At 38.9% G+C, this 139,760-nt stretch overlaps 17 protein-coding genes across 31 annotated transcripts in view; 8 read left to right on the forward strand and 9 right to left on the reverse strand.

Annotated features, from left to right (window-relative positions):
• Nucleotides 1-13,498: 13,498 nt before the first annotated feature.
• On the reverse strand, nt 13,499-14,503 carry LOC126795482 (uncharacterized). The gene has a single exon (XM_050522315.1). The coding sequence runs from the start codon at nt 14,501-14,503 to the stop codon at nt 13,499-13,501; it is 1,005 nt and encodes a 334-aa protein (XP_050378272.1).
• A 14,930-nt stretch (nt 14,504-29,433) lies between these two features.
• LOC126796249 (O-fucosyltransferase 29) lies at nt 29,434-34,138 on the forward strand. Its single transcript, XM_050523024.1, has 9 exons — nt 29,434-29,828; nt 29,938-30,028; nt 30,122-30,198; nt 30,304-30,392; nt 30,498-30,687; nt 30,791-30,972; nt 31,616-31,718; nt 31,902-32,230; nt 33,412-34,138. The coding sequence occupies exons 1-9, from the start codon at nt 29,553-29,555 to the stop codon at nt 33,650-33,652; spliced, it is 1,578 nt and encodes a 525-aa protein (XP_050378981.1). The 5' UTR covers nt 29,434-29,552; the 3' UTR covers nt 33,653-34,138.
• A 128-nt stretch (nt 34,139-34,266) lies between these two features.
• On the reverse strand, nt 34,267-45,364 carry LOC126796248 (uncharacterized). Of its 4 annotated transcripts, none has more exons than XM_050523023.1 (16): nt 45,228-45,364; nt 45,011-45,080; nt 41,684-44,094; nt 41,097-41,597; nt 40,279-40,637; nt 39,692-40,152; nt 39,491-39,543; nt 39,305-39,412; nt 37,481-39,114; nt 37,202-37,310; nt 36,816-36,993; nt 36,441-36,508; nt 36,174-36,286; nt 35,201-36,082; nt 34,786-34,882; nt 34,267-34,685 (listed from the first exon to the last, which is right to left on the reverse strand). In XM_050523023.1, exons 3-16 carry the CDS (start codon nt 44,082-44,084, stop codon nt 34,669-34,671), a joined length of 6,981 nt encoding a protein of 2,326 aa, XP_050378980.1. In that variant the 5' UTR covers nt 44,085-44,094; nt 45,011-45,080; nt 45,228-45,364; the 3' UTR covers nt 34,267-34,668. The 4 variants fall into 4 exon arrangements, with proteins under 4 accessions (XP_050378980.1, XP_050378977.1, XP_050378978.1 ...); XM_050523020.1 differs by having other exon boundaries at nt 37,481-39,129; XM_050523021.1 differs by having other exon boundaries at nt 37,481-39,129; nt 44,981-45,080.
• A 1,138-nt stretch (nt 45,365-46,502) lies between these two features.
• On the reverse strand, nt 46,503-52,558 carry LOC126794447 (uncharacterized). 3 transcript variants are annotated; one of them, XR_007672151.1, is made up of 13 exons: nt 52,427-52,558; nt 51,970-52,075; nt 51,121-51,193; nt 50,817-50,927; nt 50,484-50,600; nt 49,694-50,050; nt 49,082-49,404; nt 48,418-48,517; nt 48,272-48,331; nt 47,998-48,084; nt 47,663-47,803; nt 46,717-47,184; nt 46,574-46,614 (listed from the first exon to the last, which is right to left on the reverse strand). XR_007672151.1 is itself a non-coding variant. In XM_050521165.1 (12 exons), the coding sequence occupies exons 4-12, from the start codon at nt 50,850-50,852 to the stop codon at nt 46,858-46,860; spliced, it is 1,548 nt and encodes a 515-aa protein (XP_050377122.1). In that variant the 5' UTR covers nt 50,853-50,927; nt 51,121-51,193; nt 51,970-52,075; nt 52,427-52,558; the 3' UTR covers nt 46,503-46,857. The 3 variants fall into 3 exon arrangements, 2 of the variants coding, with proteins under 2 accessions (XP_050377122.1, XP_050377123.1); XM_050521165.1 differs by having other exon boundaries at nt 46,503-47,184; XM_050521166.1 differs by lacking the exons at nt 50,817-50,927; nt 51,121-51,193; nt 51,970-52,075; nt 52,427-52,558 and having other exon boundaries at nt 46,503-47,184; nt 49,694-50,013; nt 50,484-50,568.
• A 5,233-nt stretch (nt 52,559-57,791) lies between these two features.
• On the forward strand, nt 57,792-59,321 carry LOC126793555 (probable aquaporin TIP-type RB7-5A). Its single transcript, XM_050520108.1, has 3 exons — nt 57,792-57,994; nt 58,388-58,635; nt 58,749-59,321. Exons 1-3 carry the CDS (start codon nt 57,868-57,870, stop codon nt 59,121-59,123), a joined length of 750 nt encoding a protein of 249 aa, XP_050376065.1. The 5' UTR covers nt 57,792-57,867; the 3' UTR covers nt 59,124-59,321.
• A 3,941-nt stretch (nt 59,322-63,262) lies between these two features.
• Nucleotides 63,263-66,805, forward strand: LOC126793644 (VAN3-binding protein-like). Its single transcript, XM_050520234.1, has 7 exons — nt 63,263-63,712; nt 64,173-64,578; nt 64,947-65,328; nt 65,650-65,826; nt 66,022-66,071; nt 66,238-66,295; nt 66,397-66,805. The coding sequence occupies exons 2-7, from the start codon at nt 64,297-64,299 to the stop codon at nt 66,630-66,632; spliced, it is 1,185 nt and encodes a 394-aa protein (XP_050376191.1). The 5' UTR covers nt 63,263-63,712; nt 64,173-64,296; the 3' UTR covers nt 66,633-66,805.
• A 293-nt stretch (nt 66,806-67,098) lies between these two features.
• LOC126793672 (formyltetrahydrofolate deformylase 1, mitochondrial-like) lies at nt 67,099-69,807 on the reverse strand. 3 transcript variants are annotated; one of them, XR_007672084.1, is made up of 9 exons: nt 69,641-69,807; nt 69,436-69,548; nt 69,106-69,256; nt 68,905-68,978; nt 68,651-68,810; nt 68,338-68,436; nt 68,131-68,217; nt 67,884-67,980; nt 67,203-67,348 (listed from the first exon to the last, which is right to left on the reverse strand). XR_007672084.1 is itself a non-coding variant. In XM_050520267.1 (8 exons), the coding sequence occupies exons 1-8, from the start codon at nt 69,791-69,793 to the stop codon at nt 67,202-67,204; spliced, it is 984 nt and encodes a 327-aa protein (XP_050376224.1). In that variant the 5' UTR covers nt 69,794-69,807; the 3' UTR covers nt 67,099-67,201. The 3 variants fall into 3 exon arrangements, 2 of the variants coding, with proteins under 2 accessions (XP_050376224.1, XP_050376225.1); XM_050520267.1 differs by lacking the exon at nt 67,884-67,980 and having other exon boundaries at nt 67,099-67,348; XM_050520268.1 differs by lacking the exon at nt 67,203-67,348 and having other exon boundaries at nt 67,371-67,980.
• A 367-nt stretch (nt 69,808-70,174) lies between these two features.
• LOC126793693 (uncharacterized) lies at nt 70,175-70,957 on the forward strand. Of its 2 annotated transcripts, none has more exons than XM_050520291.1 (3): nt 70,175-70,331; nt 70,420-70,572; nt 70,702-70,957. In XM_050520291.1, exons 1-2 carry the CDS (start codon nt 70,326-70,328, stop codon nt 70,570-70,572), a joined length of 159 nt encoding a protein of 52 aa, XP_050376248.1. In that variant the 5' UTR covers nt 70,175-70,325; the 3' UTR covers nt 70,702-70,957. The 2 variants fall into 2 exon arrangements, with proteins under 2 accessions (XP_050376248.1, XP_050376247.1); XM_050520290.1 differs by having other exon boundaries at nt 70,420-70,568.
• Nucleotides 70,958-72,347: 1,390 nt separating this feature from the next.
• On the reverse strand, nt 72,348-77,417 carry LOC126795483 (phosphatidylserine decarboxylase proenzyme 1, mitochondrial). Its single transcript, XM_050522317.1, is given in 10 exon segments — nt 72,348-72,464; nt 72,707-72,733; nt 72,735-72,830; nt 74,336-74,428; nt 75,140-75,300; nt 76,057-76,140; nt 76,884-76,944; nt 77,083-77,148; nt 77,266-77,319; nt 77,394-77,417. Coding segments are annotated over 10 exon segments (783 nt in total).
• A 178-nt stretch (nt 77,418-77,595) lies between these two features.
• On the forward strand, nt 77,596-80,496 carry LOC126793665 (uncharacterized). Its single transcript, XM_050520261.1, has 7 exons — nt 77,596-77,769; nt 77,861-78,031; nt 78,639-78,803; nt 78,883-79,047; nt 79,507-79,641; nt 79,835-79,932; nt 80,058-80,496. The coding sequence occupies exons 1-7, from the start codon at nt 77,596-77,598 to the stop codon at nt 80,239-80,241; spliced, it is 1,092 nt and encodes a 363-aa protein (XP_050376218.1). The 3' UTR covers nt 80,242-80,496.
• Nucleotides 80,497-90,999: 10,503 nt separating this feature from the next.
• Nucleotides 91,000-92,546, reverse strand: LOC126793690 (60S ribosomal protein L15). Its single transcript, XM_050520287.1, has 4 exons — nt 92,481-92,546; nt 92,161-92,327; nt 91,506-91,703; nt 91,000-91,415 (listed from the first exon to the last, which is right to left on the reverse strand). The coding sequence occupies exons 1-4, from the start codon at nt 92,482-92,484 to the stop codon at nt 91,170-91,172; spliced, it is 615 nt and encodes a 204-aa protein (XP_050376244.1). The 5' UTR covers nt 92,485-92,546; the 3' UTR covers nt 91,000-91,169.
• Nucleotides 92,547-93,633: 1,087 nt separating this feature from the next.
• Nucleotides 93,634-94,605, forward strand: LOC126793682 (3-isopropylmalate dehydratase small subunit 1-like). The gene has a single exon (XM_050520279.1). The coding sequence runs from the start codon at nt 93,652-93,654 to the stop codon at nt 94,426-94,428; it is 777 nt and encodes a 258-aa protein (XP_050376236.1). The 5' UTR covers nt 93,634-93,651; the 3' UTR covers nt 94,429-94,605.
• Nucleotides 94,606-96,953: 2,348 nt separating this feature from the next.
• On the reverse strand, nt 96,954-103,598 carry LOC126793634 (E3 ubiquitin ligase PQT3-like). Of its 3 annotated transcripts, none has more exons than XM_050520213.1 (15): nt 102,654-103,598; nt 102,024-102,120; nt 101,706-101,781; nt 101,457-101,620; nt 101,289-101,365; nt 101,103-101,162; nt 100,855-101,011; nt 100,612-100,760; nt 100,280-100,444; nt 99,889-100,188; nt 99,679-99,720; nt 99,315-99,570; nt 98,855-98,992; nt 98,690-98,768; nt 96,954-97,908 (listed from the first exon to the last, which is right to left on the reverse strand). In XM_050520213.1, the coding sequence occupies exons 1-15, from the start codon at nt 102,817-102,819 to the stop codon at nt 97,162-97,164; spliced, it is 2,673 nt and encodes an 890-aa protein (XP_050376170.1). In that variant the 5' UTR covers nt 102,820-103,598; the 3' UTR covers nt 96,954-97,161. The 3 variants fall into 3 exon arrangements, with proteins under 3 accessions (XP_050376170.1, XP_050376168.1, XP_050376169.1); XM_050520211.1 differs by having other exon boundaries at nt 101,103-101,171; XM_050520212.1 differs by having other exon boundaries at nt 98,690-98,765; nt 101,103-101,171; nt 102,654-103,597.
• Nucleotides 103,599-114,563: 10,965 nt separating this feature from the next.
• On the reverse strand, nt 114,564-115,982 carry LOC126795484 (protein FAR-RED IMPAIRED RESPONSE 1-like). The gene has a single exon (XM_050522318.1). The coding sequence runs from the start codon at nt 115,980-115,982 to the stop codon at nt 114,564-114,566; it is 1,419 nt and encodes a 472-aa protein (XP_050378275.1).
• Nucleotides 115,983-123,998: 8,016 nt separating this feature from the next.
• Nucleotides 123,999-125,081, forward strand: LOC126795485 (cyclin-dependent kinase F-3-like). Its single transcript, XM_050522319.1, has one exon. It carries the CDS (start codon nt 123,999-124,001, stop codon nt 125,079-125,081), a length of 1,083 nt encoding a protein of 360 aa, XP_050378276.1.
• A 548-nt stretch (nt 125,082-125,629) lies between these two features.
• LOC126793679 (uncharacterized) lies at nt 125,630-130,793 on the reverse strand. Its single transcript, XM_050520275.1, has 10 exons — nt 130,537-130,793; nt 128,348-128,407; nt 128,193-128,232; nt 127,868-128,046; nt 127,721-127,759; nt 127,426-127,512; nt 127,214-127,274; nt 126,555-126,679; nt 126,112-126,203; nt 125,630-125,990 (listed from the first exon to the last, which is right to left on the reverse strand). Exons 1-10 carry the CDS (start codon nt 130,582-130,584, stop codon nt 125,876-125,878), a joined length of 846 nt encoding a protein of 281 aa, XP_050376232.1. The 5' UTR covers nt 130,585-130,793; the 3' UTR covers nt 125,630-125,875.
• Nucleotides 130,794-135,168: 4,375 nt separating this feature from the next.
• The window catches only part of LOC126793640 (probable glycosyltransferase At5g25310), a 4,963-nt gene continuing 371 nt past the window's right edge, over nt 135,169-139,760 (forward strand). Inside the window, exons 1-6 of one of the 5 annotated variants that reach the window (XM_050520223.1) lie at nt 135,169-135,294; nt 135,958-136,622; nt 136,705-136,835; nt 137,705-138,053; nt 138,345-139,297; nt 139,698-139,760. The exon at nt 139,698-139,760 is cut by the window's right edge and continues 371 nt beyond it. In XM_050520223.1, the coding sequence (XP_050376180.1) occupies nt 136,158-136,622; nt 136,705-136,835; nt 137,705-138,053; nt 138,345-139,031 (1,632 nt within the window). In that variant the 5' untranslated portion in view covers nt 135,169-135,294; nt 135,958-136,157 and the 3' untranslated portion in view covers nt 139,032-139,297; nt 139,698-139,760. Of the gene's footprint in view, nt 135,295-135,944; nt 136,623-136,704; nt 136,836-137,704; nt 138,054-138,344; nt 139,298-139,694 lie in introns of all 5 variants that reach the window. The other 4 variants (XM_050520224.1, XM_050520222.1, XM_050520227.1 and 1 more) reach the window with 4 other exon arrangements.

The raw sequence follows: 139,760 nt of genomic DNA on the forward strand, positions 1-139,760 counted from the left end.
CCACTTGCATTAAAAAAGCTAACAGACTAACATCAGATTCAATGATTTCAGAAGATGTGGTTGTAACTGTGCCGCGTAAGGCAATGTGAAGATTCACCCAATGAATGGAAGAATTTTCGTGAGGGTTGCGTATTAACATGAATTTTTGTCTGTTTGTAATTATTGGATATTCATCCATTGCAAACATCCTGAATCAGTTGCTTTCTTGCATAGTGCTTGCCCTATAAGTTTCCGCCTTGGCCTGATTTGTGTTTGTTATGCTGTTTCGAAAGATGCTATATATGACTGTTAATTATTTGCTTACAATTCCATTTGTTTAATTTAACTCGATCATGCATGTAGCTTGCGCGAGAATTGACACGGATGAACTATAAGCTTTGTATATTGATATCATTTGGGTTTCGAAGAAAGAATAAAATTTCATGAGTATGTACTTGAAATGTTTAAATTAGGAAGAACCGGACACCCGAGTCCAGGAACAATATTTCTTCGAATTTAGAAGGTGGTTTACGAAAGTTTAAGGGCCGGTGAATAACAAAAACATGCCCCCGATCATATATGAATTTGTAATATTAGCAACCGTTCCTTGCGATCGACAGCCGAATTTCAGAATAATGCTGAATTAGTTCCATCACTACCTCAACACATATAGCGAAATGAATAATTATGAATGCTTCAGACCAAACAAATAATAATTATTATTATGAATGCGTAAACAAGTTAATATTGGGATTTTTCTTAGATGTCTTACATCGCTGTTTAGGCAACTTGAGAAATGGCCACATCTTATTCATGACTATTTACTAAAAATATGGGCACACTCAACAATAGAGTTCGACGTCATTGACACATAATTAGTATAAAGATTGTTGATGTTGATCATCATCATCAACACCACTTGTTAAGTGAAAACATGAATGACAAAGACAATTGGGGAATGGGATGGAACAGATGCAAACAAGAACATCATCTTGCCTTTAGATAAAAAAAACTATCAAAGAACTGTGGCCACTAATCAACTGGAACAGATTCAGGTTTAAGCTGCGTTGTTTCAAGCTTTACTTAATTACCTTTTCACCTAACACAAACAATATCAATAGCTCAGCACGAGAAAATTATCTGTAGAACGGTAGTACTAGGTAAATTAAACAATCTCATTATAGACAAATTAGTTTTGGTACACACTGTTCATACCATATGTAGTTATAAATCTGATAATCATGTGTATGTATAGAGGTATAGAGCAAATTTGATGATAAAGGGTTAATGATCGTAATTGCATAATATGTCTGACTCACTCGATACTAGTTTCTAAAGCAAGCAGCCTAAGTGGAGAATTAATTAAAATATGATTCTACTATGTTGAAGTATGGGCCTGGTATATAAATTTGAAAACCTTTTTTTTTATCAAAATATAAATTTGAATACCTAAAGAGTAAAGACTAAACCAAATTTGTTGACTAATATGATACTTAAGACTTAAGAGGCCCATCATTATTAAGAGCCTAAAAGGCTAAAATAAGTTTAAAGTTGGACTTGTATCCATAACACACCATATGGTACCCCGCTAAACTGAGCGACTCACCATATGAAACCGTCTTCACTCTTCAATGAATTTTTCTTCCATCAAAAGCTCACTATATGAAAACACTTAATGGTAGAAAGTAGAAACCATGCTTTAATCAAGGCGTTTGTACAATGATGATAATTGAGGTAATGTGAATTAAAGATGAACTTTGTAAGTATAAAAGCCTTAAAGTAGGTTCCTAGTGAGAACAAGACATGACGGAGCTAATTGATTGGGATACCATGACTTGGGTTTTGGGTGGTGTCTCTACTCTTATTGCCCCGGATCTTTTGAGGCATATTTCTAAGAATCCACTTGGTAAGGGAAGTGGCAATGATCGTTTCTTATGGCCTTTAACTAAGAGTGGAGAGTACCCTGTCAGTAGTGCCTACCGCCTCATCCATCAAAGGTCTTCTATACCCTCTCAAGTGATTAGTAGCTCTCATATTGTCAGTAAGAAGTGCTGGAAGTTTAGTTTGGTCATTGCCTACACTGCCTAAGATCAAGCATTTTGTGTGGAAGGTAATCAATTCTGCTTACTCTACATTATCTACAATCTTTATAAGAGAAGATTATTAAAATCTCCTATGTACACTGTGTGGTGTGGAAACTGAAACATTGGAACATGTTATTTTACTTTGCTTATGGGTCGGGACGGTTTGGTTCGGATCTCCACTGGGTCTCAAGATCAACAAACAATCCATTACTTCCTTTGATCAATGGTTGATGAGGATTACTGAACAATACAAGAACAAAGGAGATAAAGAGTGGGTGCTAACCGTTATAAGCTTTTTCATCTGGGTAATTTGGAAAGCTCATTGTCATTTCTGTGTACTAGTCCTCCCCCATCCACCCTCCTCTGATTATTAGTTTGGGTTCCATTGTTGTGTCTGAGTTTCATGCTTTGAAGATAGCTCCTCCTACTCTGAAACAACCTCGGACTGGTTGTCAGTGCTACTTCCACATGTTGGCACTATGGTTGTGAATTCGGATACTTGCTGGATTGATTGCAATCGGGGAGGCGTCAGTGTCAGAAATCATGTAGGTGAGCTTGTAACATGATTCGATTAGTGTTGATTGGGCAGAGGCTCATGCTATCTTGGCTGGGGTCAATTTGGCGGTGGAAAAGAACCTAAAACATGTAGAATTTCGATCTGACTCTCTATCCATCGTGAAAGATCTACAACTTCCAATTGCATGCAAATACAAAAATTGGAGAACTTCCCTGGTGTTTGCTGAGATCAAATGGAGGAGCTCTTTTTTCTCAAATGTCAATTGGCATTTGTCTCCTAGAGAAGCTAATCACAGTGCTCATGTTGCTGCTCAATTGGAAGTAGGAAGGTGGGTCTCCACAGCTAGTGAGAGACTCCCCCACCTTCCCTTACCTTGGTTCTCCGAAATGATGGACTCCCTTGTTCGCATGTTGCTTCTGTGTAGGTTGAGTTGTTCTTCTAACTCCACTAAGCTTTTTGTGTGCATGCTATTCTTCTTCCTCTATATGTGACTGAGATTTGAGCAGCTACACTTTTTTTTTTGTATCTGTATGTATTTTAGCTCAGTATGGTATTTGGGCTTTCCTCCCTTTAATGAGGCATTATTATTAACCAACAAAAAAAAAAGAACAAGAGATGACTAGAGTACTTCTAGATAGACCATGCATATTTTTTTAAGGAAATTAGATAAGTAAATTTATCGACAAACTCTTATTTATTCACATTGTGCCCATTTCTTAAATGAATGACATGTATCTTTTTTTAACTAGGATCAAACTATGGTTATCTATATAATTTCTTCTAATTTCAATTTCAATTCATTTTAGATTTGACTTTAACTTCAACTCAAATTTATGTAAAAACATTTGTTATTCTTATATTTTTGTCCCAAGACCCACGCCAGGAGACAAAGCTTTATCCAAGACCTTCGTTAAGGTTGCTGAACATGTTCTCTCCTCTCTTTTTTTGTTTTTTTGTCTTGAATAGTGTATGGAAGGAATTTTATATATTAATTAAGAATATAACATCAAACTACAAATAATACATATAAGTAAGGATCTATACGAAAGTTAAATTTTTAGTAGAGGCTAAGGAATTACGTGACATTGAATGTATGTTGCATACATGAGCCTCAATTTTATTTATGATCATCGGAATAATTATATGGATGAAATTTATTTGATCGTTATCAACAAAACTTAACTGTGCGCTTTGGCACCTTGTAGCAAGACCACATCTAAGTTTTGAGGATGAAGTAATTTGTGACTTTCCTTCCAACAACAAATTGAAACGAGAACTAGAGCCAATGTGACATAGCAAGCACATACTTAAGTCACACTCCTCCCAACACAATTCCCAGCGGAAAACAACTGACTTAGAACACACACATCTGAAAAAAAAAATAGAACGTTGTTCTACGACATGGGTACCCAGTAAATATAGAAAAATATATGTGAGTGAAATTAAAATTACAAGAGAATATAATATAGTGTTATTGAAATTATATAGATGACCATGGTTTGATCTTAGTTAAAGAAAGACACATGTCATTAATTTAGGAGGTGGACAAATAAGAGATAGTTGACAAATTTGCTTCAAACTAGAGATGACTTGAGTAATTATTATATGTACACAGTCAATCATATTACTTTTGTGGTAAACATACACGCGGTGAAAAAAAAATATATATTTAAATATGAGTAACTAATCAAAAACAAATACAATAAAAATTAACTAATAACATTAAAAGAGTACGTCACATAGACTATATACCGGGTACATATAATAATTTTTCAACTAGTTAGATCATATATAAACTCCAAGGATACTTTTTGGAAACTTCATTGAGTACCAATTTGTTGGATAACTCCCGACATTTGTACAAATGATGATGGATTCACAATTAAGTTCAAAAGAAGAATGCAATAACAAAAGACATCTGAAATGCAACAACTTGGAAATGAAAAAGACGATAAAATTCAACTTAAAAAAAACAATAAAACTTGTATAAATATATACGATAAGTCAATGATGCAATTATTGATGCATTAGATATAACCCCTGGTATACAAGAAGTTACCGACTTATTGATTGTGTGATCAACAATAAGAGGAAAATCTACCAACAGTGTAACCGTGAATAAGTACCATCTGCCTAAACTTGCGCTGCCAAATTCTACGCATGTTATCATTTGTTTGAACTAGCTATGATCGTATAAATTTTCAATAGTGAAACGGTTAATATGGCCGACCAAACATATTTCAAGTAAAAAAAGAGACCAATAGGGAACAATCTTTTACTAATATAGCTGTCGACTCAGCTATTTTGCCAACTACTTTATATATTTCTCAGGAGCATAAACAAATTCTACAGCACGGATAGAGCATACATACATACATAGATCGTTACAATATTTGACTGTATTTTGCAGATCAATTTTGTTGCGTATTTTTCATTGTATTTTTCATTTTTCAGATGCAAAAAGAAAATAGTTGCTCCCTAGACGGAAGCATATTCGCAAAATGAGCAAACTGCCAGTCGATATTTATATATTTCTCAAAAAGTTACTAGAGACCTATGTAGCACGGACACAGACACGGACACGAGTGTCTGTATTAGACACAATATGATACGCGGACACGAGAAATTAATTAATTTTTGACACAGACACGTGGTGGATACGTCAATTAAATATTAATTTTAATATATAGAGTTTGAAAATATTTACATTCCTATATATATATATATTATATTAGAATATGCATTACTATTAATAAAAGTCATTATGCATGAGTGGTTAAGGAGTTACAAGGTAAATGAGACATCCATGGTTCGAATCTTATTGCTCACAATTTTAGATTTTCTCTATTAAATTGAGTATTTTTGTGTCCATTGCGTGTCTCATACAGGATACGCGTGTCCATGACGTGTCCACATCCGAGATACGCGTGTCAATTGCATGACCATATAAGATACGTGTGTCCGAGCTTATCCGTATCCATGTTCGTGTCGGACACGCGATACGGGGCTAAGTCACGTGTCTATGCAACCTAACTAGAGACAAATGCACGTGCATTTTGAAATAAGGTTCCTCCATGATGTATATGTCATATCTCCAAGTCCAATCATTTTATAGTCTATACTGTGTCTGGAATTCAGGACATCTTCTTTAAAATTTTGAGACCATAGTTATAGGCCTGCCTCTTCTTCAATCTCCACCCCCGTCTGCCACATTACCGGCAAACGTACGACCGGTCACTTCTGGCATGAACGCGCGGTTAGAAAACAAGAAGCAAAAAAAAAAAAATTTGTGTAACTGTAAGTTTGCTAGTTAGTACTCACGCAAGCCACAAGAAACAAACATAAATGAAAGAAGAGACTTGAGAGTTGAGACTAAGAATATGATATATAGGGGAGAAAAGCTACAAGCTTAATTTGCAGCGTTACTTATTCATGCAGAGCCCACCACGTGATGGCACGTGACAATGCAGCTTGAGTGAGACGTATTGATATGACCTAGTTGCGGAGAAGAATTGCATGCACGTCGCTATAGTGTCTACAGTACTGTAGATCGATTATTGGTGCAAATACTGAAATACGTACACATACACACACACGTCAAAATGTCAAGCCTGCAGCCTCTCTTCGATGAGTTCGATCTACTGTCCCAGCTGCTAGTTCTCCCAGACAAGGCCAGATGTCCTCAGTCCTCTCTTCTTCATCCACACTGTTTTAATGGCTTCTGCAAGCAACAGCATTTCAGAATAGCATTTACTCAGATCTGTATACGAAATAGCTAGCTATGGTTAACTATATTGAAGGTACACGCAATTGGCCTGCATGATGTTGATGAAGATTCAAAGTGTTCGAGTTGGGAAAAAGATTTTCTACAGAGAATAATCAACAAGTCACGATGTTGAACCCTAGACAGTTCCAACTTTCGTTCTCTGTTGTTGTTGGCGTGCCAGTACCTTTGAGTTAGGTACAACTCTTGCTTTGTTTGACAATGATCGCGCTCACAGACTGTCTTCTTCTCAAACGATTGCTCCGCAGTTGCTGATAAACCGCTGAAGTTCGAATGACCTATACACAACCGGAGTTGCTAGGTACCTTTCACTCCACCTCAAGTAGATGGCCGATCTTACTTTAGACTGCTTGGGGAAAAGCAGAGCTTATAATGTGTTGTTGATAGTGGGACTCTCTCGATGTAGGGATTTGCTGACTAGCGCAAACTTTTGTATTTGCTAGAAGCTAGGCTAGCGACTGATGGACTTGACTCTAGTTGCCGAGGTTAATCAGACTTGTTTGCTACATGCAGCACGAGGCGTACATCTGGGTAGCTCCGCTCCGATGGGAGACTTGGTTGCCGAATCGAATCGGACTTTTGCTCCGTGGGGAGACTTGACTATGCGGTTGCGCGATATTTTGTTTTGACGTTGTGTGTGTTATTCTGCACATTCGACCCCTTTATATAGAGAACACAAATTGTTCTTTCTTGCGGATCAAGTCTTGAGAATCTCCTAGTTGATTTAGATTCACATTCCTTAATCAACTCAGATTCTATACAGCGATAGTCCCCTAAATCTATTCCACTACGGCAGGTAATTTTGCTCTATAATAAATTTTCCCCAAATAACTGGTCCACAAGCCTAAATAGTCTAGATAATACCGGAGTATTATTTTAGGCCCAAACATTGCCCCACATGCCTTGAAATTGAAGACCCCGCGAAATTGAAAAGTGCTAGAAGAAAAACCCAAACGGTTATCTCTTTTTAAAAAAAAAATAATTCGAAACGCTTTACGTTCCCCCGTTGCCAACTGACGCGCGACCTCACCTCAAACCACTACAACCTTTCGAGCTGAAGTACGCGAGAAACACTTACTGTTTCAGAAACTCAAACCAGTTTCAATCGAGCAGACACGACTCTTCCCAAAACTCAATCGGTTTCGATTTCAGAAACCCCTTCAGTTCCTATATAAATTGCGATCCCGAACTCTACCAGTTCATCCAACCCGATTGCTCCATCATCAGAAAACCCAGAAAGCCCTCTTCTCGAAATTCTTAATCTCCAGCAACAATGGCACCGAGACCCAATCACAATGATGCCCAGGAAGGTGCAAGGCTTCTCCTTAGCTACCCAAACAACGAACCCACCAATTACACCACCATTGGAGTGATTAATGACAACATCGTATTCTTGGGCCCCTCTCTTAACGTAATCCCAAAACACATCAATGGCGACTATCACTACCGCTCGCGAATTCCTCTGCTTGCCTTTAGGAACACCCCGGCCACTTTCAATGGATGGTAATTGCAAAATCATCATGGGTCCCCCGTTGGAGCATGGCCAATTGTTTCCTCAGATATGCGAACATGGTATGAGGGTCGCCGCTTAATCGATCAATCCATCTGGGAAGCAACATGAATCTTGGAATGTATCGATCTCTCCTTCAAGCTTACTCAAGATGGAGGTAACATATGTGCCATCATGACCGCTGCTTGCTTCTGGAAGACCGCAAGTAATACCTTCGATTTTCAATTTGGTCAAATGTGTATATCTCTGCTAGATGTACATGTTATCTTAGGTTTACCAGTTGGTACCAAGCCTTATAGAGATCAAGATTATCTTGTTGTTGGATGCCCAGTCACAGCCACCCGTGCGGTTGGCATTTACCAATCGTATGGTTCTTGACTTTCCTATTTTAATCGCAACCATACCGCCAATGCTGGAATTACCTTCTTGGAATTTTGGCTATCAAAGTTTATGTTCTGCTCCAACTCCAAGAAGATGACTGGGTGCCACCTGCAACTCGCGATCCTCCTCTACAACGGCCACACTGTGGGCTTAGCACAAATAGTCCTGGTAGAACTCTACAGGATGATGCGTTCACTCACTATGGAACTTCTCGATTATCACAATCTCTCGGGGCCCATGTGGATTCTAGACCTCTGGATCCAGGTCTACTTTGTGCAATTGCGGAATGACAATGCAAGGGACTTTCGTCTGAATCAAGTATTGGGAGAGGCATTCGTTGGTTTGGAGCCCAAGTTTACTCTTCTCTATGTCGCATGCTTCGAGTACTTCTACACCCTGGATGCCTCTATTCTTGATTCAGCACGGCTGCTCCTAGACCGCACTCACCATGATGCCCTCCGTGGAAGTTTTCTAATCCTCAGAAGCTATGACGGGGAGAGCCGGCATATGTTTGAACATGCTGTTTCGATGGCGGACTTACCCCGACACCCCTGCAAGGGAGTGGAACTCTATTCCCCCCATCTCTTCGCAAGGAAACTAGGCATGGCTCAAATGGTTCCATTCCCTTCGATTGAGAGTCTGAAGTTGTTTTCATCATGGCGATGCCCCATGGTTCCTGCCACTGCTACCAATCCTGGGAACCAATCTCAGCTGCGACCTACACCATTCCCTGTGATAGCAAGTGGAAGTATCCTCCGCTGCTTCCGTGTCTACAACTCTTACCCTAATGGTGGAAAAAGATTAATTCTGACCAGTGGGAGCAACGATCGCGGGTCATTTTTTAATACATCTTCCAGGCTGGGCTTAGAAGATACTTGCAGGAAGATCTTGAGGTTCCCGGTGATGAGGATTTGCTGCGGACAATAATTCCAAATGCCGCAAGAATTGTCCCTTCAAGGGTAAAATCCTAACTCTCCTTAGAACTCCCACAGTTCTATTCCAACTTGATTAAAAACCGCTAACTGGTTCATGTTGCAGGTTTTTGAGAGCACAGCTGGTGCTTCCTCCTTCCAAGGCCGTAAACGAGGGATGATAATGGAATCTGACAACGACGAGGATGATCCTGACGCCATAGACTTCAATCCTGTAAGTTTTCATCCATATTTGATTAACAAACTTAAAGGCTGTTGCAACCTTCGCGCTGACCAACGTCTGTGACCATCAGCTGATTCAGAGGAGAAGAATAGCTGCCTCAAGCACCTCTGTCCCGCTCACGATCGAAGCAGTGCCGCGTGCATCAGCTGACCAGGTCAACCCTGAGCCAGTAACTGGGACCAGCAACCCAGAGACATCAATTGAGTTAAGAAGAGCACCCTATTTGTTTCAACTGGTTGTTCACTCATGAACCACTTTGACTGATTCTTATTTAATTTGTAGGTTCACGAGAACCCAACTTCACCACCTCTGTCTACCACTCAGGCTACCGCAACCGCGATGGAAGACATTCCTGTAAGTAGTTAAACATATTGTTGCCCCCCAAGCAACACTTTGTTGTTTTCTAAGGTGTAGTTCATTTACCTTTTATTGGTCGTCTGTGAATCAATCATGTACTACACAGGCTCATGCTGAAGCTCAGTCACCTACCATGGGAGTCGCGATTGCCATCCAACAGGCTGTGATCGCATATAGAGAACCAATTCAAGCTACTCCCCTCAACACGGTGGCGAGCACTCGGACCTTGGAGCCACAAACATCACTCAACCCAACAGCAGTACTCTCCCACTCCTCTTCAACCCAAAGTCTGGAGAATGAGGTAGGAGATGAAGAACGTGTAACCAGCGAAGGTGAAAATGTGGAGCCTTCCCTCGCGAATGCGGACTCAGCGAGCAATAATGCTGCACCAGAACCCCTTTCAGGAAACAACGTCCCCTCTTCCCAGTCTGATGGGGTAAAACCCTTAACCACCTCTTGGTTTATATGTTTCTATTCCCCTTCGTAAACACTTATTTGTCTTGCTAACTGTTCTTTACCCTCTGCAGGTTGTAGCAATCGCGACTACTTCCAGCCTGCCAATCATGCTAACTGTTGGAACCTCTGGATCGACACCAATTGTTGATCCATCAGAGCATCGTTCTAGTCTGTCCCTGGAAGACCTTCTAGATGATATGCTAGGTCCTGCCAGCCCCTTGACGCCCTTAGAGTCTCAAGAACTTGTCCAGGCCCGGGCACAACTTGCGGAGGTATCTGCTGAGGATTTAACTGATCCAGCGCGCCTGGCAATGGTCCAAGATGCCCTTCGTTTCCTCAAACTGCACTCACCTGATCCTAGCCTAGTAGCGAAGGCTGAACAGGAACTAAGCACCATTCTATACCTCATGGCAGAATGCCAAGCCTTGAGGAACCAATCTCAGAGTTTGTCGCAACGCAACGCTGATGCTAGAAACTTCATTGCGCAAAGCCCTGCCCAACTTAAGACCAAACTTTAGCATGCCAAGACCAGCAGTTCGCAACAAATTAGTGCATTGCGGCAACAAATAGCGGAGTTTGAAGCTGAGCAAGCTAGAGAACTTAAGGCTGTGGAGGAAGAAATAAGGAGTACTATACCCCAAGTACAGGAGCGCAAAAGCCAACTGGCAGCTTCTGAGGCTGAGGAAAGGAGGATCAACAACCTGATTTGCGATAAAGCTAGTGACACTGGAAAACGTCTCCTAGATATCCACCTTGTCGGACATAGAATGTAATTTGAACACCAAAGTATTTTAGTAGTAAGAATTACAGTTTATCTCTGTCTGTTCACCCTACTTGAGTCTCCTTGACCCGACAAAAACCCAAGTAAAGGCCCAAGGCCAGAGCCCAGCTTAACTCACCACCGTCCAAGTTTGCATGCAAACTCTCGAAAACAGGAGCAATCAATATCGGGAAACGCACAAATCGTTTCAGTTTGACCACTATTGCTGCAATAAATCCCGGGTGTGATCTCTAAATCTGTATATTTAATCTCAGCCCTTGAATCCAAGTTTCTTCTGCTATAAAACGAAACCCTAAGGTAAGAACACACAACACTCTCTTCTACAGCCTCCAACCATGTCTGTTCCATTTCTTCCCTTGAAACCCCTTAGGTTTCTTAAGTTTCATCCCCCAGATTTGCAAACTCTATAACAGCTTTTGAGAGCCTTATTCTACCCTCAAATGTGAGGTGGGAGTCTTATTCCACCCTCGCATCCTCCCTTCTTTGTAGTTCAGCACTAGGGATCTACCCTGCATTAAGAGTTGTTTCTGGTGAAGGACTACAAGTGAGAGAGGAAATGGCAGCCCTTCCTGAGCCCCGTTTATCGTTCTTTAATCGCCGGGCATCAGGAAGCAGGCGGCCATTTTTAGGACCAGAGCCAATAGGTGCTTCATGCTCGTTTCGTACCTCTTTTGATACGCAATGCGAGCTGTTGCATCTCCTATGTGCAATATCCTCCAATCTCTCTTATTTGAAGGAACCCGGGGAGAAGTGTACAAATCAAGGTTCTAGATCCCTCATGCTACCACCAGTCTTCCAATTAGAACCTATGTTTGGCACCAAGCTGGTTCCAATTGGCCTTCAAGTGGTGCAGCTTAATCTCGAGTTTCTCGAGGTGGTGGGATGAACAGGAGGACTCACGAAGACCTTTCCACCTAGCATAGATGGTATCAAAGCTTGTTAAAGCTCTCATGTAATAGTATAGGTCTTGTATAAAGTTTCTGGCCACAAAGCCATATGAATAAAACACAACTTGTTTCAAAAACACGTGTATTGTTTTATTACTGTGCAACAAAAGTTACAACATATGCTTGACCACAGGTATTGGTCCAATGCTGCTACAAGAAATGCCGAAGCATGAATTAAGAAACTCATAAGGTTTCAGAAACTCGAAATTTTAGTTTCAAAAAATTTTCTGGGTTCGCGATCGTAAATAACACTCGCGACCATAAGTACTACTCGCGAGCCTCAAAAATTTTCTGGGCTCGCGACCGTTAGGTACAAGTACTGATTATCCATGGTGTTGCCCCCTGTTTACTTGGTTGAAAGAATGGAAACCAAGGAAACACTAAGTCCGAACACTAGTTACTTGGATTGCACTGGTGCCGGTGGATCTTCATACTCCCAAACACTAGGAAAGTACTTCTTAAGATGACGACCATTCATGGGATTCCTGTGAACATTCCCATCAGTGTCGCGAAGATTGTAAGCGCCTTTGCCCATTACTCGATCAATCACGAAAGGACCTTCCCATTTAGCAGACCATTTACCACGACCATTAACTCGCTCACCGTAGGGCAAACAAGCTTTCCACACTAAGTCCCCAACTCCAAAGCTGTGTACTCTCGTGCGTTTGTCATATAGCCGTGCTATCTTCTGCTTTTCTGCCATAAGGCTGTCGAGAGTTTCCATCCGGCGAGAATCTAAGTCTTCATGTTCTTGATACATAGCCTGGACATAGTCCTCGCCAATCAACTGGTGCTGCTCGCGAACCCTCAGCGACTGAACATTAACCTCAATAGGAAGTACTGCTTCATGTTCATACATCAAGGCATAAGGTGTAGTACCAGTTGGAGTTCTTTTGGAAGTTCGATAAGCCCATAATGTGTAATCCAACTCGGTATGCCAAGATCGCGGATTTGCATCCAACATTCGTTTAAGGATAGACAAAATCACGGGGTTGCTAGCTTCTACTTGGCCATTCGATTGAGAATAATAAGGACTGGAATGCAGAAACTTGATCCCATAGCCAGCTAAGAACTTCTAAGTCTTGTCAGCCATGAAACATACCCCCCTGTATGCTACCAAACACTCTGGAATGCCATACATGGTGATAATATATTTGAAGATAAAGTCAGTGATCACCTCTGAAGATGTCGTCCTGACTGGTATAGCCTCGAACCACTTGGTGAAGAAATCTATGGCCAGTAAGATGTGTTTGTGCTGTAAGGAAGAATTTAGATGAATCTCCCCAATAAAGTCTAAAGCCCAACCGCGACCTGGCCAAGGTTTAATTATTGGTTGCAGAGGAACGTCTGGCACATGCTGGACTGGTCCATGCATTTGACATTCGATGCAACCTTGCGTAAAAGCTGATGCAGTCCTTGAGCATGGTAGACCAAAAGAAACCATATCGGCGAATGAGCCATCTCATCTCTGGACCAGCTTGGTGAGAACTACAATTGCCACAATGAACCTCTTGTAAGCACCTCTTAGCCTCAACTCCATAGATGCATCACAAGTACAAGCCGTCTTCTGCCCTGCGCAATAGTTCACTGCCTCGAAGGACGTAGTTAGTAGCAAAATATATAGCCCTCTTGTCCACTGGTGCCGAAGGATCAGTGAGGTACTGGATAATCGGTTGTCGCCAATCTACATCTATAGTGTCGAGGACAGTAACCGACCATTCATCGTTAACCTCTTTCCTTGCCATAAAGGAAGGTAATGTGCTTCTCTGAACCTTCAGAATCCTCTCGCGAACGTCATCTGCCAAGCGAATGCCCGTAGCCAACTGTGCTAATTCATTGGCAGCAAAATTTCGTTCCCTAGGAATATAATCAAGCACCACGTCTACAAATTGTTCTAACAATTCCGATGCTCGCTCCCAAAAAGGGAGTAATGTAAAATTATTGCACTTGTAGACACCCTTGAGCTGGTTAATGACTAGAAGTGAGTCACATAATACCTCAACCTCGGTTACTTCCAGATCAAGCAAAAGTTCTAGGCCAATGATGATTGCCTCATATTCTGTCTGATTATTAGTGCACTTCCATTCTAGTTGAAAAAAGTAACAATGTCTGACTCCGGAAGGGTTAACCAATGCAACACCCGCTCCTGATAAATGATAAGTGCTGCTTCCATCAAAATATAGAACCCAAGGCTGAGTGTAAACAAAGGGAACAACCAAGTTCTGGCTTTCGATGTCCTCCATAATAGGATGATGCAACAAAAAGTCGGACACTGCCTGTCCTGTGAGCGTCTTTAAGGGTGTATATTGTAAACAAAACTCTAATAACGCCAAGATCCACTTGCCAATCCGACCCCTAAGCATAGGTCTGGTAAGCATATACTTTACTAAATCAGTTTGTGCCACCACCACTGTAGTGAAGGACAACATGTAATGGCGGAGCTTAGTACAAGCAAAGTAGAAAGCTAAACACAACCATTTGATTGGCGAGTATCTAGTTTCAGCGTCTAATAAGGTCCGGCTCAAGTAATAAACTGCATGCTCAATCTTCATGCCCCCTCTCCATCACCATCTTATGCTAAGAGTCCTGCGATTGAGTAAAGGGAAGCTGAGATGTATAGCTTCAATGGTATTCCAAGCCGTGGGGGTCTAAGAACAGGTAGATAAGTAAGATATTCCTTGATTTTATCAAAAGCTGCCTGTTGCGCAGGTCCCCACTGAAATTCTTGATCCGCTTTGAGCTTCAGCAAAGGAGAAAAGACTGCGATTTTGCCAGCGGAATTAGAAATAAAGCGTCGAAGGAAGTTTATTTTCCCAAGCAAACTCTGAAGTTCCTTCTTGTTTCTAGGTGCCGGCGTGTCTAGAACCGCTTTTGCATTGTCCTCCTCGACTTCAATACCTCTTTCATGCATTATGAAACCCAAGAAGTCTCCTGCTCGAACCCCAAAAATGCATTTAGCTGGGGTCATCCTGAGCTTGTGCTTTCGCATCCTGGTGAACACTGTCCGTAAATTCTCGATGTGATCTCCTCTCTTCTTAGACTTGACCACCATGTCATCTATATATATTTCGAGAATTCCCCCTAGCACATCATGGAAAATCAGGTTCATCACTCGCTGGTATGTAGCCCTTGCATTGGTCAGACCAAATGGCATATTGTTATACTCAAACACTCTAGTGAACCCTGGACATCTAAACGTTGTTTTATGCCTGTCCAGTTCATAAACAGGAATCTGGTGATACCCAGCTGTGCCATCCATAAACGATAGTAGTTCGTGTCATGTGACTGCATCTACCAACATATCTGCCACAGACATATGATAGACATCTTTCGGTGTTGCAACTTTAAGATTCATATAGTCAACACAAACGCGAATTTTGCCATTCTTCTTCCGCACTGGTACTATGTTTGACAACCACTGAGAATATTTAGCTGGTCGGATAATGCCGGCCTGAAACATGTTTTGAACCTCTTTCTTGACTGCCGCTGTTGTGTCTGCTCTCATTCGCCGTGGGCTTTGTTGTACAGGCATGTACCCTTCCATTACGGGCAAGCGATGGCAAACCAAATCTGGTGACAAGCCCGGCATGTCCTCAAATTTCTCAGCAAAACAATCGCGGAACTCTTGCAACAACTCTATCAAACACTGTCTCAGTTCCTCATCCAAGTGTTTACTTATTCCAACCTCCATGGGATCTTCTGTAGTCCCAAGATTGATCTTTTCCACTGGATCTTTCACTTTAGGTGGAGTATCATCCAAAGCTGCAGGTGTTGGTTGAATGAACTCCTCCTCTTATTGAACCTCAGTTAAATCATCCTCGATGCACTCGACTAGTGCCACTGCCCCCCCCCCCCCAAGCCTCTTGTTCCTCTCTGTAAATAGATAAGCGTTGGAGAAAGGACACAAGGCCTGCTCTTGCTCTTTGGCCAGTGATGTACTCATGGATGATTATTTTTTACTTTCATGATGAAGCCAAGTCTATTGATGTCTGTTTTAACTTGTACTAAACCCCATCGCGTCAATTCTGTAGAAGTCACCCTAACTGGACGACCCTTGGTATCGATTCCGTCAACTCCTAAAGGCCTCATGTCACCATAATAGTATTCCGCATCCAAAATGCAGAAAGCGACTGAGTATGGTCGATCATCTGCTCTCACTAGCTCTGCCTTATCAGTTACGGGATCCCACATCAGCATTTCTTGGTGTAGAGTAGAAAGGATGCAGTAAGCTCTATGTATCTAATCCCTGCCAAGTATGATGTTGTACGGAGTGGTGCAATCTGTAACGAAGAATGTCTGGAACAACTCAGAAGATCCTATCTTGACTTTAAGGATCAACACTCCCAAGGTCTTAGTTAAGTTGCCAGTAAAACTCCTAACCTTAAGATTGCTATTGAGAACCTTTTCCTTTGCAATGTCAAGTGCTTCGACTGTTTTCACTGTAATGATGCGAACTGCTGCACCGCCGTCGACGAGGATTTTGTTCACTCTCTTACTCTCCATCTCAGCTGATATGTATAAAGGTTTAATGTGCTGAGTCATGGTCGCTGTAGGCTTTGTGAATATCATAAAGAATCTTTGGAGCTCTGTCATCGTGTGAGATTTATCAGCTCATTCTTTCCTCGTGTCTTTCTCAACAATTGGCACCTCTGTAGATGACAACTATGCGACTGTACCTACCTCCTGGGCAGGTATCTCACCTCCGATGGATAGATGAGATGACATCGGCCTTGGAATAACATACTTTGAAGACAAAGTGAACACCATGTTGCAACTAGGAACAGTATCGAGCACTGGTATTCCTCCCTCGACGCTATCTTCATGACAAAGGTTAAACATGTTGCAGTCTGGGGTACATGTTATTTCTTCATCATAACTGTCCTCAAGCTCGTCCTCTGGATCATAAAGTTCTAACCCTTGCTCATTACAACCTGGTTCCTCCATATTGTCGTCCGGAATTGACCCAGTTCGTGTTCGCGAGGGGAACTTGCTTCTGAGATACTCTGTTAACGATTACTCCTGATGGGCCTTTGGAGGAGTAACCACTGCCGCAGCATCAACTACCTCTGGAACCACAAGTGTTGGTTCTTTTACTGTTGGAACCACTGGTGCTGGTTCTTTGATCTTCAGCTTCCATTCAAACTGTGGCCTGATTTTCTCTGGAACTGGTTCCTGATGGCCTGGCTTACTTACAGACCTTTTTGGCACCCATTTAGATTGCACAGCTTATGCAACATTACTTCGTTGTTGTTTCTGCTGAATAGAAACACCTTGTACTTACTGCCTGTTTGTTGCTCTGCCGTCAGTATACGCGTAAGACAACCTATCATGGATTGAAACTCTTCGTTTGGGAGCAGTTGCCATTGGTCGTTCAATTCGATTATGAACGCTTTCCCTAGGGTATGGCTCCTTCCTGTGATTATTATTCTGACGAATGTGCACGTATGGCTTTAGACTAAGTTTTTCAATTAGTCTATCGCAACAACCAAGGTGGTTGTTCTAGCTGGTCGCGAGAGATTTCTCCTCTGTTATATGCCTCTAACATTCGCTTGGCCCTACCGCATCTTTTCTATACGTTCCTCTTCTGAGTTTTTGTAGCTTCCATAGCTCTTCCATGTTCCTGAACGTATCAGACATCCAGCTTCAGTGACCTCGGTGCAGGCGGTATGTATGGCCGTTGTAGCGCCTCGCGGGAAGCTTGAGCTTCCGGGATATTCACCCCAACTCGCTGCCCTCCAAGAACGTTCGCGACCCCGCCAAGACCCGAGTGTGGCCTTTTCAACACTTGAGCATAAGTGTCTATCTGAACTCTTGATTTCTTAGGGTTCTCCCTCTTGGATAGATTTGTCGGCGAGCGAGGCCTCTGATGCCTTCGCGATTCCTCGTGCCTACCAGCATTGTCAGTTTATGGAACACTCTTTCTTGCATCGGTTGCAAAGGACATAAGTTTTTGCATTTTCTACATTCTGTTCCTTGTACTGGACAACGCCCTTTTGTTTACCCGGGTCAGATTGCTTGGCTCTTGCAACCTCTTTTGCCACGGGCACTCCCTTCGTTGTTGTCTTCATACCCGGCTCGGGATCTGAAGGAAAACACAACACTCCCTCATCTAACCACTGCTGGACCTGGTCCTTGAGCTGTATACAGATATGAGTATCATGAGTCCAAACGTTATGAAATTTACAATACTATTTACCTTTAACTTCTTTCACAGTTGGGAACTCAGTCCATGGTACAATGGTTTCACCCTTAGCAATAAGCTTATCTAAGATCTCATGAGCCAATGACGCATCATAAGTGTACTCAGCAAACTTGGAAGGGCGATGAGTCTTCAACAGTGTTGTCAATGGCGTAACCTCCACCATTGACACTGGGAATGGATCAATATCGACCCAAGCTGCAGCTCTTTCAGTGTATACCCCAAGCATAACTTTGTTAATCCAGGTCTGCAACTGATCCTTGAGCTTAACACAATCAGCTGTGTGGTGATTGAACAAGTTGTGAAACTTGCAGTACTTCTTCCCTTCAATTTGCGTTGCGGTAGGCATAGCAGTATCATGCTTCACTCTTCCACTCGCGAACAATTCATCCAGAATCTCTGGAGCCTTGTGATACTCGGGCTTGGTGAATGCTGTTGTAGAAATCTTGACAGGGTCCCTGGACATCTTCAAAGCCTTAGACTTCAATGCTTGTCTTCCGACTATCTCTATTGCAGCCACTTCATCATCTACCTCTTCGACCCACTGCTCTTCGTATGGATACGGGGTGTAGAAAGGATCTACATGGGAGTAGATAGTGGAAACCCTCTTAGTTCCGAATGGAACTACATAACGTGGTTTCAAAGTTCCAAGGTGATAGGATACATGTGGACCTTTTGGAACTGAGGCACTGTCTTCCATCTCCCTGAGGAACACTTGGTAGGAGCCTACCTTGTTCATTAAGTCCGACATGCTAGAAAAGTAGGTATCATGATGTTTGGCCCACTGACGGGTCTCCAAACCCTTTATAGCAATGCTAATGGCATCCTGTTCCGCGAGCGGTGTTCTGCACTTTGCTTGCTGAACCTTGAACCTCTTTAAGAACTCCACTGCCGACTCCATTGGTTGTTGATACATGGAAGTCAAAGATGAAAAATCCACTTCAGGCTCAACACTTCCAAAAGTCGTTTTAAACATTGTCTCGAGCATGGACCAATCTGAAATGGACCTTAGCACTAACTTGGAGAACCAAGATAGCGTTGGTCCTGACAGAGATGAACCGAAAGCCCTCATCTTGAAGACTGGATCAGATGCATATGGCCCACAATCGCTGTGGAAACGCAACATATGCTCAGCTGCATTCTCGGAACCCTCTCCTGGGAAAGTCTGGAACTTGATTGGTCGATAACCCGAGGGCCAAGGACATGCTGTCACCCATTCCGGGAATGGACTTGTATATGATATGTTCGCGGCAGCATGACCATGAATGGTCCCCACACTCTCTTGGATCATCTTCTGAACCTGCTCTTTGGTAAGGGTATGACCTTCTTCTATTTCATGCTCAGGCTCTTCTCGATGCTCTTCTCGTCACTCGCGATGGAACTGGTGTTGACGCTCTTGTCTTCCGCCTGGTTGAAGAAGTGTCAATGCTCGTTGTAGTGCCTCAACCTTGGGTGTGTTCGACCGTCTTGAACTTCCAAACGTGAACTTTCCCTTTATAGCCTTCGTCTTCTTCTTCCTTGTGAGTTTGACAAGCTCAACCTCTGATTTGTCAGCCTCATCACCTCTGGCCTCGTCCTCTTCACCACCGTCGTCATTACCGGCAGTATCTTTCTTGTTGGACCTAACCTTTTTGGTGGCATTAGGCTTGTCATGGTTCTGTTTCTCGTAAAGCCCGACGACAGTCCGTTAGATTCCCAACGCCTCTTTGATTTGCTTGAATCGCTCATCCTGGCATGCGAACTCTAAGCGAGCATTGTTCGCGTGCTCGTTAGCACCCATAACCAGCTTCTTCAATCTGTCGTTGGTCTCAGCCAGACGCTGACCCTGTGTCGACTGTAGTTGCGACACATTATCCAACGTTCTCTCGACCGCGGTCATTCGATCGCCGAATGACTCCTCTAACGACTTGACTACCTTCGTCAACTCCTTGAAAGCTAGTTGCATGTCTTCCGGTGTTGCCATCACTCCAAACTTCAGTAATGCCTCAACCGCTATTAAACCTCTGCAAGTCGCTGTGTTGTGAGGAACACAATACGAATGCTCTGGTTTCGAGCAAGGAGAATATCCTCGCGAGTAAGGATTTCGGCTTGCTATCTTGACACTGTCCACTGGGCGTGCCAAATTTTCGAGCTGGGAAAAAGATCTTCCTCAGAGAACAATCAGCAAGCCCCGGTGTTGAAACCTAGATGGTACATTTGAGTTAAGTACAACTCTTGCTTTGTTTGACAATGATCGCGCTCACAGATTGTCTTCTTCTCAAACGATTGCTCCGCAGTTGCTGATAAACCGCTAAAGTTCGAATGACCTATACACAACCGGAGTTGCTAGGTACCTTTCACTCCACCTCAAGTAGATGGCCGATCTTACTTTAAACTGCTTGGGGAAAAGCAGAGCTTATAATGTGTCGTTGATAGCGGGACTATCTCGCTGTAGGGATTTGCTGACTAGCGCAGACTTTTGTGTTTGCTAGAAGCTAGGCTAGCGACTCGATGGACTTGACTCTAGTTGCCGAGGTTAATCGGACTTGTTTGTTACATGCAGCGCGAGACGTACATCTGGGTAGCTCCGCTCCGATGAGAGACTTGGTTGCCGAAGCGAATCAGACTTTTGCTCCATGGGGAGACTTGACTATGCGGTTGCGCGATAGTTTGTTTTGACGTTGTGTGTGTTATTCTGCACATTCGACCCCTTTATATAGAGAACACAAATTGTTCTTTCTTGCGGATCAAGTCTTGAGAACCTCCTAGTTGATTTAGATTCACCTTCCTTAATCAACTCATATTATATACAGCGCTAGTCCCCTAAATCTATTCCACTATGGCAGGTAATCTTGCTCTATGATAAATTTTCCCCAAATAACCGGTCCACGAGCCTAAATAGTCTAGATAATACCGGAGTATTATTTTAGGCCCAAACACAAAAGAGTGAAGGAAAAGTCATGAATTCATAAAGGAATCAGATCGGTGAAAGGAGGAATTGATGGAGTTTCCTAGTTGGTCTAGGAAACAATTAAGGTTTGTTTTTCCTACAATGCCGATTGATTCACCAATGGTAGATTATATATATGTTTGGGAATACATATATTTAGTTAGATGGTGATTAGAAATTGATATAGAAAATGGATCTATATTAAAGGTGTATTCCATATTTGTATGAGTTTTTTTCCTTCTAGTTGAGTTGTATTAGAAAAGTAAGTTTTCCTAACTTTATGAAAACTTGAGCCATGAGACACAAAAAGATATATAGGCAGTAGGTTGGTTGTTCAAGAGAAGAGAGGACAGAAGAAAAAAAAAGGTGAAAATAAGAGAGAAGAATTTCATATCAAAGAAGAGTTTGTGCTATTAGATCTTAATGACTCCATTGAAGACCTTAGTGGCAACATCAACAAGCTTAGTGAAGTCGACGTACGTGTGATTACAACATTCTTAGTGAGGTTGTATTAGCACTCGAAGCAATGATCTTAGTAAGGTTGTTTCATACTTGATTGTGACTATCAAGTAATAAGTATTTTACTTTTGAGAATAGTATTATTATTGATTAAGGTGTAATCATTGTAATATTTGTTATTCAATAGAAAAGTAAAATTCTTCTACATATTCCGCTGCTATTACTTATTATTGTTCTATCTTGTATTTACATATATGATCGATCTATTTGAATGACCAGCGCTGGGACTATTATTATTTAAGCAAACTGAGTTTGTCAACTAAAAGAGTTGTAAAATCCCCTAATTTCCAAGTCTAAGTCTTGTTGTCTGTCATTTTACATTTGGTCCCTATTATCTCCATAAAAACCGGAGGGTTCTAGGCTTTTTCCTAGTTGAGGTTCGTGCTCGTCCGGCGACGCGTCCTATGATGGCATCGTCGGATGAGAGGTGTGGCGGGTCCATGGGGGCCTAGCTTGTGGGAAAAGCTGGCGGTGAAGCTCTGGAGAGTGGCGGCTCTGGTGTACTCGGTATCTTTGGTGCTAGTCTTGCGGTTGCAGCGGTGGGTTTGATGGAGATGTTTTGGCCTTGCCAACGTGGTGATGATCTATATTGTGTTGTCCAGTGTAGTGGGGATATGTGCGGTGGTTGGAGAAGGAGAAGTGACGATGACGTCGGTGGTTTACCTAGTTTGCTTCTAGGTCGGACCCTTGTGCTTCACCGCTAGGTTGTATCCGGATGGGTGGGGCGCTCTATCTATGCCACTGATATGGTTGGAGCTTTGGTAATGGTGGCTGACTTTGACGTGGGGCGGCCTTGTGGTTGAACAGTGGCACATATCTGGTTATCTAGGGTTCAATGTTTTCTTGCAGTTTCAAAGGAGGTGGCTTAGGCCGGAGTCACTTCTCTCTGATACCAAATTGTCACATCCCAGGACCGCTCCGCTGTAAGGCGATTATGTCCGTTTTGGGAATAACCCTCATAGTAGGTCACCCATCCTAGGATTGCTCTAGCAAGAACAAGCTTAACTTCATAGTTCTTATCATCTCCGAAGCCATTGAGCCTCCAAAAAGCCTCTTGTTAGATGAAGGTAGACATGTACATATAAGGCACATCATCCATTGACCGATGTGAGATATTACACTGGGTCTCTTAGGAGTGTTTAGGTGGGCTTGGGTCTTTGTAACCCAGGTCTGGTTTTTTTTTTTAAGTGGTTTTGTCGTCCCTCCTCCTTGAGCGAGGGTTTGGTCGTGTCGTTGAGTGCACATGTTTATGGTGCATGTCATTTCTAGGGATTTTTATAGTCGATTCTTTATGAGTGTCAATGTAATGGGGAGATTGTCTCTACAAATATGTCGGAGGTTTTGGTATGTGATGCTATTGCGGTTCTCTTCTTGAGATTGACAGTGAGTAAGCTATCGACTACTTCTAGACTCGAATTTGATTAGTTCGGGATTAGGCCTCATTGGCTCATGTCTATTGCTTCTTGCGATAGTCTTGTGACTAGCAGTGTTGGTCAAACGAAGTGTGGGATTATTTTAAAGTTGATTCTTTATTAGTGTCAATATAATGAGGAGGTTGACTCTGTAAATATGTCGGAGGTTTTGGTATGTGATTCTATTGGAGCGGTTCTCTTCTTGAGATTGACAGCGAGTAAGCTATCGACTACTTCTGGACTTGAATTTGATTAGTTCGGGATTGGGCCTCCTTGACTCATGTCTATTGCTTGTTAGGATAGTCTTGTGAGTTGTGACTAGCAGTGTGGTCAAATAAAGTGTGGGGAATCTAGTTCCACCACCGAGTGGTCTCTGTAATATTTTTATGATCAATTATATATTTTCTTTTCTAAAAAAAACTAAAAGTGTTGTAAAAAATACGTTAATAACCCTAGATCATAAGTTAATTTAAAATTATTTTATTATATGAAGAAGATAATAGTAAATAATTAAATATTAAATATAAAAAATAAAAAAATAGAGAGAATGAGAAGTTATTGTGCCCGATAACTTCGTGTAACTTTTCTATCCCACATTCTCACTATCAATCATGCCCACTAATTCTGATAACTTCTAACAGACTAAAAAATAGAGAGAAAAAAAGAAGAAGAAAGAAATTGCCTACACACGTTTGTGTCTAGTGTGCGTGTGTATATATCAAAGTGAACATTTACTCTAAAATTACAGAGTAAAATTTCAATTTTGACATATTTTTCGGTCATATTTTTTCATCACAAATTATTCAAATTTAGGTATGCTATTAAAGATCATCTCTACAAAGTTTCATCCAATTTAACAATAGTTTGAGCTTTCAAAATAGAAATTTACACGAACAGTTCACGTTGAATATTTTTAATTTATTTATTGATTTAATTTAATCTCAATACTTTAATGATAACTGAAATAGATAAAATTTTATAGAGATGATTTTTAATATCATATCTAAATATTAAATCATTTGTGATGAAAATATTTAACCGAAAAATGTGTCAAACCTAATACAACCTTTTGCTTTCAATTCATCGGCGGGATGCTGTTGTTACCTAAGAGTCCAAGACTGTCATTTTTAGCTTGAGAGCTAGCAAGCCACGGGTTTAGTTTCATGAAACCTAACCCTAGCTTCCTTATACTGATAAATTGAGCCACGTACACTTTACTATTTTTTGTCTCATTAGTAGTTTTATTATGATCATTCAAGTTGCACCTTTTTTTGGTCCAAAGTTTTAATTTTCTGAGACCTAACCTTAGCTTCTTTATGATTAATCAAGCCACTTTAATATATGTGCTTATGAATTATGATTATACTTCCCTTTATCAATGACGCCCATCATGATTAATTATCCTCGGCTTTCTTAATTCGAAACATTCAAATATATTGTTAGTATTTTATTTTATTTTAATCCAGATAAGAAAGAGTCTGCGTATCAGGAGAAAATGAGTTTTCCATATTCTGCATCCATTCCTGTCCACAGTAATAAGGCCCATCCAATACACAAATTATGTTGGATGCGGATACATGACACTCGATCCCTTTTGAATATTAGCTTCCAAAAATCCACTCAGTAATCAGTATATGTATAGTCTCACAGGGAGTCTATGCGATACACCTTAGAGTGTGGGCACCAGCAGCATGATAGTCACGTGCAGGTTAGTCTGTTAGTGAATTTGATTAGTCAATTTGGTCAAAAGTTGAATACTGTGTAAACAAAATAATTAAAAGACACCTTGGAATCAACTCAAACATCACTAACTACCATAATAATTCATTATTTTTTGTTCATTATTTTTGATATCAACAAAACTTGTTACACGCACTAAGACAAATTATTAATAAAGCTGTAACAAAAAATTTTATTAATAAGGGAATATTAACATAAATAAATTAAATTAAATTAAAAAATAACAACTGAAATCACACTTTAAGAAGGTATAGACTATAATTCAGTATTTTGTTCTATTTTATTAGTTTAGTTTTACAAACTATGACAATCTTATAGTCCATGTTCTTGCATGCACAAATATAATAAATTGCTAAACTTCAACGAAAACTACTAATTTTAAAAGTTAATGTGGTTAACAATTAAATAATGAATTTTGGGTTATAAGGTCACGAAAGTTGACCTTGTAGATCGAATTGTATCATTAATGACAAAATGTACTGTAAAGTTTCACGATACTATTATTTTAATTTTTTTAGAAGTGATTCACAACAAATTCATAAATTAGTATGAGAAAACTAAATGCTAAATAGTGGGATATGATATGAGGTTAGAAGTTAATTGAGGATAAAGTTTACTTGAATTTACGTTGTGGTATAAAATAAGATATCAAAGCTACTTGATTTACGTTTCCTCATATTTGTTTGTCTCAATGAAGTAATTTTTGAGAAAAATTAAGCATGAAAATAGGTTAACAAACTATTGGTGACAAATGAATCGAAGTCAAACTAAATGTGAAATTAACGGATTTTTTTTTTTACAAAATTCATAATTCATGCCAATCGTCCCATCTAACCGTCGGTTTTGTTCACGTTATTGTCATTTGAAAATATAAGTTAATAAATTTAATTTATAAGTATAAATTTGAGTTGGTTAAGTAGAATGAAGTCGAAACATGAACAAAAATGAATGTATTAGAATTAATAACCGAAAATGTTGTCATTCATTTTTAATTTTAAGTATCAACCTTTTCCATCATCATATATATTAAGTTTCTAACATTAACAACGATCAAATTAATAGTAGTACTCTACCATAAAATATTAGTAACCACTATCATCACCAACAATGGATGTTAACTATCATTTAATCTCACATGTAAGTAAACTCAAAAACTCTATCAATACATATTAAACAAAAACAATACTACGCTACTTGGATTAATTGATGAATATGACTTGATGTTATTATAAGTTTAACCTCTATAGCATTGAGTTTATTTTGTAAATATATACATGTGTAAAAAAAACCGTGTATAAAAAATGCAAAAGGTTGGAACTTGTAGTATTCTCATTATATTTATTTACAAGACAATTTTTCTCAATTTCTCCAAATAATGCAGTCTTTTTTGTCAAAATTTCTTTTATGCATGTTATATATGTAGGTTTAGTTAAGAAACAAATAAAGAAACTGCATTACATTTTTCTTTTAATTTAACATAATTTATTTTTGTTTTTAAAATATTAATGTAATTTCTTAATAATAAGTAGACTTTAAAATGTTTGGGCTCAAATGTTTTTTACAAAGAAAAAACAATACAAAAGGAAATAAGTACATTAATTAGATGATGTCAGCTGGGCCCATTCCAGTTACATTTTATTATTTTTTATTATGTGATCAACTTAACACCGTTAAATAGACAAGTTAGTCTTGATTTTTGGTTTGATGATTTGATTGGCTGACTTTGTTTTTCAGTATTATTATATTAGTCGGTGTGTAGTCACATAGGTGTATTGAATCCGTTTCCTAGTCTCATAATAGTGATCATTCTAGATTTAGATTTGATAAATGCCAGGTGCACATTTAATAAATTATCAACCAAATCAAGCCTAGCAAGTTGGTGATTAATTAGTAATTGAGTTGAACATGCTAGTTGGATGATTTTAAAGAAACCAATATCTTTTCCAAAATATTGAACTTATTATAGCACTTAATTCTATCCAATAAATTAGCCTGTACATCGACGAAATTGTAGAACTTGATGGATCTCTACATGCTCGTACGTTGTACCGAGTCTCATCTCGCTCTCCCTCCCGACCTCCCCCATAATCAAACAGAGTCAATAGATAATAAGAACAACTTTTGATAATCCAAACTTCCAAAGTAATTACTTAGCCAGTGAAGATTATGATATGCATGTTGATCTTTGTAAGCCTTTATCAATTTAAGAGTATGCCAAATTAATCCCAACATTGACTTGTGAACTGTGAGCACGTACGTGCTATGCAATATACACGTTGATACGAGATTTGACTATGATCTAACTTGCTGACAACGAGATTTATAATTGGCCGGAGTCACTTGATACTTATCTATGGATTAATTTGGCAATGTCAACCTGCTTGAAGAATATATTAAGTTTCTTTCAAAAGAAAAAGAAAAAAGAAGAATAATATATTAAGATCAGAAGCTATTCGCCTATCGATGAGCCATCATGTTGGTTTGGTACGCAGCGATAGCTAATTCGTAAAATTCAACACCCCGCGATATGCGAACATTAATCTATGGGTTCTGTCACTATAGTTTCTTAGTTAGTGCTTGGAAAATATTATAGAAGTTAGCTAGTAACTAATCCGACATGCAACAATGTGAAGGATCAGTTATGATCACTTGGTTTATATAGAGGCACATCATGTTGAAACTAATTTGATAAGATCGAGTTCATATATTGATATATATGTGTGCATAAGATAGTTTGGATTATCTGCGGCTGAACTACGGATTGATTGAGGATTGATTGATTAATTAATTAAGTACCTTAGTCGACAACATAAATTGAATTCAAGAGTTCGAATATCAAAATTGTATAAACTAATAAAACTGAAACCAGTGTGTGATACATGATGATGACAGAGCTAACAAGTCATAATTCATAACTATCAACGACACAATAACAATAGAAGGTCCAGATAATTGTTTGCTTTTTTGTTAGAAATGTCTCTTTTTTTTCCATATTTTTATTTGCAAAATTAATTATATTGTCAATAGCTTAAAAATTAATGAAGAGATTAATTTCTATATATAGCTTGGGACTCTCATCATGATCGATCATATGGGGTCCAACACCATGATGTATTTCCAAAGCCATCCCATCGACAATTCAATTTCTGCCTTGTAACGAAGGATTCAGTTTTCAAAATGACCCTTCTCTCCGCTAAGGACACTTCTTGAAACTTGAAAGTAATGCGTGCCTATCGCACTATGCAATATGCTGTGTACTGCGGCTAAAACCAAGCAGACTACGATGTCGATCAGCAGGTGTGTTTGGAAATGGTGGAGGCAAATCTCAAGGACCACAAACACAGGCTTGTCTTTGCCTTGCTAATTCACATTAGGGTTTATACAGGACCACTTGCACTCTTTCCTTGCTAACACTCCATGGGTGCTTTCTGAAAACGATGGTCTGCATTATATCTAATAAGTATCACTCAAACTCTCAGACACATAAATACAAGCCATCCAAATGTTTGAGACCTAGAAGATTCATAAGGCAAGTCCTTTTGGCTTCGGAGGTGAGGGTTCAGGGGTTTTCCACTTCTTTACATGAATGAGTGATGAGTCTTCTTTCCACTCAGAATGTTTCGCATCAATATTTAGTTTTGTATGTGTCGTGTATTATGAGGAGAGTCATAGACAGCTCAAATATCTATACCGACCTGAAAATTCGACACGTTCAGTTAAACGTAAGTTGAGTAAAACTCAAGAAATGTAGAATGCAAGTGAATGTATAAGTACCTCTGTTGACTCTGTTCAAATGACCGCAGCTATGGCCTATGGATTGATAGGATTGATCAAATTTTCGTAAACAAAATGAAGACACCAATATTCTTAAATCATACATAATTTGATCACTATAATACCAAGTTAGGCACCACCGACTACGAACTTGCACTGGATCATAGTGCATGAAGCCTAACATGGCAAATATCATTGAAAGTTTCCCTTTTCATACAAGTGAATAGATAGAGAACAACTGTCTAATTTCAAGAGGATCGGCAAACACTAAATTTCAGAAAACATTAACATAATCAATTTAGAATTAGTGCTTCGATGCGTTTCTTTAATATAAGATTTAGGTTAAGTGTAGGTCCCAAACTAGTGAAATATATTACAACAAAAATATACCATGTAAGACACTTGAATGATACCATACAATCATACACAGATGCTGGATCTCATAAATTCTTCCTTCAATGCACCTCTACTCTCCCTGCTTTACCCCTCATCCCAAAACGGAGTCGTCACCATTTCTGCCGCCGTTAGCCTCCTTAAACCCCGGAACGGAACGCCGGCCCCTCTTTTTCTTTCCCGAAATAAATCCTCCATTTCTTCCATCTTCTTCTACTTTATCCAAAACGGAGAGAATCCAGTAAAAATCTGCTTCGTTTGTTACTGTTCATAAAAGTAAAAAATAATTTTAATATATTTGATTAAAAACAAAAACAAATAGGTTTCCATTCTTTTCCAGTCTTCCCCATTCAATCTTTCTCTGCCTGTTTCTATTTTCCTCTCTGAAAAAACCTGCACTCTGTCTCTCACAAAGCACCAATTGCTGCTGTTGTCTCTAGGCTAGGGTTTGCAGAACAATTCGAGCTCGACATTTCGTATATTAAGGCAAAGCGCCCATCTTTTCTTAGCTCTCTTGCATTTTTGAGAATCTGATCAGAGAGAGGGAGGGGGCATGATTCGGATTTCGGAGGAAGAAGAAGGATGGCATTTTGGGTAAATAAGCTGCGAAAGTGAGGGCGGAGAGTTCTCTCGGGATGGGCGTGGCCAAATCGTGGAGGTTCAGCTTGACACCGGCGGCAGCGAAGCTGGCTCCGTTACAGCAACCCCACGGCTACAATGGCGGTGGTGCGGCGCCGCCCAAGCAGCTGAGCTCGAGATCGCCGAGAACGGCGACCAGGAGGTGGTCGTTAGCGTGTGGGCTGATGCTGTTTGGGCTGGGCCTGGTGTCGCTGTTCACTGGACACGTGGCCTCTGATCTCGAATGGTGGTACACTCAGCGCGTGGCCAGTCGCGGCTTCTACTTGAAGCTGGTAAACACTCTCTATCCACCTCTTCTTCAATTTCCGATGGTTGGTAAAGTCCGACGAGTTTGAATACAAGTTTCTTATTATTTTGATCTTGTTGGGGTGGGGGGTTTAGACCGGAAATGGTCGTGAGCCGATTGATGTATGGAAGTCAAAGTACTCGAAATTCTACTACGGTTGCAGTGATAGAGGCCGGCATTATACTCGTGAGTAGGAGAAATATAAAGGCCGTGAATTTGTCATTATCAGGCTTTTGTTTGTAACAGTTTAATTGATGACGTTTTCGGTGTTGAATCCAGCGGCGAAGAAAGAGAAGGCATCAAATGGATACTTGCTGATTGCAACAAGTGGAGGGTTGAACCAGCAAAGAACAGGAGTAATGAAACTCTTGTTTCCTTCTTTTACTCAACCATAATTTAGTTAATTACTGGCTTCAGATTGCCTAAAATGGAAAGTTTTTTTATTTTTCCTGTAATCCCAGATAACAGATGCAGTGGTTGTGGCTCGAATTCTTAATGCTACCTTAGTTGTGCCCGAGCTGGATCATAATTCCTACTGGAAGGATGATAGGTACCATTTTGTTCTATCAATGTTTTAGCCCTGCTAGGCACTGGTAGCCTTTCTATCAATGTCTTCTAGTAATCTTCTTATTTGTTCCACAATTTAACCATGCAGTGACTTTGTCAATATTTTTGATGCGGAATGGTTCATATCTTCTCTCGCAAAAGATGTCACCATTATTCGGAGAGTTCCTGAAAAAGTCATGAGGAGTATGGAAAAACCTCCATATACCATGCGTGTTCCTAGGAAATCTGAGCCTGAATATTATATTGATCAAGTTTTACCAATACTCTTGAGGAGACGTGTAAGTATACTAATTTTCCTCATGATATGTAAACCAGATATCCTTCAAAAATTTCTGTTATGATGACAGCAAAAGCCAGGCTAATACTTGCGTAATTTGACAGGTTCTGCAACTGACGAAGTTTGATTATAGACTTTCGAGTAACCTTGATGACGAGCTGCAGAAGTTACGTTGTCGTGTTAATTATCATGCACTAAGATTTACAAAATCTATCAATGAGCTCGGTCAGAAACTTGTTATGAGAATGCAACAGATGACAACACGTTTTGTTGCTGTTCACTTGAGGTTTGTTACGTATTACCTATCAATATAAACTAAGGCTAATAGATTCCAAAGTTATTTAATGTTCCTCGAGCATAGATATTCATTAAAGAGCACATTGTTCAGTTGCACTCTACCTTCTCAACTCTACTTTTCTTTTGGGGCCGTGCAAGCATGTTTAAGTTATCTTAGTGATCCACCCCTTTCTCCTTAAGTTGTCCTTTCTAGCTATAATGAAAATATCAATCTTGTTGACTTGTCAGATTTGCCTTTCCGCAAATTTATATAAATGGCTACAATATTTTTTAAGATATATGCCAACAGGCATGTAGTGCCTGATATGTAGTTTTTACTATAACCACAGTTTAGTTCTGCTGGGGTGTCGAACCATACACTTTTAGTTTGAGAATATAGGATTCTGAGTAATGACCACATATGTATTCTATTTCCCATGCTTATGGTGATTTTCATGAGTGCATCTTAGATCAATTTTGAGAAATATGAATATCTGCATTCAGTTTTGTGGTAGCAGCTTTCATTTTTGGTATTGTTAATTTGTCGTAGCTATTAAAATGCTTGCATATGTGTCTGATATCCATCAATTAAATATATGGTTTAATTTATGTTGATGGCTTGTTAATGTAAGAATTTCCTCTTTTTTTGACAGGTTTGAACCTGATATGCTAGCATTTTCTGGGTGTTACTATGGTGGGGGTGATAAAGAGAGATATGAGCTTTCTGAAATAAGAAAACGATGGGCGACTTTACCTGTGAGATTGCTATTTCCCTTTTTCCTTTTTTTTTTCTTTTCTATTTTGTTACTAACGCAAACAATATGTTCCCATTCAACTCATTAGACATTGAACAATTCATAATGTACCATACTTGTGATGACGATATTTGGTCCTTATCTGTATTATCTCTTGGCGTAATCTTTCTTATATTTTTAATAGGATTTGAGCCCTATTGATGAGCGAAAACGAGGAAAATGTCCGCTGACTCCTCATGAAGTTGGTCTAATGCTGCGTGCACTTGGTTTCACAAATGACACATACCTCTATGTAGCTTCTGGTGAAATATATGGAGGAGACGAGACTCTGAGGCCTCTAAGAGAACTGTTCCCAAACTTTTACACGAAGGAGATGCTTGCTAATGAAGAGCTAAAACCTTTTCTTCCTTTCTCTTCTCGTCTTGCTGCAGTTGACTACATTGTCTCTGACGAAAGTGATGTTTTTGTCACTAATAATAATGGGAATATGGCCAAGATTCTCGCGGGTCGAAGGTCAGTAATAATTTGCATTAAGTGTCATAAATTTAACGTTGTGTACAGTGCACTATTGAACTATATCTTGCTTTTGAGTTGAAAATACTAGCTGAATTATAAACTTAACCGTAACCTAGCAAGGATGAATATGTTCCTCCACATAAATTTTGTTGAACAGGCAGAAGATAGACTTCTGAACTACTAACTTAACAATTGCGGCTTCAGACAAAAAAAATTAACAATTGCGGTTGTCTTCACAAATCATAGTTATGCAGCACTGAGGTTGATTTCAGATTTAAAAGTGTTGTGGTCATTGTCATAGAGTTCAAGCTAGATTTTTGTATTCCATTTCTTGTACATCTTTGTCTTGGTAGGAGTATTTGCATTTTCTTTCTTCCATTTAACAAATCGTTTGAGATAACATTCCAGCTTGGGAGACACGGGTTTACATTGTCTTTAACCCTCATCAGCTGTCTGATATTAGGTTATTGCCTAATGAGTTTGCAGATGAGTGCTGTTCATTATCCAGTTGGGTGTTTGTTCAGCTATCATCTAAATAGTACCTGCCAGTAGAAAGTTGTATGCTGTAACTTGTAAGCAAACTAAATTTGAGTACTTAAAAGAATTTGAAACCATGTTCCACTTCATATCAAGCAGGAAATTCTGTGACTACCAAAGGATTATGGTTGTTCCTGACTTGGTCTTAGAATGACAATTTCTTCTTACAATGTTAATCTGTTTCATCATCATTTCTGTCTCCAATTGTAGCAATTGGTATATCATCTAAGCCGACAGAACATACAGATAATTGATGTCTATTATATGGTTAATAAATCGTACCGACTGAAAAATCTCTATGAACAGAAAATTTTCTCGAAGTAGTGGTATTTGTTTAATTGCATAATTTCTCAAGGAAAGGCTGCACTGAAAGAGATATTCATGTTTAGTCTCTAGATAAACGAGTACTTTGACATCGTGGTTATTATGTTCATAATCTCTACTACTGTTCCGCTCCTGCTCTGTTGAGAAGAAATTATATATAAAAGATCAAGTACAGGAGAGAACAAGAAGTTGGCAGAGCCTATAAACTTCTAAACAAGTAGAACAAGAAATTTGTCCTTCAGTACTTGTTTTTGCCTATTTGTTTTAATTTTTCTTTTCTTTCTTTGGGAGACCCTAATGTTGTTGCCTTCCCACAGGAGGTATATGGGTCATAAGAGGACAATCCGGCCGAATGCAAAGAGGCTCAGTGCTTTGTTCATGGCAAGGGATCAGATGGACTGGGGTACATTTGCCAAAAAAGTAAAGTCCTGCCAAAGAGGATTCATGGGCGAACCTGAGGACATGAAACTTGGACGAGGTGAATTTCATGAATTTCCATACGCTTGTATCTGTGAGAAACCATTAAGTAGTATTGACAACAACGATCATCACACATGAGTTGCGAAGGACTCGGCAGGGAAAACCAGGAATCCGTATAACGTAAGGGAGAAGGCCCTGCACATATCTATGAAGAGGAACTTGGGAAAATCTCAAAGAGAGAATGAGGATGACGAAGTTTTCCCAGACTAATTACATGCAGAACTGAAGCTAATCAAGGACATTATGGTGGTTGGAAGAAATTCTCATCTAAATTATTGGGGTATGACACTCGCTTTGCGGCTTCCTTAATATGGCATGTTTTTTTCCATCATGCCAACACAATTTTATGCACGGCTCGGGGCGATGTCAATATATCTGGTTGGATTGATGAATGACTGCATTGGATCCATGTATAGAAGAGTTCAGTGGCTGCAATTGTGTATAAGTAGCGTTGCTAGTAAATAACTTGTAGGTTTGACAGTAACTCGTTGTTGCCAGCTTTTGCATTAACCAAAGTTAATTGTGTTTGTATTTTCACTCAATATAGCTTCTACATTTCAATTGTGATCCGAGCTGCCAAGAGAGCTACTATATTTGTGTAGGTAAATCCCAAAACGACGTGAAGAATCAACTAGAAAGAACGCCATCTAACAAAAATAAAGTACATATTTGTCAAGATAATGCTTACTCGGGCAGAGCGGGGAAACTATTGATAAACTAAACTCCGACGTTTATGAAGATTGGAGAACATTTGACACCAATCACTGAACCCGATGATTCCCATGATCCCACCAAGTTGCTGGTTAATAATTTAATGATCATCTGAAAAGACTTCCTCGCATTACAACAGGCCAAACTACATGGACAATTTCCATATACAACCTATCCTAACAAGACCATCAACTGTCAAACAAAGGCTAAATCACTATGAACATCTATCCCCGACTAGTTCTTTATCAACCTTCAACCGTTAAAGCAAAAGTTTCCATCCTACGCTTCTCTATGATCAATATGCACAATATGCTGGGTATGTTTCCCTTGCCATCAAAAACCGATGTTCCTCTGACCAGAACCTGTCATCGCAAGAGTGCCTCTCAATCATGGTTATCACCTGTCACAATCTAACAGTCAGACTCAGAAATTTCAGGGGGAGGGGGGGGGGGGGGGGGGGGGGGGGTGGGAAGAACAAACCCTGAAGGATCATATCTAACCTCTAGGTGCATTTCTATTCTGACTTCTGGGACCCTTGTCATGTGAAACGGAAGGAATCTTTGAGATGCTCAATGAACTTTGCAGTCCTTCTAATAGCTGCGGCCAGCAAATTAACAGAATTTAGCCTTATGCATGCGAGATATTCAAAAAGACAACGTTTACATTACATGCAACAAAAGCAAGGGAGCTAGCATATACGCATGCAAAATGCAAGTATCCATAAAAGAGGAATTAGTGAAATAACATAATAGATGAATTCGTAGTTAGTTTTTTTTTTCAAGAGCTATAAAAAGAATTACAACTGAAAAAAAAAATCTCCAAGAACCCACGCCCATGCAAGAATCACACGTGAAAAACAACAACGCATTACATCTATATGCAAAAGAAATGAGGCATGCAAATTCAAATACTTACTCTTGATGTTGGCTGAATTCTGCGGTTTGATCTACGTGGCTCGACAACTTCAGAAGTTGACTTTACAGGATTACTACTCGTACCTTTGCCTTCCTCAATTTTACCCAACTTTCCAACAGCTGGTGCAATATTCCCTTTATTTGCCCGTTCAGATTTCGCACTTGAAGCGGCCACCTTTTTGGATGAAGGAAAATCGGATGCAGGATTTCGTGAAGAAAATACGGCTGAGCCATGTGCTCTTCCATCTGAGATATAACTTGATCCACTCTCAAATATGTTGCGCTTGCCAGATAGACCCTCAGCTTGTCTAACAGAGTCTTTGACCTTCCTTGTATGGTCCATCTTACTGGAGCCATCAGCAGCAGAATCCAAATCCATCGAAAAGTTGTCCTTCTGAGGAACTGTTTTATCCGATATATTACGCTGCTTTACAGATCTAAAACCCCTTAGCTTGTTATCAGCCACCCCTTTGTTCTTTGTATCAAATTTAGAGGTACTTTTCAATGCACGGAAACCTGATGTTTGTGGCATCAAATATTTGGGAAATTTTACCGAATCATTAGACTCATTGCCCTTAGTCGTCTGATTTGCTACATAATGCTTGCTAACTTCCATAAACTTTCTTTTGGGCTTCGGAATACCAAATTTCACTGATCCTTCCTTCTGCAACCCTGTCTGGTTAGTTCGGACTCCACCAAGCTTATTCTCAATCCTGGTATTCTTGCCTATATTAAATACCTTTTCATTTGCAGACAAATTCAGCAACCTTGGCTCTTCAGGTTTTCCTGAATCAAGAACATTGCTTTTTAAGTTCGTATCCTTCCCTTTTCCTTCCACTGTTGGACTGCCCAATCTGATTCGCTTTTCCTGTGGCAAACCATCCTGAATACCAAATTTGCATTTAGTGAAGTGCTAACAAATTACTTGGAAAAAAAACTACAAAACAAGCACAAGTGCCTGTAAAGATGGATACCTCCATGGAAGAGCCATCATTCTGGACACTGGACCATTCGACCCATTTCCCATCCTTCCAAATCAGAGAAGGCCGAAGATGCCAAGCTTTAACAAATGATGTTTCCCCTTGAGCTGTAAAAATTAATCAGCATAGGATCTTATAATACAATTGAAACCATTTAGATAAAAGAAAGTCATACCCAGAGCATTCCTATAACCAACACACTCTCCACATCCCCAAAAAAGGAAAATAAACAACAATATAATAAAAAGAATTCATAGACACCTGGAAAGTGCACTTTAAGTATTGTCTCATCTTTCTTGTTTTTTTCCATCACAACACCTTCCCACCAGCTGCAAATATAAATCGATAGTAATCAGATGAGTTAATGATACCAATGGCTCAAAAGAGAATATGGAAAGGAAAAAGCACCCAAGTTACAGTACATAAACAAAATAGATTCATCGACATATAAATTGTGGCGTTCTCATATTTCAACACTGTTGTTTTAATTATACAGGAATATTAAAGGAATGTAAATGAAAAGTCCAGTATTACCCAAATTGCAAATTAAGTTTTTTTTTTTTGGCAGGCAATAGTATATATCTGCCCTCCTCTATGATTACACACAGAAATAATTATAAACAAACTTGTCGTTACCTATTTTGTATCCACGCATCAACCTTGTCTCCAACAGACCAAGCGTAATCTGCCATTGCTTCCCTCCGCCTTTTCCTTGTTCCTTCAAGAGAGGGGGTAAGAAGGCGAGCAACACGTATTTTGGGTGGTTTATCTTCTTTGCTCTCAAGTGCCACCCATTCCTGTAGTTTCCCTGAGCCTATGACAATAGGAAACCAAGCATACATTAGCTGAACGTCTTGCATGTAGGCATTAGATATTATGTGTCAGACAAGTATAGTTATGTGTATAGAGTAAGGAAGGGGGCATTGCCAGAAAAAACATACAGCAAAACCTAGATCCTGAACCTAACAAAACAAATTGATCACTTAGAACGACAAAGCATAAATTGTTGAAGGAAGCATTACCTTCATCTGACTGAAGCTCAGTGTAACATACACAAGCTTTGCCATCCTGCAAACTCAATACAGTAGCTGTGAACCAGCCCACTGCAAATCCACCCCCTTCTTTAAAAACCTAGAAGTAAACAAGTAACATGTTAAACCCCATTCCATCTCAAGTTTCACAAGAGAGTTGCAAAAAAATTAAAAATAAAATACGATAACAAACTGCAACAGCAAAGATAAATATATAAAGATGTTCAATTGGTTATAAAAGGAAACATTTCAGATCATTCATAGTCATACCTCTACTTGAGAACCCTCCAAAATGCAGCTATCTTTGGATGCCTCAGCAGTTTTTCCAAAATTATTCCCAGCACTGGGCATAGCAGACGTTATAATCTCAGTAACCCTTTCATTGACGGTGGGTGATTTCTTAGCTGCAGATACCTGTGTTTCCTCCTTATCTGAATCTTCTGAACCAAGAGTGGAAAAATTCAACTGTTCCCTCATTCCGTCATTTGATGTCTTAGTAATCTCTGACGATACTTGGGGTGCTTTCCAATAACCTTCAGGACCAGCCTTTGCTAACTCGCTCAACGGCAAAGGATCACCCATAGCAACAACTGTTCCAGCTTGTGATACAGCTGCCGCTGCTAGCTCAGCTGCTTTTACTATGGCATCCATATTTTCAGCTCGCTTTGAGGCTGCAGATGCAGCTTCAACCCGCCTTCTAGCAGCCTCCCTAGCAGCAGAAAGGATTGAACTCGAACTGTTTGTTCCATCCTCAGCCCTAAAAGCTGTCCCTGGGGCAGCCAATCCCAACACATTCACTCCATCAGTACTCAAATCCATCATACTTTCACTTTGATTCCCATAGGCTTCCTCAGCCATCAGTACCGCTTGCATTGCAGCATTTGCTGCAACATTGGCAGCTGCAGCTGCAGCTTTTGCAACAGCAGCAGCGGCTGCTACAGCAACAGCAGCAGAAGCTAATTTTGCTTCAGCAACTGATGCCAATCTGGAATGTTTCTGCTTGTCCAACTGATTCCATATTTCCTGACTGTGACCAACAGCTGCAGCAGCATGGGCAGAAGCTTCCTCTGCTTGTTGCCTCGCCTCCTTTGCTTTACTAAGGGTCTCTGTTGATAAAGTTGCCCTCTGCAACACACCAAGATCTGCATTCTTGAGGTGATCGGAGGATACTGGGACAGAAAATGTTTCTGGCATGGCTTTAGACACATAGATACTAGGTGTAGTGACTGCAACAGATGTAGCTACACTACTAGAAACAGCAAGAGTTATAGCTGACTCAGGTTGAGATCGAGGCTGCAAACTAATCTGACCAAATTCCTTAGAATCTGTGATCTTTTTTCTTTTTCTAGACTTTGGTTGAGAAGATGGCTCGGCAGGTGAAGCTACTCCCACCTTTGGGTCAAGTAGTGGAGAAACCCCTGCAAAAACACTGGTTGTACCCCCAGTTTGACCAGTGACAACTGATGAGGCAAGCTTAATACTAGATACTTGTGATGAAGTTGTTTCTTTTACAGGAGTCAGCAGCACCGACTCTGTACTAGGAAATGCTGAGAACCGGATATTGGTTTCAGCTGCAGATGACTGTGGGGATGCAACCCACGGACCCCGAAACAAGGACTGTGACATCCACGAAGAGCTTTGTCCAACAGTGTTCGTCATGGGTGATGTTTGGAAAGGATGCAGGGGAGTAAGGGTCTGCTGATACTCCATTACCGAACTTCTCGGCAGCACACCATATTGAGGGGCCTCGCAAGCAGGGGTAGGAATACTCCAAAGTGGTGATGAAATTGGTATCATGGGACTCATAGGTGGAAGACCCTTGGTGCTGGCTCGACCAGCAGGTGAGGAGATAACTTTTCCCTGGAATGTGCTTTGTTTAACAGCTTGATCAGGAACCCTACCACCTGTAAATCTCAGGTCTGAAGAAAATTTACAAATTCAATAAAATCCACAAAGAATACTTTGAAAAAGAGAATTACACTAAAGAAAAAGAGAAGAAAATATAAGTACAGAATAATAGACTACGAATCCATGGAACAGGGATGGAGCATATATTCAAAAAGAATCAAACAGCTTAAATTTTGAAGGATGTACCGGAGGATGACTGCAAAGTGGTTTCTAGGTTAACAGGAGTGGATTTTTGACGATGCAGCCTCTCTACACACATACGCCACGCATTCTCCCATATACTCCTCCCACCATCTAAACGAACAAACTTAATAAGTTCCTATAGATTTTTAACATTTGTCCAGAGAAACAAAATTGACAACAATAACTTACCAGGTCCTCCATATGCTGACACCATGTAAGCTTCATCAGGTGCTGTTCCTTGACTGTAGAATAAAGGAAACAGAAAATATGTTAACTTCTCCCATATTTGAATAGCATAAGAGTTTGGTTCATACTAAGAAATTCACATCAATAAAAAAACTAACCATAATAAAATTCAGTAAATAACACAGAATTAGCAGGACGACTCACATCAAAGCTCCATAAACAAATATCTGAGCACGTAATTGCACTTGCTGCAGATCGGTGAAAGGCTGTTGAAATACTAGAGATGCTGCAGCAGAGGAATTCAGATCTGGCAGACTAGATGTTGAACTAGCATGAATCGGATAAGCTTTTGAGCTACTATCCACAAACCCATAGTACTGCATCTCATTTGGCTGTGCAAACTGGAAAATTCCAGATTTCCCCAGGGACATACTGCTAGATTTGTCTGCCCTATCTGCTTGTTTCATAGGAGTTGTCGCTTTCACAGTTACCTTCTTAGCAATCTCTTTACCCGTTCCCTTACTAGATGCTCGCCTTCTTTTCCGTTCTATGGTACCTTTAGAACCACCAGTTGCAACCTCTCCTTCACCTCCGCGAGAAATTTCTTGTGAGATCTTTGCATCTATCTGGCCTGAGCCAGAATTTGTTTGAGACCCCTCCACAGTCTTCAAAATAAAAATGAAATATTTGATTAAGAATTTTGAACAGTTAATGGTGTAGAACAACAAAATAAGTACAGATAAATACTAGATTAGTTAAGTATGAGGAAAGATAAGGTTAAAATATAATACTTTGGGAGTAGAAGTAGCAGGCAAGGGCTGTGAGCTGTTGGCAGAAAATCCTATAGGCAAATCTGCAAAAGAAGTGACATCTGAGGTGACATTTCTCTGAAATCTGGAGACATCATTTCCAGCTGGATTCGAGGAATTAGATGAACGTTTGCTGCTATCCCCAACTATGTCGGTATCTGCAATATTCTGATTTGTTGGCTCCTTGATATTGCCTCTTTCTTGTTTAGTACCAATCATCTCAGTCGTTCCAAAAACTTTGGGAGAACCATGACCAGGCTGGTCGAGATCAGCAGACTCGGAACAAGATTTGGGCAAACAAGCAGACAGACTTGGACCTTCAAAATTTCCAAAAGCATCACCTGGATAATGATCAAAACAATAATTAAAGCCAATTTGACATGGATGATGACTGAATAGGTAACGAAACAGCTTTCATATGTCACAATCCTCTCAGTAGAAGAAATCTAGACGGAGCTCAGTTCTGATTTATGGTTGAATCATAATAGAGCTAAATATGTTCCATCAAAATTTAGCAAACAATACAGCTGATATCATATGTCACATTACACAATGTAAAAAAGACCAAGTTAGGCTGGGGCTGGGTTCCAAACCCCTTTTCAAAAAAAAAAAGACCAAGTTTAATTATATTTGAAAGAAGTTAATACAGATATATGACTAGTTCAAGCTTGTCACATTGGAAGTGCAGAACTCATACAGATAATTTCAAAAGATCATACATGCGAGGTTACATTATTTTAGATCCAGAGTTTCTTCTAAAAAAAGGTAATGAATCTATCCTTATAAATTAAAATGAGTACCTGTTACATTTGCTGATGCCTTTTCAGATTTCTCTTCTGCGGTGGATTTGTTTTCTGTTGCTCCATCGTGACTTTCAGCATCATCACCTATTTTTGCTTCCATATCCGTTGTGCTTCTCTTGCCAATTTCATTCGCAACTGCTGTTCCGGATTCACCTTGGTTTTCAGTATTGCAACTAACTGAAGTTGGCAGAGACTGATCAAGCATCTTTGATAACAGTTGTCCAGCAGAATCACAGGAAGCACCTTTTTCAGTTTCACAAGTAAGCCCTGGGCCAGATTCTACCATAGGTGATGACACTGTACATGACAAACTTGCATCTTTAGATATTTCTGGAACTCCTTTATTGTCTGAGTGTGATCCCATGGCAGGAGAAGGTGCTGCAGGATCCACTGATACATTATGAATATATATGGTTGCACCATTTTCAGAAGACAAAGGAATAGCATCAGTTGTGCCATGAGAAACGAGATCACAACTTTCAAGGGGAACATCAGCCACTGAGAGAGAGAGAGAGAGAGGTCCAAGTTAGTACATGTACCTAATATGAAAATTCTGGCCATCTAGTCTCAATTTAAAAGCATACCTGGTGCACTGTCGTCAACATCATGTTTTAGAGTTGGAACAATTAACTCTTTTTCGGCAGAATCTTCATAAATCAATGTTGATCCATCTTCCTTACCAACAGATTCAACAAGCTCCACATCCATACTATTAGATTCAATGAGCGATTTTGAAGTATCATTTTCACTGCAAGAGAGATCCCGCTCACATTTGCCTGACACACCTTCTTTGTAAACTTCATTTTCGGAACACCTTTCTGCAGACTCCCCCAGATTAGAAGGTGATACGTTTATTACCTCACCAGAAACTCCAATATTATCATGAGGGCTTTTGGAAGTTCCAGCCACATGCATTTCACTGGGCATTTCAGCTGAAGAATAGACTTCCCTAGTGTCATCACTTTTTTCTTTTAAAACATCAGTTTCCTTGCTGACCGTCATAGAAGCCTCAGTCTTTCTGACCAAAATTTTACTATCAGGGGGTTGTCCGCCACTTTTTAATACATCCTCCTCACTGTTCTTTCCAGAATTCACCTGCAATCTAGGGTCTAGACCGGAAGAATTTCCAGAATTGATGTTCCCATCCTCAACTGAATTCACAGTATCACTTTTTTGGGCTACAGGAGATGAAACATGTAGGCTCGGGGTAAATTGATGATCGGCAGTATCTGTGCCTTTGGACAACACCATCTCTTCACAATTCGTGGTCTCTGCAGGAATAACAGCGCATTTCCTGTCACTGCTTGCATCCACTGTATGTAAGCCATTACCCTTTCTCAAGATAGGGCTTACATAGGCAGAAACACTATTGCAGGGTTCAACTGCATGTCCAGTGTCACTCCCGTAGGCCATTGGTGATAAGTTATATGGATGTATATTAGATTGATCACCACCAATATCTGTATCCTTCAACGGGACCGCATCTTCGTTTTTGTTGGTATCAGCAGGAACTTCACTGGATTCCTTGTCACTGCATCCGTCCACTATATGTGAGTTAGAATCCCCATTGATGGTAGGATCTAGACTAGACACTAGTCCAGCATTGCTGTTGTGGAGCTCAGTGCCACAACCATTGTCATTTTTGTCAGAATTAGATGAAACTCCACCAATATCTGTATCTTTTAAAGTGATAACTTCTTCACAATTTTTGGTCTCATCAAGAACTTCAGGGCATTCCCTGTCAGTGGATTTGTCCACTGCATGCAAATTAGATTCAACTTTCAAGATAGGATCAGGGATGGAATAAATTTCACCAAGGTTGTTCCTAAGCTCATTTGTGTTGGTCATTGTAGATTGATCACCACCGACACCAGTGTCCTTGAGCACTACCATATCTTCACATTTATTGGTCTCAGTAAGAACTCCGGGACATTCTCTATCACTGCATCCACCTGTTGTATGTAGAATTGAATCCCCTTGCAGCATAATTCTGGTCACTTCCCGCACGTCAGTGACAGTATCTTCATTTGCAATTTCTTTTTCTACAGACTCCACCTCTGACACTGGACACTGTGGTTTATCTAAATCATTACTACATTGAGCATCTATGCTTGCCACATGACTACCTGGATTCCCTACACCAATATCCATTAAATGATGTGGAACATCTTGACTATTCAACTCATCACTGCTGGTAATAATAGTTTGCACAGAAGACATAACATTATCAACTTGCATCTCTGAAGATGAATCCTCATGCAATTTATTATCTGGAGGATAATCAACCAAATTATCACATTCCATATTATCAACATCGTTGCCTTTCTCTTCAGACAGGCTTCCTGTAGTTACAGGCAGATCACCGAGAGAATTTGGATCCAACACACTTATGTTTCCATCAACTGGTAATTCAACTCCCTGAGTTTGTAAAGCATCCTCAAGCCGAGGCATATCTCCAACATCCTGTATGCCGGTTCGGGCAATCTCAACTGGCAGTAAAGTAGAATGTTGTAGATCTCTAACATCCCCGGTTTCGGTCTGAATGTTATCATCATTCTTCAAATATGGCTCCATCTTCTTTATACAACCCTCTTCCTTACAGGCATCTGATTCCTCAAAGATAGTCTGAGGGGTTATTATTTCTTCCTGCCCAACAGATTTCAATAGCATTTCGACGGACTCTGAGGAAGTGGCCTCAGACCAAACATTGTTCCGCCTTGATATAGAGCACGATTCTACCGCACTTGAGCCAAACTCTATCCCACTACTCCCACGAGAGAAATCCTCAATCCAGTTATCAGCTTCAGTACTTTCAATGCCAAGAAACACCTCAGTTTCAACCAAATTATCAAACCTCAAATGCCCCTGAAGGCTGTCATCAAAATCAAACTTGGGAAGACCAAATGGCTGTAAAACTGGAGGACAATTACTGCTCCCTTCACCGGCTAAATGAAGATTCTGGCAATCATTGTCATCATAATCCATGGGTGAATCCCTAATAACATAAAAAAAACAATATTGATACTCATAAAACAAATGATTCAAACCCAATGAAAATAAATAATAATAATAATAATAAAATTCAAGAATTAAAGTTCCAAAATAGCTGCTACAGTGAGATAAAACTATGTTCAAGTAGATAAGTAGATGCACACAAAAAAAACAGAATAACTCGTCACAATGCGTCATAGCATTACAAGTGACCATCAAAATATGTTTAATAAAAGCACAATCAATAATCAATGGAACCAAATAGATGTTAGCCTTGAAAAGGTGTTTACAAGCATACTTTTCAAAGAATAATGGCATAAGAAAAAAAGCCAATTGGTTTTCAAACCCCTACAAGATATCATGCAAAAAAGCAATGAAAAAGTACATAAGAAACTGAATCTAGGCAACAAAAAAAACGATAACTAAACGCATTATTGCCGACCTCTGCAATGCTGCAAGTCCCTAAAATCAAACAGTTCCTACACCCCCAAACATTGCTAAAACACCACTAAACCTAATACCTATCGCTCACTAGGAAGAGACAGCTCCCAAATAACTGCAAATGAAGACAATATTACAATTCCCTAAAACTTATTCTGGAAAAGACTCCACCTTTATTCACTAATCACTTATCGTTTATAAACAAATCGCTTCACTATTACTTACTAATTTTCACTATGAAGTGGAAAACTAAGCAGACCAATATTTACAGAAACCACAAATAATCATAAATTCAAAATCTAAAGCTTCGGCATTTCCAATGGTCTCGAACTACCGAAAAATATAAAGGGAAAAGCAGAAGCTTTGGGATTAAAACTCAAAGTTTTGATTCTCTCTAAATTCTAAGCCCTAATTTTACAAAGAGAAAGATAGAGATAAATGAACAGTACCAGAACAAGTAAGAAGTGTAGAGACGCTACCTCCCTCCATCCGGTGACGAAATCCGGCCCCGTTGACCTCTCAGCTGCTCCTCAATCGTGTGCTGCTCATCTGCAAAACCAAAGCCCGAACAACTCAGTCTCTCTCACCGCCTCACCTAACTTTCGATAACCACAGATTAGCGAGAGAGGAGGAGGATTAAGAGCCGCGAGGTGGAAAATGGAACTAAGCGCCGGCAGAGGGTTTTGGTTTGCTTACCGGAGCATTGGAGTTTCCGGCGGATCGAATTAGGGTTCCGGCGAAATCAAAATGAGGACTAACGAAGACGAAGAGAGAAGAAGAGTGAGTGTGATTGTTTTCTCTCGAGTTTTTTAGAGAGAAGAAGCGAATTTCGAATATTAAATATGAGATTTCAAAAAACGGAAATAGGAAAAACGACGGGCCGTATAAAGTGATAATATGAGGCAGCTGGGACGCGTGGCGCGTTTTGAGTGGTTGTGGGGAGGTTTCTGAAGTTGGAGGAAGGTTCATGGGTCGTACGCCACAGGCAAGTAAATCAGAGAAGATTCCTGGTGGGGACCACTTGGTGGGGGAACGGTTGTTGTCGATGGAGTTGGATGGGGTGATTCGAATCGGACGGTGAGGGGCGGGAGGTTGAGGGAGGATAGGTGACAGCAGGGTGAGGGGGGAGGTGGGAAAGATCCAAAAGAGGGTGACACGTGGCGGGAGTTATCGGATTGGGTCAGCGGAGTAGATAAGAGTGATTTTATTAAAGTCTACTTTTTTTTTATGTGGATTAATTGATGGACCCATGCGACGTGGATAAGAATTTCTTTCTTCTTTTGTTTTGTTCAGGTGAGAGTTGGGCTTTCACTTGAGCCTGAAAGAGTTCCATCTACTAAACACCAGTCACACCTACTTCAAAAATCCAGTGTGATACAATTAGTTATTGTGAAATCTCATCATCGGTAAACATTATAGTTTCATATTAGTTAACGTGACACTATACATATCGTTTACGTTGGGACTATACCATTATTAATAAGAATGTGTATGGTACTGTATTGTTGCTTTTAGAATGAGGGTAGTTGGAAACTATGCCATAGTTGGAAGCTAACAAATGTAGGCATGTTGGAAATGAAATGATTTAGCTGCCACCCGCCGAGTTGTTGCGTCATTTCTCGTGTAATTTTCGTAGTTCCGATATTGTGATTCCTCCTTATGATAGGGGTTTGGTTATGCTATCGGGGCTAACTCCAACTCTTTTTTGGCCCTTGACGTTATCATCGATCAACCATATATGCTGCCTTGCATTACATGATGATGATTTGCTCTGCCCATCACAATAGCGTAAAGATGTTACCATTCTATAGAGCTACAGGAATAAAGCTTGCCAGGCAAAAGTTCTTACCATGCTTGCCGTCTCTTTCGCACTGAAGTTTAGAGCTGCAACTCTGGCATAAGGAGGAAATGAGTAACTAAATTAGGAACAAATAAAATGAGATTAGTAAAAAGAGTGCCGCACGCAAAATGAGGGGCACTTACTATCTTTAACTGCAATAGAACTTAAGAGAGATGATGCTACGACATTATATACACCAGTCTCCCATTTACAAATGAAGGTCTGGAATTGAAACTACAACAGCTGCAAGCCTCAAGTGACGTTAATTAACTGTGTTAGATTGAACCCTATTAGGTTCATACAAAGCTCTTCTGAGCGGGAAGCTAGGATTCTAGGGACACATACATAGTGGTATTGAAATAAGATCAGATGCAGAAGAAGATTGTAGCCCGCTAGTGCTCATTGACCAGTGTAGTGAGCTATTAGCACCCTCAAATCTGACAAAGTTCAGAAACTTTTTTTCGCAGCATTGAGAAGACTCACAAGTCACAACCACCATGGTTTCTCTGCTAGATCCTTTGGGAACACGTATCGGAACCTTGAATTGTAAGGCAACCACTCTATAATCTGAGATGCTTTCTTACTGGATTTAAGATCAATGCATTTTCTAATTGAATCCTGAAGCTTCTTATCAACATTGTCAGTGACCCATTTGAGAAGATCATCAGTGCTAAAAGACGCTTCCCTTGAAAATCTTTCAAGCATCTTTGGTAGAAAAACTATCGACTTCTTTACCACTGCATTTGCTCTGATGAACTCGTTCTTTGCTTCTTCAAGCTCATCTCTAACATTTGAGGCTGTGTAGACTTTTAACTACCAGTAATAGACAGATCAGTTTGGATGTGTTTTGAAGAATGAATCCAATGATGAATGAAGCATATTGATAGTAAAAAATTTAATTAGATGCTTCTCAAAGATGATAAGAAAGACAAAGCGAACAGAAATTTCAAGGGGAAATCATGCCATAAATAGACTAATGATTGTTCCTATGTGATGGGCATGATAATAGGTTTCATACCAGTGGGCTTCTCTTGTATTCAGTATTGGAAGAAAAATAAAGTATTGCATTGTCCTTTGTTTCTATTTTCTTTTTCCAATTATATTTTCCACATTTTGGATGATTTTAATTGAAGTATCTTTGACTAAAAGAGAAAGAAAGACAACACAACACTACTAAAAGAACAAATCTGTGGACCAATAGGTAAGATCTCTAGTAATAGTTCATAAATTCTTCAGACAAACAGTGTAGCCTATCATTGTAAAACAAAAACGCAAACAGCAAAGAAGTTACCGCAGGATCAGAAAAAGCTCCGGTACACAGAGCAAAGCAAACAAGAGGTTCAGAAACTGGGAGACTCAATTTTGAATTTCGAAGCTGTCTGTCTTCGCCAAACTTCTTCCTCAAGGCAGTTGAAAGGAATGTTTGAAGCCACTGTTATCAAAGAAGCAGATTACTGAAAAGATATTTAATATGGTGTTTTTACTTTATATTTAAAATACCAAAGAAAAGAAAACCCACGGTTTAAGCCATCATTCAAGACGAGCTACCTGAGTTGCCTACCCAAATATTATTAATATAAGGAATACATCAAATAATATTTCTGAAAATAAGAGTCTGGTGAGTACCCATCCCATCCTGGGTGTTTGGAAGCCAAATATGGATTCCTCTATGGCATTTGCGCTGATGACAATGCCCCCAATGTTGTAAGCAGCCTGCACTATACCAGAAGTTCATCATCTATCATTCTTTCATCCAAAAAAACACCTTCTGGGCTGAAGAGTGGGGTCTATCCAATTAGCTTGAGAAGAAAGTATTCATTTATAGATGCAGTGTTTGTTTGTTTTTTTTTTTTTTTTTGGGATGCAACAACACCAGTTAACTAGCAAGTTATAGAACTACCTTATGGAACAAAGCCAACCTTCTTAAAGAGCTGTTGGGAATTCCATATGCCAAATAAGCCTGCATCAAGGTAAAGAGAATTTTATAAACAGTTAAATTGCAATTCTAATAGAGAGAGAAACAATGGTTGGTTAAGAGTTATTTACATGCATAAGCAAAGCATTGTAAACATTGATCCAAAATGCAATTTGAGCATTCAACTCCATCTGAGTGACATCCACCTTTTCCAGTTGCTCGACCAACATTCTGAGATGGAAATAGAAGCTTGTAATGTCAAAACTACTAGCAAATAAACATAAGAGGAAATCAAGTACATGTGTTCAGAGACACATACATACCTTGAACTATATGTGTCACATAAAGAATATTAATGTTTGTATGGGTCAAGAGTACACACATAATGTGCTCCAAAAGCTCATAAATCCATTCTTTAATTAGATAGTGCTAGATTTACTGGTTGCACTCTATTGTGCTTCATCACCATAATCTGAGATTTTTATCTTTTTAGTGGACTTACTCTTAAGCCAAACAACCACAGAGAAACAGAAACAGCCTGAAGTCAAACATGTCAGGGATTTGTAAAACAATGTAAAAGGATTCTACTGATGATGCTAGTCACCAAAACAAATGCACTAACCTGAATTTAGAGGAGTTGACAAACACTAGGTCCAATACTGTCATACTTAATCCTTAAATCCCCAGTAAAAACATATACAACACCTCCCTCCTTTCACTTATGCTATAACAGTTGTATGACTTTGCTAACTATTTATAGTCTATAGATGAATTGTACAGAAGTTTGGAACCAACCTATAATTATTAATGGCATAAGAAGCATGAGAAGATTTTCTCTTAACGGTTGATATCCAAGATATTTCTACCATAGATTGTCCAGACCAATCTTGGGAATCTTCAGTATTATGTGAAGGCTGTAAAACATTAGTAGATGACCTCGACTGCAAAGGCGATTGCTTTTTCTCAATCTTCTCAGAGGCTGCACTGCAAAGCCAACAGTAAACTAGAGACATACACCTGACCATCTCCTCAGCTAACCTGCTAGGGCACTGGTGGAGATGATCCTTCAGAGTTCGCAGCATAGAAGCTTTCTCCAGGACTGGAACCCTTTGATGAACCTGCAAAAGAAAAATGATAAATGCATCGACAAACATATAGCAGATATGACCAAACAGTTTTATGAAGCACATGCTAGTTTCCTGTCATAGAAATCACCATAACCCACATGTTAAAAACTCTGTTAACCATTTTAACGAAGAGTGAACAGAAAATTTTAATAACTATCTTCACATTTCAGCAAATTTAATATTTTGAACATACAAGTCATATTGTGTGCTAAAGAGTATCTTCAACAAGACAACACAGATATTAACAAATGTTCAACTGTAACCAAAACTTATGATATACCTTTTCTACCTTCGAAAGGTTTGAACGAGTCTTTGCATAATCAGTGTCACTTTTGCTACTAGATAGTGGAGTATGACTAGTCTTGGAAGTTTTTTTTCCCCAGTCGTCTGTGGCAACTAGAGTTCTGAAATGCCGGAAAGGAAAATTTTTTGCGGAACAAAATGCACTTGAAATGACACTGGGATGTTTCCTGGATCCATTTTTCATTTGAGTAGGGGAAACAACAAGTGAGTTCTGCTCCGAAGGTGGCTTACTAACACACTGTTCAAAAATACTCCTGTAGAGAGATAGAACATGCTGCTCGCGATTTGCAACTTCTTCTTCAAGTAATTCAATTTCAGAGATCAATTCCTTCGTCTAACGAAACAATTTATGGTTATGTTCTGCTTCGACGGAAAAGATTTGCAGTACAAGTAAGGAAGGGTGTTGGGTGTGTACGTATACTAAGCAACATGATTGTGCTAAGAGGACCAGGTTCTATATATTAAGTTCAAACACATGAGAAAAACTCAAAAGGAAAAAATGGAGCACAGATAAAAGTTTTACAACAGTGTATCAAAGTTCAATTATATGTAAACTTATCATAGCTATGAGACAGTTGCGTAAATTTCTCAAAAATCAAGCATCACATTCATTAGGGTTGACAAATGGTATATGTACCATTGTTCTGATGCTGGATCAATGCATAGATATCTCAATAATCAGACTTGAACTAATATAAGCTGTAAAATTGGTGTCCTTGTCAATATGCACAGCACTAATAGATAATCTAATAAAGGCTAGTAATTACCTGAACAGAAAAATGTCTGTGTCCAGGCGATAGAGTACTTGAAGCTCGGCCCATTGCCCTCTCAAGCATGTTACGCATAGATTTCTCTTCCCGCAAGCGTAACTGAAGCTGTTCAATCTGCAAATGGTGTATAATTATCAACAAATTATTTTCTGGTCAGATAAGAGATAGAAAATTGGGAATTCCGCAGTCTCAACAGTCATCACTTGCAACAACTTTCTAGTAAAAGATATCCGAATATACAACTACGTTAATGTGAGCCCCCACTTCATGCTATAGAAAGATTCATCTAACACAATGCTGAAAGAGACAGAAACCAAATCCATTTCTTACATCTTTTTCCAGGGACGCTCTATGGGTCGATGACATATTCTTGTTAAGATAAATAGGATGGTCGTGCCAAGGACTTTGTCCGGTAGAAGCACTTGTTGAAGGTGATGAAACCTATAAAGCACGTTCAGAAAATAGTAAATTATATCAGATTTTAATAACTCTAAAGATTAGAAATACGGTTAAATCTGTGGTCATTAAATGAATTTACACATGTTCAAGTTTGATTATAACAACATAGCAGGAGTCCTACATACATTTAAACCCTGAGAAGTGAGAACAATATTATTTTGTTATGTGGTCTCACCTGTCTTTCATTCTTGTTTTTCTTCCTGGAACTTACTCGGCCTCTTGTAATACCAAAATTCCTGTCAGAAGCACTGGAAGGGAAATAAATAAAGAAATATACGTCAAATGTGACTGCTGTTAACTTCTAATAAGCATGGTAAGAGGCAAAGCTCAATATATTCAATCTTATAGAGACTCATAAGTTACAACTGTAGATTACGAACAGCTCAACCAAAATGTTCTGATGGTCACTAATTTCTTTCATACTAAAAGTGTAGAACACGAATCTACGAATCTATACTCTTAAATTTCGACATTCTTTATTCACAACCAAATATAAGTAAACAGGTGGATTAAGAACGAGCAGACTGCAGAGAGCACCATGTGGAATACTCTCTAATCCTTACACCCTTGAAGAATAATAGAAGATCACATGCTGATATACTTTAACGGATCAGAGCATTTATCGCCTTAAGTTGGACCAAGAGGTTATAAACTGACATTAAGTTCTCTGAATATTAATTTCTTAATTGCATTGCATACTGTACTATCCATCCATTTAGTACTTGCCAATCTCCTCACACACTACCTAATTTATCTCCCAATTTGACAATAGAGACATCAGAATTCCTCGACTTCTCGATTTGAAACTAAGAAATATATGATGCCAAAACTCAAATAGTCAAATCCCTCCAAAGGGTTTTCTTTCTAAGTTTCCATGGTATGAAAGTGAAAACAATCCCATCTAATACAGAGATCTTAAGACCTAAACTGAATGAAATCTGAAAAAGGCATGCAAACATCCATCTTTAAATTATATATAGTCATGATAGTAGTCACAACAATCATCAGAGTGGTAAATCTATACCTTTTGGAGCGCCTGTGTTGGGATATATGAACATCTGAGCATGGCCCAGAATCTCCATTCTCTCTATTCCCACCTGCTTGTTCTTGAAACCCATCTTTCTCACCAACTGTGTTACAGACAGAACCCACCATTCTAAATCTTAATAATCATAAAACCCATAAAGCACTCACCCACTTCTCATAAACTATTCAGCTACCCAATCAATCTAATCAAGAACAACACCTGGTGACACAGAGTGTAAACCAGCCACTCATAATGTGATAAACATGGTGCAGTGGGTGTGCGGAATAAAGAAAGAATCCGTGTGAAAAATAAGGTAGTTCCTGAATGGGAAATGAATGAATGAATTTAAAGCTTGAAACTTTGAATGATTGTGTGTGGAATCTAAGAGAAAACTCAAACAATGAATATATTCTTAACAGAAATTAAGTGTGTGAAGTATAATCTAGTAATTTACCAAAGGCAGCTGCAGAGAATTAAATTTCTTCAGTTTCGGGTTGTTGAGGGCATTGAATTTGCTCCTGATCTGATGGAGTCAAGTCTCTGAGTAGTGTGTTTGAAATGAAAGAGAAAGGGGTTGCAGACTGCTCTCTCTGACTCTCTCCCTCTCTCTGTGGGCCTGGGGATGGTGATGGGTACTGGCTAGTAGGCTCACTTCCCGCCAGAACCATTCATGGCCTGCCACATTTCTGCTACGCATTTCAACTCTTGAATATCAAGTAGGGATTTTTTCTACCGAGTTTATTCGATTAAATTGCGAATGATGATGTCGATTCCCGGCAATTCAATTTGAAGAGAAGGAACTAGTCATCAACTCATAACGTTGTACACCTATATATGGATTCATCGGTTTCATTCACCATAAGTCAATAAAGCTCGAACTCTAATCACCATAATTGTCATTTTTTATGAGTTACTAATAAACAGATAATCTAGAGAGCCACAACTCACAATACGTTCTAATAATCTTTAACCGAATGAAACACACTTGGAAAATTTCAAATTTCAACAGAGGGTAAGGTTGGGGGTAAGGGTCATCATTTGGCCCGTGGGTAGCCCGGCCCAAGCCCCGTCCCGGCCCGGTCAAAGCCCAACCCTATGTGTATAAGGCCAGGTAGAGGCCGAGGGTTCAAAACTTCAGCCCGGTCAAAGCTCAACTCTATGTGTATAAGGCCATATAGAGGCCGAGGGTTCAAAGCTTCGACCCGGCCCAAAGCCCGGCCCGTTGAAGCTCATAAGGAAAAAACCCGGCCCGGCCTAGCCTTAAAAAGCTCAATCATTTTTAAAATTAATAATTTTATATTTATTTATTATATATGTTAATTAGTTTAATTATTTAGTTATATTTCTTATTTTTTGTACTATGTTTAGTTAAATAATTATCATATTCTATTTTTTTATATTTGGTTATAAAAAAATATACATTACATATAAATATAATGGGACTCGCCCGGAAAAGCCCGTAAGACCCGGGCCCGTGTGTAGTCCGCGGGCCTCGATTTGATTAGTAAGTCCGGCCGGAAAAATTCAAAAAAAATCGTCAAAACCCAGCCCGGCCCATTGCCGACCCTTAGGCTGGGGTCTGTTGATGCATAATTTGCATCAATTTTATTGTAATATTAACATTGTAATCGTAAGTTGTAAAAGGAGTTAGTAAGTAATATTGTGTTCAATGTTATAACCGAGTTGATAAAGTTCTTAATATTAGAGGACTCCATTGGAATGGTCACATTTTTTAGTTTAGACTAATTAGTTTAATTGGTCATTTTCTCCTAAAATTTTAGCGTGTCAAATATGGATAAGATTAGACAGCGACTATATTGAATTGAAGGTGTCAAAAGGGCCTGGCCCGTTTTAAGCGGGCTAAAACCGTGCTCGTGCAATGTTCGAGCCGGCCTATGGCTCATATATATGTCGGGCCAGGAAACGAGTCGGCCTGACCTATTAGCATTCTATGACACAATTGAAATAAAAAATATTATATACTTAGAATATTTATTTTATATAACTATTTAGAATAGTAAATATAAATAAAATACTACAACATATTTCATAATCTTATTTGTAAAATGTTACGTATGTCAAAACAATGACGTTTTCTTCATTACTTTGATAATATTTGTGAAAAGTTGTAGTTAAAATAATAAAATAATCAAGCGATTTTAATTAAAAAAATCTATTACTCGAGTCTAATAATGATAATTATTTAAATATTTATATAAATAATATAAAATTATGTATATAACGGGTTGGCCCATGAATTTATCGTGCGCGGACCGTGTCGGTCTAAAAACGTACTCGAGCCGGGCCAGGCCCATAGGCCAAAATATCTCGTTCCGGCCCATTATAATAATAGGGTCGGGTCGGGCCGGGTTCGAGCTTTTGGGCCCATTTGCCACCTCTATATTGAATTAAAGTTTTTTGTTGACCAGGGCCTGTTTTGTACTAGGCATGTGACCGGTTCTAAAATACTGATTTTTTTCTGGAACCAAAACCAGAATCGAAAAAGAAAAAACGGTCCGGATTTAGCACAATTTGCTCCTGAAACCGGAATCGAATCATAAATAACGGGTCGGTTTTCGGGTTTTTACGATTCCAAAAGTTTACTGTAATATATATTTATCTCCAAGCCTTAAACAATAACCATATAAAATGTCAACTTCAAAATGAAAATACAGAACGTCAACAACCTCTTTAGTACAATTACCCAATGATCAACAATTAACATACTCAATTATTTCAAAAGGAATTGAGAGAGTGATAGAGACTGCAAACCTACAATAATTTAGATTTTAGGGAGTAACAAAATAATAGAGGAAATTAGGGCATAAGGCAAATCGAATATGGTTTTTTAGTTTATATAATGATTAGTCGGAGTATAAAAAGTAAAGAAAAAAAAATGATGAGGAATGCGGCGACGAAGATGTTTATTTTAAGGGTTTTTCTTATATAGTTTTAAATACTCGATTCTAACAGTTTCAAAATCATTTTCAAAAATATGAACCGGAATCAGATCGAATCGGTTGTTTCGGTGCGGTTCCTTTAGGGTTAGTAATTTATTTATTTTTTGAATCAAATCGAATAGACCATTTCGGTGCGGTTCTAAATAGTCTCGGGTCTAAAGTCTTAGACCTATTTTGTACAATAATGCATACCCACTTATTTGACTAATTCCCGAAACCCCATATTCCTACCACCAAAGTGATGAATAACCCATAAGTTATTAAATACATCGCATGGAAACAATTAATATTGATATAACGTATACAGTTGATAGCAAGCAAGATGTATTTCTTCTAACATTTTTCTTTGCTCGATGAATTCTTCGATTTGCCTCGTGGCATAAAAACATTAATATCGATATAACATATAAGAATTAATTTCAGTTTATTCCTCTAAACTTTACACTCAAAATCAGTTCACTCATAAAGTTTTATTTTAATCAGTTTTCCCCTTAAAACTTTTATAAGAGATAAAAAGACAAAATTCAGATTTTTTTGGTTCAAATCCGATCAAAAACTATTAAAATGAGGTTTCAAATCATAAATGCAAGACCAAAATAAAATTTCCAATAATTTCACAACAACACTAAAGCTTAAAAATTAGGTTTCGTAGCATAATTATCGATATAATACATATAAAAATTTGAATTTTGTCATTGTATGATGTTTTTTAAAAGTATAAGGGATAAACTTATTAAACTAAAAATTTAAAGAATGAGCTGATTTTAGGTGTTTAAGGAGGTAAACTGAAATTAATTCTAACATACAAAGTTGATATCGATATTAATTGCATGATATTCTGTGATTGATGTTTTGTTGACAGTGCATCATCGAATTTGCATGGTACGATCGATCTCGTACTTAAGCTGGGTGAAATAGTTTTTTTTTTAATGTCTGATGAACTAAGATTAATTGATGACTGATGAGGCACTCCCAATAGATCGAGGGTTTGATTTCCGGTCAACTGATTGATGAGCCACATCAAATTTTTGGCCAAATTACTATGCCCAAATAGTAATATGAGTAATTCAAGTAAATAAATTGGGTCGGGAAATAACATTGAGTACGAAATTGAGAATCACCAAGACGCAACAGCTAGCTAACTAGCTAGCATGCGATTTCATTCATGCATCCAATAAATTAGTAAATTAACATCATTTATTTCCAATCATGAACGATCGCTCACTTGAAGTAAAGCACGAACCCAGCTGAGGTGGGCAGACTCGTGGTATAAACACGATCAGCAAGCTGCATGTTCATGTCCTCAATTTGGATGAGCTAAATCGTGCTCAACTCAATACAATACAAACTAAGCGAAATCCGGAACTTGTTTACATCCCTAGCTACCTCCTTCCAATATCGTTAATTATTGTAATAGAGGTGAGGACGATCATTGTTAACACCTCTCCCTCACATGACATTTCCCGGCGAACCTCCTCCCATTATGGTTGCCGGACCGGCGGGAGAGGACTCAACTCAATGAGATGCCAAGCTGACATGACCTGCCACATAATCTCCAGTTCATGCGCTGTCATCGGCGCCATCTAAGTAGCTCGCTAGAACAATAAACGCACAGTGCTCAGACATGTTTTCCCACATCGAGAATATGGAATTGCATTTATCTCAATGTGCTTATAAAGACCTGCCAGAAATCTCCTAAAAATAGTAATGTATTCCTAAGTCCTTAATTCATGAACTTGAATTCCGTTGTAGATACTAACTTAAGATTTGGATGGTCAAAGGTCGGTGCACTATTGGCCATTTGACTTGACATATGTTATGTGCAAGTCATATTGAACTAATACATCGGAATACATGCTATGAGGCGCATGATCCCCGGATTCAACACTTGTAACAACATATTATACGAGAGCTACATAATAGAGATATACCTCTTCGCCCCCACTCGAATATTTATTGAAAGAAAAGAAGAAATATAGTCATGTCTTCCTAACTAAAATAATAAATCAATAACATATTTCGAAAAAACAAACATTGTAGCAAGTGTTACTCTTAAGTAATTTTATTAATTTATTTTATTATTAAATATGAATAAATATATAATGACAATACTGCCCCTTAAATGCATGACATGTGACTTAAAATTAGATTGAAAACATTAAATTTAACGGATATGGTGCAAATCAGCAATTTTTACCAAGTTTAAGAGGTAAATTGACTCAAATGCAAGTTCGGGGTGTAAATCGGCAATTTTTACCAAATTTAGGAGGTAAATTGATTCAAATGCAAATTCGGGGTGTAAATTGGCAATTAAGACCAAATTTAGAGTGCAAATCGGCATTTTTGCCTATGCACCATTATAAGAAGTACTTTTAGTTATCTAGAAGTGCTTTTGACACTTGCTAGTTTCCAAAGCATTTCCGATACACAGGTGTCTTGAACAATATGTTCTTATATCACACACCACCTACAACGTATAAAGGAAAATAACATAATATACCTCAAACTAATCACTAATAATGTAGTATAATGTTCATGGCCTCGATCATGTACACTCCATAAGAATTAACATGCTTATCTCCTAAGATTATAATACTCATTGTCGGTTCGTAATTAATACCAATTAAACTTAATTGTCCTATCTTCATAATGCCTACATAATATAATCTTAGCACATAAACTATAGAAATGGCGGTTGGTCGGCGGCCAGTCGGACAATGACAACCAATTCATGGGTCCGTCCTCTATGATTGCCGCCGGCTGAATTGGACGTTCTTACATAGTACCTACTACTACTAAGCACTATATTGTCTATATATATAGTCTATTCTCAAAGGGTGAAATGCATCTACCAAAACCTCGAGCTCTTCGAGTTTAAGTTGGCTTAGAATTTTGATTTGATTCATTTCATTAGTGTTTTTCCGGTGATCAAACAATGGTGAAAATTGCTTTTGGTAGCTTCGGTGACTCCTTCAGTGTTGGCTCCCTCAAGTCCTACCTAGCTGAGTTCATCGCTACCCTTCTTTTCGTGTTTGCTGGCGTTGGTTCTGCCATTGCTTATGGTAAGTTCAGAGCTGGGGTATAAAGTGGCAATGCACGGTTTCATCTAAAAGAATAATGACCGTCATTTATGTTTATTAAAATTCTTACACAACTATACATATGCAACGCAAGTTTTACATATGATTGTTTCGAGCTCAAAAACCCAATCGAGTATGTAACTACGTTCCTATAAGGTGCTAACCATGAGAGAGAAGTTGTATATATACAAGGGTTCATTGTACTATCCAAGATACTACATGCATGATATTACTCATGTAAAACATGTTATATGAGTGATGAGTTTGAATTTATACAAGTATGTCCAAACCTCCTCAAGTATCCTTGATTTTTTTTTTTTGAGAAATAAACCCTTCTTGTATAATCAAATCTAAGTCTTTGACATGCATGTGTAGGTAAGCTGACAACAGATGCAGCTTTAGACCCACCCGGCCTAGTCGCCGTGGCCGTCGCCCATGCGTTTGCTCTGTTTGTTGGGGTCTCCGTCGCAGCAAACATCTCCGGTGGCCATTTGAACCCAGCTGTCACTTTCGGATTGGCTGTAGGAGGCAATATCACCGTCCTCACCGGCATTTTCTACTGGATTGCTCAGCTCTTGGGCTCCACCGCCGCTTGCTTTCTCCTCAAGTTTGTCACCAGCGAGGTATATTTTCTGGAACAAATGTTATGTAGGAGTATAGTAATTTTTTGTTTGGCCAAGTAATTTTGGTCTTGGCCAAACTCTAATTTTCTTACTTAATTGCTTTTAATTTGCAGAGTGTGCCAACCCATGGACTTGCTTCTGGTGTAGGAGCTATTGAGGGTGTTGTGTTTGAAATCATCATAACCTTTGGCCTAGTCTACACTGTCTATGCCACAGCCGCAGACCCCAAGAAGGGTTCACTTGGAACCATAGCACCCATTGCAATAGGGTTCATTGTTGGTGCCAACATACTAGCGGCCGGACCGTTCAGCGGTGGATCCATGAACCCAGCTCGCTCATTCGGTCCGGCCGTTGTCAGCGGAGACTTCGCCTACAACTGGATCTATTGGGTTGGCCCATTAATTGGTGGAGGTTTGGCTGGCTTGGTCTATGGTGACATTTTCATTGGATCATACTCCGCAGTCCCAGTTTCAGAAGATTATGCCTAAGGGATCGGTTTTGTTTGGAGCCTTCTTCAAGTTATTTGCCTTTTGATTTTCTTATTGAGCATTTGGATTGTATGTACTTGTTAGGCCAATGGGAAAGAAAACTTGGAGCCGTTAATAATTTGTAAATAAGAAATCGGTTTTGTGAACAATGGGTCTCAACAAGTCTTCTGTAGAAGTAAAAATAACAAGTCTTATGAATCCGCTAAGCTCACACTTTACTTATTGCATTAACTTCATGAATAACAATCGAGCGGGACATAGAGCCTTGACCTCAAGCATCACAACAATCATCATAGCATACGACTTGGACAATTATCAAATGCTTAAGCTAGCAGACTGATTGGATGTCTCTATCTTGATAGAGGGGTTTGATTCTAACACATCACTATGAAAGTGACTATCATCTACATGTTTGATGCAAAGTGCTGTTCTTATTTGAGAGGATTAACACTAGTTTGTTAATTTCGATAATTTTTCACATCTAGTTCGTGGATTGTTGAATTGGACATATCTCTTCTATTAGCATGTAGAGTTAGAGCTTTATAATTATTAAAAAGCTAGAGCTTTATAATTATTAAAAAACTAGAGTTTTATAATTATTAATTAGATGGATCACGATGAATGTCAATGGGGTAACAGTGGGTGGAAAATGACAGGAGAACAACATAGTTCCTTTCACCATACAGTATTGGCTTTACTTTTATATCATAATAATGGCCTTGGCTAATCAAATGAATTAATTAGTAACTATTTTTTTGGATTCGTTATGCCTTCGGAGATTAAATGTCTCATTTGTGTTATTGAGAATAAAGTAATGATTATTGCCCTTGAGCATTCTTTGTTCTTATGTGTATCTTTGCTTTTGAGATGTCATCCGACACAAATTGGGATGCCTTTGGTACTCCATTGAATTTACAACTTAGCAATGTTTTGCTCGCAATTTATCATATAGCTCGGGATTCATGCTCTCTGTCCTCATCCGATGCAAGTTCTCTTTCAATAAACAGATCCTATCTTAGAGCATCCGCACCGGCGAGCTTCTGCAAGCGGCGTGCTCGAGCAGGAGGAGGGACCCGCCGGAGGAGCTCGAGCATGAGAAGATGAAACTCGCACCGGCGAGCAGGAGGAGGCGAGCTGCTCGCCCAGTCAACCGAGCTGCATTGCTCGCTCGATCGCTCGAGCAAGGTTTGCTCCGGCATTTGCTCGTCCGCCTGGCGGAACCCACCGCCCGTGGGTGACGTTAGGCACGGGCGAAAAAATTTTATGTTAGGCACGTGCATTGCAAGTGCTAGTTAAAAAAAATTTGCGAGCCAATGAATGGCTGACACGTGTCTCACCGAATGGGCCAACGGTTTAATAGATCTGGGCCTTCCATTTTAAATCAAAAATTTCGATCAAACGGCCAGAATTAATTGACAACGGCTACTATTTGATCATAACGGAAATAAACCCAAACAATTGTAAAAAAATCCCAAAAATTTCAAAACTCTCCCAAAAATTGCCTATAAATACTACTTCAATTTGTTATGAACTCACACCAATTTGTGCACAACAAATTTCACATCTTCCTCCATCTCCTCTCTCATTTCGTCTAGCATTTTTTTCCAAAACAATGGGCACCCATTGGCTTCCTTCCGAAGATTTACAAATCTGCATTTCTTTTGTTCGTCATAGCATTGATAAATATGACGGTAACAAACAAAAGAGGGACAAATTGTGGGAGACAATTCATGGCGATTATATGTAAAATTGGGTGCTAGCACCGAGTGAGAAACCTCCGAAGAAGCCGAGGACCCGAATCGCGCTCGCTTCACACTACAACAAGTTCAAGCTATTCTTGCAAAAATGGGGCGAATGTTTGGCGGCATCACGACAACGTATAGCTAACGGCACTTCGCTAATGGACGAAGTAAGTACATTGTTTTATCATATATTATAATTTTTATTTGATTATATGAATTAAATTATGTAATTTATATCTAATTTGTTTAAATATGTAGCATTATTTACATATTTAATTATTTTAATATATCTAATTTTTTTACATTATTTATTTTATTTAATTTGTTTAAATATGTAGCATTGTTTACATTATTTGTTTTAATATATCTAATTTGTTACATTATTTGTTTTATCCAATTTATTTAAATTATGTAATTAAATAAGTAATCATGTTATTATAATGCCAAGAAGAAAAAAGTTTACACACTTTGAATGTTGAGAAGTGGTTAAAGATCATCTATCTTTCGTTGCGGTGCTACCTACTACTCCATCTCCATATGCAAGTAGTTACCACGGTACTCCTTCCGCAACTGAATCATCTCCAACCATCAATTTGGATGACGACCAATTGAATGAGACACTTCAAAGCAACACGGCAACTCTATCGAGTCCACCTAGACCAATGGGAACCAAGGCAGCAAAGGAAGCTAGGCACCAAAAGAAACAGGGTAAGACTCATATTGAGCAACGGGTGGAGGTTTTGCATACCATTGCAAGTGACCAAGCATCATGGCATACCAAGAGGCTAGCCCATAATGAAAATGAGCTTAATTATTATTGGTTGTAAATATATCTGGTAAAAAAAAATAATTATTTCACGACAAGATAAAATTGAATTGCTCAAGCAAATTATAAATGGGTGTGTGAAAAAATCGATTTGCTTAAAAAAAATAATTATTTCACGACAAGATAAAATTGAATTGCTCAAGCAAATTATAAATGGGTGTGTGAAAAAATCGATTTGCTTGAGCAAAATATGAAATTGATTTGATTGAAGCAAATTTTACTTCTGGCCCTACCATTTGCTTGAACAAATCCAATTTATGGGTGTGGATGCTCTTAGGTACCTTTAATTCCCTCTCAATTTTTTTTTGAATCATTCAATATACTTACTTCGATTGTTACTGAGTTTGTGCAAAGTTTGTGTTCGATCATCACATTGTGTGGGACATTAACAAAGAATTTCTCGATAATACTTTTGGAGTCATTTTCAATTCCAGCTTTCATGATCCACATTCAAATTAAAAAGGGTTTTCACTAGGGGGAATGAACAAAAAGCTTTTGCTTATATTGGACATGTACCTTCCCACACCTTCAAACTCATTCTTAAAAAAAAAAAAAAAAAGGAATGTGATCATAGCTTGCTAGCTGTGCGATAAGAAAATAAAGGGCACCATACTATGCTAGTTCTACAAAACAACACAAGCTGTCAGCCTGAGTGGGACAATGGCCAATAATGGTACACATAATTGTGTGTGGCAGCGCGCAGCACATGAAAATTGTCCTTGGATAATCTTGGTACCAATATGTCTAAACAGCAGCCTAGCTTGGCCACACGAAGCTTCATTGCCTGGCTGAGAAAACATTATACCCCATACCAAATTGTCCTCGGAGTACATCTCATAATTGTTGAAAACATCACGAACGGCATCATGTATGTGACACCATACCTACTTCATTAAATTCACAATCTGAGATTGAAGGTCTGATCAATCTGGCATCCATTAGTTCATGTACATTGTCTTCCATGAGATAATGTTTGAATCTAGCATCTATTGAGGTACAACATGAGTAAGACATATCAAGTACACCGTATCAGTTCAGTTCCAATGGAAAGATTAAGAAACGATAAGAAGAATGGCAATACAACAATGCATGTTTCGTTGATTCGACTTTCAATCCAGTCAATACCTCATAATAAACACATTAGAAATGTATACAAAGGCATCGTGCATGTTTTAAATGTCACGGCGTTGTGTTAAAATAAAAATTAGGATAGTAAATTTACACTAACTAAGAGAATAGTTTACATATCGAAGTACAAACTAGTTATGTAGACATCGAAATGAATTAGCTAGTGTTATTTTTGGGTCATTTCCGAAAATAACTCCACCTCAACCTTCCAATCTAGCAAATGCTGGAATACATAAACCGTAAAATTCTTAGATGCAACTGTTTGCAATACAATCACCGCAGCAAACACCGTAGAAGGCACTGGATCATAGGGCAGGATTGGGGCTTCAGAAGATGGAAACTTCTTAGAAAGAAAAGGAGGAAAAAAAAAAAGAAGCCCTATCCCTAAATCTAAACAAAATCTTCATCCAGTCAACGTTCATGCATGGCTTTCGGCCATAGGTGATCTTATACAGTATTATCAACCGAAAACTAAAGCCTGCAACCCACAAAAAACCAAGAAACGATTCTCATTTCCATCAAACCTTTTGTTCGATACATTTTTGTGATCGTTGTAGTTTCAGACATCATCTCTATTGGTCTTGGCTCTAGTTTGCATGTGTGTTAAGAAACCATTCCCGGCTATCCTGGATTGTGTTTTGTCTCCCCCTTGTTCCTTAAATTGGAGATTCCTAGTTTTCGAGTTTCGTGAATTCCATTTCTGATTTGATTATTTCCCTTTGTTTTCTGCAAGCCCGACCTGAATTCATGGGAGTTCAAAGCACTGGGTTTCTGAAAGTGTTCGTGTGATATATTCTGTCTTTCTTTTCCGCGAAGACTGTGCCTCTTTCTCAGATATAACCTTTAGCTGCATCAGAAGGAAGAAAATGGATCGGAGCTTTCGAGATTGGAAGGTTAGTAAAGCAAATCTCACCTGGGTTTTTGACTGTTTCTTTGGATAATGCCTATGATTTTAAACCAAAAGTTCTGATCGAATTGGGTTTTCATGGTTTGTAGTAATTAAATGTTGTAATAGACTAGTGTGTTTGTATAATGAGAAGTCAGGGTCGAGCTTTATGATATTTGATTATTCATTTTGACAAAGCTATGTTGAAACAAGCAGAAAACTTTGAAGTCTTATCACTCTTATGCTTTTGCTTCAAGAAGAAAGCAAGAGAGTAGCTGCTAGTTATGCATTTCTACCCAAAACTAACCCTCATTATGGTTATCTGAACTGGAATATAGACTCTCTTGGGTCAGTTTCTATTCACTTTTGGTTGAACCACTAAACTAATTTGGTAATGATTTTGTTTTAGCATGATACTCAAGTAGTCCATGGAGTTTTTAGCCTTTTACCTTCAATTGATGTCACAGGAAAAAGAAAAAGCCGTCAATCGTGGAAGTTTTGATTAGGAGGAAAAGGGATATAGCGTTCCACCTCCAATCACCACAAAGAAGAGAAGCTTTTTGTTTATGTAGAGACATTTGAAATTCAGAAATGGAAGGTGGTCATCATAGTCTAGCTGGGAAGCAGGTTAGTGGTACAAGTGGTTCTTTGCATAAAGAGAAGTTACAGGAAGCAGATGACATGAAAATTGCGCCATATATGGCTGCAATTCCTCAACCGCAGACCCCACAGGAGCCTATGGAGTTCTTGTCAAGGTCATGGAGTATCTCTGCTTCAGAAATCTCGAAGGCTCTTGCTAAAAAACAGAAGCAATCTTTCACTGCCAAGAGTCCTGACACAGTCCTAAAATCAATAGATCCTTTACCACAGCTAGTAAGTGCACGTACAGTAGTATTTATCTTGCATCAAACTAATTTTGGGAGATTTGGTTTTGGTAATTGATGCCTTCTTCCTTTGAGTTCTGTTTACTTATGCATCATCCAATTGGTTTTGGGTTGGATGCTTAACTTTAGCACAATATTTATGAATCAAATGAAAGATCGATGTTTTGTAATGTTATACTCCATCCCCAACCAACTTAAAATAGAAGATACTGGACATTAGAAGGTAGCTGCGTGTTTTCAACTTGCTAATTCTACACTAGTATTTCTTGATACCTTAATCCTCCTTCAGTTCTCCAATCTCCGTTCCAGCACACATAACTTGTATAAGTTGTTACATTTGATTTTTTTTTCTTGCAGCAAGGCAAGGTCAGGAAATCAGTTACCACTAACAGTCGGAGAAAGGGGACAATTGGAAAATGGTTCAACAGTGAGTTCAGTTATAGCATAGTGAAGAAGAAAGACAAGGAACGGGTGGAAAGGGCGCGAGTGCATACTACGGTCTGCATTGCAGGAGTTGCTGCAGCCTTGGCTGCTGTTACAGCAAAAGATAACACCAGTGGCTCTCCCTCGAAAATGAGCATATCTCTGGCGTTGGCCACTGAGTTGCTGGCATCGCATTGCATTGAAATGGCGGAGTCAGCAGGAGCTGACCGCGACCATCTGGCATCTACTGTCAGATCTGCCCTTGACATTCAAAGTCCTGGTGATCTTATGACCCTTACAGCAGCAGCTGCAACAGGTACTTGCAGTATACATAAACTCTTATACAAAAAGTTGAAGCTTTTCTTGTTTTGCTTTTTTCTGTTCTCTTGTTTTTTTATCGTCAACGAAGTTGAGATTAAGGTCCATTGTTGGAAGGACTTGTTAATAAGAGATTTGGAATTCACAAGAGACACTAAGCAATAAAATTCTCTTGTAGTCTCTTTTTAACGATTACTAATAACAATTCATTGTCCTCCCATGCTGATCTTGTAAACACTAATTTCTTGAGGACAAAGTGCTATCCAACAGCCTTTTACATTGTAGTCATTATTATTGATACAAAGATTTTTTTTTAAAGCATTGCGAGGAGAGGAAGCATTGAGAGCTAGATTACCGAGAGAGCCAAGAAAGATTGCGGCCATTAGCCCCTATGATAGGGGAATGTCAGAAATTCATTCACCTTCGGCTTTTCATAGTCACATGTTGGAGAAGGATGGTCTTTGTGATGGAGACTTGCTGCAACTTTTGGGAAAAGGTAATGCCATTACATTTTCATGGCAATAACATTGGCATTGAACTTGAAAGAGTACAATCTTGAGTACAAACGTCAGAATTTTGAAGGACCAGAAGCTAAATTGTTTAACTGTGTAGAAATATATACAAATCATGTCATGCGTCTTTCAAACACTGTTAGCTAAATCTCATGCATTGTTGTAACTGATGTGCCCAGGTATTCAACAATGGAAGACTGTCTCTGTCTACATTAACAAAAAATCTCAGGTAATTGAACTGATAAATGTTATTTAAATTAGCCTCTTCCACTTTGTGTAGGACCCCATGGAGGACTGGAGGAGGCTAGGAATGTGTTCTAGTTCAGTATAAATTATCAGAGAAAGGGATAGAAGTCATAGAATATAGATCTGATCTGGTTTCTTTGTCTGATCAGGTCGTGATTAAACTCAAACGTAAACAGGTTGGGGGTGCCTTTGCCAAGAAGAGTAAAAGTAAGCTTGTTGTATATTTTACCTTGAAACTAAGTTTTATGTTACAATTCACAGTAAAGTTTCACTATCAGCTTTATGTATTACTTATCTGCCTGTATCAGGTGTTGTTTATGGAGTCTGTGATGAGAATTCTGCTTGGCCATATATGAAAGAAAGGGAAGTTCCAGAAGAGGTTTATTTTGGCCTCAAAACTGGACAGGGTTTAATAGAATTCAAGTGCAGGAGTAAAGCTCATAAGCAGCAATGGGTTGATGGGATCAAAAAACTTCTTCGTCGAGTGAGCTCTCTTGATGGAGCTGAGCGCTCTATAGGACTTTTAAGCATTAGCAGTATATGATTCTCTTATGTTATGTACTCGAGAACAGAGCTTATACGTTCAAGAATACATTTCTTCGGACCATAATATGTACTGCATTACCCAGCCGTCATGTATACAAGAGGATCGTTACTGCATTATTGACCATCGTGTAAACTCATTCACAAGGGTCAAAGGCATCAAGTAATGTAAATTCGGGGGTCGGATATGAACATTTGTAAAAAGGTCTGAGAGAGATTGTGTGTTCTCTGAGAACTTCATGTTCTGTATTAGCTAGAAATATTTATTCATATAAAAAAAATACAATTTTCAGCCATGACATCCACATGAACACTTGACCTCCCTCCCACATACAATTTTCAGGGTAAAAACATACAATTTACGAAACTATTACGACAAATCACATTAAAGGGTGCTATATAACTGTTCCACATATGTAAACAGTTAAAGTATACCACCAAGTACCAAATATCTATCTACAAATCTATAAAAAAGGAAGTGGAAATTATGTATCGATCAACATTTCCAAAGAATATTAGTGTACAAACAGAATTGAAGAACCAACACATTATATATCCGTTTTTTTTCCCTCAAAACACAACAGTCTTGTTATCTTCATAAGGTAACACCCGCAGTTCACAGTATGATTTGATGGTTCTTAAAAGGCATAGTTTTTCAAGATTTTCCGACTTCTGTATAAAACTCTGCAAGTTATCTTTGTGGGAAACTCTAGCAACCTGCATATTGAATTGAGATAATAAACTCCAAAGGATCTTACACAACCGGAGACATATTATCTCAAATCAATCTTGGTAACAACTTCCACAAATATGAAATCAGTAAGCTACAAGAATTAGTAAACAATGCCTGTATCATAGAATTATAATTTATGTCCTACTTCAACATGAAAAATCTTAGCCTAAGGCCAACGGGTGTATTGGATGCTATGACTAAAAGCCCAGAAAACAATAACTTCAGCCTAACAAATATGTTTAGTTCCTGTTCCAATTTATGTCAAGTTTTCATGTCCCTGCACCATCTTAGTCAAGACATTTAGCTTCACTACCGCACAAACTTTAGATTTCTCCCAATAACTGACAATGCAAGTTTTAATTTCAGATCCATAACTATCCAAGTACATTCTATTTGGAATTCATGATCCAGAAAAAGAGGTAGAACCTAGTAATCCAAATATTCTAACTTAAAACACAAAACTAAAAGCATACTAACTTCTAATAATTTTGATAAAATCAGTAGCTAAGCCTATCCCACCTCACAATTTCTTCAGTGTAGCAGTTCATTCCTTTCACTAGATGCAAATTGGTTTGGCTGTTTATTATCTCATTATATACTCCTCATCTAAATGTTCCTACATGAAGATGGAAGTCAAAGTTAAAATGGGGGGTGACTTCTAAATAGTAGCAACTATGAGAATAATGGTGCACAGAATCAATATCAGCCTATAATATCAGTGATATAAAATTACAGGAACACTATAAGGATGTCAAAGACTGAGTACCATCTGCTCAATGATAGGCCCTGCATCAAGTTCTTGGGTCACAAAATGCGTTGTTGCACCAATAAGCTTCACTCCTGCATCAAAAGCCTGCGAACATAATCTAGCAAATTAAACATGTGTAGATAGTTAGGGTGAAAGCACAGAAAAAGTTCAAAAGGTAACGTATAGTTTAAGTTTATAACACATGGAATGAAATGAAGTGTCAACCTGTTTAGATGGTCTTCCACCCTTGAATGATGGCAATAGACCATGATGAATGTTAATCACATCTTTTCCATAGCTACTTAAAAAATTGCCAGATAGAATCTGCAAAATGAAAACTTTCTTTGAAATGTTGTTCTCTTTTTTCAATTACAAGCCAAAGGAAAGATACTTGAGGATTTTCATAGTTTCAAGTTAACTGTGACTTGCACCATGAAAGAACAGGAAGAAGGTATTCCCTCCGTTTAGTACAGAAAACTTCATTAGCAACACAGTTAGAAACGGTGAGAACATATACAGAATCCATGGCCTGATTTACCTGCATGTACCTCGCAAGGACTAAAAAATCGGTATTTTGAACCAACTTCAGTATCTCCTCTTCTCTTTTATTCTCTTTGGTTGTGTGAAGAAAATGATACGGGATACCATGTCTTTCTAGAAACCGAGACACACTGGTGTTAGGACCTCTCTCGTGATTACTGAAAACAAAACAAAAATACAGCAGTTCAATTAATGGTCAAAGTTAAAGAACGAAATATAAGAACCAAGCCAGTGAAATGTCCAAAACCTCACCTTATTACACAAGCTATATCTACAGGCAGTTTTCCATCCTGCCACTGATGTAACAAATCAATCAGGCAATGATCCTGCAGTAACACAAAGATGGACTTAGTATGCACAACATTGCAATCCACGAAAACAAGCATGTGAAATTCGAAACAATCAATATAAGGTGAGTAAACATAAACGTAAGAAAACTCGCAATGTGCACACCTGCTTAGAGGCAAGGACACCAATTTTATATTTAGGGTCTTGATCTGGCACTCGGATGACAGATCTATGAGCGGCGTAAATTTGTGAAAGCTTACTGAAATCCTCATTCATTTGTGATCTTGTCCATTTAACAGGATCAAAAATAAACTCACTGCCAAGTTTCAACAAGACATTCAGAATTTTGGCTTCACTTCACTCATACAACAACACATTCCAAACAAACAAAAAACAAAAGTGGGTTCTCCGGAAAAACACTTCTTTCATCAAAACTAGCAGACACCCCAACCAAAACAGACAAAAGAAAGTTCAGTTCTTTATCAAAAAGGGTACCTTCTGGAATAGAAGACATGCTTGTTTTCCGGAACAAACACATTGGCAGCGAGTATGTTGCCTCCTCTGGAAGCAATGGACTCGGACAGCTTGGAGACAATCCCAACTGCATCCTATGCATTCATTCCAACACTCCCATTCTCAATTCAAGAAACCATAAATAGAAAAACCAAACATGAAGAAGACCCAGATGAACGTGACTTACAGGGCAATGAAAGACGTGGATTCCGTAAGCGAGAGTTGGAGAAGAAGAACAGTCGAGGGGGTCGCCGGGGAATCGTAAGGACCTGAGGGACCGCTTTGGGAATCCGAAAAGATTGGGGAGGCGTTTTGGTGAGGCTCTTTGGAGCAGAGCCATATCTATCTATCTATCTCTCTCTGTTGTGACTGTGGATGGTGACGCCTCCACAGATTTTAGTTTGCTTTCATTTTCGATGTGATAAAATGTGATGGTGAGCCCAACTAACCGGAACGGTTAATATTATATTAGTACATTTTTTTATTGTGATTGGTTTTTATATGTAAATAATATTTTATTATTTTCACCGCGTGTATGACGTAATATGACACATGACAGTAACACATGGTGTGGTGGATACACAGAATAATTACTCGTACCGACTATCAGTGATGTCATTAAGATATTTATCAATGTTCACAAGCTCAAAAATCGGGTTAATTACGTGATAGTTGGGCTTATTGGTTTCCCTGCCCCAACTAACCCAAAGAGTGAGGTCAGTAAACAACACATTATATATGTCGAGACTCGACTTCCTCTTCTCAGCAAAACACCGAAATAGGCTCAGCTCCGATCTTCTTCTCCCCGTCGTCGGAAATCCCCAACTCCCTTCCTGTGTCCCTCCGGAGCTGAAACCTCTACATCTCCAACAATGCCGGTAACTCTCTCTCTCTCTCTCTCTCTGTCAAATCACGGATCCAGATCTACATGTATTCTCTATAGAATCCCTAACAATCGGTGTGCAGCTCAGGAAATTGGTGGAGGTGGAGCCGCCGAGCATACTGAGGTACCTGATCGGAGTGGCGATCATGATGATCGGAGTAGTCTTACCCGTCGGTTACATGATGTTCCGTAACAAGCGCGTTCCTTCCGCCTCTTCCTACTCCAAACAGACGTAGGTGTGCCCTTTTCGAGTCTTCTTCCATTTTCCTCCCCCTTACTTTTCTCTATTTCCGAATTCGCCCCAGTTTTCAGCTCAGTGTTACAGTTTAATCTGATTTTAGGATTTTTGTGGTGGTGTGTTTCAGGAACAAAGTTTTGATTTAGACAAATTGGAAATTACGAAGGAGGACTCCGGTTTCGTTTTTTTTTTTTTGGTTGTTGTTGAGAAGTGGAGAGAGCAGGCAGGGATTGATGGGAAGCTACATTACGTTAGAAATGTAAATTTTATTGAGAATTGAATATGTTATATGGTTTCGTGTGGAGTTCTGGTTAGATTTTTGTACAATGATATTTGACTCTGTATTTTTACTGCTGGATTAGATTGATGATGCTTATCGTATACGTGCCCCTCTTGACTGGAATTTTTTTATTCCTATTGTTCTTGGTTTTGCCTCGGAATAGTTGTGGATATAAAGTTCGACAGTACATTTCTTGATATTGTTTTTGTTTTGAGATAAGTCAGATGTAGATTGGCTTGAATATTGGAAGCGGTGTCTGTAATCTACTGTGTGGTACTATGCGGTTATGGCATGACTGGTTTTTGAGTTTCCTTCTGTATTATTGTATGTTCATTCTGTAGTTTGAATTGGTTTATGACTGTGAAGAGCACATCTGTGATGGTAATGCTGCGTTTTGTGCTGTTTGTTGATTTAGAGTGTAAAATTGGGTGTACGTGCATATTCCCTAGTTTCACGAGGAAAATAGCATATGTTTTTTTTTTCCCAATGAGAAATAGCTTATGGTTTGGTTGCGTTTGGGTTTGTTCGGCTCAAGTTGTCAACTTATAGCTTTCATATTACTGAGCATTCTTTTAAGTTCCTGTCATCTCCTACATGTTCTTGCTTTTGGTGTGCCTTCTAGAAGAGGTTTGCCCTGGTAATGATAAATTCTTGCATTTGATGGGTGTAATTAATTTGAGAGACACAGAAGGATTTCAAGACAACAAGAGCTTTTCTGGGGAATGAAGACACACTAACTGCTGCATGCATATTTGAAGTTGAGTATTTAATCACCTTGTTTCTATTCATTTTGGTGCAAGATTTGCTGTTAAGAGTTGATGATTATTGCTGCATGCATCTTTGAAGTTGAGTATTTAATCGCCTTGTTTCTATTCATTTTGGTGCAAGATATGCTGTTAAGAGTTGATGATTATTGCTGCATGCATCTTTGAAGTTGAGTATTTAATCACCTTGTTTCTATTCATTTTGGTGCAAGATATGCTGTTAAGAGTTGATGATTATTGTTAAGTTATCAACACATGGTAACATCTGCAAACTGCTGTTTTGAATTTGAAATGGTTCGTAATCATTCCAAGATTGGAAGTTTATTGTGCTTTTTACAAGCATGAGATACACAGCATGTCCACCAAGGTATCAATAAAAACAAGAATTTGTAGTTGATCCGGGTTATACCTTGGTGACTTTGTGCCCCACACTTCATTATGCAACTGCTCGGTGATAATCATAGCTGTTCATGGAGCAAAACCTTTTACCATGGCTACTTCTGCTGTTGCATCATTATTTGGTGTAGAGCAATTTAAATGGTGAATTACACTAATATGTACTCAAATTTCTCAATTATATTCCCGTCGAACAACCGAGTTCCTTACAATATACATTTACATGAATGTAGTTATTTAAATGGCATTTGACAAAAGTTGAATCTGCAAAAGCATTACGGTGGCCAAGGGATTGAATTATGAACACACCATGTGACAAAGACTAATAGTGCCCTACTGATCTTGGACCAAAAACTTGAAATCTGATGAGGACTCCCCATTTTCTGGTGAAAGTGATATGGGAGCCTGGAAAACAAGCACAACTGTTGACCCCATGTTGAATGCAGCTACCTGAACTCCTGAAGTACAATATAAAAACTTTGAATAAGCAGAAATTAACACGGCAAAGTTGAAAACCAATGGAAGAGTAGTTCAAGAACCAGAATCATGGAACCATTAAAAGAAGTAAAAACCCAGATTTTATGGCTTTGTACGGGTTTTAAATTCCCCTAGCAGTATTATTTTGTTAATATTTCAGACAAGACAACGAAAACCAAGTCAATCATTCAACTTCAGGAAGACATTATTCTAACCTCATCGCCTTTCTTGAGTGTCCTACCAAACACCATCAGGTTCATACAATCGTTCTTCTGGACGCTCGGAGTGCAGTAACTTCTTTCTTGTCTGGTTTGTCTGAAGTACAGGTTCGATGGAAAGCTGCACATCCCAATTCAGAAAAAGTCAATAACAAGGTAAGCTATCAGAATGGCTGGCACAACTCATGAACTAGCGACATTTTTTCTTTTCCTTTTCGAGATTTGACTGCTTGAGCAGGTTGGTAAACAGTCTTTATTTATCAACTACATCCCATCTTGATTACCTTATTAACTGAAATGCCCATTTAAAAAAGAGTTTTTTTCACCAACAGTCCCTCAATTCTGGTGTACCTACCAATGTGATACCTCAACTCTTAATCGTACCAATGTAATACCCAGACTCTAGTATTGCTATCATTGAAGTACTTCCGTCAGTTTTTTTTCAACTTTTCCGTTATCTTGGTGACGTGGCAGGTACGTGAGGCCCACAAAGAGGGTTAAAAGACAAAATTAACCTCATCTGAGAGGAGCAATGTTTTTCCCGCCCTTTACCTTGAGAAAGACACCCAACAATTCCAATTTTGGCGCCAATTTTCACTCCCTACTCCTTAATTTGTGTCTAATATCTAAACTAAAAAACTACCGCCAACTAGTCGACCACAATCTGATAAAACCTAGATCAATCTCATTTTCTATTTTTACCCTAGCACTTGTTAAACTAACAGAATAAATATATAAATTTATATGGAACATCTCATTTCCACAATCTCATAAGAATATAGAAACACATAACTTAACGAAATTCAACTACATGTACCATTAGTTCTTACAAGCAAAAATCATGGCAGATCAACATAAAATGTGGCAACTAATGGTACTTAAACATGTATTTGAATTTCGTTAAGTTATGTGTTTTTATATTCTTATGAGATTGTGGAAATGAGATGTTCCATATAAATTTATATATTTATTCTGTTAGTTTAACAAGTGCTAGGGTAAAAATAGAAAATGAGATTGATCTAGGTTTTATCAGATTGTGGTCGACTAGTTGGCGCTAGTTCTTTAGTTTAGATATTAGACACAAATTAAGGAGTTGGGAGTGAAAATTGGCGCCAAAATTGGAATTGTTGGGTGTATTTCTCAAGGTAAAGGGCGGGAAAAACATTGCTCCTCTCAGATGAGGTTAATTTTGTCTTTTAACCCTCTTTGTGGGCCTCACGTACCTGCCACGTCACCAAGATAACGGAAAAGTTGAAAAAAACTGACGGAAGTACTTCAATGATAGCAATACTAGAGTCTGGGTATCACATTGGTACGATTAAGAGTTGAGGTATCACATTGGTAGGTACACCAGAGTTGAGGGACTGTTGGTGAAAAAAACTCTTTAAAAAATTTCTTGAAACAAAAGTATGTATTATCCCACCCTTCCATGCCAGTAAATGATTTTGTCCTACATTCTAGCCCATTTTCAACCTTTTGAGCTTAACTTGCCAACTTATTTTAAACCGGTAAATATCAACTCAGAAGTATCAGTAGAGGAAATATTTTTGTTCTACATTTACTGTCAGTGTGTGTACATCCATGCCCTGAAAAATTAACTTTTAATCTGCAAAGAGCTAACTCTACCTCAATTGATCCAATATTTGTCGCACCAACAGCAGCAAGGGCCATAAATCCTTCTTGCCATAGACCTTCCAGAACAACCTGATGACGTGAAAAAATAACATAGAAGTGTAGTTAATGAAATATCAGGGAAGGATGCACACAGAGTCCAATTCTAGCCTGAGAAAAAAAATAGGAAATGTAAAAGGCTGGAGCAAAGCAAATTCACATATTCAAACTATACAACTGTGGGAGAAGTGGAGCACTACAATGCACTAAGGGTTCAGCAAAATGCGATATATTGCAACTGCAAGGACCTTATGTTTTTATTGGTATAATGTGACACCTTGTCAAAAATTCCTTTTAAATGCATTAAATGTAGCGACCACTACCAGTTCAGCTAACTCAAAAGAGCCCTTATTATGTTCTTTATATTCATTGCCTGCATTTCACTTGGTTGGTCTTTGCAATTTTGCATACTTTGACATTAGATTAGTTCTTGAAACCTTGATTATACCATAAACTGTGATTAGTTTGATAATTTAGTTGCTCCATCTATTAATGCATCACACATACCAAAAATGAAATTGATAATACAGCAAATGAACATGGAGTTTAATAAAACAACCCTCAAATCGTAAGCAGTGGCGGATCTAAGATGACTAAATTGGGGATGCTTGAAATTTTAAACCAAAGAAGAAGAAAATAGTGAAAATATCGATAGTACTAAATAATTTTATTAATTGAAATACAAATGGATATGACAAAAAAGTTAAATTATTTAAATTTAACTCTACAAGTCGATAGTTCCTCAAACTCTCTTATCACCTCATCATTACCTATAGACTCAGCATACTCTTTCTCAATATGAAGGACCATACAATCACCAAGAAACTCATCTCTCATTTTAATTCTAAGTTTATTCTTGATGATGTTCATAACTGAAAATGCCCTTTCAGTTGTTGCCGTAGAAACATGAATAGTCAAAACTAAACAAATCAATTTATAAAGCATAGGAAACAATTCAGACTTCCTTGTTAGAACCAAAGTGTGGCACAAATCAGCAATGGATTCTAATTTCTGGAACTTTGGATCACGTCGCATATCTTTCTCATAATATGCACACTCTGATTGAAGAGTAAACATTTCACCATCATCAAAATCTTCAGGATAAAACTTCTTCACGAAATGTAGGCTTTTCGAACTTTATCTTGCTCATCCACTGGCCATTCCCAAATCGGACAACGTAATCCAGGATCACGTTGAAGAGCATTAATCCTATTTGGTGGCTCTAAAGGTTGAGAGTTGGGCAATGGAAAATGACTTGAAGGTTGTGGTTCATCATTAAAATTTGGAGAAGTAATGGAAGGAGTAGAATTCAAATTGGAACTTCCGGACTCAACATCCCTTGAAAACCATGAAGTAATTTCTTTTAATTGCTTCGATTTTGGCAGAGGGTCTGACATTTTTTAGATCTTAGACTAATAACCTATAATTATTGAATACCAATGCATATATTAGACAACTACTAACATTACAACTACCAAATTGATAAATGCACATAGCACAATTCGAAACAATTCAATATCACAACATCATGCTCATTACTGCCAATACTAGTTTTCAGTTTTCACAATAGATGAAATAACTACAGTTATAAAACAAGCACATCTTCATCACTAAAGACACTAATTTCAAATCAGTAAACATTACTTTAAGAAGAAAACATCAATAAAATTTCTTACCTGCTTTGTTGCTCAGTTTATTAGAATGTTGGATGATGAATTGATGATTCTCTATATTCTGGTCTCTGGAACTGGAGGTAAATTCTGTTAGGAAAATGAAGTAAATCAAGTAATGAATTACTAGATTTCCTATCTTGAATCACCATAAAATTAAAAAATCAGAAAAATTCAATATTTTTACAAACTAAAAGTTCAATTTAGTGAGCTTACGAAGTTACGAGGAGTGACTAGACAAGAGGGAGTGAGAGACGATTTTAATGAGGCCCTGAAACTTCTAGAAGAAGACTTAGAATGATGCAGGAACAACACCCTTGCAAAATCACCACTCACCATCACCAGTCAGTCAGTCACCAGATCAAATTGTTGATGAAGGTCGGCGCCATGCTCTTATAATGGTGGTCTGGTAGAGGACTAGAGGACCATGTAAGTGGAAATAAGTCAGATTATTGGTTACATTTGTGTTTGGGGATTTTAGGGATTTAAGATTTGGGGTCAGAGACTTGGGGTCGAAGAAGAAGAAGAGTTGAAGAGGGAAATTGGGTGATTTCACTTAGGGTATATTCTATTTTAATTATTCAATATATGGTATAATATAATGGGGAATTGAGGATAATTTGGGGATGTTAAGTCTACACAAGTCTAAAAAAAATAATTAGTACCGGGTGTTTTTTTTCCCTGTTGACTGGGGATGCTTAAGTCCCCCCACCTAACACATGAGATCCGCCCCTGATCGCAAGCGCTTGTATACTAGTAAATGAAATTCTATACAAGCAAAGTAGCATCCAATTAATGATGCATCAATAATAAAACAGGTAAGGAATTTATACTTGAATGGAATGCCCGAGCCCAAGCTCGATAAACATGCGAACGCAACGAGACTGGAATTTCCTGGAAATATAATATGTGGGTATATTATTATGATAAAAAGAACTAAGACATTACAGAAAAAAATTGTTTCTCTAAAAAGGAAAATGAAAGAAACAGAAAATGTAGCTTGAAAAAAAAAAGGAAACAGGGAGATCTTACCACACTTGTCAACACTCCCCAGCATCTTGAAATGGCGCGCAGAGGCAGCGACCTCAAGAATGAAGACTAATGTAACAACAAAAGTAAAAGTCAGAGCTCAAACCCTATCTGGCAACAAAAACATAGCAGCTACAAGTGAAATCAAGAATTACAAAATCAGGATTAGGTGTCGATACACATTACCCTTACATCAGGCTGGAACTCGAATTCAATTCCCTTCTCATGTGCCTCCCCAGCCTACCAATCAAGTAACGATTTGAGTGAATTTCATTGCAAGTAAATCGAAATGAAAGGGAGTGAATTTGAGTGACCTTTGGAGCTGCCACTTGCGCCATGGAGGGAAGCGCGAAACTGAGGGGACTTTTGAAGCAGCCACGGTGGCTATGGAGGTGGTTGAGGTGACATTTTATACATTATTACCAAATGCTTTAAATTTATCTGAATATTTTAATATTTTATTCTATTTAACATCCAAAACTTAAACACAGTACGAAAGTCTTCTGAGGCTGAGCTATGGCTGCCGTCAAGTACGGGATTGTAGGGGTGGGTATGATGGGTCGAGAGCACCTCATCAATTTATACCATCTTCGGTCTCAAGGGGTGGCCGTGGTAGCCATAGCTGACCCCCATGTTCCTTCCCAAAACCTGGCCTTGGACTTGGCTCACTCTTTCAATTGGCCTCTGAAGGTGTGAGCTTGCTTTACTTTTTCCACTCAGTTTTGCTTTAGATCAGTGTTTTCAATTGAGGGTGTTCAAGTTTTTGCCTTGTTTTTCTAAGGTTTTTGCAGGGCACAAGGAGCTGTTGGATAGTCTTGTCTGTGATGTGGTGGTTGTGTCAACTCCAAATATGACCCATCATCATATTCTAATGGATATCATTAAGCACCCCAAACCTTACCATGTACTGGTGGAGAAGCCATTGTGCACCACAGTGGCCCACTGCAAAGAGGTCAGTCAACTACCACACTCTCATGTCGATGATCTCTTAGTATGAATTCAATTTGTTCGAATGGAATGTTTTGGTCATGTCTTTGTGTTTGCTGTTCTTCAACTTTGGTTTGTTGAAAGGCTCATGATATAAGAGATGAATTCAGTAAAAATTACACTGAAAGAACAATATTCGGGGACTCTGGAGTCTAAACAAGTCAGGGATACATTTTTCCGTCTTGTTGTTGATTAGTGAGCCTAGAAGCCCCTATATTTAGCTGTATCTGATTTGGCACAACAACTGAAATTGTCTGTTACAATATTGTGGTTCTGTTTGTTTCTGTGGTAAATAATGTGTAACGAGAGTTGGTCACTGATTGACTTCCTATTCAAGTTTGTAGAACTTGTACTGACTAACTGTAAATGAGTTGCCTCCAAATAGGAAGAAAGTTTAAGATAATTGTCCAACCTGTTTCACAGATCCTCTGAAATATTTGGTTTCCAGTGTCTACAAAAGAACCCACTTTGAATGTACACAGATGAAATTCAGTAATGCAATGCTTTATCTTGATGTCTTCATTCCTGGTACATACTTAATTGATTTCTATAATATAGTGCGTTTGGATTAGGTTATTGAAGCCGCCAAAAAGAGGCAGGATATTTTGGTACAAGTTGGTCTGGAGTATAGATACATGCCACCTGTTGCGAAACTGATAAACATAGTGAAGGGTGGAAGTCTTGGTCAGGTCAAAATGGTGGCAATCCGAGAACACCGGTTCCCTTTCTTGGTTAAGGTGTGTCATGCATCTATAAATTTTAGTTCTTGTGATGTAGTAGGTGATCGTACATTCAAATGATGCATGTTTGTAATAGGTCAACAATTGGAATCGGTTCAATGTCAACTCTGGGGGGACACTGGTAGAGAAGTGTTGCCACTTCTTTGACTTAATGAGGTTGTTTGCTGGAGCTAATCCTCTTCGTGTGATGGCTTCTGGAGCCATTGATGTTAACCACAAAGATGAAATATATGATGGGAAGGTAAATTTATTATGTTGAGATTTAAAATAAGTGACATGATGTGCTGTATACTAATAACTTACAACTATTACTGTGTTTTAAAAATGACTACAATCCTTTAAGAATTTGAAAAAAAAAAATAAGCCTTATATTATAGCAATATTCAGGACTGATCTTCATATAAAAGAAATTGAACCAAGCTTGCTTTTGGTTTAGCCATCGAAACTGAGCCTGATGCAATAATTGCTAGAAACTGATAAATTCTTGTTTTTGTTTTACCTGATTTATGTAAATAATAGAGTTCACTGTTTAGGTAAATAAGCTTGTCCATCAGTGTACTTTTTTTGTGGTAAACTGTTCAATTCATATACAAGGACTGTTTCTTATGAAACTTACAAAGAGCAACCCTTGCCAATTGATTTATACCATGGAAGTACGGTCAGTAGATATTATTATTTACACTGGTCTCTTATTGTTTAGGTACCAGATATAATCGACAATGCATATGTTATTGTCGAATTTGATAATGGTTCTCGAGGGATGCTTGACCTTTGTATGTTTGCTGAAGGGAGTAAAAATGAGCAAGAAATATCTGTTGTTGGTGACATTGGAAAGGTACTTTTCTCTCTCCCTCTCCCTTGCATTATAGGTGGTGACCATTGCATTGCAATCGTTTACATGGATTTCTGGTAGATATATAACACATCACCATTAGCTATTTGTTGTACAAACATTACTACATTAGTTTGCAGTTTATCTGAACACCAAGGCCTCTTTGAATTCATTTTAACTAACAAGTTTCTAACAGGGAGAGGCCTTTGTTCCTGAGAGTATTGTACGTTGGAGTACTCGAGTAGCTGGGAGAGATGGTGTTGAGACTTTAAAAGCTGAGAATGATCAGATTAAGTATGTTTACTCTCCCTCTTGGCACCAACGGCATGTACTCCCAACATTCCCTCTGTCATTTCTCAATTTACTGCCAAAAACTTTCACCCAGTCTCCAATATTATACTGAACAAAATTATATTCAGATATGATGGGCTGCATCATGGATCTAGCTATTTGGAACACCTGCACTTCTTATCTGCAATTAGGGGTAAACAAGGTCCTGCTGTTGATCTGCGTGATGGACTAATTTCAGTTGCCATTGGAGTTGCAGCACAGCTTTCCATAGTGAACGGTCGATTTGTCACGATTGAAGAAGTCATGAATTAGTTCAATTGTATAATTTGTGTACAGGTCTTCATATTATTGGTGGGTTGGGGGATTCTTATTTGAGTTTCTATACATTCAATAACATTTACTTCTGTTTTGTATGAGTTTGTTTTGTGAACTTGAGTACAGTTGCCCCAATTCAAGTTTGCTATTCTTGCAATTTTAAAGTTAAACTAGTGTTCGTATACTTGATCTCACTTGTAGACTTTAGGCGATCAGTTCATTCCTTTTTTTTTTGGTCTGAGATCAGTTCAGTCCTTGTAAGTTCATTCCTTGTACAAGTATATTTCGTATTTGGTAACATTTTTGTTTCTATTTAGTTACAAAAGATGAGTTTAAGGAGAATTCATGACAGAACATACTAGAAATGAGATTAGAGAGGTTACGAGGAAGAAATGCAGAACAAGTAAAGAGAGCAAGAATGGATGAAACCAACAAGAACATGTACAATTCAAAGTTTATACAAATAAATCAGTCTAAATTCTCATTGTGCCTTGATCAGTAATCATTGGCAAATAAATTGTTAAAAGCTTCTACTCCTCTACAGTCATAATTATATGACACCTGCAAATAGACTGATCACTCACACTCCTAGTATAGGCTCTCATCGGAGGAGCCTCATCAACACTCTGCGATTTGGTAAAGAAGGGATGCTGGAGAGCCTCGGAAGTACTAGGCCTCTTGGAAGGATCCCAGGCATAATCTGGCAGCACTGCCCGGAAACCCAGACCATTTGCCGGCTCAAGTTTGGGCACTTTCATCAACCTTGCTGCAATCATCCCTCCCGCCCATGTATCCCAAGTCGGAGCTCCAATCACCTCGCAAATCTTGTGGAGTTGATCAGCAGAGCTGTGGCCAATGAAGAGAGGGCCACAGCCCACATGTCGACCTTCTCGTCGTATAGGCAGGGCTCGAGCTCGTCCTTTCCCTCAAACGCTCAGAGAAGCAACTCCGGCGCTCTGTAGATTCTTGTGGTGACACAAGGGTGGAACGGGAGGTCGGTGTCAATCTCAGTAGCCGCACCCAAATCCTGAAATCCCCAATCTTGACCACCCCTCTATTCACCAAAACATTGTCAGGCTTCAAATCCCTGTGCATGAATCCCCCGGACTGAAAATGCATATAGTTCAAGCATTGCGAGAGTTGGAAGCTCGTCTTTCGGATTTCGGCCTCCGAGAACGGGGCTATGTGGGGTGAATATTTTTCACATGTCTAACCATGAAGGTTTTAAAGCCAAAGAGAGTACTTTGAGAAGAAGGTTACCTATTCAGGTTCCGCGCCGAGGAGAAATTTTATCGTGGCCTAATAAGTTCTGGTTTGGGTACACAGTTGACGATGTAAATCATGCAGCAGGAAAAATGCTTCGCGGCGAATATGGGCCATAGTAAATCTCTTTACGGTCTATTGGAGTCATAACAAATCTCTACATGGCTTAACTTGGCTTTGATTAAATCTAGTAATAGAGAGTTTGGACTTCTACCAGATTGTGTCACAAAGACAATTACGAGTAAATATCCACAGCATAAACTTGTTGTAGTTGAATCAGATTATGGAAATAAGTAAGAATGGGTCAAGTAAATAGTGGTTGAAATAACCTTCCCACAATCTAGGAACGAAGCATCGAGGATCCACTAACACAAAACTTGCGGTAAAAGAATACCACGACGCGCACTAAACATGAGAGATATTGAAATACAATTATAAATAGCACCATGGGTGGATGAAAAAAAGAGAGAAGGATTAGAGTAACAGCCTGATCAATTCACATTGAGAGCACTAAACCCAAAAGCTCATTTTCCTCAAACACTTGACCTACTAGACTAATAGTTACGTAATATTCCCGACGAGATCTTTCATTCCTGTTCAACTTGATCTTAAGTTGGTGAATACCTTCACAAATTTTTTTTCTGCACCAACAGGCTCTGTTCTTCCACCTCGCCTCAGTTAGATCACCAAGGCTGCCCCCCCCCCCCCCCCCTCCATGTACTCGAGAGCCATGAAAACTGTGCCTTCCTCACAATTTCGGGTGATCCAAGGCCGTCAGGGCATGAATCTCTTCTAGCGAGTGAAGTTAACGCGCTTCATATCAAATTCAAAATCCATTTATCAAAGAAGTGGATTATCACTTTATTCTTTTTTTTTTGGAACTGTGGATTATCACTTTATTCACTTACCATATATATACATTTTTTGATTTAGTTAATGTCCGAGTCCATAAGGTACAGTAGTTCGTCTCCAGACTCCAGTTCATAGCAAATGTCTTGTCTTCATATCACTTGCCATATTTTTATGAGATTTTTTCTTTCCTATTTTCTCGAGATAATTTATATTTTGACTTCTACTTTTTTTCACTTTTATGGTTAGAAGTAGTCAATATGCATACCATGTTTTCTATCACATTCAAAATAAATATTTATATCGAGTTTTTTTCAGACAAGAAACTGTCCCAAATTATAAATAAAATCAGGTCAAAATCACCTCATCTAATTGCACATATATTGAGATTCCGTTAATTTCCATCAATGGAATCAATTGCTCATAGACCAACCTGAATAAATAGATCGATCTTACCAGCCTTTGGCAATATATTCCTTGTAGGAGTTAGTGGAAATTAGTGGAATAGTTGGTGGAAATTAGTAGGTAGAATAGTGCTAGAATTAGCCTATATAATGAAGTGTAATATGTAAATGAATCATCAAGCAATAATCTGTTCAATTCAACTTGGTATCAGAGCCTTCGAGCTCTATTTCTTTTTCTGGGATTTTTTCCCGTTTTTTTCCGGCCGGGTTCTGCCTTCAACCCACCCGCTGCCTCACCGGTTTTTTCGGCTTTTCCGGCTTCCTTCCCTGTGCCCTCCAACGCTTTTCCCGTCCGGCTCCCTCACGAGTCACCCTGGTTTTTCTCCTCCGACGCCAGGCAAACCCGACGACCTCTGGTTCGCACTCGACTCGCCGCAGCCCCCCGCTCCTCGCCGCTGCTCCCTGCTCCTCGCCGCTCCTCGACCGCTCCACGCCGCTGCTCGCCGGACGTCCTCAGTCGCCGAAGCATTTCCCAGATCGGTCTCTCTGCACCGACCCGGTTACAGCTCGCCCCGGCCCGGCCCAAAAACCGCCCCGGCCCAAACTGCAACCCCGCACAGTCCAACCGAGACTGCGTGTAACCCGACCCGGTTCATCCGACCCGACCCGGTCCGGCAAGAATCAGTCGTCTTTTTCCTTGTCTGTGCATCCTCACCGTCAGTGCAAGTGCACCAAAGACAGATTCTTTTTTAATTGGTATGACTTTCAATATTTCTCACTCTGGTAGTTCTGATACATGGATTATTGATTCTGGTGCATCTGATCATATGACTTATGACAAATCTTATTTTACCATATTATCCCCTCCACCCGTACCCTATGTTACTAATGCTAATGGTGAGTCATTCCCCGTGGTGGGGACAGGGTCTGTTCGTATTACTCCTATCATAGAGCTTCACAATGTACTCTATGTATATGCTCTATCTCATCATTTGATATCTGTTCCCCAACTGAACACTGACGCTCAGTGCTCTGTGACATTTTTTCCTATGTATGTGATATTTCAGGATCTTCTCACCGGACGAGTAATTGGTCGGGGGTATTTGCGGGGCCGGTTGTTTCATTTGGATCTGACGTACGCAGGGGAAAAACCAGGGGGGCAGTCTCGGACTGCGTTACTCTCCACTTCTGACAAGCTAAGTGAAATTTGGTTATGGCATCGTCGCTTAGGGCATCCATCTTTTAGTGTTATGAAAAAATCCATGCCCACTTTGTTTATTAATGTGGACGAGTCTTGTTTATGTTGTGAGACATGTGTTTTGGGTAAGAGTCATCGATCAACTTATTTCCCTAGTATTTCAACTAAAAGTTTTCTTCCTTTTGAATTAATTTATTCTGATGTTTGGGGACCTTCTAAAGAATCTACTGTCTCAGACATGCGTTATTTTGTGTCATTCATTGATGAGTGCACACGTCTTTCATGGATTATTCTTCTTAAAAATAAAGATGAAGTTTTTCCAGCTTTTCGTACCTTCCATGCCTCTGTCCAAACCCAATATAATGCCACCATTCGAGTTCTTCGTTCTGATAATGGGGGGGGGGAATATGTGAATCATGTCTTTCAGGAGTTCTTTAACACACACGGAATTGTTCATCAACGTGTCCTTACACACCTGAGCAAAATGGGGTTTCTGAAAGAAAAAATCGTCATTTACTTGATATGGCTCGATGTATTCTTTTTAGTGCCCACATGCCTAAATACCTTTGGGGTGATGCTGCCATTACTTCCGCCCACCTCATTAATAGTCTTCCATCTCGTGTTCTTCAAGGGAAAGTTCCCTATGAGGTGTTTGCATCTCATGTCTCATTACCTTCTTTTCATAATCTTCCTGCCCGTGTTTTCGGTTGTGTCGCTTTTGTTCATCTTCCACAACATCAGCGTTCTAAGTTGGATGCCCGGGCAGTTAAATGTGTGTTTGTTGGGTACGGAGGCCATCAGAAAGGGTACCGGTGCTATCATCCTCCTACTCGGAAGTACTATGTCACTATGGATGTTACCTTTTTTTAGGACATGAGTTACTTTTCCTCTTCTGATACCACTCTTCAGGGGGGAATTCCTATTTTGAAGAGTTGTATCATGGAGAGGGGGAGACAAATGAGCCAGTCGATATGGTAACAAGTTCCGTTGAGATTACCAAGGTGTCAGCCACACATGCACCACCAGAGGTCGTCACTCAAGAGATTTAGGCACTAGAAACTGACAACACAACTGCCCCACATGTATCCCGTACTACTGTTTATACCCCTGACCAAAGCTCTCCTGGTACAAAAGATCACTTATCTGAGGTTAGTTATTCTATTGAGGCTAATAGTAGACAATATGTTTTGCCAAATAGGTCTACTCGAGGTCAACCCACAAAAAAAATATGAACCTACCCTTCAGACTAAAGCCAAGTATCCGGTGGCCAATTTTATATCTACCAAAAGATTATCTAAGTCATATGAGTCATTCGTGAATCAAATATCTACTGTATCAGTACCTAACAAAGTGCATGATGCATTGGGAGATCCGAAATGAAGGAAAGCAATGGAGGAAGAGATGTAAGCATTACAAAAGAACAATACTTGGGAGCTTGTACCTCCACCATATGGCAAGAAGACTGTAGGATGTCGATGGGTGTTTACAGTGAAGCACAATCCAGATGGGTCAGTAAGCCGGTATAAAGCACGCCTAGTAGCAAAAGGGTTCACCCAGACATATGGCATAGACTATGATGAGACATTTGCACCTGTTGCAAAGATAAACACTATCCGGGTATTGCTCTCTATCGCTGCTAACTTGAACTGGCCACTTAGGCAGTTTGATGTTAAGAATGCATTCCTTCATGGAGAACTAACAGAGGAAGTATACATGGATCTTCCACAGTCACCTCGTGCTTGGTTTGGAAGATTCTCACAATTCATGAGGAAAATTGGCTACATGCAGAGTAATTCAGACCACACATTGTTTCTCAAACACCAACAAGAGAAGGTAACAGTTCTAATCATATATGTTGACGATATGTTAGTTACTGGTAATGATACTATTGAGGTGGACAGATTACAAAAACAGCTTGCCACAGAGTTTGAAATGAAGGACCTAGGTACACTCAAGTACTTCTTAGAAATTGAGGTATCCCGGGGAAGTGATTGTATCTATCTGTGTCAGAGGAAGTACATCCTTGATCTACTAACGGAGACAGGTATGTTAGATTGCACTCCAATTGATACTCCTATTGAGGCAAAACCATCGGTTAGCAGAGTACCCAGATCAAGTGCCCACTGACAAAACTCGTTATCAGAGGCTAGTTGGATGCCTGATTTATTTGTCACATACCAGACCAGATGTTGCGTATGCAGTAAGTATAGTGAGTCAGTTTATGTATAATCCGAGTGTGGATCACATGGATGTTGTTGTGAGGATTTTAAGGTACTTGAAGTCAGCTCCAGGTAGAGGAGTAATGTTTTCTAATCACAACAATATCCTCGAGATTTGTGGCTTCACAGATGCAGACTGGGCTGGAAATATTACAGATCGAAGATCCACATCAGGGTACTTTACCTTTGTTGGAGGTAATCTTGTTACATGGAAGAGTAAGAAACAAAATGTGGTAGCACGATCTAGTGCTGAAGCAGAATACAGAGGTATGGCTCAGGGAGTGTGCGAATTGTTATGGCTTAGAAGTTTGCTACAAGATTTGGGTATTAAGCCTGAATGTGCTATGCAGCTATACTGTGACAACAAGGCAGCCATTGATATCTCCCATAATCTGGTGCAACATGATCGTACGAAACATGTGGAGGTTGATCATCATTTTATAAAGGAGAAGCTAAACGCGAAGATCATCAGTTTTCCTTTTGTTTCTACAGAAGAGCAACTTGCCGATATGCTCACAAAAGGAGTGTCTAAAAAGGCCTTTTATGATTCACTTAGCAAGTTGGGCATGGTTGATATGTATGCACCAACTTGAGGGGGAGTGTTGGAGTTAGTGGAAATTAGTGGTTGGAGTTAGTGGAAATTAGTGGAATAGTTGGTGGAAATTAGTAGGTAGAATAGTGCTAGAATTAGCCTATATAATGAAGTGTAATCTGTAAATGAATCATCAAGCAATAATCTGTTCAATTCAACTTCCTTCCAATATCTAGAGAAAGTTGAAGGTTAAAGATAACGAAATGTCTTACAGAAATACTTTGTTCATTGGAATTGCTCTAATTGTTTCCTCCTTGTTGCTCCAATGCCGTCAAATTCAAGGTAAGGACTAAGGAGTTCCTGGTAGGTGATGAGAAAGGATGGAGTGGGTATCCTGGCATATCCAACTGGCCAAATGGCAAGAACTTCACACCTGGAGATGTCCTAGGTAAATAACTCCAGTGATCAAACTCTAACTTATCATTATCTCTAAACATATATAGCCCCATGCATACTGCTCTTAATATGCATGTTGACCTAATCAAGTTTATGATCTGATGCTAGTTTTCAAGTACGATAACAAGACTACCAACATATGGCTTGTGAGTTATGTCATTCCATCACATGCCAAGGACTGTTATGACACGTGTGAAAATTATGTATGTGAATTTACTCGATATGACTCTGGAAATGATCGTGTGGTATTAAAGGAGGGTTTACATTACTTCCGATCCGGTGACTACACTGCTTGCGTCAAAGGTTTGAAGTTCAAAGTTTGTGCTGAGGTTGATGGCAAGAGAACAAATTGTGCTTAGTCATTACATGCTTATAAAATAACTGAACTAATGAATTTCGATCAGTTATTGGTTCGTATTTCCTTTAATAAAATAATTAAATTAATGAGTTTCGATCAGTTATTGGTTCGTTTGGCTTCTCTCGATCTCCTCAGTCTATTTTTGCTCGGTAGGATCATCCCTTAACGTTTGTGTATGTCTCATATTCCTAGCTGGAACAAACGCTCGGTAATTTTAATGACTTTATTTAAAGACATGATATAATACATCAATGATCGCACCTACAGGGCTAAACCGAGTGAATATCTTTGAGAAGGTGGTATAATGTGCAAGTCTCATTTACCTATCTAGCTTCGATGAAATGTTTTCCACTCGATCCCAATTCGCTATCAAGCATTCAAATATGGAAAATACAGAGCAGAAAAACACCAAGAAACATTTCTCCGAGGATGAAGACGTTTGTGAACATTAATTGTGGATGCATCGAATCTTTCTAGTAAGGTAAATTTTTTGAATTCAATATCAGAAATGTTGAGCTCTGATACAATATAGAGCTTATTGCTATCTGCTATGAAATATATGTAAATATTCAAGTTATCATCTGCAACAGTTCATACTATAAATGAAATAAACATCTTTCATCATGCAAAATATTTCCCAAATGTAGTACATAAAATTTGTTTAACCTTTAAGATTGAGAGATATACCCAGTAATGTTTGGTTCACATTGGATATAAAATTCTGGTTGCTATGGATGAACTTGAGAGGGCTACATCTTCCTCTAAGGGGTTTGGTATTGCATGGAGCTGCTGCGAAAATCTGTTATCAGTTATCACCGATACTCTTTGAGTATCTCATATGACGTTTTGAGCTTCAGAAATTTGGCTGGGGCATCAGGATCGGGGTTCTTGTCAGGGTGCAACTTCAAAGCCTTTTTTCTGTACGCATTTGTGATATCTTTCTCTGAAAACTTAGCGCCTTCCTCTCCGGATGGTAAACCAAGAACCTCATAATGATCTTCACTTGAATCCATTTCTTATGCTAACAAATTTACAGGTCCTGTCAAAGTGACAAGAATTAGAGTCAGTAAGGTTGTCCAGCATTCAAAGAAAATTACGGCAAGTGAAAACGTATGCAAACAGGAAACTATCAATCCAGAGTTATGAAACCAAAATTCCCAAAATATAACAAGACCAGTACAAGACTTACTGCCAAAATAACCTACTATGCTGATGATCAATTCCAATTATCAATCAGAGCACACATAACCAGCATCTTGTCGACATCGAAACTTTGTAACTTAATCAAAAGAAAACTTGAATTCCTTGCTTTTACTTAATATCAATTCAAATCAAAGTAAATTTGCAATTGACATAATGAAATTTCACCTCAACCAGAAAATTTACCGGGTCAAAAGCAAAGACTCCACAAATGTAACAATATGAAATCACACCCTCATCAACAGTCCAAAATTCACCACACAATCATAGAAAAGTTACCTCCAATTCCAAAACATAGAGTGAAAAACAGTACCAAGAGCAATCCAATACTCACAATCAAAACCCTAAAAAACACGAAATCAAAACCGTACAAACTCCCAAGTAAGTAAAAAATCACGGAGTCTAGGATCAACCGAATCTAACATGAAGAAGAAGCTTGAAGACTCAGCCCAACTACACCAAATCGAAGCTCGAATCAAATTGGGGAAGTCGAAGCTTTCTGTGTCTTTCTCTGCTCTCCTCTGCTTCTTCTTCGCTTTACTGATACTCTGATAGTGTGTAATCTCCTTGCCATTTTTCAGTTTACCAAGATTCCAGTAGACTGCCTAAGTTTGCTTGCTGAAGTTTCGAAATCTTGAGGATGTGGTTTTTAAAAATTGGTTCATATATGCACACTGTTTTTACCATCTGAAACATTTAAATATATTGTCTTGACAGTTCAAACAAGATAAGTGCGAGCAGTCATTGAAAATTCTCCATTAGTTTTTCCTGTAAAACTATATAAGAGATTAGATGCGTTATTTTATAATTCTCTTTAGTTTCGAGTTGTAGGAACTTGTTTTTTTTTTTTAAATCCTGCTGCTACTGCATCTATTTGATTATTTAGTTTACAATTCCTATGCTACTTTCATGTGAAATATGCAGTAATGAAATATGTGGTACTAAATATCATATGCTTTGCTAACATCCCATGTTACATATCTTTGTCAGGTACACTATATTTGCTACTTATATATATGGAGAACCTTTCTGAGTTAGTTACTGTTTATCCAAATGTGAAGATACTTCACTTTAATGTTGACATTAAAAATAACCATCTAGATTTCAAGGTCGGGTACTCGAGTTTCTGGTTCTTGGCGACCTTTCTTTTTAGACAGTCATGTGTACCTGTGTACTGTGTAGTTCCAACTCAGAGAAGGACCAAGACATTAGACATGTTCCCGATTATGGACTTCTATTACCAGAAGTGGCAGGATTACAAATCTTGGTGACTGAGACAGCAAGAAACATCACATCCAGTATCACAGAAAAGGTCACTTCTTCTGAGCAACCAAGCTTTTTTTAGTGCTAGTAATTACTGGATACATCTCTCCTTAAATACACTTTCTGTTTATATCGCTAAGTTTAATGACAGCATAAGGAAAAATTAAGTTGATTTAATCTCATTATATTATCCATTCAATTGTTGGCCTTCACATAGGCAATGAAAGTCTTTTTCTGATGAACTGGTAAATTGACAATTTACAACTTCAATCTTTAGGAAGTGAAGAGGATGAAAGTAAACTGACTGCAACATCAACCGATTCAGATGGCTTACCATGTTGCTCCGCGTCTCATATGTTTGAAATATTCCGGCCAGGATGAGGATTCGATCAGAGAAGCACTGCATAACCTGAAAGAGAGCTACAATACTCTTTCCTGAATATCAGTCAGGAGATGAAAATTTCAGTCTCTGTGTTGCATTCTCTTCAATTTATAATGAGCAGCACTATTACTCTTTCCTGGGGTTTCATGCTTCTTATCTCACTAGTATTACCTTTGAATATCAATCAGAGACGGAAAAACAATTCAGTCTCCAGAAATCCCACGTACATTGGCACCTCATTTATATAAAGGAGAAACTTACGTTTCTTGCAGCTGAAAATGAAGCCAACCACGTTAACATCGGCAACTAATTCCGTCAAAATCAAACCAAGCATTTCACTGATTTCAGTTCCTGTCGATTGTTACTGGTTTGTCCAATAATACTATAAACTCTACATAAACACCAAATCGAGTCCCAGTTTTCAGTCAAGGTCCTCAAGGATCTATAGTACTAATATTTTAAATTCCAATTTTCAGTTTACTGTTTTAAGTTCAGATTCAATTCTAATCTAAATCTAACACACAGCAACTGATCAGAGCTTAGAATCCAGCAATATGTCTACTTCTACTTGTTCAACTGCCTCGCATTTAGAACCGGGGGCAATAATCAGCCAATATATCAAAGCAATAACTCAAGGTAAACCCAACAGAACCTAGTAAAATCCTTAAAATGGAACAAGATCCAAGTGATTTGCATACATAATTAAAGTTCTGAACTGCGAAATCCCAACTCATAACAAAATATTGTCGTTCTCAAAATACCAATAAAAGCAAACCAAGCCCTAAGATTAAAAGACCAAAATCAACGGTAACGACGGAGGGAGAGGGTGTTGTTTCTCTTCCAGGTAGCCCTGCGAGACGGACGATTCTTGTGGTAACGGTGACCCTTTCCACGCAGTCCTCTGTACTTCTTTCCAGCAGAGGTAAGACCACGAAGCTCTCTGTGCTTGTGGACAGGGTTGACAATCCAGTTGATTCTTGGGTCCTTCTTGATGACAGTGTGGGCAACATCAACGAGAATAACCTCAAAGTACTTGTAGGTGGAATCCTGCATCCAAATGTCGGTAAGCAGCATTATATAAAATCATATTAACACAAACTCAAAAAGATCTACCAAAAGTCTGGCTCAGCAACAAACCTCATTGATCCAGTATGAATTGAGAACCCTAAGGCCTCCCAACTTGCGACCAGCACGCTCCTCAGCCACTGATCTCTTGCTGCGCTGGAACTTCAATTGTGTAACTCCCTGGTTGGTGGGCTTTCCATACACAATACCCTTAGAAACAGGCCTCTTGCGGCCACCACGCTTCACACGGACACGGTAGATAACATATCCCTGGATCAAAGTTCGACAAGAATACATAAGCAGAAGACTATCAACTCAACACCACAAAATTCAACAAGGTAATCGCAAATTCAACACACCAAGACAACAGGTAAACAAAACAAGGTGTATCGGATCACGACAGAGGCGAGAACCAAGGGGAGGAAACTCGCTTGGTAAGTGATCGACTGCTAGGTTTAGTGCAGCTGGTCACAGTAAAAGCATTCAATCACTGAACGCAAGCACCCTTTGACAGGATGCGATTCTTAGCCAGCAAAGCTTACTGGGTATCAGAAACAATCAAGTTCTACCAAATCCAACTACCCACTATAGCCAGTCGCAGAAAGCATTCAATAACAGCAGATAATAACAAAACTCCACAAAACTTTCAACAATGAATATACTGAAAATGGCAGACGAAGCATATCGTGTAGGGGTCAAATAAGGAGATTAGAGAGAAAAGAGGAACCTGCTTGGCCTTGTAGCCGAGACGGCGAGCCTTGTCAGGGCGAGTGGGGCGGGTGACACGGACGATGGAAGGGTGCTGGCGGTAGTCCCAGCAGCGGACCCTCTGAACGAACCCCATCACATCAGATTGCTTCTTCCTCCACATCTCGGACACATACGCGTAAGCTCCTGAATGACAACACCCAAAACCAAACGAGTTATACAACAGAGAATGATAGTATGACAATTGTTGAAAGATAGTGAACAAATTCTGTGAAACAAGAGAGAGAGAGAGAGAGAGAGAGAGAGAGAGAGAGAGAGAGAGAGAGAGGAGGTAGCCACCCATGGTTGGAGAGAAATGCAGGTGCGGCTCCTCTGCTAAAACTAAACCCTTCGCAAACGAGAAGACTAGGGTTACAAGGGATGCTATGATTTTATAAGACCCCAAGTCGATCACGGCCGTCAATCCATACAAAACCCTAATTGGGCCAGTCTGCCACTGAGGTGCTTTTTAGTTTTGGGCCAGTTTTTTTTTCTTTTTTTGGGTTTTCTAGCCCTTTCGATCCAAACATATTTACGAACCCTAATTTGTATTTATTTCATCTTCCACAAAGTTATTCTCACATTCTTCTTTTTCTTAAATTCAGCAGACGACATTATAATTATTGTTTGCTCCTTTAACTACACTTACTAAGTATTTAGCTCATATGGTATTAATCGGGACCAAGTAATTGTCATTTGGAAGTTGTGCTCTTGCGACATGTGCATTTTGTGGGTTTTCATATTCATATGTATTGCTTGATTTTACAATTTATATATGATTGATATTATTGCAATGATGAAATAAGTTATACTTAGTAATTGCAAAGTTCGATTATTTGTTAAATAAACATAAACGCAACTTCATTCATGAGATATTGAAGGAAAACTAAAAACCCTCATCATGAGCCTATTATTCCTAGTGGTTTTTCTCTAATTGTACGTTTATTCCGTCACATGCCTATGATGTACACGTAGGTTAAACTAAACATAGCAAATAAGAAAACAAATATTATTATAAATAAGTGATTCTGGTGGGAGAGGAAGATATCCATTGTCGAAAAAATGTAAGCTGCTATGCTAAAATTGGGGTTTTCAACTAAACTAGGTGTTACAACGGACTTAATTTTCATAAGCTCCCAATTGTATATGGACCATAACTTTTTATCACTAACACCCCTAGTATAAATCTAACACTACAAGTATTTTGGGTCATTAAGCACTTGAACGGATTTTATTATTTCTATTTATAACTCATTATTATTATTTCAAAACAATTGTTATTAGATTATAGCTTCTTAACCACAACACCCGTAGCAAGTTATACAAACAAAATCAACCATAACAATTTCATCTACGTCTAATTAAAGTTGACAGGAGTATATTTAATTTATAATTGTTTTGTATTTAAAAAGTCCAAATTGAATATAACGTGAGTCTATACGTATCAACGAAATATTTACATTGATGATTGATGTCGTTCCCGATGGCCGCCACCTCCCTCTCCCTCTCCCCAAACCCTACCTTCACCACCACCTCCGCCACCTCTCACAAATTCTCTCCCTATCTCTCAGCCAGTAACCACCTCAAATTCCCAACCACCTCCACCACTTCTCCCTTCCCCGCCCAATTCCTAACCACTCTCCACCTCTCATCCCAAACCACAACCCCACGCGCAGCCGCTGCATCCACCTCTCCCGCCACCACGTTCCACGGCCTCTGCTACGTCGTCGGCGACAACATCGACACCGACCAGATCATCCCCGCCGAGTACCTCACCCTCGTCCCCTCCAACCCCTCCGAGTACGAGAAGCTCGGCTCCTACGCCCTCTGCGGCCTCCCGGCGTCTTACTCCACGCGCTTCGTCGACCCCGACCAGACCAAGTCCAAGTTCTCCATCGTCATCGGCGGCGCCAACTTCGGCTGCGGCTCCTCCCGCGAGCACGCGCCTGTTGCTCTCGGCGCCGCCGGCGTGTCGGCGGTGGTGGCGGAGTCCTACGCGCGCATCTTCTTCAGGAACTCAGTGGCCACCGGCGAGGTGTACCCGCTGGAATCGGAAACGAGGATTTGCGAGGAGTGCAGCACCGGCGATGTGTTGAGCATTGAGCTGAGCGAGAGCCGTTTGATTAATCACACGACTGGGAAAGAGTATGTGTTGAAGCCGATTGGGGACGCCGGGCCGGTGATCAGAGCCGGTGGGATATTTGCTTATGCTAGAGAGGCTGGGATGATTCCAACTTTGTCTGGTTAGAAATTTCGGCTATGTTTTTAACTTATGATTCTCAGACTTTATGATGCTCATATTGATAGAATGCAATGTGTTTAGGTTTGCTTTTTGTTTGTTTGCTCTATCAGTTCTATGGTTTGTATCGTCTCGTAATTGTTGTATTTTGGGATTTAAGAAATAAAGGGCAATGGTTTTCGCAGATGATGTTGATCTGTTTGTTGCACATTTTGCTATCATGCCGCCATGGTTGCAATGCTACTATGGTTTTGTGGAGGTTTGAGTAGTTAGTGTTTGAAACAGATCGGGTAGGAAAGGAATGTTAATACTGTATATGCTATCTAGGAATCGAAATGAGTGTCTGCAATGGTGGTATTTAGATAGGAGAAATCATAAGTTATAAAACCCCATGTATAATTGGTATCAAGAGCTCTAAATCTTATTCTTTTTGTTGCCTGTACATGGCTGTGATGCTATGTAGTACTTCTTGCTCCCCCAAGTGACATAAAACCTTTTTTATACCCACCCGAATAGAGTTGAACTGAAACTCACTTTGTTGTAGTGAAACTATTTGTTATTTCTATTTCTACCACAGTCAATCCGAAAGCTACAAGCTTTGCCTAGATTGTATGTCTAGAGTACTTAATATTCTTAGTTGTTGAAAGGCAGGATTGGAAGGAATGGTCCTATAGCTGAATATAGCTAGATAAGAGCAATGCCAATCTTATTAGATGCGTCACCAGTTGGTCTTCTCTTATCTTGTTGAAGTTATGATTCACCATTGACGTATCAGATGCATATTCGCATTGCTTAGATAAAGTATTCTACAGTACCTTCTTAAAACTCTGTAGTTGTTTTATGCCTAGCTGGAGATTTGATGTGAAAAATTAGCGAACTCAAATAAATTGAGGAAACAAACTAAAGATAGTGACTAGTTGCCGATCATCTTTGATCGCTGCTATCAGTGCTATGGAATTTCAAGCATTTTTTCATTCATGACCTTTTGCTGGTTGCATGACACTTGCATTCAACCCTCAATTGTTGTCCTTAACTGCAAAACCTCCATACAAGTTATAGACTGTCTGCATTTCCGAAGGAGCCAACAGAATAATGAAGAGGCGGCCAGAAGAAGAGAGCGAGGTGTTGTTTAGTTTTTCATAAGCTTGCCGGGCCACACCAGCAATCTAATTAGCAGTATAATTGTGTAGTTTGTTATAGATATTGAGCAACCAGAGGTCTTCCTATTTCCTATTGAGCCTTGGTAAACTGAAATGCTTAATTGGATGTGCTAAAGCCACAACATATTAAACGGAGGATCACATTTAAAACCCTAGACGACAAGAACTGCAAAAGCACTAATACAACTCAACCAGTTTCTAACATTTCCAGCAACTCAACCAAATAGTCCAGTAACTCTGCATCTCTAGTTCTTTCAAAGTACCATCACACAAACACGGTGCTCAGCAACACAACTCTCACTTGACTTCTCAATTAAGTGCAAGAATCTCTTGCATTCCCTTAACAAATCTTCTTTTCACTGTTCGTCATTCACAATAGACTTTAAAAGTTTAAATCAAGGACATCCAAGCCCCATGAAACAGAAGGTCGAAACATTCAATACGTAATGAACTGCATGAATTTGCTAACAGTGCTCTCTTGTATTTCCGGCCACTGCCCCTCTCTCCAGTCTGCAACTTTCCGGCACCACAATCAACTCCAATGAATGGCATTGAAGCGCTAGGCTTTCAAAAGTAAATCCTAAATCATCAGCCTCAGGACCCATTAGCATAAGGCACCGCAAGCATTTGTGACCCAAAAATTGCATAAACTTGAAAAAGCATCTCCAAGTTTATGCAATTTTCAGCAACAGCTACAGAGGTTTTTTCTGTCCGGGAGATGAGGCAGATCATGCTCAACTTCTTGAGGGTTTGAATTGTGGAGATTGCATTTCCTCCATCATCAGTTAGGTTCTTACAAACAACTACTCATAAATTTCTCTCTTTTTTTTTTAACTTCCATTTGTGGATTGTTACTGATGTTCGGAGAAAGTAAATATCAAATAATATAGCGTAATGGTCTATTTTAATTTCCTCTGATAGCTCGATTTATAATTAAACAACTTTGCCCTCATATACCAACGAGATTCTAATTTAATTATGACCATAAATCCGTTTGTGTTTTCCCAGTATAAGGACTATAAACATCACAAAGATGTGAAATGTTAGTAGGTTTTCGATATACAGTTCGTGATTTCAGAAATAAGAATATTGTGAAATTGCCAACATTGTGGAATTGCTTAGTCATGTTATTTGCTAGCTATCAGAAAATAATAATAATAATAAATAATAACCGTCGGTGCAATTTTGCTTAATTTAAGGATCAGTGAGAATTAAAGTTGTGTGAATAGTTATGCATACGTGAAAACGAACAAAGATTGAGAATACAGAACCAAGTACTAGTACACTACCAAACTGACAACAGCAAGCTGAGATAAAGAAAGATTAAGCAAATTACTAAGAAAGCCATAGAAGGAAGCCATTGAGATATACAAAGAACTTGAACAGATAACTATTATTCATATTGTACTAAGTTTATTAATCCAAAACAATCAAATTCCAGAAAAACGTTCCCAGATCAAAGAGCAGGAAACATTAGCTACTGCCCTTGGGACAGCTGCAATACATCATAAAGCCCAAAGCGATAGTTTCAGCAGCAGCGGCATGCATGGACAGTAATGCCCTCCGTGGTTAATCTAAATATCTATCTTGGCCGCCTATGCTCCCGCTCTCGATCCCTGGAACCTCTCGAGTGCCTCGACGGCTCCTCCTCAACCTGCACCGCCGGCGGCGAGGCCTCAGCATACCTCGACGACTTCTTCTTCCTCTTAAAGTGTCTATCGTCGTCGCTTGACTCATAGTCCACAGCAGGAGAACTCACAGCACTAGTCGTCTTCCTGCTGCTTGTACTCACAGCCGGAGCAGCAGCAACCTTTGAAGACTTGCTATACTCGTGGTCGTGGAACCCATTTGCCAGCTCCTTCAAACCGCCCGGCGCCTCCTTCGCAGAGGGAGAGCTCTTCCTCTTCTTGTTAGCTTCACCCTCAGGGAAGCTAATCCTGGAGAACACGCTGGCCTTGCTCTTGGCTGAAGCAGTTTCAGCCGCTTGCTTGGCTGAGCTAGGCTTGGAGGGAGGTGGTGCAGTTTCAGCATCGGCGGGTTTCGAGGAGGAAGACTCGGAGCGGTGACGTTTCTGGCGGGGTTTCTCGTCGTCGTAGTCCTTGGCGCTGGGCTCTCGCTCTCTGTCTCTATCGTGGTGATGGTCGGATCTTCTCTTAGGAGGGCGGGGTGGCGGGAGAGGGTCGAGGATGTCACGTGAGGGTCTTCGTTCTCGGTCTCGATCTCTGGTGGGTTCAGGAGGAGGAGAGGACCTCTCGTACCGGTAGTGGCGATGGTGGTCGCGATCTCTGCTGTAGTCGGGGCTTGGAGATCGGGGGGCTAGAGACGACTTCTGTACAACCAGCCACAAAACAATCAAAATTTTGACAACAGAACCTCACACGTGGCAAGCTGCCATAATACCAACGTAAAAAAAAACTACCACGTGGACACAACAAATTTCGGACTACTTCGTTACTTTTCTTTTACATTAAAAAACCAAGCATCTTTTTCTTTTTTCTTTTGGGAAGTTTGAAAAACAAAGCACTGTAAAATGGTTTACTGAACCAGTGCAAAACTGAGACACAATCCCAGATGTGAAGTCAAGTGCAGCGCACTTTTGGGGAAGTAATTTTTTTTTCTCTGGGGTAAAATTTTGAGTCAGGGAAATACTTGGGTCGAGGGATTCACAACATGAATCTAATTTGACCTTAGTGAGATCTAGCTAGGCCAGTTTCCCTGGGTGCTCCAAGCAGGCAATTAAATTACCACAGTTGGAGAAAGAGAAACTGGAACATGTTCTCTCCGCCGGATAAAATGGAGCATAATAAGAAAATATAAAAATGAGAACAAAGACTGAAAGCCAAAAAATAGAAAGAACAAAAAAAGTAACTTGTACGAAAAAATGGTTTAATAAATCCTAGACCATTTTCCTCTAACTGCAGACACAGTACATATTTTCTTTCTCTCTTCTTGTCCAGAAAAGAGAAGTGCACTATCTGGCCAAATTGGTGGTCTATTGCTAACTTGGTGTCTCCTTGCAAAATTGTTGATAAAAACTTTGTGGACCTGCTGCTGCTGCTGCAGTATACAGATGATAAGAAGAGAATGAATTTGGCACAGTAAAAACGTACAGATTTGGACTTCATTGGAGGCATATCCCCATCACCGTGCACTTCTCTCCCATATTCCCGATCTTTAGAAAGCTCCCTGCTGGAAGAACAAAAATGTAAGTATAGATATCTACCGAGCTCCACATTTCCCATGTTCCAATAAAATCAATTTTCTTTCTAACTTACCTTTGGCCCCGTCTCTCATTTTCACGCTTTCTCCTCAAATCAGCTTTCCGAGCCTCGAATTCCTCTCTGCTCATGATAGGAGGAGGTCCAACATTCATCCCATTCATTCCCATACCCATACCAAAGTCTGCGAGATCCCTGAATAATGATAAAAGATTACACACATTAGCCCAACAGGTTAAAAGAACTTATTTAATAGAAAATGAAAGGAAAACAAAATTGGCATCTGTAAGCAACTGGCAATCAAACAAAGCACTCTATTTATCCGGTCCATGTTAAACAGCATTGTTAGGGTATTGGTTCCACCAGTAACCCACAGGCTATACACACCCTCCTCTCTGGGAAATGTTTGAAGCACAATCTTGTGCACCAAAAGAAATGACAATAAAGAAGAAAAGAGAAGACAATTATCAACACAAAATGCGTCATATCAAGTGTGAATGTAGGATACAACACATACCTCTGTGGTGGTGGAACCATAGGCATCATATAACCTTGACCACCAAATGCATCAGGTGGGAAAGGACCTCCAAATGGCATGTCCATGGGGCCCATTCCATACCCCATATACGGCATAGGAGCACCGTATGGTGGCATATATCCATCCATGCCCATGCCAGGTTGCATGCCATTCCAGTATGGATTATAAGCAGAAGGGCCCATGTGCATCATGTAGTTCTCTGCTGCAAGGTCTTGGGGAGTCTTCCATTGCATTTCTGCAGTGAATGAAAAAAGCACAAGAATGAATATGCTAAGTTCCCAAAGAGAGATTTCAATTGGGGAAAAAACCAAGTTGCGTACACAACAGAAAGAATTAGTCATACCGTTTGCAGGCATGCGGACCTTCTTCTTTTTCCTTTTCTTTCCTGAAATAAACGAACAAAAAACACTTAAATAACCACAACAACTTTCTTTGTGAAAAAAAAAAGATTACTTGAAAGTTTTGTATAAATCCATGCAACTCGTATAAGTAAAGTAAACATAACAAGACAGGAATAAGAAACCACACTAATAACACCAGAGAGACACATTACCTGCCTCCACAGAGGCCAGCCTCTGCTGCACTTCTTCGTCAACCAGGGGAGCACTCCCTTGGGATGCAGGTTCCTTTACGCTCATTGACTCATGCGTAGCTTCTGATGCATCGGCTACCTTTGTGTTCCTCACATTCTCTAGCATCTGCTGTGGGGCAAGAACAGGTTTTACCTCATCTACAGTCCCCTGTGTCTTCAGAGCTTCATCACTCAGAGGTAAAGGCTTATTCTCTCCCTTTGATGCAGCAGATAGAGTAGGGGAGGGAATCTTGGGTTGTGGGCAGCGTGCAGACTCCATATCTAAAAATTAAAATTCCGAAATTTTATCAATAACAGAATAAGTTTATTCTAATGGAAACAGAAATAGAAAGCACATCATCAAGGAACAAACCTTGAACTTGGAAAGCACTCCCTGCATTATCAGTACTGTCATTACCAGACTCCAAGATTCGATTAATTGTATCCCTGAGAGTCTTATTTGGCAGTAGATCATCAGCAAGGGTATTTGTAGCCCCACAGACACACACTGACTTTGAGGTAATGTAATTCCTGATACCTGATAATAAATGTGACTAGAGTAAATCCAAACGATACTGATGTGATAATAAAGCATACAAAAATTACATGCTTTAAATGCTAAAATGAACCAGACAAATTGGTTCTTCCACTAAAAACGAAAACATAACCTCAAGAGTCAGAGGTGAAAGTTGCACTATAACTCACATTTATCACAAAAGCTCTTGAAGCAACACTTGCTCGTTAAAACAGCATCTTTCATCACTTCCTTGCACAAGGGGCAGTGTAGCTCAGGTGGTAGATCACCAACAGAACGCGTAGATGGTAAGCCTTCAATCTCTTTCTCAAAAGCAGCCCTGTGAATGTATACCAAAATATTATTGTAAGTTCTCATAGCACAAATGCACGAACATAAAAAAGTATCAGGTCTAGACCAAAATATGAGCTTACTCATTTGGCCTCAATACAGCCACTGCACCGCTCGGCAATGCATATGAGCCATCTGGGGTTGCTATCAACATGGACTTGGGAATGCCAGTGGGAGGCTTCACTCTTTTGATGTCATAATTTGGATCACCATTTGTGGGGCAGTGCTGAATATAATGGCCTAAATATAAAATATCAATTATAAGCACAGCCAGAAATAACCATTGACCAACAAAGAAGCTATTTGATTTAAAAAGGTCACACAAACATACCAGGAACTTTACACCTGTGACATATGTAGCCCTGTGGAGGTGTTTTCTTCTCAAACACTCCTGTTCGACCTCAATCAAGCACAAGATCAAAAAGATATCAGTTTCATCACCTAAAAATGGGAGAGGGGAACAGAGGGGTTTTTTTTTAATTGAAAAAAAAAAGACATATAAACATATAAGACTCACCAAAACCACGTCCACCCATTCTTCCATTCATACCCCTGCCAAAACCTCTACCAGAGCCATAGCCATCAGGACCTTGACTGCAAATAAAGCAAAACATCATTCAATATAAGCGACAAAAACCCAACCATTATGATGTCACCAGCACAATAGAACTGAAATATAACATACTTTTGCCAGTCTAGTACTGGAGTGTCAATTAGAGCCTTAAGCTTGCTATCTTCATCGGCTTTATTTGTTGGTGGAATATCTGGAGCCGCATAACTTTGCTGCACTGGAAAGACTTCAGGAATATCATACAAATCACCCCCAAGATCATCCCAGTCTGGCTCAGGCTGTAATGTCACAATAAACAATCACTAGATTTTCCCTCAGAAGGCAAATTAGCAAACACAAATGCTCTGATATACTAAATCTTACATTCACTGAGGAATTAACTCCTAGAAAGCTAGTCCTTTCAGGTTCAGTGTTCTCCACCATATCTTCCACTCGATGCCTGCAATAATATAGATATAAATGGCCAACTCAACTAAATCTAAAAATAAGCCCTATCGGTCGTAAGAAACACCCAAACCCTATGAGAGGTTATCATTGGGCGCGCTCAAAATGATTACCCATAACACGGGTTTTAAAGTCAAAATGACAAACTATCCAATCAACGTAAAATTTCAAATTGAACCTTACAGCAACATAACTAAAGTCAAGTACTAAGAGGATTAAAAGGATCTGAGATAGTACTCTGAATCAGTAACAATGGGCATTCGAGGGCGTCCGGGAACACGGCGTATTAAAACTGAGGTATTTTTTGGAATCAACGTTGCTTCATCAAGATACTCTGAAATTCCACAATATAGAACATGAAGTCTATAAAAACACTGCATAATATTAATCTACATGTAAAACAATGAACGCCACCAAAAAGCATTGCCCAAAGGCGTAATCCATTGTTCCTATAAAGTTAAAAGTCAGATTAATCAATTCAGCAACCCAAATTTCAATTACACAGAACCTGCCCTCTCTAAGAATGATCATACCAGACAAAAGTTCCGATTGGCCAAATTGTGTACATTCGTACCAGCCAACAAAACCTTGACCATCCAATAACAATTGTTCAAGACATGTATGATGAAGTCACCCTAAATTCAAGGCGCATGCTGGCAACCAGTGAACTACATGTAAACTTCAGCGCGCAGCAATATAAGATCCTTCCTCAAATCTAAACAAGTATATAGCTTATCCAAGAACACCTAGTATCCCAACCCCCCCCCCCCCCCCCCCCCCCCAATAATCATAGATTACCAATATCTTAAATGAATCAGAACAAACAATTAACAAGTGGAATAACTTAAACTACTAAATGGAACCAACCTTCATTGGTCTGGGCATTGGTGACCACAAGGTCGAAATCAGTACCCTTCCCTAAATGCTTGGATTCAAATATTTTTTCTTTGAGTAAACCAACTGAGATGAAGGGACCATCCATAGCAATAGAATCATAATCTCTTGCACTCTTAAATTTATAGTACACCGCCATGGTCAAATATTTTTCTTTTCTTTTCTTTTCTTTTTTTCCTTCCAAATAAGATATTAGGTATAACACCTCAACAAGAACAGAACAAAACACCCAACGATGATGATAATCAAAGGCCTTTTCAAAAAATTATAAAGGCCTTTATATTAAACTCCACAAGAAAATTGATCAAAACAGTACAAAAATTCAAGCTCTTTTTTTTTTCCTCCGATTACTCTACTGAGATCAAATAATTCAAACCGCCGATCGATCGCCCTTGAACGCCTGAACCCTAGCTCTTCTCCGACCGCCGATTCGATCCTTCGCCACCAGAGAATCCTCCTGCAAACCTCCGCCGATTGACTGCCGCGGATTCGAATCGAACTCGGAAATCCCAGAGGCAATTGGAAAAACCCTCTGCGATTGCGACGAACAAAGGCTTCGCGATCCTTCAAGAAACTCCGAGTTGAATCAGACAACCCTAGGGTTAGGGAATCGATAAATTGAGAAGCGAAAACAACGTCGGATCGTGGAAGCGTAATCGCCGATTGAGCTGAACTCCGGGAGGGGATAATAATCGTCGAATAGCGAACTGTTGATTCCAAGCAAGTCGAGCGGAATCGAAAAACGCCGGGGGAATTTGACCGCGGGATTGAGAATCAAGGCCTGGGGGGTTTATATAGGTTGATAATCATGGCAGTAACAGCTGGGCTGCTAGGGTTTTGAGGAGGATAATCCCAATCTCTCTTGAGAGTTATAAGAGAGGGGCCTCGATCACAGAAAACCTGATAATCGATTTAACGACGCCGTTTGCGGGTACTCGTGTTGCGTTTGTCGAGTGCGAAACGGTGCCGCTTTGATGTTAGCTTCGATCCAACTATGTAGAGATTAGTGTTTGGTTTCACGTGCGGCTCACGCCAATTGGTTGCCGAAACTTGTACAAATACCAAAGCCGAACGGTAAAAGATGAAATTTACTATATACTAAGGCAGAGTTCGGGGCTATTCGGCTAATGAATAGTGCCGGCTCCCGCCGAGCTGTCTGCCATATACCTAAACTTCTTCTCCAGATGACTCACTCATCACCTATTCGGGAGCCTATTCCATGCACGGGCCGCCCATGTGCACGGGCCAAAAAAGCTGATGTGGCCGTTGAACTTGATGGAAACGGAAGAAAGTCTTACACGTTAGTTCCCGTTAGCTGATAGTTACTGTAAGCTCTCTAAATATCCCATCCAAAATCTCGCCAAGGAATCTGGATCCAGAACAGAGAGAGAGAGAGAGAGAGTGGAACTCATCCTGTCGCAGAAATGGTAGCTGTATATATCGATGTGGAAGGCAGTAAGTCTGCATAAAATGGCGGTGCCGGATTCTTGCCCAGTTTGTGATATCAGAGAATTGCAAGGTACAAATTAGTTATAAAGTTGGCTGTTGGATCGTAGTTTTGATTGGGCAGTAACGATCAAAAACCAGATTTAATTTTACCCACCCATTCAATCATTTGATCACTTGAGCTGAATTGTCGACCAGTACTAACTATATCAGATATAAGACATTTCATTAGCGAAAATGAAATTATCGAATGCGAGTGTTGAAATTCCGTGTGTTGGATCCCAGAACCCGGTGAGTATTAATTGTTGATCGTTTAATTGAGTTGAATTATGGAACTGATTCATGCATGTCATACCTACTTCTGTTGTTACTGATATTATGATTTTTGGCAGGGTGATTGTGGTGGCATTAAAACAGCCTGTTATCCAAGAGATTTCGAATTAGCATGCCAAGGGTTTTCAGCCGCTCAGAATGCCGCAGCAGAAGAAATGGGATTCGGCCCCTTATTGAAGATCGGGTGCTTAAGTCTGAACAGGGAGTTGTGCCAAATGGTTGTTGACAACCTTTATGTTGAAGGGGGAATGTTCCAGATTAGCATGAACGAGACATATGTCCCTGTAACTGCTGATGACTTTGGGCGCGTCATGGGTCTTAATAACTGCGGATCATATGTAGCTAGTGATTGTCCAGACTTTGTGGATGACCCTTATTTGGAAGGACTGAAAAAATGTGAGGATAGTGGAAACACAGTTCGTGAGCGTTTGAGGAATGCCATATGCCGGAATAAGGAAGCAGATGATAGTTTCCGAAAATATTTTGTGATGTACGCTCTTTTTGTACTGTTGTGCCCCAACAGACCTGACATAGTGGACAAGAAAATTGCAGCAGCAGTGTATGACATCCGGAACCTCCGCGGGAGCAATTGGGCTGCATTTTGCTTTGAACACCTATCGCAGGGTGTGGCGGAGTACAAAGAAAGAAGGTTTGGTTACATGAGCGGTTTCATGGTATTCTTACAATTATTCATCTTTGAATTAATCTATGATCATAGTATTTTGGAAATTGATAAATCTATTCACCCTGTCGTTGCTTGGACCAACGAGAATTGCAAGAAAATTATGAAATGGATAAACATGGAGGGGGGATTACACAAGAAGTTGATTTATGTCTTCGTAATGCGGAGTCTGAAAATAAGTTCTTATAACTCAGACGAGTCAGGTTCACCTTCAGAACCTGGTAACGCGATTGCAGAATTGGAGATTATTGAGAATGAAGCTATGAAAATTGAGTCAGTATTGGATAATATGGAGAGTCAGATTCAGGAGGTTAGAAACTGTGTGAAAGAAGTAGATTACATAGCATCTATTATGACTGAAGCAAGGGTGAGAAGCGTGATTGTGGAGGCTGTGAAATTTAAATTTGGGAAGTTGGGGAAAGGTATATTTTCTGCTGTCGATAGTGATCTGGGAGCGAATGATGATGCACTCATCGACATGGGAATGGAATACGAACCATTGTCAAGGGGTCAGCTTTCACCTATAACTGAAGAGGAAATGTACAACAACCCTGACGATCCAATAACAGAGGTAAGAATAATTAATATGTTGTAGAGATAAAATTTGTTAGTTTTCTAAAATATGGTGAACAATTTAGATTTGTCAACCAAACAACTTGTGGGAGCAATTTGAATAGGTATGTGGTGCACCTTAACGGAGAGAAAACTGTTTTCATAAAATCGTAACTCATTTATTTATACTTTGGATTTGTAATTAATAATGGATATATGCTATTTTGTATGATGGCAGGAAACGATATTTGATGAAGTGGATAATATTACTGGAGTTGACACCCAGTGTGATGACTTTGGTAGCTGGAATGAGCAGTGCGAGGTTACAAATGACAATCTTGTTTTTCCATATGTTGGAGAGATGTGTCCAACAAGTTTGGAATTAATGAGATTTATCTTCACCCAACCAGAGCAACAAGGTGATATTCCGAGGTAAGTGGGAGTAATCCAGCTGCGATAGTATGTGAATATATTCATAATGAAATAGATGATATAATTGGTAAGCCAGCATGTTAACTTCAACATGCCTACAGGGACGCCATAGCCCGGCACGGTGAAATTGTAATGAAAAAGGATGAATTTTATTGTCTTCGGCCCGGAAACTCCATAACAAGAAAGCTATTTATGATACTGGTTACCAGTCATGATTTGGTTCCTTACTTACTGGACCCTAATTACTAACCCGCATTCCATGTAATGTTGCTGATAAATATTGTAAGGTCATCAACCTATGTGCTGCATACTTGTGCGATCCGGACTCCACCTCCTGGTTTTTCCCGGCAGATTTCAGTGTACGTTATAATTTGTAATTCTGTTATAAGTATTATACTTTGGAACTGAGATAAAAATTTAAATTGTAATTTGGTGATCATATTAGGAACAGAGTCTACGATCACGAACAGATTTGGGAGGACATTCATCCTTAGATTCCATCTAAGACTATGTTCTCTGCAGATATTTAATAGGCGATTAAAACGGTGCTCCAAGGTATGTAATCCGTCAATTCCCAAAGTTACTGAATTCAATGCTGTAGGAGCAGATAGAGTATTACCCAGCAATAATTCATTATATGCAGATTTTCATCCCTGTGGAAGACGGAGTTTTACAACAGTGGTGGTTGGTTGTAATCAAATTGGAGGATAAAGTTGTTGTGATATGGGACAGTTGCTCAGACACTGCGCCCCTAACTCAGAGGCTTGAAGAAGCAACGCACGTGGTAAATTTTGTTTTCAACATATTACAGGTAACAACCTGATATGTTGATGTACATTTAATAAAACCACTTTACACGCAGGTTGACTTGGTTCAAACGGTCTTTGCGAGTGATATGAAAAAACCGGGGGATATATACTATAATTTAGGAGTTTTTGAAAAAATAGTTGCCCCTCATACACACGTCGTTTCAGACAAAGACGATACGGGCGTATCTGTCATAAGGAACATGCAGTGTTATGGGGAGCCTTGGTTTGAACAGGTATGTGAAGGTAGTGTGAAGCATGGTTTTTTTTATCAGCGTCACCTTCTTTTATGACCTTCAAATGGTAAATAAGACTTGTATTTATTTGTTTTGGACAGTTTCAGTCCATCAAGGAGAGGAGTGAAATAGCAGTATGAATTTTGAAAAACCAGAAAAATGAGGAACTGAAGTCAGTTGCTGCAGCGGTTGGTCTGTTTGTGAAAGATCTAATGCGGGAGGAGGTTCATACTGTGGAAGGAAAAAACCAGAACAATTGTAACGAAGGAGGGGAAAATGTTATTCCTTCGACTGAGGCTCGACAGGGAAAAAAACCCATTCCTACCGGGTGGAAACTGCAATCCCATCATAAGCGGAAGGACCGGGTTTGATTTAGAACCTTAATTTATTATAAACATATTAATATCATCTCTTTAAGTAAAAGTATGTGCATGTTAACAAAATTTATGTCCCTCCTCTCTGTTATGTAACTTGCTGATGATTAAGATGATTAGGTCCCTCTGTCCTGTGTTTTGCAAACAAAAATATTCTCACATTGGCACTTGTCGCTAGCACTTATGTTTTTTCAGCTGTTTCCGGGCATAAGGTTCTGAAAAATGGTAGGCGTTGGTTGGGCGAAAAGCTAGGGACTAGTACCTAGGTGGTTAGTCAGAGGACTAGATGGGAACTAGGTGACATTAAAATTTTTAATTTTTTTTTAAATTTATTGATGATATATAATGGTCTAATATAATAGATTAAAACATATGATTGTATGTATATAGTAATAAACAAGTCTCAAATGCTTTTGTTTAGACATTCAGGATGATTCCAAGGAACTAATGATCATCAATTTACTCTAAAATTTGAATTTGTATAAAAATATACTAAGTAGATAAGGGAGTGATTGATTTGGCTGAGTTCTCTCCACTGAGCCTCGTCCACCGAAAAGAATGGTTTAATTTGCAACCCAGTACTTGAAAAACAAAAAAAACAAAACCTAAAATTTCTAATCCAAAAATCTCACCGCACTATTTTTGCTTCTCTAAATTTCCATTATGATTCCTATCTGAACTTTGTTGTCTCAAATCCCAACCATCAGTCAATTCATCTATAGATCTAAGATGAGAGAAGGACAAATCAATCTCTTGCTTTCATATGATCGAGAGACCGAGAGTAGAGCGTTGTTGTCCTTCTGGCTTCTCCTTGTACTGTTATGCTTTTGTCGTCGTGCCGCTGCCGATAATAATTTTAGGACATCTGAGTTTCATATTTCAAGTGTTGAGAGAACAAGAGATAAAGTCATCTGATCGACGTAGCGCCTGAATCCCAACGCACGAGACTCCACCTAGACCGCCCAGAACGACTAGGCAGCTGCCGAGAAACCCAACGCCTAGTGCAAACGAATTGGCAAAACTCTGGGTTGTCACCCTACGGCTAGCAACTAGGTAGCGCCGAGTTGGCCGCGTAGACCATTTTTTAGAACATTGTCCGAGCATATTATTGAATCCATTGAGTCTTATCAGTCCTTTAGGGTACTCTATCAGAGTAAAAATGTTATTAACTGATTCCTTGCCAACATTTTCCTAATTGGTAACACTATTTAAACTATTTAGAAGCTGGGAGAGATTATAAATTAAATAATTACCAACTATAAAAAAAATTATAGGCAAACCGAACCCAAAAACGCGTGTTACCTAATACCTAGGCACAAAGAGGGCAGATATACATTAATACATTGCATTAGGAGGCCCTAAGCATGAAGGCCCATATAGCAACTATTTTATGGTTTGTAGCCCAGCTATTTTAAGGCTCTTTATCAACACTTTACTTCCAATTATTAAATGTAATAACATAAAAGCATTCAACATGGCCCAAAATGCAGTAATGGTCAGTGTCCCTCTTGAGTTAGGCTGATTTACACAATTTTGGGTTTCGATTATGTTACTAAAATAACCAAGTATGATTGTCGCTTTAGTTAAGTAAATATTACATTCAGGCGTATGAAACATAAAAATCCACCCGCATACATTATCTCTGAAGCCGAATAACCCATAAAAATTACCTAGCCAAAAAAAAAACCTACATGATATTAACAAGATATAAACACTTCATTATGTGAAAGACAATTAAGAGAGCATATTTTCCAGCACCTCTGCGTGCTAACTGGTTAAACTCTTTATACTGACTGAGTCACGGTGTTATAGTTATACGTCATGCGATAAAGATTTCTAGCTCTCAGTTTCTCCCTCAAATTCTATAGTCAATCACATTCTTTCACCGGAGAAAGTATGACCTTCTCTTTTCGTAGTTGTGGCTATAGCTTTTTCTTTGAAGTCCCAATTCAATGTACGGCCCGGATATACTGCCCAAAGTTTGTACTATCCATATAGTTTACTTAGCCCAGGGATGTCATGGATATCCCTCGTACAGTATAAAATTGAAGCGAAAGTCGGCATTGGTGTGAGGTGATTGAAAATGTAAATTAAGAAAATGGATCAAAATGTACTATTTTAAACTTTGAGTCTTTGAGGGACGACATGTGGTCGGATGGGAGTGTTGGGAGTGGGTATGAGTGGTATTATTGCATTTGGGTGAGAAACCCCAAAGTGATGAAATGACAGGAACCCTACCTATCTAATTATGGTTCGGCAGCGAAAGTACGAAGCACGTGTAGCTGGATGACCCCATACATTTGCGCCATTTATTAATGGCATGGGTTGTCAATGAGCAACATAAGTGTTTGGAAGCACTGGAAATATAATCTGATTGCACAGACATACAAGGCCGGAGTCTAACGTACTGCCGAAATCAAAGGAATCATCGTCAACCTCAAGAGTCTGTTGCCGTAAACTACAATTGTGTGGCAGCGGTCAAAGGTGGCCAATATGGTAAGGTTTGGTTAACAATAGTAGGAGAAAAAGCTGTATATCTTATAAAGGCTGGGGATGGTGACAGGAATATTAACTGCGAATATGTGTGTCAGGGAAGTATATATTCAGAGAACTAGGGCATTTAAGAAAGTACAATAGTAGATGAATGGAAGGTAAAATCATCATATAATTATGTTAATTCTTCTTCTTGGATCAAACTATCCTCCTGCATGTGTTAAATTCCAGATTCGCGTATTACAAACAATCATATTCATAGTAATAAGTTTATATAAATGAGGAAGGCAAGGTGTAGGATGAAATAAGGGTAATGATAGAATGAAAGATGAACCATACTTTTTTATCATAAGGTTATTTGCTAAGTAGGTCCGCATATCTGCTGCTGCTGTAGTTTATAATTGGAAGGGGTGGGTTTTTATAATTATGAAAATATGAAATGGAATAAAATACAAATAAATCATATGGTACATGAGATATGAATGGTCGAGGGATATCCCTTTTATGTAAGGAAGACAAATGCATGATTTAATGTCTGATTCATGCTCGGGAAACTTATTCAGGCAGGGGGTGAAGAGATCTGTTCAAACTGAAGAATTATAGCACCATGGGCAAGAAGAAGAGTTTGGATAAGGTGAGTTAGTCGTCCCCAGGGTTTAGTTTTAATGCAGACTGGACTCACGTGGAATATGTATGTTGACTGTATCTGAAAAAGATTCTTTTACAGAACTAAAATGAACAATGTTTGTGTACACATCAGAAAACCAAATCATGTCAATAAAAAAGGTAAATATAATTATTCATGGAATGGGTGGATTAAATTGAAATTGAATATGGTGAAAGAAATAAGGTGGGAACATATATGTTGGCCTATTTCATTGTTGTTGAATATTGAGCAGTGTGTATGTAGCCCTTTGCATGAACCATATATAAGAATATCAGCCGATGGTTGTCAACTCAGGTTATGGAAGAAACAAAAGGAAGATGTAATTTACAGAACCAGGATAATGAAGAGGAGGAAGAAGGATCTATTGTTAGAGAGAAAGAAGAAATGCAACATGTGTGGGGGATAATGGATGGCCTTCATAAAAATGTGTCTCTCTTGGCTGATAGAGTATCAATGCTTGAGCCGGCAATGAAAGAGATTAAAACAGGTATTGGGGCGGTCACAGCCGCGGTGGAACCATTCAAGGAAGGGAAATTTGAGACAATGATTAAGAGGATAATGACTGAGGTGTGAATGTCTGAAAAGAAAACTGAAGGAGTAAAGGGTCAAAAGTGCGACAACTACGGAGCACACGTTAGGAACGCTGGCCTACAAATGAAGAGATCACAGAGGACCCCTTTGTTGATCAACAAGACTGGGAAACAGGGTTTGGAAGATAATTCACATAAGAAAAAGGTTCACTACAATTTACTATATTGCTAGAATCATATTACAACCTATATTTCATTGAATGTCGCAAATGTCAGCTTGTAAGTTAAAAAAGAAAAATAAAAAAACCCAATTAATTGAGTTTTTATATGTACATGTGTGTAAATTAAATTTAATTAATATTGTCAGGGCCAAGATGGAGAATATGACCGAACTGCTTCGGGTTGCTCAGTTAGCCCAGTTGAAATCCCTAAGAAGAAGAATGAGACAGAGGCAAAGAAAAAAGGACAGCCTATATTGGCACAAACAAGGTTTAAGCGTGCTTTATTTAGGGATGAAGCAAATGAGGACCCGGTAATCAACCAGATAAAAAAATATGTTAATCGATCAAGGGTGTTTTGCAAAGCGGGACCATTCAACGTAAAGAGCGGACTTACAAAGGATGAGTGCCGCCTGATAAAGTTTGCTCTATTTGATTTGCCGCCAACTGAAGAAGGTTCCAAGTAAGGATCTTAATCTCCATGTAAGTATGTTATATGTTTACACATATGATATAGTATGTTGTACTAACAATTGAAATTTTATGTAAACAAAGTGAGGTGGTTAATTCTTGTGATGGATCGCATGTCACAAGACTAGAGCTCCAAACACTAGGACCGAGGGGATTAATTTGTTCAGGGGTAAGACATATTAGAATATATATTTGAAATTAAATAGGTAAGATGAATGCCATGTAAATAAGGAGAGATATATGCAAATTGATGTCTAAGTGATTTTAACTCACCTATGTACAATGGCAGGTCATCAATACATTTGCAAACTATCTCAACAATGATCTAGGGGACTGGTACCTGCCAACTTATATTTCTGTAAGTGAAAGACTTAATTGGTATAGTAGCAAGCATATTATAAGACCTTACAAATGAACAAGCTCATATTGTCAGGAGGCTGTTATTGGAGGGAGAGATCCGAAAACTTCGTACCAAATGTGGGTTGATCATGTAAGCATTGTTGGTCGTATGTACTGGTTCATTGGAAAACTGGCAGACTGTAATCGGGTAAGTTCCTTAATTGATCGTACTCACTATGACACATATGTAACTACTTATTTACTTTCATGCCTGGACTCGTGTCTTAATATTAAATAACAAAACATGGAGTGATGCCATAGTAATGGATAATGGTTGACAGATTTTTGCACCCATCAATGAGCCCAAGGAGAGTGGGGAAATTGGACACTGGTATGTCCTGCTCATTCATGTGAAGGAGCGATATGTGGAGTTGCTTGACAGTGCGGCATCTGACACTACATTGATTTCCAGACGCCGGAATGCAATACACACGGTAGGAACTCAACCCGGCCTAAACGTTTTCAAATACATGTTAACATATACTATATTTAGTCCGTACTCAGTCGTTAATAACCTGTTGAATTTATTTTATGAAGTTAAATCTCCTCGACAGCATATTCCTGGATGAAATTCTCGAAGTCATGGTACCTTTGTGCACAATGTCATTGTTCCCTTGGGCGTTCACTGCCGATGGATTTATCCAGCCCAATGGTGTAGACTGTGGGATATGTACCATGAAAAATATGGAAGATCATGCAGGGAGTTGGGCATTAGGGGTAAAAATGGTCTAATAAATGACAAGTCCTATAAAATGAAAATTTACTTGCACAAAAAATTTAATATTTCTTTTGTAATTCGCATTGTAGTACGATTCAGACAAAGAGCGCGCAAAGCTCATGCTGCAAATGCTGATGCATCCAAGGAATGAGGTGAAGAACCTCAAAGAGATGGTTGACAGATCATTTGTCCGTTGGGAAGGAAGAAATCTCCCAGATGGTCAACGAAACCAAGCAAAGAAACCACCTGCAAACCAAAAAAATGGAAAGCGTAAAGGAATGGACACAGTTTTGGGGGGTGATTCAAAATCACCAATTGAAATTCCAGAAGAATCACTTGTCAAACTGTCATGTGACGATACATGAAAGGTCGTAGGTAAAAAGGGAAGGAAAAAATGATAGGGAATCTACCAGAAAAAAGTTAGGGGTTAAGGGGTGGGGGTGTCATGAAAATTGGGTGTATTAAAAATTACTCCTTACTGTTAGTTGCAGGAATTCGTATTTTTGCTGGGAGTATTAAACCACTCCTCTCCCAGGATTATGATATCGATATTTCCAGGTTTTTGTAAACTTAATTAGACTGGAAATGGATGGACTATGATGGCATCGTTTTAGTTAGGGATTAAGTAGGTTAAGCAAGATGTCTGTGGTTGTAAGTTCGAAGTTTATCTTGTTTGTTGCAGTGCAAACACCACTCTAGTTGTGGTATTTAGCAACATGTTTATTTATAGGGACTCATCTTTTAAGTACTTGACGATATTGCAGTTTTAAACAATTAATGTTTAGTTGTTCTTTCTTGCCTTTATATAGATATATACTCGTTGTAGTCATACGGTATGTTTACATGAAATCAGGCCACCGTGCAAGCATCTCTTTGGAAAATAAGTCGATTTGTTTTGGCACATGTCTTCATATAAAGGTCATAATGGTGAAAGACCATCCTATATTTCTTATAATAAGGGTAATCAAAATATAACCCGTGCTCATCCTCTGCTATGTCTGATAAGAGCTCAAAATATATAAGGGTTATCCAATGCATAACCAATCTAAAACATCTGCAGGTTAAATCGCACGGTTCATTTATAAATATAGTGACAATTGTCTCCATCATATTACATAAATTTTACTGAAGTTAAAACACTTTGAACGACAGTCCAAACATTAAGCAAAAAATGCAGTCATTAACACATTCCAGTCTTACATCCAAAAATTTCCTCTGCACAAAATCCTAATTCATCGCCGCCTGAATTGTACACACAACAAACTATTGAAAATAGACCAATTATCAGCATCATGAACGACATCATCAATGAATAACATAAAGTTCACAATAGAACATGGTTCAAATCGGAAATTAATAGACAACTGCATATAAGCTTAAAAAGGAATTAAGTACCTGGGTGGTAGACAAAATATGTGGCCTGACCCCTGGTCTTTCATGAAAAACATAAAGTACTCTTCGATTGAAGTTGTTAACATATGCTTTAAACAACTGTCGGACTACAGGCTATCAGGATGTGCGAATTTTTACTCATGATGTATTCCTGCTAATAAGGGATCATCAACACTGAATATACAACTGTCTTCTTCCATATCTCGGATGTGCGATTTACACTCAGCTGAAAACTTATCAGACCTATAATCATCATAAAGGGCACCGTTTCTTATATGACATGCAGTTTTCTCAAACCGAGGCAACAACTCATACAACCTCATACAACTGCCCAGCCCAATTTTCATATTTTTGTGCATCCCCTCACACCTTTGTGTGCTGTAAATACCACCAAAAAATACTTCTCTGAAAAATGCCTCGGCCCACCTGTCTTTTTTCTCATACATTCCATTAATCCAGCTGTTGTCTTCTAAATTGTTCATAGCAACAAAGTACTGCCAAGAAACCTCCCATTCGGCAGGTGTGAAACCTGCAAATATAAGGTGGAAGAAATCTCTTTTCATATCCACATCCTTAAGGTAAGATTTGACATTCCTTCCAACATGCCATGCACAGAGTCGGTATTTCACCTCCGGAATTACATTCACCACTGCATTCCTCATTGCTTCATCACTGTCGGTGATAACAGAGGATGGTTTTTGGCCATTCATAGACTTCAGAAAAGCTGTCAACACCCAATCGTATGTCTCTTCAATTTCGTCCGCCAGAAGTGCACAACCAAATATGACTGTGGCTCTATGGTTGTTAGTTCCAACGAACACAGCTAGAGACTTATCATAAATGTTGGTTTTATAGGTACTGTCAAATATGAGTACATCACCAAAGGTGCAGTAGTCATCATACGATTGTCCGTCGCGCCAAAACATATTGGCCAGCCTCCCAGTATCATCAACACTGAATATACAGAAGAAATTAGGGTCCCTGATGGCTTTTAATTTCATCCAAGTAATTGATGCTTGGGCGTCACCGTCCATTATAAGCTTCGAGTGCTCCCGCTGAACTCTGTTATACAAGTCCCTTTCAGTGAACCCAACAAATTCATGCCCTCTAGCTTGATGCACGAGATATTCGTAAGCACGCGCAGTTCCAACAGATACATTCCGAAGAGACATCACTTGAGCAATGTCATGATCTTTAACTGCTCGGTTTGACCTCACAAAATGCTTGTGTTTCCTTCTAGTGAGAGGGTGATTGTGCTTGGTTATGAACTGAGAAACATAGAAGAATGTACATGTTCTATCTTTTCTAAAGGTAATTGAAGCCGGACAATTGCAGCGAGACAAACGACATGACTTGTGTGACCGCTTACGGAGCCTCTTGAACAAACATAAACCATTATCAACCTCATCTGCCATGGACAGGCGCAAACGCTTGTCCTTTTTCCCCTTCACGTTATCAACAAGGATCTCCTCATCCGATTCATAATCAATTTCATTTTCACTACCACTACCGTCCTTACTCACACTACGCTCCCCTTCTCTGGAGCACACCATCACTCTTCGGATAACTGATGTCCTCTTACTGTTCCACTCAAGCATGTGCTTCCTGAACCCAAACCCTCTAGCCAATGCATAATAAGCGTAGAACCGCTATGCTTCTTCCTGACTGGAAAACTTGACGTCTCTCATGTCATCGAGTGTCAGATCCCCATATGGTTTACCGTTTAGCATCAGGCAGTCAATATCAATGTCTGTTCCAATCTTCCCACTTTCTTCCATGCAAGTGTTTGAATCTCCATTCCCACTGTCTTCCATCCTGTGTTTGATTCTCCATTACCACCGTTAAGCATGATGGGTACATCATCCGACGAGTGGCTATTGTTGTACTCCAGTGTGGCCAATTCAATCGAATCCATATCTATAACATGTACATACAAATTTCCAGTTTATAATTATATTACATTAACATTGTGTTAATCTTCAGAGTGTCAATTATCAATGTATAATCATCAAACGAAACTTCCAATATAATTTATATCAACCATAATATTAGCACCACTCGCACCAACAGATTATACCATATATCCACAGTAAAATAATGAATACATTGCAATCTGTGATATATTTCAAATAACATCATATACAATATATTCATTGGATCTGAATATTAGGGATACTTTGAATACAAACTGAGCACGATATTTTCCAGTCAAATACTTACTTGTTTTTGGAATTCGCAGCTTCGATCTGCATCCGCCAGCTCACACTAACCAAACTTTGAGTTTCAACCCAAATCACACTCCCGAAACCACCTTTCTGGTTGGACCTCGGAGCAAGCATCTACATCTGCGAAACTTGGTCAATCTCGTGTCAGGTCGACTGCGATTGGATAGATCTTCACATAAGACGTCTTTCAATTTCCTATTTCACAACCCAGATGGAAAAATACGACTTCGATTGCCTCTCTTCTGAATACGAATGATCTCTCCTCCTATCAGATATTTCTGAGTTCTTTAATTAACCCAACTTACCCTAACTCCGTCCAAGTCCGTCCCATCGAGAGAAACTTTAATTTTTTGGAACGATCTACCGCATTCTCCACGCGGCGATTTGGACGGTCAAGATGCCCCGCCCATATGGACGGCCAGCATATACAATAAGTTTAGCACCTCTTCACCCACAACCCCTATTTTTCGACACATTTATAGAACTTTCACTGGCCGCCTGTACATCTTCATACATTATCCTTAATTTTTTCCATCTTATCTGTTCCACCGCTTCAATATTACCACCGGCTCAAACCACCGCTTCCACTCAACCACAATCTGACATATATATAAATCTTTTCATCGGCTCATGTTTGTCACCCGTTCACCTTCTTTACTCTCGCATTTACATTTCTTGATCAACCTCACTGTTCAGGTTAGTGCAGTCATTAGTTCAACTCTTTTAATAATTCCCTAATTACTCAAACCTCTCAATTTATTTTTCATATAATTTGTCGATATCATGTAAGTGAATTTTTGTTTTGCCACCGTCTCATGATCTAATATAGAGAAATATGATTTCTGTTACGACAGATGACGGAACCAACATTATTCAGAGACATAGTACCATTTCGTTCCAATTTTAGGATCAGAGTACGGGTATGTAGAGTGTGGGGACCCTGAAAGTATGAGAGTGAAGAATATGACGGACTTCACTACGTGTTAGTGGATCAAATGGTTAGTTACTACCCATTACCAACCTATCTATTGTCAACATCATTATCAAATAAGCTAATACACAATTTTATTGTTTTCTTATACATGGGGACGCAATCCATGCGATGATAGCAGAAAGGACTCTTGCTCGCGTTCTTTACAAGATGCAGGAAGGAAGCATATATGATATCTTTTGTTTTCCCACACAAAGAGATCATGCTCGAGCAAGGGTTGTTGAGCATCACACCATAGTGTATTTCAATGCAAAAACACAGTTTTGTTTTGGTCTCAGAACCTGTTGCACCAATTCCATTACATTCCTTCCATCTCCTAGAGTTCAACCAACTATTGGCTGAAGTTGCCAAACAAGAGATCCTCACAGGTAACTCACAAAATCAGTTGTTTTTATGTATATTATTAACGCATTGATAGTGAACACATTATGTAGTTTCAATCAACATCAGATGTTTATGGGTGCATTAAAGATGTCGTGCCCCAACACATAGCATCTGTGAGGAGTGAAAAAAAACCGAATCAAAGTGTGTGATAACTCTTCACAATTACAGGTACTAATTATACCTCCATGTTCTATATATTGACGTCTCTTTTTTTTCTTTTATAAAGGAAACTGCTTCAAAACAACTTACTGACTGTCATATATTTTATACAGGAGAGAAACCCTTAAAATCACCCTTTGGGGAGATGTTGCTCGACAATTTCCTCTTGAAACCGTGCTAAGCTCAGATCCGTCGACGCTAGCTGTCATTACTTGCTTAAAATTAAGCACATACTACCGTAAACAATCTCTAAAAACTATCCATTACAGTTTTGTTAATACCAATGTCTATTACAAAACTGATGATATCTTGCACAGGTCATGCAAAAGGATCAAACACTAACCATACATGCATCATCATAGACCCAACTATTCCAAGACTACAAGACTGAGTAAGTGATTTGACCACCATTTTCACTACAACATATTTCAGCTGATCATTTTCTAATATCCACATTTACTTTTTTCCAGATTCAGTGGACCAGACGACAGAGTTAAAATGCTTCTAATACCATTTAGGTGTCTGACAGCTGAAGAACAAGACCAACAAGCTCGAATCAAATTATCGGAACTGAACGCCCTCAACTGAAGAACATCTGGTATCCAAAATTTCTTCATTCAACTTATATGCAAGCCTTTGTTTTTAAACACACTAACAAAATATATGACCAGCAAGGAGAACCCGTCTATGTTGTTGCTAAGATTATAGATTTTTCTGACAACGGCTGGGTGGTACAAGGGCTGCCCCATTCCCGAATGCTTTAAAGTTCTCAAGAAGAAAGAGGAGAACAATAAATACAATTGTCCAGACCATCTTTCTGAAATGATACCACTTCCATGGTAAATTCTAGAGTTTTTTTCACCAACAGTCCCTCAACTCTGGTATACCTACCAATGTGATACCTCAACTCTTAATCGTACCAATGTGATACCAAAACTCTAGTATTGCTATCATTGAAGTACTTCCGTCAGTTTTATTGAACTTCTCCGTCATCTTGGTGATGTGGCAAGTACGTGAGGCCCACAAAGAGGGTTAAAAGACAAAATTAACCACATCTGAGAGGAGCAATGTTTTTCCCGCCCTTTACCTTGAGAAAAACACCCAACAATTCCAATTTTGGCGCCAATTTTTCCTCCATACTCCTTAATTTGTGTCTCTTATCTAAACTAAAGAACTACCGCCAACCAGTCGACCACAATCTGATAAAACTTAGATCAATCTCATTTTCTATTTTTACCTTAGCACTTGTTAAACTAACAGAATAAATATAGAAATTTATATGGAACATCTCATTTCCACAATCTCATAAGAATATAGAAACACATAACTTAACGAAATTCAAATACATGTTTAAGTACCATTAGTTGCCACCTTTTATGTTGATCTGCCATGATCTACCATTAGTTCTTACAAGCAAAAATCATGGTAGATCAACATAAAAGGTGGCAACTAATGGTACTTAAACATGTATTTGAATTTCGTTAAGTTATGTGTTTCTATATTCTTATGAGATTGTGGAAATGAGATGTTCCATATAAATTTCTATATTTATTCTGTTAGTTTAACAAGTGCTAGGGTAAAAATAGAAAATGAGATTGATCTAGGTTTTATCAGATTGTGGTCGACTGGTTGGCGGTAGTTCTTTAGTTTAGATAAGAGACACAAATTAGGGAGTAGGGAGGGAAAATTGGCGCCAAAATTAAAATTATTGGGTGTCTTTATCAAAATAAAGGGCGGGAAAAACATTGCTCCTCTCAGATGTGGTTAATTTTGTCTTTTAACCCTCTTTGTGGGCCTCACGTACTTGCCACGTCACCAAGATGACGAAGAAGTTGAAAAAAACTGATATAAGTACTTCAATGATAGCAATACTAGAGTCTGGGTATCATATTGGTACGATTAAGAGTTGAGGTATCACATTGGTAGGTACACCAGAGTTGAAGGACTGTTAGTGAAAAAAACTCTAAATTCTATTCTCATATAACTTATGGATCAAACGAATTTGACCAAACATTTCTCATTCCAACAAACCTCCAACACTAATTTCATTTACCTTTCTTTTACTATCTTTGTTCACTAACCTCCACACTTGCATACAGCTACAAGGTCTACATGATAATTGAAGACGACACTAATGAATCCATGGTGACTTTAATGGGGAGACCAGCCGAGGAACTTTTCGGAGCGTCTTGCCGAGAACTCCTCAATAGAAGATTCTATGCAAGTGAGATAGAATTACCAGAGGAGATCACAAACACAATGGGTCAGACCCATCTATTTGAAATCAAAATGAGCTACAACAGTGAGTTCTCGGTCAAAGATGTGCACCAAGCCCCTCAGTCCACACAAACATCGGGCCATGCCGTCCACCCTACTGCTGAAACACCTGAATTATGAAAAAAACGAATAGGACAAACGACTGAAATATGCATGTTCACACCAGAGAGTGAGAAAAAAAATAAAGGGCAAGTCTGTGAATGACTTCAATTCAATTTGACAATGCATATCAGGTCTAATTAACTATTTCCATTTTATACATCTTCATAACAGGGAAGGAAACAAACATGCATCATCGTCACCAACCGGTCAGAGACTAAGCAAACATAAAATGAACTAGCTATTTGCATGAGTTTTGCTGCACTAACATCTTCATAACAGCTGCGACTGAAGTCAATAGTCTACATTTTTGGATGAGGTCCTAATTAATATGACATATCAAAATAGGAGTATTTTTTTGTGGAACTCCTCATGAACCTTCAATACACATCAGCTGCTTTAGTTTAGCTGGGGTGCTCATGTATAGTAGTGTGCTTATATATTATAGTGTGATGCTATTTTGTGAGCATAAACTCCAATGAAGATGTAAGTGAAACCTGCTAATATGACAAAGTATGATAGTCTCCTTATGTACGACAGTGTGATGTTGCTTCCTAACATACTAAACTTATTCATAGTACCTTCATCTTTTTTTATTGTGAAACACCATAATTAAGAACTAATTAACTAACTTTACAAACTTACCACCATCAATTAGCCATAGTAGGGGTGGGCACGGGACAGCACGGGGCTCATCCCACGTCCCGTCCCACTATTTTGAATCGGGACGGGACGAGGGTTTTTAAGAATGCATCCCACTTGGGATTAATCCCGGTTGGGACGGGATGGGATCGGGACGGGACAAATCTCACCTTCTTATGAAGTTAAATAAAAACCTATATTTTTACTTTTTCATAACAAAATAACATTCAATAATGAAATTTTAACAAAAAAAATGCATATTATGTTCAAAATATTATAATTTACCATTATTATTTGAGTTGATATAATTTTGGAGTTATTAAGAACACAAATTAGTTTCATTTTGATACAAATATATAAGAATTTTTAAGTTTTCATTAAAGGTGGGACGGGACGGGACGAAGCGGGATAGAAATTATTCATCCCACGTCCCATCTCACCATTATGAAACGGGACGGGACGAACGTTTTTAGACCTCCGTCCCGTCCCGTCCCGTCCCATCCCTATGAATTTCGGGATGGGATCGAGACGGGATCGGGATTTCCATTTTTTATGCCCACCCCTAAGCCATAGAAATAAACGGTCAACCATCAATAATCGCGCCTGGGCGCGGGCTTTCTATCTAGTATAAAACATGAATGGCACAACTAAAAAACGAGAATGAGAGAAGAACAAAACTCTAATTGCATTTTTTCCAATATAATAAAAGAAAACAAATAAATCAGGGCAAAAGCCTCTATTAGACTATTACAACCTAAGCCACAAACATAAAAAGAAATAGCCTTAGTTACAGAGGGAGGAAAAATATTTGTCCAGCTTTCAATTTCAATATGATAACCTAAATGAGCTATAGCATCGGCAGTGAAGTTGACTTCCTTTCAAACATGACGAAATTTGATTGATTGGAATTTTAAAGCCAATATTTTGGTGTCATGGATAAGAGAGTGAATTCTCCAAAGAATGTTGAAAACACCATTAATTAATGCAGTCCAATAATATTTTCGAATTTCCCTTCAACATGTAAATGTTTATGACCATTTAAAATGAGCAGCATAAATGTATGCTCTTAATGCTAAGGCTTCAGCCTTTAGGATGTGAGTTCTCCCAAACATCTTAGTAGATGCAAGAATTGGAGTACCATGAATTAGTATCACGGAAAATTAACACTGTTGCAGCAATCTTATCTTTCAAAACAGAACCATCAAAATTCATTTTAACAACACTAGAAGGAGGAGGTCTCCAAACTATGGTAGAAGAACCAGGACAGTTGTTGACAAGAGTATTGTGATCCATTAGATAATCATTTATCATATGACTTGCTATAAAAGAAACCTTATTTGGATCAGCATTGTCATTTCTGAAAACAACATTATTTCTCATCCTCCAAATATGATGAACAATAATTAAACACTTTGAAAACAAAATCTTATCAAAGGTAATTGACTCCAACCAATATAAAAAATTGGAATGCTGAATAAAAATATTAGCACGATTTGTCACAGAAGAAGCAAAAGAACAACGCGAAAAAAGGATGGTATGATCAGTGTTGTCCAAAGAATTCTGGATAAGAGGGCAATTTCTGTTAATAGGATAATAATTATAAACATGGTCTCTAGCAGTGGCGGATCTATATATTCAGTGGGCAATCTAGGCTGCAACTCAGAGAGATTTTACGAATAAACTTTATTTGTTCATATAGCATTGATAAGCATGTCAATTCAGTTGGTTTTCTTAGTATGTTTTCTTTTCTCCTTTTATCTTCACCACGTCCGGGGGTTCGATTCCTACGTTTTTCTTCTATTTTTTTCTGTTCTTCTTTGTTTTCCTATTTTCTAGTAGTATATAACTATATATCACCTTACGTCTTGTTTTCTTTCCCCATTTTCCCCCTCTTAACAAATTGAGTTTAAATATTATTTTGATCAAAATCAACAATCAAGGAAACACCAAAAGCAACACTTATAAAAATATTCTTATAAATGGGAGTTAATTAGCTTAGACAAAATCTAATTCCTAAATCCCCCTCTGGTCTCTAGTTTGGAGTCTATCCCTTAATAATTGCCATGCAAAAATTTTAAAACTTTTGGAGGGATTTTTAAAGACCAAATCCTTTTCATAAGATGAGCTCTAGAATGATGTAATTTATTAGTAAGAATTCATGAGCTCTAGGGTAAATATGTAACAAAAGATTTACTTTTTGTTTGAATACGAAGCCATTTTTTGAGTGATGGTAAACGCCGGGCACCACACTCTCCCTCCCGCGTTTTAGGGTTGCAGTCTTGCAGAGGAGGGTGTTCGACAAAAGTTCTCATACGGAGAAAAAAAAACGTTCTGTCAACACCGACTGGTTATATCCATATTTAAGTTGTCCACCTGTCGCGCTCCCATTGATCCGTACACCATCAGCTTGCCAGCTGGTGTTTCTAATAACTGGCTCTCCTAGTCCGTATCTAAGAAGGAAAGGAGTGAAAGAGTGAGTCAGATGAGTGCCCTTGCTTAATCTTGAGAGGAATCCTAGTCCGTATCTAATTAGGAAGGGAGTGAGTGAAAAAAGTATATATAAGGAACCCACTACTCTACGAATGAGCGTACTTCTATTCTTGCCATTTAGGAGTGTGTGAGAGTGATTTCTGTGCTCTAGGGTTTCCAATTCTTGCGTTGGAGTTTACGATCATATTTTCGGGCAAAGTCTCCTGAAAATGATGAGTTCCGTGGCAAAAGAATAGCCACACTGATTATGTAGTCTAGGACAGAACTGAGCTTATTCTTGTTTTGTGTCTGAGTTTTCTTCAATGGCTAGCTATAGATACCATCTCATCCAGGTTATTGGTGAAGGTAGTTTTGGGGTGGTTTATAAGGCGATCGACAACCACACCGGTCAATTTGTGGCGATCAAACAGTTGAAGCAAAAATCTGATCCGAAGGCAAATCAAATGGATTCAATGGAAGTACGTGCTCTCTCAATCTTGCAGCACCCCAACATTGTGAGACTCCAGGGAGGTTGGCATCAAGGCAAGACCGACTTCTTGGTTTTTGAGTACATGCAGGGCAGTCTTGGTGATCTCATTCACCAAAGGCTGAGCATGGGAGTCCCTTTCTCGGAAGCCGAGATCCGATCACTAATGATTCAAGTCTTGGGAGGGCTGGAATTCATGCACCACAAACACGGGTTCATGCACCGGGATTTGAAGCCGGCGAATCTTTTGATGAACAAGGGAGTCATCAAGATTTCTGATCTCGGTACAGCTACTGAGATAGGCTCGCTCCAGGCATTCCATCATTATGTAACCACAAGAAGCTACAGAGCGCCAGAGATGCTACTTGGGGTCTTCAAGAAAACCCAGAAGGGTCAACCCTTTGTGTATGACGAGAAAGTAGACATGTGGGCTGTGGGCGCGATTATGGCTGAACTGTATCTCATGCGGCCTCTCTTTAGAGGTCACACTTCACCTCATCAGTTGCACGAAATATGCAAAGTAATAGGGGCTCCAACTTGGGGTTCATGGATGGCTGGGATGCTTGCGACAAAATGTATGATCATGCCTAATAAAGTACTTGAGCCGCAGTATGGTCGTGGTTTCCGAGCATTGATGCCATATGCTAGTCAATCGGCTATCAATCTCATAGAGTCTCTCTGCTCTTGGAACCCTGCAAGGAGGCCCAGTGCTGCACAAGCGCTTCAGCATCCATTCTTCAAGAGAGTCCAGAAGCTTGAGGCTCCGCCTGGTTTTTCAAATTGCACTCATAGAAGGAACAGCGTGGTTCCGAAGCTTGAGGCTCCGCCTGGCTTTCCAAATTGTACTCATAGAAGGAACACCGCGGTTCCGAAGATGACGTACTTATCAACTATGCAGCATCCAGTACTAGGATTGTAATGAAGCAACGAGACCAAGAGTTGTACGTAATTGATGACCACGTTTTATGAAATTATGGACATAATGAGTCCTACCTATTTACTTTCCAATAATCAGGCACAAAGAGACCTCATTTTGAGTTGGAAGTAATGAAATTGTACAAACTTTCAATTGATCTCTTCTTTTAAAGAAGGTGACAGTGATCACCCTTAATGTTCCATTTTTTCTTACTCTCTTGTTGACTAGGTTGTTTTACTTGTTTAGCATTTCTTTCTTGTATTCTCTCTAATCTCAGTTATAGTTGATTAGTTTCTTTTGCATTTCTGTTATGTATTCTTCCTAAATTCTTGATACGCAAATGTATAACGGGAGAACTATTCGTACAAGCTTATATCCGATCACCTAAAGTCTACAAGTTAGAATAAGTATATGAACTATGGTTCAACCTTAAGATTGACAAGAAAGTCTGTTATACTCCTGTTTACTAGGTTCTGCATTTCAACCAAGAAATTTATCCAAACTCATCTGTTGTGTCGATGAAGAAACTAAAATGTTTTAAACTTGCTGTCTTACTCAAGGGGCCGACCTGAATATTGATTACTGTGAGTTGATGTAGAACGCCCACTATCTAAATTTACAGAACATCTTTCCAAAACAAAAAAGAAATTTACAAAGCAGTCAGTCCCACTGCCAAATTCTCTTCTAAAGTCCCTTGTTTCTATTGATCTGATCATATTGAAGCTGAATCAAGCTACAGCAACCATCATGTGTGAAGAACTGATATGACACTGTTGGTTGTCCCGTAAATGGTAGTTTCATACATCGGTCAGGATTAACGAAGATATAATCACAACATATGCCAGGAAAAAGAAAACGGCTATCTGCATAACGAACTTTGGATTTTCCCTCATATTTGGTGATGTAACTGCCCTGTAACCAGAATGCATACATTTGTCAAAAGCTTAAAAGCTGTACATATTTGAAAAATAAAGAAAATTCAAAAGGCAAGGAAGAAAAAATCATTCAAGATCATGTTCCAAGAAGTTATTACCTAGCGATACGCTGAGAAAATCGATGAAAAGGCAAACTCTGAATGAAGACGATGCCTGGTCCGGTTAAAACAGCCGTTACCAGATTGTCACCCTGAATTGGTAAAATAGTAAGCAAAAAGTTGTTTCTTCAGAAACAGAAAAGAAAACACACTAGAATGTAAAATTGGAAAGCCTAAAATCATTTAGCAGAGATACATCATTTTCCTAAAGGACAGACGTCCCCATAACAGGTCAATTGCATCCGAAAGAATTCATCAGCAGTGTGGAGCACTTTACTTAGTCATCCACTTTGTAAGGATACAATTTAATCACCTAATAGGTGGTCCACCATAACCCCTCAGCATTGGTATCCCAACACAAGATTCAAGGGCATGAAACCAAGCTATCAATATAGAAACAATACAGAAGGGGACTGCGAATTCCTCAAATTGAAGTAACTTACACCAAACACAGCTCTTCTCATGGGCCCATTGTATTTGATTTGGACATTGACTGAAGTAGTCACAGCTGCTATACAAGAAACATCAACAGATAATACCTCGCCCACCTCAAGATTTTTCTGGACAACTAGCAAAAATAGAGAAAGACAAAAAACCTGAGATTAGTTCAAGTCCAACTAAGTGATAGCTAGATTGACCAAGAAGGAAACATCACTCCACAAGTTTAACAAAAGTAGCAGAACTTTGTCCTTCTTTTGCTCGTATAGAAGCAAATAATGATACTGCAAAGAGCTTGTATCTCCCACTTTTATAAATGTCCGATGCATGTCCATCAGACTATATAACTGAAAAGTTCTATAAAAGAGTTCCATGAAAGATTTGTACGAGAGACAGAGAGAGACGTTTATGTTCTCATGCAAAAAAAGAAACTACAAACAATTTCACTTTCAGATCTGAGTTCAAACTTAAAGCAAAAATAGAGAAGAAAAAGAAAAAAAAATAAGAGAGATGGTTTGATTTCCAAATAAATAAAACAACACAATTAAATTGGCATATGACAACTACATATACTGAACAGTGGTATATCTGTGGCAGAACTAAACTCTAAAGAGTACCCAATCTAAAATACGCATACAAGACATATACATCAAGAAATGCTTACCAGATCCACCTGCAACTATAAATGCAAGCCCTTGGCCAGATAGCTTCTGTCTTAGAAAACCCTACAGTAACATTACCACTGCAATCAGATAATCTAAAAAACATGGAAATTTGCAAAACAAATGAAAGGGACAAGCTAGGGTAAACAAAGCAAAACAAATTAATTAACGGTATGAGCATCTCAAAAACCAAAATGAACAATTCTGATCTTACCTCTACACCAGGAATAATATTACGAGCCCTCTGGTCAACCGTATTACTGACTTTAACATCATTCACGGAACAAAGGAATGCATCTGGCTACAAAATTGACAAAGTTTGATATTCTAGTTATGGAACAAAAGAAAGTGAACAGAAAGGTGTATGTTGATTATAACAAAAGAAATGCATCAGAAAATTGTATGTTGAGTGAAGCAAAAGAAAATACGGACAATCACACTTAAATTAAACAGAAAGACTGACAGAAACTGAAAACAAATTAGTCAAACAAGGGATAAATTAGTTATACCTGGCACAAAATCTCTCCACCAAATACTGCCAAATCAATCTACCAAATAGAAAAGGAAATAGAAGGTTACAGATGGTGACTGGGATCAATATCTATACAAAAGTATTAAAATAAATCCTGTAATTTGGCAAGCTTAAGACCACGAACCGGGAGAATTCTGGCAAGAGAAGGTGCCGCAATGCCAACAAACCCATCGCCTTGACCATTATTGTGAAAGATTATGCTGCTCACAGTCTTGCCAAAGAGCCACTGCCACACCCCTACTTCATTTTCAGGAACAAAAACATTTTCCATTTCGATCGACCCAGACATGAAGCACATTGAACCTAAAATTCATTCATCCATCAGTTATAATTAAGAGACCAAAATTTAAATGTTCCCTTGTTTGGTTGGTGGAGCTATACTATTCTCAGTCAGATGTGACAACTATGATGCACCTTATGTTTTAAAGTCCAAGCTCGTCAGAACTTACCAGGCTTTGCCACAACCTTCTCTTCCGGCTTCAACATTATCTGAAATCAAAAAGCAGGAAGAAGTTTTAGGTTCCTATTAGAAACGTGATCGAGATGTACAGGGGAAAGACATGCATAAATAAATTGATATAGGTTGGGTTATTAGAGATCATACCTGTACCAGCTGAGCTTCACCGCCCAAAATTTGAAATGGTATCATAGCATCTTGTGGACTCTACAAGGGATTGGTAAAACATAATTCATGTGAGATAATGGTACTATAGCATATATCTTCAGGTGCTTGTTATTCTAATGTTTACAGGCACAACCCAACTTAAATATAAATATGTATGCCTTGATCAATGAGCAGAAGCTAGAGTTCTCAACAATACTCACCATCAAGAATAATTTCGAGTCAAAGCATGTGTTACTTTTATATGTAAATACTAGAAATTTGGGCTGAGGGATGGAAATAAGTAGCCGAAACTCTTTATATGTTACTTATACAGTTTGACATAAGTAACCAGATTACTTGTGCAAAGAGATGAACACAAGTAACCAAAAACACCTTGTTTCTATCAGATAAGTAGACATTGTGGATATCTCTATGCATCAAATATCCAGTGGCAACATTAGTAAAAGAACTATGATAAACAAGTAGATTGTATTCACGCTATAGTGTAAAATTTATACTTCGTATGATACATTCCAAGTCACCATCAACTTCTTTCCAAATCCACCAAAAAGCAGATGCATGTCTTATGTACAAGTTAATGGGAATGCTTATCAAATACATTTTACACTGCCATGAGCGACATACATAAAGGCAGTGTTTACTTGAGGTTTTCAAAACAGAGAGGGGTGGGGATTTATATATATAAGTTATAGCAGGCGAATGTATCAACCCAAGTTTGCATATATTTCATGAACCATCAAGCATCCTAAAACAAGTTTTGGAAATATAGGACTACATTACATATATGTGTGGACTAGTAGAAGTGAGATGAGTGAAATATGATCTACAAACACAGCAAATCAGATATCCTAATGTCATGGCTTTTAAGTAATGTAAGAAGATTAGAAGTCACCAATTGGTTTGTGAACTCAGCTAGCATCTTTATACCAAGATTTCTGTGCTTTTAATGATAAACTGAGAAATGAAACTTTATCTTATGCAATAAAATAAATTAGAGATCCTGATGGGTTATCCAGATAATGCCACTGTCAATCAGAAATTGATATGCAGAATTCTAAGCAACATAACAGAAAAAAAAAAGATTGTTTTATATCTTCCTGACATATGTATCACTTCTTAAATTGGCACAACTAATAAAAACTGAACTCATCTGTATTCAGCAATTAGCAAGCAAATTTATCTTATGTAATCAGGCCTTCATATCCATCATACAAAGGACAGTTTATGCCGACTAACTTATCCAAATAATCTAAGTTGTGTTAACTAGTAATTAGAGATCAAGACATCAAGTAACTACAAGCATATGTAATCTGAGATCACCATTAATGTGATTTTGTAAGTGATTTAGTATGTAGATTATTAATGTGATTGGCGTTTTTATGTCTAGAAAGACATGAAATGACTCTGAGAGTGCAGGATTGACACCTGTTTCTAGGATATGCTGAGGTTATAGAAGTTCGATTTTCGGCTGTACGTTACTTGGAGGATGCTTTCTTTCCAAATTCTAGCTTTACGGATCGTGAATGTGGTTTCTTAGAGGTTAATCACTGCACCAAGTGTGGATGGAAAACAGTGGTGAAGTACTGATTTCAGTATGCGTAATGCCTCGGTGGATGGGCATGCCGGCCTCTCTGAAGTCGAGTCAGTTAGGGATGATAGGTGCTGTGTTAATAGTATGATTGTGACACCACTACGCTATATATTCAACATAGGAACAAAGACCATCAGCCTCTCCCGGTTAGTGGCTTGCTTGCCATGGAACTAACACATTGACCTTGTTGCACTCATCTGCAGTCTGGGCAACGGGTGCAGTCCATTCATTTTAGGCTCTCATTAAAGAATCTTGATGCATCTAATGGTATGGGAATGTAGAGGTTGAAAGATTATGAGAACTTATCTAGCTTTCGACTAATTGATACCTAATCGACTCCATTTTCATCTTAAGCATCCTTAACAAATCTTACGCATCCTATCAAACTCTGAAATTCTCAATTACAACATTCACATTCAAAATTCCAAGCAGTAGCAAATCACACTACATCATCCACATTACACTCAACAAACGGAGATCAAATTCAGCTAATCCAAACACTAAACCTCAAACCCGAAGCAAAATTAACGGATCAAAAACCCTAAGATTTCAAAAGCAAACAGCGAACAGCAAGTACCTGGTACACGTAGGGCTGAAACGGCGTTGAGAAGAACGGTGCAGCCATGGCGGAGATAACGACGATTCAGCTCAGAATTCACCGAGATCAGAGCAGGACGACGAGTCAAAGTTCAGTTTTAACTTCTCAGTTTCCGCGCTCCATTTTGGTGTTTTGGCTTTCGTCTTCGATTTTCTTCTCTCTGTGTGATGTGCCTGGTTTTGAGGGGTACAGTAATAACTCTGATCGCTCCGGAAGAGAAGAAAGAGAGGAGAGGTAACTGCGTAGATGGAGACGAGAGTTGAATGACTTAAATGACCTTGGTGGGAGTGGTGTTATGGCTATTGAGTGAGGTTGGGGGTGGTGGCAGTTTCGTCAGTGCCGGTCGGGTGGCACTCAACGTCCGTGGACCTATTGAAGTGGCGGAGCGTGATTGGTTTCTGTTTCCAAAGTCGACGTGTTTTAGTGTTGACACTTGACAGTCGTTGTTCCTACGAAGCTTAAACGACGTCGTTCTTACCGGCCCATTTCACTCAAAATTCTGGCAAATCAGTTCAGGCAACATAGATCGATAGCAACTAGCTGCTCAGTCTTAAACAGACTCATTCATGAACTTCTATAAGAGAACTTGTATTAAAATGGCCAAAGCTGTGATCTTTATCAACTTATCATCATCCATGACTCCTTGTTGTTCTTCATTGATCATTCAGGTAAAAGAGAGTCTATTGTCCCCAAAATCCTGTCTCTTTCCCTGTCCCTCCGTTCATAGAACTGCTCTTTAGCTCTGTTAACTTCATAATATATTTAGAAATAAAATTAATTATAAATAAAACCAAATAATACCCAGAAATGTCAGAAGGGTTGTACAGATTTAAGGTTTATGGGCAGTATCCGATCAAAAATGGCTTTCTTCAACACATCTTAGTCGAACCCAGACCCAGGCCAAATGATTCTGGTCTAAAATTTTAGGTTTTGGACTTTTGGTGAAGACCAGGATTCCCGACATCGGCATCATCTCTAGAATCCATAAAGCATCTTAACTGAAAGTTCTTATATTTTCTCCATCTCGTACAACATCACAGGAATGTTTTGGGGTAGGGAAATAAAAATTAATTAATTTATCTTCTACACATAAGAGCGAAAATTTATCAATGGGTTGCAAACAAATCAAGTGGAAGGGGCTGGTAAAGATTAAAGAGGGAGGAGGAGTGATATTATACTATTCAAATCCTAAAGCTCAATGGCGTGTGAGTGCCTGAGCTTAATTCTTATACCAATCTGGTCTCATATAATTATTGATCGTGTTGTTGTTTAAGATTATCCGAAAACTTGAGTACATCTACCCGAGTGGGTCGCGAATTCACGTACTCAGTGCCTAATAAATCATTTTTCGTAGGATTCGATCGATAGTTGTTTTCAAAAATTGTTCTCTTCTCGGATTTTGTGACAACGAAGATTTTGAGCTTAGCTATCGATACAGTCAATCATTTTCTTAGTCCTGAGTTTTGAATCAGGGATTTTGGGTTTCCCAGGGAAAATTCAACTTTGATTTTTGTTTTAATTCATACCTTAACAGAAGAAGGATGGCCGACGTTTGGTGAGATGGAGGAGAAAAGACAAGTGTCAGCGCATGAATGGAGAGACAGGGAAAGAGACAGGACTTTGGGGACATCAGATTTTCTTCCCTAATCGAGTGAATGGGTGCATTACTGCAATTGATAACACAAGTGCGATGTCTGGTGTGTTAAGATTTGAAATTTATTGAAAGTAAATGCTGAAAATGTAAAATAACACTAGGAAGGTTTGGAGGCAACATGTTGATATTCTCATTGATTAGAAAATGAGGCTACAATAATTACATATAGTCAGGGTCGGCTCTGAGATTTTCGGGGCTCGAAGCGACGAGAAAAATTGGGGCCTCTTGTCAAAAAAAAATTGAAACAATCAAATTTTTGAAACAACAAAACATAGCAATAAAACTTTCAATAATAATAAAATGCTATGTTTGAAACAAAAATATAAAAGTTACAAATATCAGTACATTTTACTCAAAAATTGCCTTTCTTGCTTGAACCTTCTTTAGCGCCTCCCTACTCTGAATCTCTCTTCTTTTTTTAGACCCATAAGGATACTTCCTGATTGGAGCCATATAACACCCTGCAAAATATAACAAAATTGTTGTCATAATCTGATAAAACCATAGAAAACAGATAATAATGTTTAATTTGTATCATGAGCATGACCTCGCCACCATGTTTTTCATTCCAAAAACTAGGAAGCCCATACAATATAAATTTCTTGACGGCCAGAAAGTACAATATGGTATATAAAAGAAGAGATGCAATATGAATAACATGGAAATACTACCATAACTAGCAACTACACTATGTAAACAAAACGGCCAATTAAAACTAAGTTTCATCAAGCTAAGCACGCAATAATCTCCTGCAAATTCATTTTCCTTACAATCCATTCAATCATTTAGAGTTCTAGACATTTATACATCCTATATGAATCAAAAATTGACGAATTCTTTTCCATTCACCGGAAGATTGCTTCGGAAAAAACCAAATGAGCAAGAAATCCAAACACTGATGAAATCTATCAATCTAATATCTAAGCTCAGATCTGTATCGAAAAGCACACATACATATTAAACTTTACCAAACACCACAGATTCTCAATCTTTCTTCTTACTTTTTCCAAACAAAAGAATATACAAAATTGAAAAGAATTGAAAGGAGAGACCAGTAACGTACCGGAGAGAGATTGACCAAAGGGCCGGCAGTGTTGAGAATTTTCGAGAAGTCTCAGAGCTGTGACAACAATTTTTTTACAGATGAGAGAATTAGAGAAAGAGAGGAAGAGAGAAAGTCAGAAAACTGAAAAGGATAGAAAAACGTGACATCCCTCTTTCACGACCCAATTTTTTTTTACTATGTATATATGATTAATTTTGGGGGCCCTTAAAATTGGGGGCCCAAAGCTAGTGCTTTAGTGGCTTTAACCCAAGGTCGGCCCTGCATATAGTGCTCAAAATATAAAATGACAATTATACATTTGCCATATAATTGTTATAAACCTAGTATATTTCTAACACCCTCCCTAAACTAGGGGTGGGCACGGGACGAGATGGGACGAGACGAGGCTCATCTCACGTCTCATCCCACTCTTTTGAATCGGGACGAGATCGGGACGGAATGAGGGTTTTTAATAATGCATCCCACTGGGGATTAATCCCGGTTGAGACGGGACGGGATCGGGACGGGACAAATCTCACATTTCTATGAAATTAAATAAATACCTATATTTTTACTTTTTCATTAACAAAGTAACATTCAATAATGAAATTTTAACAAAAAAATGCATATTATGTTCAAAATATTATAATTTACCATTACTATTTGAGTTTATATAATTTTGGAGTTATTAAGAACATAAATTAGTTTCATTTTGATACAAAATATATAAAAAATTTAAAGTTTTTATCAAATGTGGGACGAGACGGGACGAAGCGGGATATAAATTATTCGTCCCACGTCCCGTTCCACTATTATGAAATGGGACGGGACGAACGTTTTTAGACCTTCGTCCCGTCCCTATAAATTTCGGGACGGGATCGGAATTTCCGTTTTTTATGCCCACCCTACCCTAAACCATATGCTAGAAACAAACATTATGGTTGGATCAAATTACACACAATTATAGCCAAAAATACAAGATATTTTCTCAATTTGAAAACCCAACAACATGATATCACAAGAATAGTTGCATCCAAGACATTCGGCTAATGTGATAAACAATAGACCTTGCTGGAAAGCTACTAATCATTATGGCGATAACAAAGGCAGTGCATCAATATGAGAAACACATCCCGACAGTAGAGCAGCAAATGATAGAAAAACTGTAATACTTCTTCATATTTGACTCACTAATATTGAATAGAAAATGAAAAACTGCAAACCACTGCCACAAAGTGTGATAAACTCTACACCAAGCTGAGCATATAAGGGACCAACCATGGAATAACTTTTAATAACGCCCACTGTATATGTGCAATTATAAACCAGCAGCTCAATAGGAACTTATCTCCAACATAGCAGAACCATTGAATCACTTCAGCAACAACATGACCAAACAAATGTTATATATGTTACTATATTACATGTCGAAACAAATGTTGCTCGTATATGGCGTGATCATTTCAATCATATTTTAATATTGCATGAACTGATATTCATTTGTTAGATTTGAAAATCGAGTTATCTAATTAGATATGTTGCAAAGAATATCAAAATTTACGATAGGTAAGAATATAACCACCTACCAAAATTAAACTTTTGAAAAACCATAACGATAGAACAATCGAAGAATGTACTTTGATATCTATGTAACAAATTGTTAAACATTAACCTCAACTAGCAATTCGACGACGTCACAATGATGTGATCCTACCAAAGCCTTGGTTTTCAATGATGACTTTTGTTTAACTTGTTCACATAATAAAGCTTAAAGGCCGAGCAGCGTGGCAGCCATGGCAGCGTGGCTGTTCAGTTTGACCTTTATCATATGAAATGTCATTACTATACTAGTTTGGTCGGTCCAGCCTGATTTTCTTCAATAGTCAATATTCAAATAAAGCTATTCGTATGCCAAAACTCCAGAAACCGTTTAGCGTGTCTCTCTCTCTTCTTCCCTTCTTCTCTCTCTACTCCATTGAAGCTGCCTCAGATCCCATGACTTCTTTCTGGCCTTCTGCTCCACTTCACTGAATCAAAGGTGCGATTTTTACTGTCATTCTTATTGGTTATGTATCAAAAAGGTGCCGACTGCTTAATTTCCAGCACTGGGTTTTTAAAGCTTTGATCAAGAATTGATATATTAATGTGATTTTGCCCAAAGCGCTATGCTTTATGCAAACCAATGTCAAGAGTGATTGATCAAGATGAATACTTTGTAGACTGCTATTGGGTTTTCAACTTTTTTGTGGGGATGAAGATAGAGGATGATTTGGTTTGGTGTTAGTGGTGGGAATTTTAATTTACTAAATTGGGTTTGCGCCAGGCTGTTGATTATAGTGTTTGGTATAGTTGGTTACAACTACAAGTCTATATGGTAAATATTCTAAGTAGTTTTGGTGTGACATTTTAGGATAAAATCTTGCTCCAAGCTTGAAACGTGTTCTGGGCGTTGCTTTTAGATAGAGCCGACTAATGTAGAATTGAATATCAGTTCTAACTGCACAAATTTTTTATGGTTCTCTTATTCTGTTTTGGTTATTTAGATTTTAGATTCTCTGTGCTTTAATGTTCAAAGTTAGTTGCTTTCATCACCATTTCTGCTATGTTTGGACAATGGTTGTAAGCTTTAAGTTGTAACAGCTCCTATAATTTCTTTTCTCACATATCTTCTTCTTGATTCTTTATCAGGAAGCTTCTTCAGACAACTCTTGTGGAGTATGCACCTTTCGGTGGAACGAGGAACTTAAGGCTTGGACATTATAAAGCACCTCAAACTATTGTATTTGGGTGGATGTTGTTAGTTGAGGAGAATTGTCGAATATGAGCACAATATATGGTTTTTGGGACCATCTCTGTTACATGTTCATGTGTTGCAAGATTAAGACCTTGTAGTATAATGAGATGAAAAATTTATTGCAGAGCCTCGCGGTGATTCTAATGAAAGAGTTCTTCCGGCTCTTTGCTGGGTTAAAAATCGACTGGAAAAGGGTAATCTTTGCTGGGGCCTTAATGACAACAGCCGGTGTGATTCTGCAAATGTTTCTACTTACCGATTCACTTGATATGTCGTCCCTCTCTCGACCTATTACAAATGTGTCAGACAAATCGTTGAACAGAATCAGTAGCTTCAATCAGACCATTAGTGAGGACAGAAACAAAAGATTGCAACTCATTTCTACTGATGTTCCCATTGTTCTGGCGAACTCTTCCCTTCAGTTGAACCTCTCAGTTCCAGGTATGCCAGACACTGGCCCAATTCCTACAGGGAGACCAAGAAGGAGAAAGAAAGGTGGAAATGTGGATAACGTGTCCAAGGTTCTACCTCCTCCTGATCCTCCAAGTGTACCTGTGCCTTACCGTTTGCAGGTAGTCATTCCATTTTCCATTGAATTACAGTACAGGAAGATGTTACTAGTTAGTTCTTACTACTCTGTCACATGTATTTTAGAAATTCATTTCATCCTTGACACCCCATGAGGCACTTGTGTATGCGAAGAAAGAGATTGCTCATCCCCCTGAAGTGATTGATGATCCTGATCTGTATGCCCCTGTGTTTCGAAATTTGTCTGTTTTCAAAAGGTAATCTCACGGCGCTGCCACCACTTTCGTTCATCATTCTTGGCTTCTAGTCATTCATTCATACCGATGTGTTGTGTCTTTTGTTTGAGACGTACAGCGGTAAGAGTAGTTGGAAATGAGGTTGTTCAGAAAATTATCTGCATTGCATCTCTTTTGGGTAAAATTTCAGAGATCTTGAAACAAAGTTGATGTCTTCAAACTCAAAAAAAAAAATCATATTATTTATGTCTTCTCTATTAATCTACACTTGATCGCCGTTACTCAGTGACCATATTGAAATTAATTTTAAAATCTTCTGAGACACTTGTAGATGGCTTCTAGTATTAAAGTTTCTGAAAATCTTTGAGGTTCTTATGTTTTTCACTTTTCACAGCCATTAAGGCTTGAACATTATGTAGATTATAGCTTGAAAGAAAAAGAAAAATGATAGTATTACATATACTTTGTTCCATTTTGGAATGTCGTTCATGTTTTTCTATCAATGCTTTTGATACTGTAACACCTTAATTTGCCTCATTTTTCACTGCCATATTGGTATCTGTCCAGATCCTAGTCAATACCTTTTTCTTTTTGCAAAAATGTCTCTAAAGTGCCTATTCACTTCAATTTCACAGCCATTAATGTGTGAAAGTTATCAATATACAATGTGGGAAGAAGATGAGAGATGAAATAATTTCATATGCTTTGTTTCATCTGGAAATGTTATTCATGATATCCCAAATAATGTGTCTCAATGACTTTGCGTACTTCTATCTCTAGTTATCTAACAGTACTCGCCAGAATATCTCTATTATTGGGTTAACTGGACGTCCTTTTCTTACGAAAACTGAAGCATGCTTTGCTGACTCATTAAGTTTCCTAAATTTCAGGAGCTATGAGTTGATGGAACTGATTCTTAAAGTTTACGTATACCATGAAGGGTCAAGGCCCATATTTCATGTACCTCATCTCAATGGAATTTATGCTTCTGAAGGATGGTTCATGAGGTTCATGGAGGGTAACAAGCAATTTGTCACAAGAGACCCAGAAGAGGCTCACTTATTTTATCTTCCTTACAGCATGCGCCAATTGGAGTTGAAGCTTTATGTACCTGGTTCACATCAAATTAAACCACTGGCAGAATTCCTCAGAGACTATGTGAACATGATTGCTGGGAAGTATCCTTTCTGGAATCGCACACATGGTTCAGATCATTTTCTTGTTGCTTGCCATGACTGGGTTGGTACTCTTTGATCCTTTTGAGTTCCTTTGTATGTCTTAAATATATAGTTTGCATTGAAATAGTTAATCTAGGAACTTAAAATACAATTTTCTTTTTGCATCTTTTATTGCACATTTTCTTTGAAATTCTCACTCTATAGTCTAGTTGGAAATGTTTGTTTGTAATTTGAGAATGATTTTGCAATCAAATAACGCTCAGCTTATAGCTGTTTTGTATGAAGATCAACATGACAAGTTCATGCAATTGTTATACTTATCTAAAATCTCTCCTCGTATGATCTTTTGCAGGGTCCATACACTCTTACTCAGCACAAGGAACTGGCTAACAATACGATAAAAGCTCTGTGCAATGCTGACACTTCAGAAGGAATTTTTGTTGCTGGGAAGGATGTTTCACTTCCAGAAACTACTATTAGAAACCCCAGGGTTCCCCTTCGAAATATAGGTGGGTTAAGAGTGTCACAGCGCCCCCTCCTTGCCTTCTTTGCAGGATACATGCATGGTAGAGTCCGCCCGATACTTTTGAAGTACTGGCGGGACAAACATGAGGACATGAAAATCTATGGGCCTCTGCCCTCTAGAATTTCCCGTAAGATGTCATATATCCACCATATGAAGTCAAGTAAATTTTGTATTTGCCCAATGGGGTACGAAGTGAACAGCCCTAGGATCATTGAATCCATATACTATGAGTGTGTCCCAGTGATAATTGCCGATAATTTCCCCCTTCCTTTGAGCGACGTGCTAGACTGGAGCAAGTTTTCTGTTATTGTGGCCGAGAAGGATATCCCCAAGTTACGAGAGATTTTACTAGCTATTCCTATGAGAAGATACATGGCTATGCAAACAAATGTTAAAATGGTGAAGAGGCATTTTCTTTGGAACCGAAGGCCAGTCAGATATGATTTATTCCATATGATTCTGCATTCCATTTGGTTAAGCAGATTGAACCAGATTCAAATCCCAGAATCCTAATATATTTTTGAAGTGCTGAAGAGGGTGTTACCTTCTGAAGATAGGTTTAGTTCGGATGAGGAGCTGATTAGAGCAAGATCAGAGACCAAGGGGAAAGTCCAAGAAGGGGAAGCAACTGCTAATATAATGGACTTCAAACGGCTCAGTGCCTGCAACAGATGTCTTTCTGATTAGTGTCCCAAGTTCTTTGAACTGAAACAAGGATGAGTATTTTGTAGGATGACCAGGGTGGATGCCAAAATGAAATTCTTACTGCAGGTAATCAGGTATGCATTTAATAATGCAAATGGATGCTTAACTATTTGGCTTGTGACTAATAGCTCCAAATTCGCAGTTTTTAAAATTTTATAAGGAGACTGCAATGCTGTTAGCATATGGGTTCTGGTCATATGCTTTGAAAGGGCTCTGCGTCTTTGTGGTTCTTTCTTTATTTTTATTTTTTTAAATTCGGAAAATAATAGGTGAGGGAAAAACAATAGTCACTATTGCATTTTAGGATATAGAAAAGCCACCGCCCTTTGATATGCTAATCAATTGCAAAAGAAAGGAACATAACATCTTATTGATTAGAGTATTTTCTGTACTTGTGCTGAGTTTAGTGTAAGTATATCTGACGTGTAAATTCTGAAATGACTACCTGATAATAAAACATTGATTTGCTAGCAGGAACACGTCATTCGCTGAGTTTCCACAGCTTCTCAGACAAAGCTCTGATGTTCCATCAAATTG

The sequence above is a fragment of the Argentina anserina genome, chromosome 5, assembly GCF_933775445.1.
Source record: "Argentina anserina chromosome 5, drPotAnse1.1, whole genome shotgun sequence".
Lineage (NCBI taxonomy): Eukaryota > Viridiplantae > Streptophyta > Magnoliopsida > Rosales > Rosaceae > Argentina > Argentina anserina.

Coding starts and splice junctions, on each gene's coding strand:
- LOC126793679 (XM_050520275.1), bottom strand. CDS start 130,584: ATGGCTGCACCGTTCTTCTCAACGCCGTTTCAGCCCTACGTGTACCAG. Junction 127,760..127,867: donor CTCTTGCCAGAATTCTCCCG/GTTCGTGGTCTT, acceptor TCTATTTGGTAG/ATTGATTTGGCAGTATTTGG. Junction 125,991..126,111: donor TTTTCTCAGCGTATCGCTAG/GTAATAACTTCT, acceptor TTCTGGTTACAG/GGCAGTTACATCACCAAATA.
- LOC126795482 (XM_050522315.1), bottom strand. CDS start 14,503: ATGAAGATTGAGCATGCAGTTTATTACTTGAGCCGGACCTTATTAGAC.
- LOC126793634 (XM_050520211.1), bottom strand. CDS start 102,819: ATGGCGGTGTACTATAAATTTAAGAGTGCAAGAGATTATGATTCTATT. Junction 101,366..101,456: donor CCAGTACTAGACTGGCAAAA/GTATGTTATATT, acceptor CTTTATTTGCAG/TCAAGGTCCTGATGGCTATG. Junction 101,012..101,102: donor TCACAGGTGTAAAGTTCCTG/GTATGTTTGTGT, acceptor TTTTATATTTAG/GCCATTATATTCAGCACTGC.
- LOC126793665 (XM_050520261.1), top strand. CDS start 77,596: ATGGCTGCCGTCAAGTACGGGATTGTAGGGGTGGGTATGATGGGTCGA. Junction 78,804..78,882: donor GGTTCCCTTTCTTGGTTAAG/GTGTGTCATGCA, acceptor TGTTTGTAATAG/GTCAACAATTGGAATCGGTT. Junction 79,048..79,506: donor ATGAAATATATGATGGGAAG/GTAAATTTATTA, acceptor CTTATTGTTTAG/GTACCAGATATAATCGACAA.
- LOC126796248 (XM_050523020.1), bottom strand. CDS start 44,084: ATGGATTATGATGACAATGATTGCCAGAATCTTCATTTAGCCGGTGAA. Junction 40,638..41,096: donor GGCATCAGCAAATGTAACAG/GTACTCATTTTA, acceptor ATCATTATCCAG/GTGATGCTTTTGGAAATTTT. Junction 40,153..40,278: donor CTGCTACTTCTACTCCCAAA/GTATTATATTTT, acceptor TTTATTTTGAAG/ACTGTGGAGGGGTCTCAAAC.
- LOC126796249 (XM_050523024.1), top strand. CDS start 29,553: ATGGGCGTGGCCAAATCGTGGAGGTTCAGCTTGACACCGGCGGCAGCG. Junction 30,393..30,497: donor TCCTACTGGAAGGATGATAG/GTACCATTTTGT, acceptor TTAACCATGCAG/TGACTTTGTCAATATTTTTG. Junction 32,231..33,411: donor AAGATTCTCGCGGGTCGAAG/GTCAGTAATAAT, acceptor GCCTTCCCACAG/GAGGTATATGGGTCATAAGA.
- LOC126793644 (XM_050520234.1), top strand. CDS start 64,297: ATGGAAGGTGGTCATCATAGTCTAGCTGGGAAGCAGGTTAGTGGTACA. Junction 65,827..66,021: donor GCTGCAACTTTTGGGAAAAG/GTAATGCCATTA, acceptor TGATGTGCCCAG/GTATTCAACAATGGAAGACT. Junction 66,072..66,237: donor ACATTAACAAAAAATCTCAG/GTAATTGAACTG, acceptor TTGTCTGATCAG/GTCGTGATTAAACTCAAACG.
- LOC126793690 (XM_050520287.1), bottom strand. Junction 91,704..92,160: donor TCGGCTACAAGGCCAAGCAG/GTTCCTCTTTTC, acceptor ACTTTGATCCAG/GGATATGTTATCTACCGTGT. Junction 91,416..91,505: donor ATTCATACTGGATCAATGAG/GTTTGTTGCTGA, acceptor ATTTGGATGCAG/GATTCCACCTACAAGTACTT.
- LOC126793555 (XM_050520108.1), top strand. CDS start 57,868: ATGGTGAAAATTGCTTTTGGTAGCTTCGGTGACTCCTTCAGTGTTGGC. Junction 57,995..58,387: donor TGGTTCTGCCATTGCTTATG/GTAAGTTCAGAG, acceptor ATGCATGTGTAG/GTAAGCTGACAACAGATGCA. Junction 58,636..58,748: donor TCAAGTTTGTCACCAGCGAG/GTATATTTTCTG, acceptor TTTAATTTGCAG/AGTGTGCCAACCCATGGACT.
- LOC126795485 (XM_050522319.1), top strand. CDS start 123,999: ATGGCTAGCTATAGATACCATCTCATCCAGGTTATTGGTGAAGGTAGT.
- LOC126793682 (XM_050520279.1), top strand. CDS start 93,652: ATGTCGTTCCCGATGGCCGCCACCTCCCTCTCCCTCTCCCCAAACCCT.
- LOC126795484 (XM_050522318.1), bottom strand. CDS start 115,982: ATGGTGTGCTCCAGAGAAGGGGAGCGTAGTGTGAGTAAGGACGGTAGT.
- LOC126794447 (XM_050521165.1), bottom strand. CDS start 50,852: ATGTCATCGACCCATAGAGCGTCCCTGGAAAAAGAT. Junction 50,601..50,816: donor GAGCGTCCCTGGAAAAAGAT/GTAAGAAATGGA, acceptor CACCATTTGCAG/ATTGAACAGCTTCAGTTACG. Junction 49,405..49,693: donor ACCTTTCGAAGGTAGAAAAG/GTATATCATAAG, acceptor TTTCTTTTGCAG/GTTCATCAAAGGGTTCCAGT.
- LOC126793672 (XM_050520267.1), bottom strand. CDS start 69,793: ATGGCTCTGCTCCAAAGAGCCTCACCAAAACGCCTCCCCAATCTTTTC. Junction 69,257..69,435: donor CATGTCTTCTATTCCAGAAG/GTACCCTTTTTG, acceptor GAAACTTGGCAG/TGAGTTTATTTTTGATCCTG. Junction 67,349..68,130: donor GGCCTATCATTGAGCAGATG/GTACTCAGTCTT, acceptor TTCAATATGCAG/GTTGCTAGAGTTTCCCACAA.